Source organism: Aotus nancymaae, unplaced genomic scaffold, assembly GCF_030222135.1.
Source record: "Aotus nancymaae isolate 86718 unplaced genomic scaffold, 86718_ANA_hifiasm-v0.15.2.pri h1tg000025l, whole genome shotgun sequence".
NCBI lineage: Eukaryota > Metazoa > Chordata > Mammalia > Primates > Aotidae > Aotus > Aotus nancymaae.
This window is the reverse complement of record NW_026988438.1, coordinates 37,046,368-37,190,546: the sequence shown is the minus strand read 5'-3', so window position 1 is coordinate 37,190,546 and position 144,179 is coordinate 37,046,368. Positions and strand designations below refer to the sequence as shown.

Below are 144,179 nucleotides of genomic sequence, written 5' to 3'. Positions count from 1 at the left end.
TCATTTCTCTCAATTGAAAACTCTAATCCAACTTTTCACATTAGGCCTTGGGGCAGAGATGACAGAGGCATTTGTTATTAAGGAGGATCTTCAAAACATAAGTGCAGTGAGTCAGCACTGTGAGTTAGTCCACACAGTTCCACTGTTAGAAGCCTTTGGCATAGACTACTGTAGCAGACATTGGGAGTGCAACTGCCATTCCTCCCTTTTCCATTGCTATTGAACTGTCAAATTTGTTCAAGTACCAGGCACTGATACGCTGAGAAAGGTAGATTCTGCCCCTGGGAATGAATCATAATTGGTCTAAGCCAATCACAGTATTCTCTTTTCCTTTTACTAGTCATTGATTTAAGGATGAGAATGTGACTCAATGAAGGTGAATTAATTACAAGGCAAAATCTGCTGAAGACTGCAAAATAGTTTTTTGTTGTTGCTTGTTTGTTTATTTGTTTTTGAGATGGAGTGTTGCACTGTACCTGGGCTGGAGTGAAATGGTGTAATCCTGGCTCACTGCAACCTCTGCCTCCTGGGTTCAAGCGATTCTCCTGCCTCGGTCTCCCAAGTAGCTGGGATTGCAGGTGCATACCACCACACCTGGCTAATTTTTTATATTTTTAGTAGAGATGGGGTTTCACTATGTTGGCCAGTCTGGTCTTGAACTCCTGACCTCAAGTGATCTGCCTGCATTGGCCTCCCAAAATGCTAGGATTACAGGCATGAGCCACCGTGCCCAGCCAGATTTTTTTTTTCCCCTGATAAAATGGAGAGTCATATGAGAAGAAAATCCTTTCCTTTTGCTGGTGTTGTCAGATTGAAGGTGTAATGTTTAGAATGGTGGCAGCTATCTTGTTGACATGAGAAGAAGCCAAGAGAATTTCAGCATAATTGGCTGGCAGCTCAAGCATCATTAACCCTTCTGGAACCTCCCACATCTATAGTTCTTTTTAATGTAAGACAGTAGACCCCTACTATTTAAGTCATATTTAGGTATTCTGTTATTTGCAATCAAAATCTTTCTAATTAATTCACAGCACCATCCATTAGGTTTTATAATAAAAATCACTGATTATTGGAGTTAGGAGAGTTTTTAAGGCTCTCTATAAAAATGGTATTTACAGAGAAATGGAAAATACATAATTTAACTGGGCTCATATTAACATTATGTTGTCATATATCCAAAACTTACTCATGCATATGAAAAAAGGGAAAAGGAGATGCTATTCTCTGGTAATAAGGGAATATTTTCTTTTGTCAGTTCTCAAATAATTTAGTTCAGTAAAATATCAAAATTCTAAACTCTGATCCAACTAAAAACATCTCCCCTCCTTTCTGCTTAGGTGGATGTAGCAGCGGTGCTGCATCAGTTTCTTCTCTGTCTCCAGCAATCCCTTCCCACACCTGCTGGCTGCAGTCAGAACCCCTTACAGGTTTGGGACAAGAGAGAAGCATAAGGACAGAACAATCCCACTTGACCACTACAGTTGTGGCCTGGGTGTGCTAGTTTCCAAATATGTATTCCTTCTCTCTGGGATCTTGGGTGAAGCCCTACCCCTTGCCTGTTCGTCTTTCTGCCTCTGCCGCCTCAGACTGCGCTGCCTCCACTCTGCATCTGAAAGTGCGCCTGCAACTTCTCCCTGCTGTGGTTGCCTCATCTTTATCAGGAGGCCCACTTGACCATGGCCCATTTCAAGACAATGATACAACCCACGCCCAGGTTTAATCAGATTTACCCTGGCCTAGGGAAAATATGTCTGTGTTCTTGACCTGCTGAAGTGCTTTCTACTCTGTCAGACTTGGATACAGCCTCTGAACTTCAGACTTCCTGGGTGTGTGTCAAATGTCAGTCTTTGTGTCCCTCCAACTCAAGTTCTCCAGATGGCTCCATTACAGCCTATTTCACTGGCTTTAGATAAATTTTAAGTAAGTGAAGTCTCTCCCTCTGAATTCCACTTCCTTGGAGGGAAGGAGAAGAAATGCACAGCAACCTGCCTGATATGGTCTGGCTTTGTGTCCTCACCCAAATCTCACATCCATTTGTAATTTCCAGTGTTGGAGGAGGGGCCTGGTGAGAGGCAATTGGATCGTGGGGACAGACTTTCCCCCTTGCTGTTCTCATGATACTGAGTGAGTTCTCATGAGACCTGGTTGTTTAAAAGTGTGTAGCACCTTCCCACTTGGCTTCTTTTTCCTTTTCTGATCATATAAGACATGCCTACTTCCCCTTCGCCTTCTGCCACAATTATAAGTTTCCTGAGGCCTCCCCAGCTATGCTTCCTGTACAGCCTGTGGAACTTTGAGTCAATTAAACCTCTTTTATTTTTATAAATTACCCAGTCTAAGGTAGTTATTTATAGCAATGCAAGAATGGACTAATACACTGCCCCTCTTTCTAAATCTCTTGAAATGTGAATGCTTTCCATTCTCTTAGATAACCTAGGAGTGGGTCATGGGCAGATGACAGCAGAATAAATGTGGCCAGTCCAAGATGGCCAACCCTTTCTTTAGGATGTGAGAATAGCTAAAACCTATTGTATTATTTTTGCCCTTTGAAATCTCTGCCAAAACTCTGAGACAACAGGGAAAAGTTGATTTAATATCCTGTTCCCAAAGTACATTATAGTATAAAGCAACGTTGTAAAATTAATACGTCCTGTTGGATTGGCACAGTTATGGCTAACTGCAACCTCCAGCTCCTGGGCCCATGCAATCCTCCTGCCTCAGCCTCCCAAAGTGCTGGGATTACAGGCGTGAGTCACTGTGCCTGGTTTTCTCTCACAGATTCTTAAATGGCTCTTTCAAGAACAGTGCCCATCCCCCATCCAGTTGAGGAAGATCACTCTTTTATATATTAAAAATATTAAATTTTCTTGAGGCTCTTCCTGGGGTCTGAGGGATCTCTGAATCCATCTAAATTTGGTGCCTGGAATCAAGAACCAGTGGGGATCTCTGTTCAAATATATCAGAATATTCAATCTTGGAGACCTGTAAGCAGTGACTGAATTTGACAAGTTTTGCAACAAAAATTGAAAATCTTGAGACCCTGAAGCCATGATACAATTAGGGTCTCCCAGGTTCATAGGATGAGTAAGGATCTAGGAGATCAGTCAGACATGAACAGGAGACATCATTTCAGTCACTTGTTTGCTTTCCTTGTGACCAAAAGCAGCTTGTTAGAGTTGAGATACTCATATAAGTTCATAAAACAGCATCAAGACGACTGTAGTCTGGAGGTGCGAACACACAACCTTAGTCTCACTAGCCTCATGCTCATGCCAAGTAAGCTAATATTTCTGAGAGCAGTGAGTAGTACAGAAGCAGTCTCTAGAATGCTGTCTCTGTCTTTGCCTAGAATGGTTCTAAAATATCTGCAGCTCTCCTCTTGACTGGATAATCAATCTAAGAGTCTAGAATGTCCCATAAACTTTATATCAATATGATTCTGAGTTTTAAAAAGAATATAAAGGCCCAGGGAGAGAGAGAAAAAAAATAACTTCTTCTACCAAAAAGGCTGTAACTTTCAGCGTATCACTCCACAAGGCATGATGCTATCAGAGTGTTTTGTTATCAAGGTACATCAGCCAACCCCAGGTGCCAGGACAATAAGAGAATAGAAGCAGTAGATATAACGTTTCCCTCTCATTGGACAAATCAGCTGGTCTTTCAGATTTTAGCAAATCCTGACAGAGGTAGAGATTGGTTTGAAATCTCCTACCAAAAATTCTACAAAACTCTATTCTTGGTAGGATTTTATAAGCTGAATGATGTGTATGACATGGTTTCCATTTCAGGAAAGACCTGAAAATCAAAAGTAGCATTAACATTGTGAATTAGGGCTCCGATTAGAACAGTATTCTTAATCAAGATCCTAATCTTCCCAGAGGACTGGTAGAAGAGATGTATTTCCTTCTGAGAGGCTGAATGCCAGAGTGACAGCTTATTTTCCTAAAGCTGTATATCCTATGGTCTCACCACAGAGAGAGGGCACAGGAATCATGGCAATGCAAATCTTTTGATCAGCAATGAAGGGCGGATGATAAACAGGACAAGGATTTGCCTAGGCCCATAATGATAGGTAATGTGATGATGACAAATTTATTTCTCTTTCCTATCCTTGAATAATTCTCATCACCCCTGGCTGCCCAACAACCCCTACAAATACATAAAAACATAAACTCCATGGCTGCTAGGTATGTCTCAAATTGCTCTCCACCCTGTTGCCTTAAGAAGGTTATTGATTGGGCCGGGCGTGGTGGCTCACGTCTGTAATCCAAGCACTTTAGAGGCCAAGGTGGGTGGATCACCTGAGGTTGGGAGTTCAAGACCAGCCTGACCAACATGGTGAAACCTCATCTTTAAAAAAAAAAAAAAAAAGAAGGTTATTGATCTAAAGATGGAAACAAATCTGATTTTCTGAAATGCTACTCAACTTGCACCCTGACAAATGTAAAGTGTCAGCAGCAGTGTTTTAAAAAATTCACATGCCTTTCTCTTTTGTTTTTCCTAGTCACGATCTTCTCTTTAAAGAGTTCAAAGCATCTGTCTGTGTGTTTCTGTGGGAGGGTAGTAATTAGGAATAAAAGAGGCAACAGTCAGCTTCTGGCATGTAAAGTAGGATTTTGTAATGAGACAACTGTTATGGTGAAAGAGAAGATTTTCCACATCTCTGACTCCTACTTAACATGTTAGGAGCCAGACTTGGCAATCCAAGTCATAGAGATTTCCTCTTTTGCCTATGACATTTGCCAAGAAGCTTCCCACTCTGTGGTAGAAACAGGAATGTGATAAAAGAGAAGCGAAAGAAAACCTTCCTCTTGTTGTCAGGGGATGGCGAGCAGGAAAAGAGGAAACAGGAAGGGAAAGGTGGACGGTGAGAAACTTGTGCTCCCAGGCGGTCATTTTGTCCGTTTGAGATTCCAGGTCAGTTCTGCCAAGCGTCTTCACCTCAACATGAGATTTCCTCGTATGATTAGGAGACCACAGTGCTAAGGTCCTTGAGAGAGAGAAGAAGAGAGAGAGATCCGAATGTGTACTCCAAAGCCTACGTTAGTACCTATGTAAAATGGACACAGAGTGGAGAGCCACAAGCCTGCCACGGGGCCTCCTAAGGCACTGGGATAGATGATCCCACAGCAAAGGTCTTCAGGATGAACAGCCTGACTGGGAGCTGGATAAGGGGGAGATTCAGAAAGGTCTATAGCCAGAGAGAGCTGAAGGTAGGCCAAGCCAACAAGGAAGGGGGTGACTAGGCCTTGACTAAACCAGGAAAAAATAGACAACTTTAGGAGCCATTGCAGTCTAATGCCAAAACCTGGGTGAACTTCAATAAGCCCTAATCAGTGCACACTCAAGAACCAAGATTAAGGCCATAGAGACTCCTCTTCCCACACTATATCAAAAGAATACAATAAACTATACTTCTCCCCTCCCCACCATGTACTTCCAGGTAAGAAGGCAATGAAGGAGTGAAAAAGTGAGAAGTCTGAGAACCTGAGAATTACCTAAGAGGTGGTTTAAATGACTGGATCACAATACATTTTAAACCAGATTAATTTGTGTTTTTTTGATTTTGTTTTTCTTTCCCACCACCTACCACGTCACAAGACCAGATAAACTATAAACAACATAAAGATATTAAATCTCTTCCAAAATTCTGTGTCATGAGTAATTTTCCAACCCTGCTACAAAAACATTCAAATAAATAATAACTTCACATTATATTACATTTGACCACACACACAAAAAAAGAAATTCTTCTATGACTCAGAACTTTGCTATAAAGTTATTTATGAGAGGCTTTTGTACATGAAGGATGATCACTATTTGTACTTATATATCCAATATTTTAATCTTGTAGATTTATTAAGAGTCGGAGATTACATTATTTACTCACAATTCTTTCTCTCCCCACCTTTGCATGGTTCACTGTAGGTAGACCATTCTAACTCTTTGGATTATTTTGTTTTTGGTTTTGTTTTCAAGACAAGGTCTTGTTCTGTCACCTAAGCTGGAGTGCCTGGCTCAATCATACTCACTGCGGCCTCAACCTCCCAAGCTAAGTGATCCTCCCACCTCAGCCTCCCAAGTAAGTGGGACTACACACATGTGCCATTGTATCTGGCAATTTTTTATTTATTTTACTTATGGGGTAAAATTTTACTTATTTTACTTCCTGTGTTGCCCAAGCTGATCTAGAACTCCTGGGCTCAAGCGATCCTCCCACCTTGGCCTTTCAAAGTGCTGGGATAACAGGCAGGAGGCACCATGCCCAGTCATTCTACTTCTCTGATGTTGAGCTTGGCCACATCTCCTGCTTTAGACAATGGAATGTGGGCGGAAAAGAGAAAATGTCAGTTTTTAGCCATCATGTTTCCATTCTCCTCCCTTACACTTCTGCCATCTGCCATGAGAATAACCCTAGGTAACCACTGGTCCCAGAATAGAAGCACGTAAAACATACTAAACCCAACTCACCAGACTGAAGGAGAACCTCCCCAGTCCACCTTCAGGTCAGGAATATAAAATAAGTAATCTCGGAGTTTTTCATATGTCAATATTGCAGCAAAAACCTGACTGATACATTAATTAATTAATATTTCTTTTAAACATTAAAGTTATTGTAAATATTCATATACTATTCATATATTATTCATATCACTGATAAACCAAATCACAGATCCAACAACTTAAATTCAAACATTGATTATAAACTTCTTTAATTATACTCTAAATAATGACTTTAAAAATCACACCTTTAATATATCGGTCTTTTGTAAATGTTTTAAACAACTTATACTAGAGACAAAGCACACATGCACATTATACTGATTATCAGCACTGCATGATTTGGGTGGTTAAATGATTGTTTCTCCATTGGATTTGGAATCTGATCACACAGCCCAAAATAATTCAACCTCAAATTACTAGCACTTAAATTAAATCTCTACTAAAACTAAACTTACTTTTGCTTCTAATTAATTGCCTTTCCTATATATATGAATTTTCCAATGCATAGTTTCTCTCTACAGAATGATAATTTATCTCATGTTTTCTATGTCTGCCAGTACCTAACCAATAGTCCTGCCACTCTAATGTGATGCTCTGGCCTGAAGGTATAAAGGGAGACTTCTGTCTTATGAATATGTCATAGTAATAAGTAGTCTATCTAGTTCAGGGTAATACAAACTTCAAGGTGTATGCAAATCGCCTGAGAATCTTGTCAACGTATATATTCTGGTTTAGTAGAGCTGGAGTAGGGCCTGAGATTAAGAGACGCGAATGCTACTGGTTGTTGAACCATGCAAGTACTTTGCATAGCAAAGATGTAGGAATATCTTCTCCTGGGTGGTAAGGGACTCTATGTAGCTAATTCCTCTGGGATATCTGGCTCGTTTATATTCTTGGAACCTATTGTTACTGTCTGCTGATTAACTGTCAAACCTTCATTTTCCTGGCTCTTTCATTTAACTACTAGTGTTGATCAATTGTTCTCTTTCTTGAAACAATGCCTACTTCTTTGATGTTCCCTATGTTTATTCTTTCCTGTACACAGACATAGAAATAAAGACCTTTCTATACTTCATAAACAGGCTGTCAGGAAAAATTGTAAAAGATTTTGAAAGACAACAAAAAATCACTGGCTGCCTGTCTAGCATACTTTTCTAGGTTTCACTGTCTTTGAACTATTTTATAACTCTCTAAATTGTAGTGAACTGATAGTAGTACAATGGATTCTTGTCCACACAAAAACAAACTAAAGTGGAATGCACTTGATTATTGCCTTGTGGATAGAGTCATTTGCATTTATTTGTAAATTTACCTTGGCATTCCTTATTGCTTATATATAAGTGATTCTTTAAATTCTCCTTTGACCAAGTAGTAATTTAGCACTGGTTCCCTGATTAATTAATAAATTAATTAAAATCTGGCCAGGTATGGTAGCTCACTCCTGTAATCCCAGCATTTTGGGAGGCCAAGGCAAGCGGATCTCTTGAAGCCAGAAGTTCAAAAACAGCCTGGCCAACATGGTGAAACCCCATCACTACCAAAAATACAAAAAATTAGCCTGGCACGGTGGCACACGACTGTAGTCCCAGCTACTTGGGAGGCGAGAATCTTGAGCCTAGGAGGCGGAGGTTGCAGTGAGTCAAGATTGCGCCACTGCACTCCAGCCTAGGTGACAGAGCAAGACTCTGTCTCAATACGATAATAATGAGTTAAGTAAAATCTTTCACATGGATTTATTTTATATCTACTCAAGAGAGTCATATAGATATAATGCTCCCTTTTTAAAATAGTCCTTTAGCGAGACAGATAATTAATTGAAAAAAGTTACCCACTTATTTATTAATTATTTACTAATTACTTTCGTTAATAAGACTTGAACAAATCTATTTGTCTTCATCATTCCCTTGTTTTATATCCACCTTTTTTCTTATACTTTATTTTAATTTTTTTCTTTTGAATATCATTTGAACCTAAAATAACACAAATAATCATTTTTGATTCTTGATTTTTCAAAACTTAGCCAATCAAAACACTTTTAATTTGTCTCATTTGCCCTTTCAGCACTCACTCTTTTATATATATATATATATATGTAAATTAGTAAGTAGGTAATTAATAAATAAGTGGGCAGCTTTTTTGCAATTAATTATCTGTCTTGCTAAAGGACTATTTTTAAAAGACAGCATTATATCTATATGTCTCTCTTGGTTAAAGAGAAATATATATACACACACACACACACACACACATACATAAATAAACCACTCACATATATATATATAAGCTCTCTCTTCTTCTCTTTATATATATTATATATATAATTATATATTTATGTATATATGTGTGTATATGTATATATACACATATATACTAAATCACTCACTCATATCTATATACATACATACATGTATATATAAAGAGCTCTCTCTTCCTCTGTTTATATATATATATTATATATACACATACATATATGTGTATATAAAGAGCTCTCTCTTCCTCTCTCTGTGTGTGTGTGTGTATATATATATATATATATATAAACTAAAGTGGAATATATATATATATAAAGAGAGCAAGAGAGAGCTGAAAAGGCAAAGGAGACAAACTGTACATATACATACTGAGACAGGGTCTTGCTCTGTAACCCAGGCTGGAATGCAGTGGCTCAATAACAGCTTGACCTCCCAGGCTCAATGATCCTCCCACCTCAGCCTCCCAAGTTGCTGGGACTACAGGCATGCACCGCAGCACCCAGCTAATTTTTATTTTTGGTATTTTTTGTGGAGACAAGGTCTCACCATGTTGTCCAGGCTGGTCTTGAACTCCTGGACTCAAGCAATCCTCCCATCTCAGGCCCCCCAAAGTGCTCCGATTACAAGCATGAGCCATCATGTCCAGCCTCTAATTTTTTTTTTTTTCTTGAGACAGAGTTTCGCTCTGTTGCCCAGACTGGAGTGCAGTGGCACAATCTTGGTTCACTGCAACCTCTGCCTCCCGGTTTAAGCAATTCCCTGCCTCAGCCTCCTGAGTAGCTAAGATTACAGGCACGTGCCACCATGCCCGGCTAATTTTTGTATTTTTGGTAGAGACAGGGTTTCACCATCTTGGTCAGGCTGGTCTTGAACTCCTGACCTGGTGATCCACCTGCCTCAGCCTCCCAAAGTGCTGGGATTACAGGCATGAGTCACCACACCCAGCCTAATTTTTTTTATTTTGAGAATCCTTGTTTTCTGCCAATAGACGAATATTTCCTGACCCATTTAGGGGTTTTTTTGTGTGTGTTTTTGTTTCTTTTTCCCTGTCTCACATCTTGGAAACTGCCACAGTCCAAGGAGTTCAGGCTCCTTCTAGTGGAGAAAAGTATCAAAGACCCAAATTTGGGCCTTATAAGTCTACGTGAGAGTTGGTGGTGTGTGAGTGCCCCTGCTGTGGCTGCTGGTTCATTTGAGAAGTCACAGAGCTGGAAAATACGTCTTTTTAAAGTCCTGAGTTCATACTGATTTCCCAAGCATATTAAGTTGCTATGCCCTACTTTTCTTATAGTCTAGGGTTTCACTGACCTCTAAGACTTTTTACTATGTTTCTGCTAAAGAAAAGATGCTAGACTCATTTTAAAAAAACACAGATGAAGGTTTCCAGATGCAATAAGGAAGTGTTTGCGGAAGGAATATAAAAGAAATGTTGTATTTAACCTGTAACCTGTTTCCTTGCTCTCCCCTCGTGTGTATAGTTATTTACATATAACCAGAGAAGAGAAGAGGGTAGGAAATCACAGGGATTTGGGGATATCTCTTTAGAGACAGAAGATATGAACCATGAACAAGAAAAATCAACCATTCTGTCTCAATCAATCTCCATTCCTCTGGGTTCAAATGGACCCCAGTCCACAGGGAGAAGTAAAATATTCATTTTAACCTCCCTCTTGGCAGGGACAGAGAGATTTCAGTGGTCTCAAAGGACATTGGAATCGTGGCTCACAATTTCCTGGAGCTTTCTCTAATGCAGGAAATACAACTACTTCCTCCACTGTGGATTTTTTCTCTTTGCCTGTGAGGATCAGATATCACTTGATTCTTTCCCCTCCACCCCCCCCACCCCACCCCCCACCCCAGTCCTGATGGAATTGAAGGTATTGCTTGATTTTAGAGTGTTTCCTTTTATTCCTCTAAGTTGCAGGTTTTGTGAGAACAAAATTGCATCCTGCCCCACCTAGAGGCCTGGAATGATGTTGGATCTAAAACCTACCTGTCAGTGTGAAATACAGCTGAATCTGAGAAGGCTCAGGAACCCTCCTAGTCTTCTTGTAAGGCAGCTAGGGGACAAAAAGGGGATTATTGGTTGTGCCTTAGCACAGAGCTCATGTGACCTGGGATTCACCTCTCTCTACAAATCTAGATTGTTTCTCAAAGGCAATCAAACATTTAAGACCTCATTCCCTCTTTCTCCTTCTTTTTCTCTCTAACACATACACACACACACACAAACGCACACGAATGCGCACATAAAACAGTTCAATGCTGTTGTGTGATGATAAGAATTTTCCCAAGACTGTGTCACTAAGAAAAGAATATACTTGAATGCTTTTATACATTTTGTGGGAATACTAAAGTGTTATTAACTGAGATTGTTATTTGCCAGTCTTGAAAACAACTTCTTCCTTACTAGTCTGAAGCAAGTAGCACTTAATGCCAACTGATTATGAAGCAATAAAGTGCTACATTTATTTCTGTTAACTGAGAAGTTAATATTGCCCCCAAAGGAGATTAATTAATTATTTTTTTAAAAATCACAAACCAGCCAAATTTGGGAACACATTTAAATTACTGTCTCTCTTGAAGCATTTATGAGACAAATTTTGGGAACTTATCATCACAAATATAGAGGAACAGACCAGACATGATGATGGCTCATGCCTGTAATTCCAGCACTTTGGGAGGCCGAGGTGGGTGGATCACTTGAAACTAAGAGTTTTAGACCAGCTTGGTCAATGGGCAAAAATGCTGGCCTCCTGTCTCTACTAAAAATACAAAAAATTGGCTGGGCTTGGTGGTGTGTGCCTGTAGTCCTGGCAACTTGGGAGGCCAAGGCAGGCGGATCACCTGAGGTCAGGAGTTCAAGACCAGCCTGACCAACATGGTGAAACCCCATCTTTATTTAAAAAAGAAAGAAAGAAGAAAGAAAGAAAGAAAAAAGAATATTGGCTCCCTTCCAAAGATAAACTTGGAAAACTTCCAAAGTTAATACTGAAAGGAGATCTCAAACCCAGAAGTGGAGTCAAACCATGTAGTTCTGGTTCATTCTTTCTGATTCTAGTGTGCATGGTAACTTTGTTTACAAAGTATATTTGACTAACAACCACAACTGATACAAGGGCCAACAGTGTTACAGTGCTGTGAAGTTAGAGGTTACCTTGAAGGATTTGATCAGATGGTGTGCTTTTCAGACTTTAGATAAATTAACCCCAAAGATGTTAGAGTTTTATTGCCCTGTAGAATGTTGTCCAATTTTATATCTAAAATAGTGAATATTTTCTTTTGCTTACTGTATACCGGTGTGTTTGTGTGTCTGTGTAAGCATTTGGAAAAACCTATTCTTTTGTCTAATTGTCTAATTTCCAGTTCCCTCATTAATGATTTAAATAAAACTTTGACACATTATAATGAATAATTTTGTTCAGAGATTTTACTTTTAAAGTTCTGTATTGTTTTTTCCACACATTATTTGAGATAACTACCTATCCTTCAGTCCATAAAGACTAACAAGTTCACAGGCACTTGACCTGGGTCACTTTCTTTCTTTCTTTCTTTCTTTTTTTTCCTTTTTTTCTTTTTTTTTTTTTTTGGCAGTCTTGCTCTGTCACCCAGGCTGGAGTGCAGTGGCACAATCTTGGCTCACTACAACCTCCGCCTCCCAGGTTCAGTCTCCAAAGTAGCTGGGATTACAGGCACCTGCCACCACGCCCAGCTAATTTTTGTATTTTTGGTAGAGATAGGGTTTCACCATCTTAGCCAGGTGGGTCTCAAACTCCTCATGATCCACCCGCCTCGGCCTCCCAAAGTGCTGGGATTACAGGCGTGAGCCACTGCAGCCGGCCCTGGGTCACTTTCTCTTTAGCTCCTAGGCTATCTGCAGAAGGAGGGAGCCATCTTAACATTTACCCACAGAGTACCACTTTCTTGATCATTTTGTTGACTTCATGGTTGGGACTGAGAGAGATTTCTGTTGATAGCAGTGCCCCAGGCCTCTCCTCTCCAGCCTCTCATCAGCTAATTGTCACCAGGAAGGAGAGCCACAGCAAACAACCTGCCCAGGCCTATTTCGATAATAAAATACCAAAGTCTTAATATAGTAAAATACTAAAGCTCTGTGCCAAGAGAAATGGACCCAGGAGCTTTTTCTGAAAAAACTTTGCAATGTTTATAACTTCCTTATTTTTACTATATCTGTTACCACTTATTTGTTTCCCTAAAACAAGCAGTAAAACTTAAAATAAGAAAAGCTTATGTTGAAGGGTTATGAGAATATTTTTGACATTTTTATTTCTGTTTAAGTATTTCCCATCCCCTATATAACCAATGTTAGCAATTTGGTTTATAATTTGGTTTCCAGGCAATTTTTTTATGTATTTTCAATATGTTCTGCATGTATTTTCAGTATGTTCTGCTATCTTTCCAGGTCAAAAGGATGTCTTTTTGAACCATTTCCTCACAATTATGAAACAATTTTCCAACAGAATTTAAATGTTGGGGAATGGCATGGAATGAATTCCAGCAATGGAATACTTGGGAATTGTGCTTAACCTATTTGAGGATTCAGAAATGTATTGTTTTGTAATTTGTCTGTTTGTTTTGTCTATTGTTGAAAATGCAGACGGAATACAGAGAGTGGGAAAAGGTAGGTGGAAATATGAAGGGAGAGAGTTAGAAAGTAAGTCTAGAGAAGCTGTAAGGAATTACCTAGAATCCCTAGTCCACGAGTCCCGAGCGAGAAGGGAATGGGGGAGAAGTGTTTCCACTGACTTTACAAACACACTCTCATGTGTGTGTTTGCAGGTAGGGGAAGGACAATGAGGAAGGATGAAAAGAAATACTCTATAAGCTCAGGAAAACACAATTATCCTTCAGAAAGTGGAGTGAGATAGAGGGGCAACATGCAAGTACTTAAGATCGATTGGACAAGAATGTTGATGCTCAATGGTAATAAATTTAGAAAAAATGCATACTTCCTCCAGCCAACTTGACCTATGAAGTGAAATAAGATTAATAAACTAATTCACTCCTTCAGCAGGTATTTATCAGGCATCTGCTTTATGCCAGGCACTGTACTAGTTGTTAGAATTACAGATATCACAGCTAATAAGATCATCCCAATGGAAAAGACTGATGTGTGAACAAGAAGTAAAACACTATAAAGTGTTCAGATAGGGAAGCACAAAGGAGGTGAAAGTAACTCAGGGTTTGTTTGTTTGTTTGTTTGTTTGTTTTAGCATGTGGGTAGAATCTGGGAAGATTTCCTGATAGAGGAAACATCTTGAGATTAGACCTAACAAACAAGTAGAGCAAGCACCAACTAAGCAAGCAGCAGACACTAAGACCCAGAAGCCAAAAATAGTATCGTGGGTTAGGGGGCTGATGATGATAATCCAGTTGGCTGGAGCATCAAAGGCAAGAGCCAGGGACATAGGAAGTTGGTGAGAGGTAAGGCAGGAAAAGAAAGCAGATTCTCCATATTTATATTTCAAGTAGATTTGCCTTTGGATAATAGAAAGGCTAAGGTTACGGCTAATTGTTAACTATATTTACAGCTCACTCATTCTTGACTTAAGCCAGTCAAAAGGCTCACAGTCTTGCTCTATCAGCATGTGGGAGAAAGAGCTGGCAGAAAGGTCTTCTCTCACTTGGAGACCCAGGTCGTTGAAGGGCTTATAAGAGTGACACATCCTCAGATTCTGCCCACACACACATATACATATATAAAGGCAAGGCAATCTAATTATCCAGAACACCTCAAATTTGAGATCTGGAAGGAGATAATAGTGCTTGGCAATTTACTCAGTTAAGAGTTCAGAGCTGAGCCCAGTTCTTCTGGCTTCTTCCTTCATGTTCAAGGCTCTGTTTAATCAGGTCTAGGCACAGTATGAGAATAAATAGAAATGTGGGAAACATGGGAAATAAGTTTCCAGCCCTCCATGGTAGATGTTTATACAGTTAACAAAATAATAATTACCACAATGACACACAATATTTTTGATTATCCATCATGTGGCAAACACCATATTAGGTACTATGTAATCCCTGTGCTGGTATCTGCAATATCCTTGGTGGTAATAATAGATTACTATAGCAATACTCCACAACATACACTATTATTTCAGTTTTTTAGCTGGGGAACCTCAGGCTTAGAAAGGTTAAGTAACATTCCTTGCATCACACAGCTAGTAAGAAGTAGAGGCAGAAATGTTATTAGATCAGCTGAATTCTTTATGCCATTTTTCCTCTTAGTTAAAACAAAAAAAAAAACTTTTCACAAAGTTTTGCCAGAAATCAGGGATGGATCCAGATTATGAGGTGCATAAAGTTTATATAATTTGTGGGGGAGTGGTGAGAACTTCTTTAAGGAAAAGAATACAAGATATCTTACTTTCTCAAATTTTACAAAAATATATAAGCTTGTGAACACATTGTAGAATCCTTCCCCAGTCACTTGGAGGCAGCCAGGGCAAGTGACACCTAAGCTTCATTAACATCATAGAAAATCTGCCTCTGCTGGGGACTCAACCCTTCAAGTTAACCTTTGCCTGGTTAAGAGAGTGAGAGAAGGTGCTTTTGTGATGCAACAGGACATTTTGATAGCTTTAGACATCTCTTCCCACCCCCAGACATATCCATTGCTGAGGAAACAGATACTGCTGAGAATTGGTATGTCTGTCAATCAGAGCCTTCAACACATGAGGGCACTCTTGAGAGGAATGGAAGTGAGAACTTGTCTCTTTGTATCCCAAATCCAAATAAGTCAAATTTGTCTGATGCATTTTCATGGCCTAACCCAAATTAGACAACAGGAAAAAGCAGCAACATCCTGGGAAATCTTTACCATGAAAACAGGAAAATGGCATGCTAGGAGGTCAGCTAGGAAGTCAGCTGGGAAAAGTGAACCTTGCATCCAGATCAATCTGCTCTCAATGCAGCCATCCCGAAGGCAGGTTTGGTGCCTAAGGAATCATAAGAGTTTGAAGGTGGTAAGGCTGCGCCACTTTTGGTGTTGGCCCATTAGTCAACAAATTGAACATCTCTCCAAATGGTACATCATAAGGAATGGCCATAGCCTATGCTGGGATCTACAATAATCCTGGTGGTAACAATTAGAGTAAGTGGCCCAGCTTGAGCCACAGTTATTTGGCTTACCCTATTTAACAGCAACCTTGAGGTTCAGCTTCAGCAACAGTAGCCATGGTATGGATGATCACGGGGCAACGGGAGTATGGCCTAGTTAGGGCACATCTCCAGACTGCCAGTATTACAGGAAAGGGATCCTGATCCAGATCCCAAGAGAGGGTTCTTGGATCTTGTGCAAGAAACGATTCAGGGCGAGTCTGCAGTGCAAAACAAAAGCAAGTTTACTAAGAAAGTAAAGTGGAGAGAGATCCAAGATGGCAGATTACTAGCAGCTCAGGATTGTAGCTCCCAGTGAAAGCGCAGAGAACGAGAGGACGCCACACTTTCAGGCAAATTTTTGTTGCTCACAGACCAGGAGATTCCCAGTGGAGGCGCCCCACGGGTTGCCAGCGCGACTCTTGTGGCCGGCGCAGCGGTTTTGCCAGCACCTCAGCATGGTGGTTCTTGGTGCAGAGTAAACGGGACTGGGTCCCCTTCTGGTCTACATTTGGAGCTCCGGGAAGGCAGAGTCACCCATTCAGCTGATTGAAAGAGGGACTCAAGAGGGAAGCCAGACCGGAGATTCCTGGGCAGAAAAGCACCATGAATCTTAATGCCGCTGTTTTAGCCGGCGCAGTGGGTTGCTCAGATTCCGGCGCTGGGAATCAACAAGTTTGACGTCCACTCAGAGACCTAATTTGAAAGTCGGTAATTACAGAGACGACAGGTGGATAAATTTACAATGATGGGAAGAAACCAGTGTAAAAAGGCTGAGAATACCCAAAATCAGAATGCCTCTCCCTCTACAGGGGATCACAGTTCCTCATCAACAGGAGAACAAGGTCTGATGGAGAATGAGTGCATTCCAATAACAGAATCAGGCTTCAGAAGGTGGACAATAAGAAACTTCCGTGAGTTAAAAGAACATGTTCTAGCCCAATGTAAAGAAAGTAAGAACCTTGAAAAAAGGTTTGATGAAATCCTAACGAGAATAGACAATTTAGAGAGGAATATAAGTGAATTAATGGAACTGAAGAATACAATACGAGAACTCCACGAAGTATGCACAGATTTTAACAGTTGAATTGATCAAGCAGAAGAAAGGATATCAGAGGTCGAAGACCAACAACGAAATGAAACGAGAAGACAAGATTAGAGAAGAAAGAGTAAAAAGGAATGAGCAAAGTCTCCAAGAAATATGGGACTATGTGAAAAGACCTAATTTATGTTTGATAGGTGTACCTGAATATCATGAAGAGAATGAATCCAAGCTGAAAAATATTCTTCAGGATATTATTCAGGAAAACTTTCCTAACCTAGTAAGGCAGGACAATACTCAACTCCAGCTAAACCAGAGAACATCACAAAGATATTCCTCAAGTAGAGCAACCCCGAGACACATAATCGTTAGATTCACCAGGGTTGAAATAAAGGAGAAAATTCTAAGGGAAGCTAGAGAGAAAGGTCAGGTTACCCATAAAGGGAAGCCTATCAGACTCACAGCAGACCTCTCAGCAGAAACCCTACAAACTAGAAGAGAGTGGGGGTCAATATTCAATATCTTCAAAGAAAAGAATTTTCAACCCAGAATCTCATATCCAGCCAAACTAAGCTTCATAAATTAAGGAAAAATAAATTTTTTTGCGGACAAGCAAGCACTCAGAGATTTCATCACCATCAGGCCTGCTTTACAAGCGCTTCTGAAAGAAGCATTACACACAGAAAGGAACAACCAACATCAGTCATCCCAAAAACTTACCAAAAGGTAAAGAGTATCTCCATAATGAAGAATCTATATCAACTAATGGGAAAAATAGCCAGCTAGCATTAAGTGACAATATTAAACTCACAAATATCAATATTAATCCTAAATTTAAATGGATTAAATGCCCCAATCAAAGACACAGACAGGCAAATTGAATAAAAAGTCAAAACCCATCGGTATGCTGTATCCGGATCCATCTCATAAGCAAGGACACAGAAAGACTTAAAATAAAGGATTGGAGGAAGACTTACCAATCAAATGGAGAGTAAAAGAAAAACCCAAAAAACAGGAGTTGTAACTTTCATCTCTGACAAAATAGACTTTAATAATAACAAAGACTAAAAGAAACAAAGAAGGACATTACATAATGGTAAAAGGATCAATGCTACAACAGGAGTCAATGATCATAAATATATATGCACCCAATATAGGCGCACCCAGATACATAAGACAAGTTCTTAATGACTTATAAAGAGACTTGGACTCCCGCACAATAATAGCAGGAGACTTTGACACCACATTGTTAATATTCGATGGATCAACGAGATAGAAAATTAACAGGGACATCTATGATTAGAACTCAGACCTGGAACAAGTAAACTCAGTGAGTATTTATAGAATTCTTCACCCCAGGTCCACAGAACATACATTTTTCTCAGTATCACATTACACCTATTTTGAAAGTGACCACATAATTGGAAATCACTCTTCAGCATTTGCATAGCATTTCACAGACTTAAATGAAATATTCGTTGGCTGTTTGTTATTTTCTTCCTTTATTCCTTCCTGTCTCCATTGTTAAGCACAATTATCAGCATAAAAGAGGTTTTTAATACCTATTTTTAGATTGCATTCCAGCCTGGGCAATAGAGCAAGAATCCTGGTCTCTCTCCCCCTTTCTCTTTCTCCTTCTTTCTTTCTTTCAAAAAAAAAAAAAGGAAAGTAAAGTGGTAAAAGGACAGCTACTCCATAGACAGAGCAGGACATTCCTGAAAGTAAGAGAAGAAATGAATCCACCCAAGGTACAATGCTTGTATATATGGGGAGATGTGTTTGTGATAAAGGATTGATTTTCTTAATTACTATATTTTGCAAGGATCCATATTATTCTCTCTCTCTTTTTTTATGAGACAGATTCTCGCTCTGTCACCCAGACTGGAGTGCAGTGGCACGATCTCAGCTCATGGCAACTTCTGCCTCCCAGATTCAAACAATTCTCCTGCCTAAGCCCCCTGAGTAGTTGGGACTACAAGCACCTGCCACCACACCCAGCTAATTTTTGTATTTTTAGTAGAGATGGAGTTTCACCATGTTGGCCAGGATGGCCTCAATTTCCTGACCTCGTGATCCACCCGCCTCAGCTTCCCAAAGTGCTAGGATTACAGGTATGAGCCACCGTGCCCAGCCAATATTATTATCTTTAAAGCAAAATTAGGAAAGCCTTTGTTTTCCAGATATCAGGATACCTGGACACTCCCAAGTCTTGGTCTGTTTAGTAAACAATATTAATCTATTCCCTTAACCATAAATATCTAGAGGCAAGGAATGCCTAACTTTCTGAGAATGCAGCACACCAACTCCCAGCCTCATTTTCCTAGCCTCCACTCAAAATGGAGTTGCTCTGGTTTGAACTCTGACTTCCTCTGACATATCTCCCCGCTCCCTTTACAAGAGGACCCTTAATCCTAAGGGTTGCAGAGGAATGAAGATCCATCTTCTGTAACTTCTTCACACTGAATAGGGGCGATTATATTCCTGCCTAACTATTAGGGTTTCTTGCGTTCAGGGTAGAGAGAAACTCAGTCAGAGAGCATTGGTATGGTGAAGGTCATTCATAACTCTGAGTTCCGACAAAAGGTGATATCTGGAAGATTAGTAAGTGTCCAATTTAAGAAAGCGTTGAGTAAACTTGTCTTGCATTTCTACACAAAGAGTACAACCGCAATATATTCCATAACAGCAAAACAAAATAAGTAAAATCATTCCAAGGAAACTAAACAAACAGGAAGGCTGTCAGAGAACTGGGCAGTTGATGGAACCATGCCGATATAGGGTTGACTGATAGTGCATCAGTGGCAGAGTGTCTAAAGCTTTCATAGCCTGGGTAATATTATATGAATAGTCTGGAACATACACACAACATTTGGTTTTGATCAGAGCACAAGTTCCCTCTTGGGCCGCTGTTAAAATGTCCACATACCCAACAGTTTGTCTGATAATGTAGAGAGGCTAAAGTCTATTTCCACTCAGTAAATAAGTTACTCTCTGCATGATTCCAATTTATACCCAGAAGTAGAATGCCAATCCATATCTCTATGTTACCCATCCCTTTCATTTCTTCTGAACAGGAGTCGGAGGTCACTGATTGGCTCAAAGGAATAAACGGGATCATTCTGTTGTGTTCCATCGGCCTGTGGGACTTCCTAACAGACAGGTTTAATTCAAGATAAGTGGACGCAGCCATTTATTCCCAGAAGTTTAACTGCAGTTGGAGTACTAAGGAGAACTTGAGAGGGTCCCTTCCATTTTGGGGAAAGTTGATCTCCTGGGGATCCTTCCTTCCAAGTTTTAATAGGACCCAGTCTCCTGGCTGGGTTGTAACAAGATTCTCTTCCTTAGTGGGGGAAGGGACTCTTTGGTTTCCATATTCAAGGACTGTGCTTTGCATTTGTCCTAAGTTGATCACATAATTCTGTAGCTTGAAAGTATCTGTATCTATTAGGAGGTCTGTCATTAAGAAAAGCCTTTCATACATTATTTCAAAAGGGCTGAGCTGCAGATTTCCTTTAGGGGTCACTTGAACCCTTAATAAGGCTACAAGTAATAAAGACAGTCAAGTTTCTGATGTCTCTTGGCATAGTTTAGCAAAAATCCTTTTTAGAGTTTGATTAGCTCTTTCTACTTTTCCCGAAGACTGTGGCCTCCAAGCGAGTGAAGACGGTACTGAATTCCTACGACTGAAAATGTGTTTTGGGTAATTATCACTGTGAAAGATGGGCCATTATCACTCTGTGAGCTCTTAGGCAGCCAAAATCTAGGAATTATTTCCTTTAGTAGGAGTTTAGAAACCTCAACTGCCTTTTCAGACTGGGTAGGAAAAGCCTCAATCCAACCAGTAAAGGTGTCAACAAATACTAATAAATATTTAAACACTTTACGTGGGGGCGTCTAAGTATAGTCTATTTGCCAATCATCCCCTTTGCTGAACAGGTCTTACTAGAAGTAAACATTGGTTATTTGGGCCAAGCGCCGTGTCTCATGCCTGTAATCCCAGCACTTTGGCAGACTAAGGCAGGCAGATCACAAGGTCAGAAGATCGAGACCATCCCTGCCAATATGGTGAAACCCCATCTCTACTAAAAATACAAAAATTAGCTGGATATGGTGGCACACACCTGTAATCCCACTCGGGAGGCTGAGGCAGGAGAATCAACTGAACCAGGGAATCAGAAGTTGAGTGAGAGTTGAGATTGCGCCACTGTACTTCAGCCTGGTGACAGAGCAAGACTCTGTCTCCAAAAAAAAAAAAAAAAAAGATTGCTTATTTGAGTTATTCCAGGCACATGGTTCACAGGCCCGAGTTAGTTACCTGTATTATTGTTTTAAGTAAGCCTTTTCCTATAAAATGCCAAGACATTAACTAAAACAGGGAATCTCTTCCCAAATGAGTAGAGTCATGCAAATGCTGAACTATTTTCCACTGATTAGCACCTGGTATTAGCAGTTTGTTGTTCTGTTTCCCTGGTGCACAAGGCTACTTCCATGTGTAAACCATTCTACCTCAGAATTATCTGGAAGCTCATTCTTTACATCTAGTTGGCTGGAGTAAACTTGCTCCATAACTTGTATGCAAGAATGATCTAGGGTGCCTATGAGTTCAGGCAAATAAGTAGCTGGATTCAAAGTCTGACATACTTTAAAAATTATATCAGGATGTTTAGCAACAAAGCCCGATATTTATTCACAGGAAAGGAGGAGTAATTCCTCAGCTGCTTTGTGATTTCCACAAGATACTACTATTTTCAGCTGAGTTAACAAATCCCTTCCCAGTAAAAGGTGGGGTATTCAGGAGAAAACCACAGTCCCTAAAGAACAGCTCAAAGGATAGGTAAATGTCGTCTAGGGGCTTGTCCATCTATTCCTGTGACCATACAGTTTTGGGGTGACAGAGGCCCATTATAATGGGTCAAAATAGAGTAGGCACTTTAGAAGGAAGTTAACATTCTTACCTGCCATGTCAAGGGTTACCAACGCCCCTACGGAGATACAGCTAGTTGTCCGACAGAAGCTGTGGCAGAAGGTCTCAGGCCCCATCACTCTTGGGTTTGACTGGCTATTTCAGCCATAACTGGTTCAAGTGCTGATGGCTCCCTTCGGAACCATCCCTCTTCCACTGGCCAGTTTTCTTACAGTGTGCACACTGATTCATGCCCAAGACACGGTGACTCAAGGACACTCAGCTATGGGTTTCCCACTTTTCAGCTTCCCTTGTTCAGGCCAAGACTGAAGAGGGCAACCCTATGTGGAAGGTGAGCTTAAGGCTGCAGCCAAGAGCTGCACCTTGTGGGAGGTCCTTCTTGCTCTTTCTGCTTCCTCTGCTTTGTCCCTGTTATTAAATTTAATTTGTCATATCCAAAAGCTGTTCTAGGTTGGGCACGGTGGCTCATACCTATAATCCCAGCACTTTGGGAGACCGAGGTGGATGGATCACCTGAGGTCAGGAGTTTGAGACCAGCCTAATTAACATGGGGAAATCCCGTCTCTACTAAAAGTACAAAAAAATTAGCTGGGCATGGTGACACATACCTGTAATCTCAACTACTTGAGAGGCTGAGGCAGGAGAGTCGCTTGAACCCGGGAGGCAGAGGTTGCAGTGAGCTGAGATCATGCCATTGCACTCCAGCCTAGGCAACAAGAGTGAAAATCCGTCTCAAAAAGAAAAAGCTGTTCCATAGGAGTCTGGAGACCCATAGCTGCATCTGCAGTTTCCTGTGGATATCAGCAGCAGACTGGAATATAAAATGTACTCCCAAAAGGGTTTGTCTCTCCCTTGAGGCAGGATCAGTGTTAGTGTATTTCCTGACTGCCTCAACTAAACGCCCTTGAAACAAAGCTGGATTCTCATCTTTGCCCTGGGAAACTTCTTTCACCTTTTCATAGTTAACAGGCTTTTTCATACATTTCTTCCTCTCTTCCAACAAACAAGTGACCATATAATCTCTCCTCCCCAAGTCCTCACTGGCCCTTTGATAGTTCCATTCTGGATCTTGATCTGGAACTGCTATACCTCCTGCCTGATATATATTATGGTTAGAGTTACGAGCCAATACCTCATCTGCGTAGGTCCTAGCTGTCCCCAAAATGTGTTGTTTTGGCCGGGAGCAGCGGCTCACACCTATAATCCCAGCACTTTGGGAGGCTGAGATGAGCAGATCACAAGGTCAAGAGATTGAGACCGTCCTGTCCAAGATGGTGAAACTCCGTCTCTACTGAAAATACAAAGATTAGCTGGGTGTGGTGGTGTGCACCTGTAGTCCCAGCTACTCAGGAGGCCGAGGCAGGAGAATCGCTTTAACCCAAGAAGCAGAGGTTGCAGTGAGCTGAGATCGTGCCACTGCACTCCAGCCTGGCAACAGAGCAAGACTGTGTCTCAAAAAAAAAAAAAAAGAAAGAAAAAAGCATTGTTTTTCTTCCACTGTACAACACAGAGACAACAAAACATGCAGATCCTGCCAAGTTCAACTATAGGTCAGAGTTAATTTCTCAAACTCATCTATGAATTTTCCTGGATCTTCAGGGAAATGACCAAACTTCTCTTAACATAGAGCAAATCAGACATCGAAAAGGGAACGTGTACTCTCACAGTGCTGTGGTTCAAACGCCTCTGACACCAGGGCTTCAGAAGGCAGCACACTGGGTGTCTTAGTCAACACTGCATCAGCAGCACCTTCTGGAGTTACAGCTTGGGAATGGCTCTGTGGAAGCCTTTAGCCTCAAGGGGGCGCACTGAGTTTGGGGTTTGCCAAGAGGAAAATAGTAGCTAGATGAACAGACACTTGGACATGAATCAGCACCCCTGGGGCTTTTTGGAAATACTTGGGGAGGCAAACTCAAAAAAAAGAAAAGAAAAAAAAAAAGACTGGACTTCCTGCAGTCGAGCATGCACGCTAAATAAAAAGTAAAATGCAGTGTGACTGGTAAGGGTCATCCAAGGACATGTTTTTCCAGATCACTCTGAATACTTTGCCTTCACTGGATCTCTTTCTTCCTTGAACTCTGATTCAGTAATCTGCTTTTGCTCATTTGTTTTCTTTTCCTTGGAGACCTCATCCTGCATCTTCAATGACTTACTGGACATTTTTATATGTACATTATCTCCAACTCAATTTGTCAAAAATCCACCTCAACAAAAAATGCTTACAAATCAATAAGAAAAAAATACAAAGGAAAAATGAACAAAAACATAAACAGGGAACTCACAAAAGAAAAAATGCTAATATTCAATAAAAGTATGAAAATATGTTTAATCTCTTTAAAAATTTTAAAAATACAAGGAAATAGGAGGATTGCTTGAGACCAGGGATTCGAGACTAGCCTGGGCAATATAGTGAAACCCTGTCAATACAAAAAAAAGAAGAAAAAAAATTATCTAGGCATGGCAGTGAACACCTATAGTCCTAGCTACTCAGGAGTCTGAGGCAGAAGGACTGCTTGAGCACAGAAGGTCAAGGCTATAGTTAGCTATGATTGTAGCACTGTACTCCAGGTGACATAGTGAGACCCTGTCTCAATAATAGTAATAATAACACTGAAAAGTCATTTTTTGTACGTCATATTGATAAAGATTTCCAAAACCTAGGATTCCATTGTCATATGAATATTATGACAGTATATATACTGTGATATATATATATATATATAAAACTCCTTTTAAAAAAGTGATCCCAATGTCTCCAAGCTTGTTACCAGCTTAAATCTGTCAGATCTTTAGGTGCTTTAAAAAGTACTAAGGCAGTTCAAATAACATTTATTGCTCAAATGTACAAAATCCCCCATGGCGTCATAGTTGTTTTTGTTGTTGTTGTTGTTGTAGTTTTTTTTGAGATAGAGTTTTGCTCTTGTCACCCAGGCTGGAGTACAATGGCATGATCTTGGCTCGCTGCAACCTCCACCTCCCAGGTTCAAGCAATTCTTCTGCCTCAGCCTCCCGAGTAGCAGGGATTACAGGCACATAACCACCACGCCCAGCTAATTTTTGTATTTTTAGTAGAGATGGGGTTTCACCATGTCAGCCAGCTGGTCTCGAACGCCTCACCTCAGGTGATCCACCCACCTTGGCCTCCCAAAGTGCTGGGATTATAAGCGGGAGCCATCACCCCTAGCCCAGTTGGTTTTTAAAAAACAATTTTATTGAGGTATAATGGACATACAATAAACTGCATATATTTAAAATGTACAATTAGATAATTTTTGCATCCATTAAATCATCACCACAATCAAGATCGTGAACATATCCATATCCCAAAATGCTTCCTCTATCCCTCTATCCCCTATCCTCTATTTTTTATTTATTTATTTATTTATTTTGAGACAGAGTCTCACTCTGTTGCCCAGGCTTTGTCCCTGGGCACAATCTTGGCTTACTGCAACCTCTGCCTCCTGAGCTCAAGTAATTCTCATGCCTCAGCCTGCTAAGTAGCTGGAATTACAGGCAAGCACCACCATGCTTGGCTCATTTTTGTACATTTAGTAGCAATGGCTTTCCACTTTCCACCATGTTGGCTAGGCTGGTCTCTAATTCCTGACCTCAAGTGATCCACCTGCCTCGGCCTCCTAAAGTGCTGGGATTACAGGTGTGAGCCACTGCACCTGGCTTCACACCTCTTTTTAATCCTGTCTTCTTATTCCTATTTTTCTTAAACCCATGTCCCAGGCAACCACTGATTGCTTTCTATCACTAAATATTAGTTTGCATTTTCTAGAACTTTCTATAAATAGAATGATACAATGTGTACTCTCTTTGTCTATATTATTATAATTATCTTGACATTTATGTATTTGTTGCATGTATCAATAGTTCATTCCTTCTTATTGCTGCTGAGTATTCCACTATATGGATAAAGTACTTTTTTAAAAATCCCTTTGCCTACTAATGGACAGTGGGTGTTCTCAGTTTTTGGCTATTATAAATAAATCTGTTTGAACATTTATATACAGGTCTTTGTAAAGACAGGAGGCATACTGTGTAACCTTAAGAACTGCTAAACTGCTTTCCAAAGCAGTTGTACATTTTGCATTCCTACTTGGCAATGTATGAGAGCTCCAGTGCTTCCATATTTTCATTAACACTTGATATGGTCACGTGTTTTAAGTTTAGGCATTCTTTTAGTTGTGAAGGGACATCTTACTGTGGTTTTAATGTGTATTCCCCTGATAAATAATAATGATGAACATCTTTTCATGTGCTTTTTTCCTATCTGTGTATATTCTTTGGAGAATTATCTGCTCAAATCTTTCACCCACATTTTCCCCAAATGGTTTGTTTGTTTTCTTCCTACTGAGTTGAGAGTTCATTATATGTTCTAGATACAAGTCTTTTATCAGTATGCGATTTGCATATATTTTCTCCCACACTATAGTTTGTCCTTTCGTCCTCTTAACAGTGCCTTTTGAAGAGCAGATGTCCTTAATTTTCATAAAGCCCAAATTAACAGTGCCAAGCTCAGAGAGGCATATGAAGGTAAAGGGGACTCTATAGAGAAAATATGTAACAATGATTGGCACATAGTGAGTGCTCACTAAATGTTAGATTTGGTCCATTTTACTGAAGGAAAACACAGCTTAACTACTTAAGACTAGTTATCAACTTAAATCCCTCATTTTCTTACTATATATGATTGTGAGCCTTGTGCGCAGGAATTGAGGATCAAGGCAATTTATTGGGTTCTAATATGCGAACATTCATAGCCATGGGTCATTCTCTTTTATTGACAATGATAAAATTCTGTTTGGTAGACAAAAGCATATACTAAATAATTTCAAAGCATTTTATTTTAAGAGATACGATCTAGTAGAAATACTGACAACTATTTAACATTAATCTAAATAATACTGAAATAAAAAAGCAGACCAAACTTGTGTTTTCCATTACTGGGTGTTATGATGAATGTAAATGAATTATTTCTAGAAGGGAAATCACTTAGTGTCAATTATATTTATCAAGAAACATTAACTCCTATTCACATTATTCTTTTATGTCACATCAAACTCCTTTTATCACTGTCATTTTCTGACAGTTATATGTGATAAAGTTATAGTAGCTGGTGAAATAGATGAAACAAAACCAAAAAAAGGTAGTAAAATGGACAGAGTAGGAAGCACTAGATGTTACCCTTGAGTCCTGAAGAATAAAGAGAATGTTTACTCCCTGTCATGCCAGGGCAAAAGGAGTAATAACAATTTGTTTTCACTGAGAAAGGAGGCATTGCTGAACAATATGTGCAAATTTGGGTGCTAAATGGTGTTAATAGTTTGGAGTTGAGTTTCGAAAATCCTACTACTAACCCACTGCCCTACCAGGCAGGGTACCCACATATAAAAGCCACCCGCAGACATAAGAAACAAGAGTCAGAAGGGAGAAAATACCATTTTATAAATAGCTAGAGAAGCACTCATAGCCCCTCAAGGCAGAGCTCTGGCAGAGCCAGGCTGGAGAACGGAACTCAGCAGAGAGCCTCCCTCCCTGGCCAGCACCTGCTAAATCAGAAATGGCCCTGTCAGAGGGGCAGAGCTCAGACTGACTTCCACATCCAATTGCAGGCTGGAAGAAACTCAAATAAATAGACTTGCCCAACAAATACAGCCCCTGACTGGACATTTTTACGACTTCATAGAATTAGATGATGAGTGAAGAGTGGGGGTGCTGTTTTTTAAATGGATAGTGACCCTACCCACTAGTAAAACAGTACCCAATGACTATTAAGTTCTGAACAATTAGATTAGCAACTACCCCTTCCTTGGGGCAGAGCTATTTCGAGAGGTAAAAGAAGTGGATGTCTGGGAAAGAGGCCAAATATTTTGGCTGGTTAGGCAAGAGTAGGCAGACATTTCCCCCATCCATGTTCCCCATCCCCTACCCCATAAGGAGCACCTTTCAACATGAGCAGGAATATTGAAGCTGTGACATTTGGTGGGAGAAAAGAGTAGTTAGTGTCCCAGTGGATTAAAAACTAGAACCTGAGACTTAATCCTGCTTCAACCACATGCAAAGTGACTTTGGAAAAATGGCTTAGCCTTTCTATGATTATATTCCCACCCTTAAAAAGAGAAATACATGTATCATAAGAAATAATAAATATGTTAATATCCTACAAACAATAAAATAATATAAAAACATAAGGAATATTGTTTCTGATGGAGCAGACATACAATAGGTAGGGGAAAATGTTAATTTGTAATCTGAGAAAAAAAGAATGGACAAGAGCAACTACTGGGCCATGCTGTTTGAGACTGGTAAAACTGTGACATTCACAAGTGGAAATTTTAAAAAAGGAAATAACTGGGAAATATTTTAGATTCTGGACTATAAATACTGTCAGAATCATAAGCCTAAAGTGATGTAAGGATAGTGATGTTTGTTTTTAGAGTGGTAAGACTTTGAATGATATTCCTAGTTTCCAGGTTTATTGCACTTTTTTTTTTTTTGCTAATCATTTATTTGTTTTGGTTTTTGTATATAAATTAAACTTAAGATAAATAAACCTAATATTATATAATTAGATGTTTAGATATGCAAAATGCATAATAAATAGATATGTACCTAGCATCTTGCTTAAGAAAAACAAAACAAAAATAAAACACACATTACCAAAAGTGTCGAAGCTTCAAATGAACTCACCCTAAAATTCACCCATCTCCCTCCCTCACATGGCTAACCATTGTATTAATTTGGTGTTTATCATTCACATGCTTATTAAAAAATAATAATTTTACGACCTATGCATCAATTTCTTTTCTTTTCTTTTTTTTTTTTGAGACAGATTTTTGCTCTTGTCACCCAGGCTGGAGTGCAGTGTCCAATCTCAGCTCACTGCAACCTCCGCCTCCCAGGTTCAAGTGATTCTCCTGCCTCAGCCTCCCGAGTAGCTGGGATTACAGGCACACACCATGCTCAGCTAATTTTTGTATTTTTGGTAGAGATGGGGTTTCACCATGTTGCCCAGGCTGGTCTCAAACTCCTGACCTCAGGTGATGCCCCTGTCTTGGCCTCCCAAAGTGCTAGGATTACAGGCCATGAGCCATCATGCCCAGCGCGTATGCATCAATTTCTAAACAATACATTGGTTTACTATTTCTTACACCTCAACACCATTTTAATGGCTTTATTATGTGTGCATCTTTGTGCATCTTGCTTTCTTTCCTTTATTTTACTGAATCCAAGCTATGTTAATCCTTTTGGCTCTAACTCACTTTTTTACTGCAATATAATTGATTATGGTACTCGGTGACAGTGAAATCCCGACTCAAAAAAAAATAAAATAAAAACAGCTGTAGTAAATATAATTTGCATACCATAAAGTTTACCCTTTTACAATATACAATTTAGTGGTTTTTAGAATATTCACAAAGTTGTGCATTCATCACCACCATCTAATTCCAGAACATTTTTATCACTCCAAAAAACAAGGCATACATGTAAGTAGCCAATTCTCATTGCCTCCTCACCACCCACCAACTCTGGCAAACAACATTCTACTTTCTGTCTCTTTGGATTTGTCTATTCTGGGGATTTCATATGAATGAAAACAAGTTAAGTTGTGGTCTTTTGTGTCTGACTTCTTACACTTAGCATTATGTTTTAAAGGTTCATTCACATTATAACATGTATTGGAATTTCTTTTTATGATTCAGTAATGACTAATATTCCATTTTATGGAACATTACCATTATACGGAATATACCACATTTTGTTTATCCATTCATTAATTGATAAACATTTGAGTTGTTTTCACTTTTTGGCTATTATGAGTAAGAGTGTTACAAACATCCATGTGCAAGTTTTTGTGTGGACATGTTTTCAATTGTCTTGGATATATATCTAGGTATGAAATTGTTGGGTCATATGATAACTCCTCTTTTTTATTTTTATTTTTTTTAACATTTTGAGGAACTACTGAACTGTTTTCCAAAGTGGCTGCATCATTTACAATCCCACAAGTAATATATGGGTATTCCAATTTCTCTACATCCTGCCAACACTCGTTGTTATACATGTTTAAAATTACAATCACGCTAGTGGGTGTGAAGTGGTATGTTGTAGTTCTGACTTTTTTTAATTTAGTCTCAGATGACTAGTGGAGCTGAGCATCTTTCATTTGTCTGTCTTTTGGGGAGAAATGTCTGTTAAGATCCTCTACTCATTTTTAAATTGGGTTATTGGTGTTTTTACATATTCTGGATACAAGTTCCTTTTCCAATATATGATCTTCAAATATTTTCTGTGTTAATATATGGGCTATCTTTTCACTTTTTTGATGGTATCCCTTGAAGAACAAAAGGTTTTTTTGTTTTTTGGTTTTGTTGGTTTTGTTTTGTTTTGAGGCAGAGTCTCTTGCTCTGTCGCCAGGCTGGACGGCAGTGGCGCGGTCTCAGCTCACAGCAACGACCGCCTCCTGGATTCAAGCCATTCTTCCGCCTCAGCCTCCCGAGTAGCTAGGATGAAAGGCACATGCCAAACGCCCGGCTAATTTTTGTATTTTAAGTAGAGACGGGGTTTCACCATGTTGGCCAGGATGGTCTAGATCTCTTGACCTCGTGATCCACCCATCTTGGGCTCCCAATGTGCTGGGATTACAGTTGTGAGCCACCGCGACCGGCCTAAAAGATTTTATTTTTATAAAGTCCAAATTATCTATTTTTTTCTTTTGTTGCTTGTGCTTTTGGTGTGTAGGAAGTCACTGCCCAATCCAAAATCACGAAGATTTAAGCATATTTTTTCTTCTAAGAGTTTCACAGTTTTTTTCTCTTAAATTTAGTTCCCATTTGAGTTAACTTTTGTATACAATGTGAGATAAGGGTCTCAATTCATTCTTTTGCATGTGGATATCCAGTTATATTAACATCATTTGTTGAAAAACAAACTATTCCTTCTCTCATTAAAAGGTCTTGACACTCTTCCTGAAAATCAATTGACCATAAGTACAAGAATTTATTTCTGGCCTTTCAGTTCTATTTCCATTGACCTATATTTTCATTCTTTTGTTAGTACTACATATTAACTTTGTAGTAAGTTTTAAAATATGGAAGTTTAAAATTTTCAACTTTGTCTTTTTCTTTCAAAATGTTTTGACTATTCTGGGTTTTTGGCATTTCTTTGAGACTGAGTCTTGCTCTGTCACCCAGGCTGGAGTGCAGTGGTGTGATCTAAGCTCACTGCAACCTTTGTCTCCCAGGTTCAAGTAATTCTTCTTCCTCAGACTCCCCAGTAGCTGGGACTACAGACGCGCACCACAAAAATTAACCTGGTTAATTTTTGTATTTTTAGTAGAGACAGAGTTTCACCATGTTGGCCAGGCTGGTCTCAAACTCCTGACCTCAAGTGATCCACTCACCTCAGTCTCCCACAATACTGGGATTACAGGTGTGAGCCACCATGCCTGGCCTCTTGGCATTTCCATATGAATTTTAGAATTATCTTGTTGATTTCTGTAAAAAAAAAAAAAAAAAAAGAAGCTGGGATTTTTATAATAATTACATTAAATCTGTAGATCAACTTGGAGAATACTATTATTTTAACAATGTTAAGTCTTCCACTCCATGATCATGGGATATTTTTCATCTATTTAGGTCTCATTTAATTTCTTTCTATGATGTTTTATATTTTCCAGTGTATCATTCTTTCACTTTCTTTGTTAATTTATTCCTATTTTCTTTTTCTTTATGCTATGATAAATGGAATATTTTAATTCCATTTTCATATATTTTTTAAGTTAGTATAAAGATAAACAACTGATTTTTGTATCTTGATCTTGTATCCTGAAACATCACTGAATTTGTATTAGCTGTAATGGGGGGTGTGTGTGTGTTCCTTAGTATTTTTTATGTATAAGTTCATGTCAACTGTGAATAGTTCTCCTTCCTGCTTTCCAAGCTTAATGTCTTTTAATTTTTTTCTTACATAATTGCCCTGGCTAGAACCTACAGTACAATGTTGAATAGAAGTGGACAGATGAGACATCTTTGTCTTTTTCCTAATATTAGAGGGAAAGCTTTCAGTCTTTCAACATTAAATATGATGTTAGCTGTGGGATCTTCACAGATGTCCTTTCATGCATTGAGGAAGTTCCCTTTTATTCATAATTTACTGAATGCTTTTGTCATGAAAGGGTGCCAGATTTTTTCAATTGTCTTTTCCACATCTATAATCATGTCATTTTTTATTTTATGCTATTAATATGATATATATTACATTGATTTTTTTCATATGTTAAACCAAACTTGCATTCCTGGGATAAATCCCTCTTGGTCATGGTGTATAATCCTTTTTATATAAAAAAATCCCTTAAAACAATAATTCTTTTACTCTGCCAAGGTGTTCTATGTGTGTGTTGGGTTGTACCTTTAATGCTCCAGCATTATAATTCTGCCTTACCTATCACTTGTTGCTTGCACAGAGCCACAAAAAAAAGTCAGCCAGAGGTAGGAGTTTCAGGCCTTCTCAGGTTTCTCCTGGCCTTCTAGATTCCGAAGTATATGCCATAGTTTTTAAAGCCAACTATGGACATCTCATTACGTAATGTGGTGATTAATTCAAGGTGTCAATTTGACTAGGCTAAGGGATACCCAGGTAGCTGGTAAAATATTATTTCTAGGAATACTGTGAGGATGTATTTGCATCAGTAGATTGAGTAAAGAAGACCCACAGTCACCAATGTGAGCAGGTGTCATTCAAACCATTGATGACAAAACAAAAAGACAGAAAATATTTGAATATGCTCTCTCTTCTGAAGCTGAGACATCCATCTTTTCCTGCCCTCAGACATCAGAACTCCAGATTCTCAGCTGGGTGCAGTGGTTTACACCTATAATCTTAGCACTTTGGGAGGGACCTTACCTGAGGTCAGGAGTTCAAGACCAGCCCAGTCAACATGGTGAAACCCTGTCTCTTCTAAAAATACAAAAATTAGCCAGGCATGGTGGCACATGCCTGTAGTTCCAGTTACTCAGGAGGCTGAGGCAGGAGAATCATTTGAACCAGGGAGGCAGAGGTTGCAGTGAGCCAACACTGCACCACTGCACTCCAGCTGGGGCAACAGAGTGAGACTCCATCTCAAAAAACAAAAAAAGAACTTCGAATTCTCAAGCAGTTGGATTCAGACTTACATAAGCAGTCCTTCCAGTTTCTCAGTCCTTCAGCCTTGGGCTGAGAGTTAAACCATCTGCTCCCCTGGTTCTTAGGCTTTTGTACTCAGACAATTACACCAACAGCTTTCCTGTTTTTTAGTTTGCAGACAACCTATCTTGGGACTTCTTAGCCTCCATAATTGTATAAGCCAATTCCCATAACAAATATGTGTATATTTATGTAGGTATGTATGTACACATGCATTTATGTAAGTACATGTGATAGCAGCAGCAGCCCATCTGGATTGGCTGCTGTGAAGACACAGGCTGCAGCAGGGGAGGTGCAGCTGGGGCTGTGCACTCCCCAGAGCTAGTGGGGACCAGGAATAGGTGGGAGCCCCTCACTCTACCAAGTTCCATGGCTCCAGACCTGGGCATCCCTGTGCTCTCAGGGACCAGGAAATTCCCATTCTCCCACAGGTTTGGAAGTACCTGTTCCTGCTCCCTGGCCACTCCCTGCTTCCAGCACCTGCTCTGGGGCAGAGCAAAGTTATGGTTGAGCCCAGGCATTGCCACAACCTGGTCAGCTGTACATGTGCTCAGAGTCATGCTGACACACCAGCCCCCAGTCACCTAGGTCCCCTCCAGACTTTGGGCACCAATGAGCGTGGGAGGGAGGTGGGAGGGGGGCAGTGACTGAGGGAAACTTGGCATGGGCCTACAGGCACCGTTCAGTGTGGGCAGCCAGGGTGCTGTGGATGACATAATGAGGGCAGGAGGCAGACAGTTTCCTGGACGGGAAGGGGTGGGTCCCCAGTGAAACCCCTCTTTCAAGCCAGGAATCACCTGAAGCCTAGGGGCCAGGCTGCCAGTTCTGGGTAGAGTCTGTGGCCAGGAGTGAGAACTTATGGTACTTTTCCTGGGCCCACCCATGGCTGCCTGTGGACATATCAGCACATACTTCCTCCTTTCTGGAGCCCATAAAAACCCCCAACTCAGTCAGACTCACACAGATGTCAAGACTACCAGCTGCAGGAAGGAGCTACCCACCTTGGGTCTCCTTGACTCATCAGGATGACCCGCCTGCGGAAAGGAGCTACCCACTGTACGTCTCCTCTCTGCTGAGAGCTGGACACTCATCAGGATGACCTACCTGCAGAAAGGAGCTACCCACTTCAGGTCTCCTGAGAGCTGTTCTGTCACTCAGTGAAGCTCCTCTCTGCCTTGCTTGCCCTCCAGTTCTCCACATACCTCATTCTTTCTTAATGCAGGATAAGCCTTAGTTGAGCACAGCTTGCCAGGCCAAGTAGGCAGAACAAACCCAGCAGGTACAAGCAATACTCAGACAGAAGGTGCCACCAGCCACAGAAGTTTCTGGCTGGTGAAGCAACACTCTAAGGATCCTGTGATATATGTGTGTATATATGTGTGTATATATGTATCATCTATCTGTTTATCTCTCCATCCATTCATCCATCTTATTGGTTCCGTTTCTCTGGATAATCCTGATTAATATACTCAGGTTTTCCTTTTAAGTGTTTAGGTCAGTCTTTTGCTAGCCCCAAATGACAATACTGCCTTCGGCAGCTTCAATATTAAATATTCGTGACTTACTGTCTTTGTTAAATGCTCCACTGGCGGATCTCTTTGCACAAAGTGAGCTCTGAGTCATGTCAAATAAATACAACCCCTGAGAATGGAGCTTTTTAGTAAGGTGTCAGACTGGTTAAATACTAAAAATACCCTAGGGATGAGGCTTTGGAGGACCTCTTAACCTGTTCTGTCTTCTCCAGTGACTGTGGGCTGGTGGGTTTCACAGCTACCACAGTTGTGAAGCTGTTGGTTTTTAAGGCTACTGCAAAGCTTGGGAGAAGGAGAAGGGATTAGGAAGACTTAAAATACCACAAGTCTCATTGTTCTTACTGAGATTCAGCCATTTGTCTTAAATAAATACTTCTTGGATTGTTATAAGCTTTTAGTTAGTTTCTAGCATTCTGAAAGAGTTAATTTTGACAAATTCCCAGTGTTCTTGTTGCTTTTATGAAAGAGTAGATTTTCAGAGGCCCTTACTTTGCCATTCTGGAAGTTGAGGTCACACTTATAATTCATATGTTATATTGCAAAATATATGCACGACTGGCTGAGCATGGTGGCTCATGCCTATAATCTCAGCACTTTGGGAGGCCAAGGTGGGCAGATCACCAGAGGTCAAGAGTTTGAGACCAGCTTGTCCAACATAGTGAAATCCCATCTCTCTCTTTTTTTTTTTAAAGAAAGAAAGAAAAAAAAGAATGAAGAAGAGGAAGAAAAAGGAGAGAAAGAGAGAGAGAGAATAGGAGTATTGCTTTCTTGCCCAGGCTAGAATGCAGTTTAGTAATGGGTATTGAAAACCTCTTTTATACCAATAATTATACTTAATGATGTAGACAGGAAGGAATAGGGGAAGAAAATAACAAACAAGCAGCCAACCAATATTTCATTTAAACCTATGAAATGCTATGCGATTACTGAGGAGTGATTTACTTCCAATTATGTAGTCACTTTTGGAATAGGTGTAAGGTGGTAATGTATGATTTGTGTATTTGAAGTGGAGAGTTCTATAAATGTTTATTAAGTTTACTTGTTCCAGGTCTGAGTTCAAGTCCTGGATGTCCTTGTTAATTTTCTGTCTGGTTGATCTATAGAATCGTTAGCTCTTCTTGTTACATTGATCCTTTTGCCATTATGTAATGTCCTTCTTTGCCTCTTTTGATCTTTGTTGCTTTAAAGTCTACTTTATCAGAGGCGAGAATTGCATCTCCTGCTTTTTGTTTATTTGTCTATTTTTACTCTCTGTTTGGTTTGTAAATCTTCCTCCTTCTCTTTGTTTTGAGTCTTTGTGTATCATTGCATGTGAGATGGGTCTGGATGCAGCATACCGATGGGTTTTGGTTTTTTATCCAATTAGAATATATATAAGTTTAATACTGGCATTTGATGCTAGCTGGCTGTTTTGCCCATTAGTTGGTGTAAATTTTTCACTGTGTTAATGCTCTTTGCTTTTTGATATATTTTTGGAAAGGCTGATATTGGTTCTTCCTTTATATGTATAGTGCTTCTTTCAGAAGCTCTTGTAAAGCAGGCCTGGTGGTGGTGAAGTCTCTAAGTACTTGTTTGTTCGCAAAAGATTTAATTTTTCCTTTGCTCATAAAGCTTAGTTTGGCTGGATAGGAAATTCTGGGTTGAAAGTTCTTTTCTTTAAGGATGTTAAATATCGGTCCCCACTCTTTTCTGGCTTGTAGGGTTTCTACTGAGAGATCTGCTGTAAGTCTGAAAGGTTTCCCTTTATGGGTAACCTGACCTTTCTCTCTGGCTGCCCTTAGTATTTTCTCCTTCATTTCAACCCTAATAAATCTGGCAATTATGTGCCTTGGGGTTGGTCTTCTTGAAGAATATCTTTGTGGTGTTCTCTGTATTACCTGGAGTTGAATATTACCCTGCCTTGCTAGGTTGGGAAAGTTTTCCTGAATGATATCCTGAAGAGCATTTTCCAACTTGGATTCATTCTCTTCGTCACATTCAGGTACGCCTATCAAACGTAAATTAGGTCTTTTCACATAGTCCCATATTTCCTGGAGACTTTGCTCATTCTTTTTTATCCTTTTTTCTCCAATGTTTTCTTCTCATTTCATTTCACTGAGCTGGTCCTCGACTTCTGATATCCTTCCTTCTGCTTGATCAATTCGACTGTTTAAACTTGTGCATATTTCGCGATTCTTGTGTTGTGTTTTTCAGTTCCATCAATTCACTTATATTCCTCTCTAAATTGTCCATTCTCGTTAACATTTCATCAAACCTTTTTTCAAGGTTCTTAGTTTCTTTGCATTGGGTTAGAACAAGTTCTTTTAATTCACAGAAGTTTCTTATCACCCACCTTTTGAAACCTGCTTCTGTTATTGGAACACACTCGTTCTCCATTAAGCCTTGTTCCATTACTGATGAGGAATTGCTATCCCCTGTTGATGTAGAGGCATTCTGATTTTGAGTATTCTCTGCCTTTTCAGGCTGGTTTCTTCCCTTCATTATATATTTATCCGTCTGTTGTCTTTGTAATTACTGACTTTCTAACTAGGTCTCTGAGCAGACGTCCAACTTGTTGATTCCCAGCGCCGAAATCTGAGCAATCCACTGCACCAGCCAAAACAGCGGTGTTAAGATTGATGGTGCTTTTCTGCCCGGGAATCTCCGGACTCTGCACCAAGAACTGCCACTCTGAGGCACCAGCAAAACCGCCACGCCAGCCACAAGAGTTGCCCTGGCGACCCGTGGGGCTCCTCCGCTGGGAATCTCTTGGTCCATGAGCAACAAATATTCGTCTGAAAGTGTGGCGTCCTCTCGTTCTCTGCGCTTTCACTGGGAGATACGAGCCCAAGCTGCTAGTGATCAGCCATCTTGGATCCAAAATCCCATCTCTACTAATAATACAAAATAAAAGATAGCCCGGTGTGGGGTGTGGTGGTAAGCAACTGTAATCCTAGCTACTCGGGAGGCTGAGGCAGGAGAATCACTTGAACCTGGGAGGCAGGGGTTGCAGTAAGCCAAGATCACACAACTATACTCCCTCCTGGGCAACAGAGTGAAACTCTATCTAAAAAAAAAAATATATATATATATATATATATATATATACGCATGATATATATGTATTCCTTCCACTTCTGACTAGAAGTGAGTACCAAACCTTCTGCTTACAATTTTACATATTTGATGATTGAAGAATTCTCCACAGACCAACTGTGGCTTAGTTGATGAAATCTGTTGAAAACTTGCTTCTCCTCCACTACTTACATATTTTCAGTGCTGGGTACTATAAAACATATTAGAAGAACTCAGGGCCTGCATCTTTTCATCACAAGATAGGGTTGGCACAGTGGGACTAGGGACTATTCCTGGATGCCATTCTTACATTAGAAGGGCTAGAAATAGCTTAACTATCTGGAAGTAACTGTGATCTACAAATATATATCCTGCTAGATACCAAAAAAATACATCCCCAACTCAATTTGTGATTCATTCCCAAAGTTATATATGGCCATTTCAACACCACCAGATAGTAAAAAAAAAAAAAAAAGTATGATAGAGGGAAATCAGGATGAAATGAGACAATAGACTCAAGCTATTGTGTTTAAAATATCTTACTTTTATAAATTTTACAAAACCAAATTGCTATGTGAACACTTTGCTAGGCCCACAGCTTTGAAATCGGCCTGTTCAAATTAGAGACTCTGAATTTTAAGCTTAGATAACCTCAACTCCCCGCTGCTGCCACTACCTGGTCTTTTGTCTGATTTCTCCCTGGGTTTCTGCTTTTTCTTTTTCTTTTTTTTCATTCTGCAGTCTCTGCAGACTGCCGGCTTTCTCTGCTTATCTACATACACTGTCCAGATTGGCTGGCTGAGCCCCTTGCATGTACTTCCAGTAGCTGCTGCACACCAGCTCACCAACATCCATCTGTCCAGTGTCCAGAGAGAACATGATGCTCTTTACTTCAACTTATTAACTGGTTTGCTTTGGTTTAGGTGTTCAACCTTAATCCAATAAACTGAGACCAGGTAGAGGTAAAGTCCCACAGAATAGGTACAGCTTTAGGAATTCCTCCTGTGGGTGAATAGAGGAGTGAGTAATTCACAGAAAATGGGAATTGGCTAAGTTGACACTTCAGAAAGTACTAGACTACAGAAAAGTTGAATAGGTTTAAGTAACAGGTACAGAAAATCTTCTCTAAACACTTAATATGTAAATATATTTTGGGATTTTTCACCAAGAAGGATATATTTTACATGGCTCCCAAAGTTGTTACAAAGGTTCTCTATCAATCACATGAGTCTATTGAGAGAGACTGAACACTCACACAAGCTAGGTAAACAGGTTTATTATGCACAGATAGATAAGCAGCAGGAATAAAGAGAAGCCTAGGATCCATAGCAAGGCAGTCCTCTAAGGCTCAAGAAAGCTGCTGAGTGTGGAAAGGGTCTGATCTGTGTGTGCCCCACATCCCACTGCAGCTGAGGGACACTAAAAGCACTGGGTTTTATATTCTACATGGCACTAAGATCACTGAGAACAAGCGCTGAAGTACACCATGTTCTGGGAGGAACAAGGACACAAAATGGATTATTCTGGACATTACATCTCTATCTCAGAATGTTGCATTCTACTGCTGTTATTCTGAGTACTCCAAGTTGCATGGAGAACTGGATTGGCCAAGATCATCCAAGGACCTATCCTCCTGTGGATGTATTCCCAGAGAACCAACTTGGGTTACGGGAATCATAAGACTAGTAGTATTCCAAGAAACACATTTTGGGAAAGTCTGGATTAAATAGTAACAAAGTTAATAAAGGCACACCTCATTTTATTTGCAGTTTGCTTTACTGTGCTTCACAGATACTCCATTTTTTTTGTTTTGTTTTTTGCAAATGAATGGTTTGTGGCAACCCTGCATGGATCAAGTCTATCAGCACCATTTTTCCAACAGCATGTGCTCACTTTGTGTCCTTGAGTCACATTTTGGTTAATTCTTGCAGTATTTCAAATATTATTATTATCTGTTATGGTGACTTGTGACCAGTGATGTTTGATGTTACTATTATAATTGTTTTGGAGCACCATGAACCAAGCCCATTTAACAGCAAATTTAATCAATAAATGTTGTGTATGTTGTCACTGCTCCAATGACCAGCTGTTCCCCATTTCTCCTTGTTCCCCAGGCCTCTCTATTCCTTGAGACACAACAATTTGAAATTAAGCCAACTAATAACCCTACAATGGGTCTAAGTGTTCAAGTAAATAGAAGAGTTGCACATCTTTAACTTTAAATATATAGCTAGAAATGACTATGCTTAGTGAGGAAAGCATGTTGAAAGCCAAGACAGGGAAGCCAGGCCTCTTGGCAACAAACAGCCATGTTGTGAATGAAAAGTGAAAGTGCTTGGAGGAAATTTAAGGTGCTACTCCAGTGACATACAAATGACAAAAACGCAAGCCAGCCTCAATGTTGATATGAAGAAAGTTTTAGTGGTCTGAATAAATCAAACCAGCTAGCACATTTCTTAAGCCAAAACCAAATCCAGAGCAAGGCCCTAACACTATTCAGATCTATGAAAGCTGAAAGAGGTGAGAAAGTTGCTCAAGAAAAGCCAGAAGATAGCAGTGGTTCATTCACGAGATTTAAGGAAAGAAGCCATCTCCATAACATAAAAGTGTAATGTAAGGCAACAAGTGCTGATGTAGAAACTGTAGCAAGTAATCCAGAAGATCTAGCTTAGATCACTGATGAGGGTGGCTACACCAAACAACAGATTTTCAATGTAGATGAAACAACATCTATTGGAAGAAGATGCCATCTAAGACTTTCATAGCTAGAGAGAAGTCCATACCTGTTTTCAAACCTTCAAGGACAGGATGACTCTTCTTGTTAGGAGTTAACGTAGCTGGTGACTTGCAGTTGAAGCCAGTGCTCATTTACCATTCCAAAAATCCTAGAACCCTGACAAATTATGCTAAATCTGCTCTGCCTATGGTCTATAAATGGAACAACAATGCCTAGCTGGCAGCACATCTTTTTTACAACATGGTTTACTGAATATTTTAAGTCCACCGTAGAGACCTATTGTTAAAAAAGAAAAAAAAAAGTTTTCTTTCAAAATAGTATTGGTCATTGACAATGCATCTGGTCACCGAAGAGCTATGTTGGTGCTGTACAAGAAGATTATTGTTGTTTTCATGACTCCTAATACAACATCTATTCTACAGCCCATGGATCAAGGAGTCATTTTGATTTTTAGGTATTACTATTTAAAAAATACATTTCATAAGGCTAGAGCTACCATAGATAGTGATTCCTCTGATGAAACAGGGCAAAGTACATAGAAAACCTTCTGGAAGACATTCACCATTGTAGATGCCATTCAGAACATTCGTGACTGGGAGGAGGTCAAAATATCAACATTCACAGAAGTTTGGAAGAAGCTGATTCCAACCCTCATGGACGTTTGAGATTTCTGTGGAGAGAGTATCCGCAGATGCAGTAGAAAAAGAAAAACAACTAGAATTAGAAGCGGAGTTTGATGTGACTGAATTGCTACAATCTCATGATAAAACTTGAATGAGTGAAGAGTTGCTTCTTATGTCTGGGCAAAGAAAGAGGTTGTTTGAATAGGAATCTACTCATGGTGAAGACTCTGTAAATATTGTTGAAATGACAACAAACGATTTAAAATAGTGCATAAACTTAGTTGATTAAAGCAGAGACAGGGTTTGAGAGAAGTGACTCCAATTTTCAAAGAAGTTCTACTCTGGGTAAAATGCTATTAAACAGCATTGCATGATATGAAGAAATCCTTTGTGAAAGGGATTTAAATCAATGCAGCAAACTTCATTGTTGTCTTATTTTAAGAAATTGCCATAGCTACTCCCAACATTCAGAAACTACCATTCTCATCAGTCAGCAATCTGACCCTGATCAGTCAGCACCTATCAACATTGAGGCAAGAGCTTCCACAAGAAACATGACTGTGAATCTAGTGGGCATGGTGGTGTGGGCTTGTAGTCCCAGCACCTCAGGAGGCTGAAGCAGGAGGATTGCTTGACCCCAGGAGTTTGAGGCTGTAGTGTACTATGATCACATCTGTGATTAGCCACTGTACTCAATCCCAGAGAACATAGCAAGACTCCATCGCTTAAAAAAACAAAAACAAAAATAAAAATAAATTTAAAACTTGCAACTTGCAAAGGCTTAGATGATCATTAGCAATTTTTAGCAACAAAGCACTTTTTAATTAAGGTATGTGCATTGCTTTTGCATACATAACACTATTGCATACTTAATAGACCACACTATAGTGTGAACATAACTTGCATGTTTTGGGAAACCAAAAAATTTGTGTGACTCACTTTACTGCGATATTTACTTTATGTGGTGGCCTGGAACACAACCTGAAATATCTCTGAGGTATGTGTATATTATTAACTTGGTAAAGTAATTGTAAGGTGTCTTATGCTGGTACCACTCTAAGCATTTTTTTTTTTTTTTTTTTTGAGACGGAGTCTTGCTCTGTCGCCAGGCTGGAGTGCAGTGGCGCAATCTCGGCTCACTGCAACCTCCACTTCCTGGGTTCAAGCAATTCTTCCACCTCAGCCTCCAGAGTAGCTGGGACCACAGGCACGTGCCACCACGCCCAGCTAATTTTTGTATTTTTAGTAGAGATGGGGTTTCACCATGTTGGCCAGGATGGTCTCAATCTCTTGACCTCGTGATCCGCCTGCCTTGGCCTCCCAAAGTGTTGGGATTACAGGCGTGAGCCACCACGCCTGGCCCCCTCTAAGCATTTTTATAATCCTTATGCCAATTCCATGTGGTAGGTTCTATTTTCACAGATAAGGAGACTGAGTCATAAGAGAAGTTAAGCAATTTGTCCAAAGTTGCACAACTAGAAAGCTGAGATACTTGACTGTGCATCCAGGCAAAGTCTCACGCTTAACCCCTGTACTATATAATCTCTGTGGTCTCTTTGAGCTCTGAATCCTATGGCTCTCCCATGAACTTGGATGTTTTATATTCAGCAATATGTAGAAAGACTGTTCTAACATCAAGTACTAGGGATGCTGTTCCTTGTTTCTTTTTTGCCTTATTACAGAATAGCACTCTTTTTCATCACTTACATTTCTGCCTTTCAATCACAGATCCTTTGTCTTCCAAGGCCTTAGAGTCAGAAGACAGTTTCTACTTCATTTCTAATTTTATTAACAATAAATTATTCCTATTGCCAGGGTTCCCTTCAAATCCCTAAATCAACTAGTTAAAATAAGAGGCACATCTGAGAACCTCTAGATTAAAAGAAGAAAGATAAAGTGTACAGAGACATAAATATCTTATTCTTTTGTAAAAATGGAGGAGTATATATAGCTTGCTCTTTCATTTGGGTTATGCTATATTGTTTGTCCTCAACAAGAAAAGTGTAATGTGGGACAGGCCTGGCAGCTTATATCTGTAATCCCAGCACTTTGGGAGGCATAGGTGGGAGGATTGAGTAACGCCAGGAGTTCGAGACAAGACTGGACAACATAGTGTGACCTCTTCACCACCATCACCAGCAACAAAATTTTTTTAAAATTAAAAATTACCCAGAGTGGTGTTGCACGCCTGTAGACCTAACTACTTGGGAGGCTGAGATGGGAGGATTGCTTGAGCCCAGGAGTTCTGAGGCTTCAGTGAGCTATGATTAGCCATTGCACTGCACCTCCAGCCTGGCTGACAGAGCTGAGACCCTGCCTCAAAAAAAAAAAAAGCCTCAATGGCGTAAATTATTTTACATAAAAGGTGTTTCTATATAGACCGAGGAAGAAAATCAATGCGATATCTGCATTCCCGAGAGGCCGGCACGTCTGCCGGGGACTCTTGGCCAGCAAGAGGGTTCCAACCTGAATAGGGGAGTGCGCGGGAAGAAAAGAGAGAGAGAAATAGCGAGGTCTGGAGGGCTGAGTAAGCGACTGCTCAAACAGCTATGCTTAAACAGCAAATTTATTTTGCACACAGTTAGTATATATATCTTTGTCCTACTTCATTTGCAGGAACAGACACCATCATCTCATACATCAAAGGGAACAGAAAGCCCTTGGGATACAAACTTAGGCAGCAGATAACACAATAGTAACATCAGATACATAATCGGATACAATCAAGTCGTCCAGGTGGGTCTCATTATCAGGTTGGGGAAACCTAAAGTTAAAAAGTTAACTATCTATGCAAGGCACCAGAGAGGCAGTAAGCCTGTTATCTATGCAAGCAGCAGTCACAAGAACAAGCACAGGACCCAGCAAATGGGTAGACAAAGTCATAAAATGCAGAAACAAAAAATAAACGTAATGTCTTCTCAGACCACACAGGTATCACCTCATCGTCTAGCAAAGTTGTTTTTAGATATCCTTTGATCTCAGTTTAACTTTCCCAGATCTCGACTGCCTCCAACGGGAAACTGTGTCTGGGCTCAAGCTCACCATATGGTGAGGCCCAATTCCGAGGGGCTTCACATGGGAGCGATCCCCACAGCGATATAAAGTTTTCAGAATGTTAAATAATGTACAATTTCAAATAATCCTGTATATTACTATACACCAGAAAGAATATGGTTACAAAAAGCATTTCCATGAAGGCTGTGATTGAGTTCCGTGTTCCTGTAAAAACACTTACAGAAGCCTAACTGAAGATTTCTAGAACTGACTGACACCTGATTTCAGCTGTAAACACATAGTAAGCCAGCCTAGTTAGGCAAACATTCATTGCATGCCAAGGAGATACCAGCAGGACTGTGTGCTCTTGCTTTATGAATCCCGCGAAAATAAATCTTGTGCTCCGTGTAACAAGACTTTAACTTGCAGTAATAGCCTTTCACCACTTAGTATTTTCTGAGCGCCTACCAAACACCAGGCTCAGATACCGCACTGAACACCGTCCCTATTCCCAGGAAGCCTTACACTGATGGGAGACACCTTTGCACGTCCCACCGCCCGATTATTAAAAAAAAAAAAAAAAAAAAAAAAGATAATCACGTAACCGAAACCTGGAAATCTGCCTTGGGCACACAGAAGGGCAGGCGCAACCTCCGACCAGCTCCCAGGCAAAATTCACCCAGCGCCGGACAGCGACAAAGGAACCAGCCGCACCTGTGCCTGCAGTCGCGTTGCTCTGAACGGCGCGCGACTGTGACGCGCCAGACCGCGCCCCTGCCCTTCATAGGGCCCCTGCCTCCTTCCGCGAAGTGCGCAGGCTCCTTGACCGGGTTCGCGTTCTGTGGGGGGACGCAGCCCAGCTGGCAGCGTCGCTCCCTGAGCGCTCCTGAGGCGGCCGCCGGGCCTTGTCTTTCGGCAGTGGTCGAGCCGCCACCGCCGCCGGTTCCAGAGCTGAGCGCTGCAGCCGCAGTCCCAATCGCCTTGTTTGGTCGACAGGATCCCCGGAGTGCCCAGAGAGTGCGACCGCTCGCCCAGCCCGGCGAGTCCCGGGCGTGAATCGAGCTGAGGGAGGATGGCAGCCTCTGGGGTGGAGAAGAGCAGCAAGAAGAAGACCGAGAAGAAACTTGCTGCTCGGGAAGAAGCTAAATTGTTGGCGGGTTTCATGGGCGTCATGAATAACATGCGGAAACAGGTACCGCCTCTGTGGGAGTGACGAACGACGGTGGGAGGTGGTCCGGGGCTCCGACCCCTGACTCCCGAGACCGAATCCCGCGCCCTGTGGATCGCGCCCCTCTTCCTCTGTTCTCGCCCCTCCTTCCATTTTCTTGGCGAGGGATTCCGCAGTTGGTAGAGGGGCGCGTAAAACAATTCTCGAGCAAAAGTGGCTCCTCGTCTGTCGAGGATGTCGCTCCCAAGTCAGACTCCTGGGGGCCTCCTCGGGCTGCCTTTCGCCGTCGGTTATGGGTTGTGTAACAGCTCTGCCCTAGTTATCTCTTTGTGAGGCGAGGATCCTTCCATTGGCGAGTCGTTTTAAGGTGTCATGAGATCTTGTGTAAAGAAGCCCATTGGCAAAGCCCGGGAAGGGAGGAGAGTTGCTGGCCTGAAATCAGCCGCTCTTAATTAAGGATCCCAGCCCCCTCCTGTGTTCCCCGGTGGAGCTAGTTGAAGACGAGTCCTCCTGTACGTGTTAATTTAGAGCAGAAGCAGCTGTCCATAAATACCATGCCATCTTCTAAGGGCACTGTGCGCCTCTTTTATTAAGAGGAACTCTTTGTTCTGTCTTTGGTGTGTGATGCATTCATGAAAGTCTGCAGCACATCGGCGAAAGGTGGGTTATGAAAAGAACGGATTCTAACGTTGGCGAAGGTGAACTAAAGAGACTTATTTTTTTAATTCCATAAATCTACCGTACCGATAAGCATAGAAAGTGACTTTTTTTTTCTTTTCTGTAAGCTTTATTTATAGATAATACACAACTAAGGAGATTTATGGGAATGTCTGGATTTTGTTGACTGGGATCCTGTTTAAAGAGGACAAAGCAGGATGTGAGTTATGTGTAACTGCAAAACCTAGTTTGCTTTGTCTAGTGGTTCTGCTGGGAATATGGACAACAGTAGAGGAATTTAAGATTTTTATGAAGTTATTAACTTTTGGTTTCTATTAGCAAACGCTGACTGCAGGGATCTCGTCTTTGTTCACCAGCTTTTGCCACAGTGCACCAGTGCAGTCTAGGAATGCTTTTAAATCTTTCCTGGCCTTCGTGCTGAAGTACTGTGAATGTCTGAATTCGTTAATTTATGTAACTTACTTTCATGTATCTATTTTCAAATTCATGTTCCTTTCATGTAAACCTTTTTTTATCTACAATACCACAGACCCCAAACTGCTGGTTCATTTAGCTATTGTCTGCCTGTAATGGTAGTTGAACATAGTTTAGCAGTGCTCAAACTTGTTGAAGACTCATTAGGTTCCCTCCCACTCCCTCAAATAGATGTTTTCATTTAGATCATAGCATTGTAAAGCATTGCCTCAATCCCTAAAAAGATAGGGTGCAACCGGATTGCAGCAGCAAATATTTACTTGAGGAGGAGAGGATTGTCTGAGACTGTCCATTTAGATCTTCGGATTTAAAAATTGCCTCACATTTCTTAGCTTTGAGGTATATTAGCATCATTTATTTACTGTTAAAATAGAAACACGGTTACTGAAAAATTAGGGTTCTGTTACTGAGTAGGAAGGAAAAAATAGTTACTTGGTGAACAACCAGGGATCTCCTCCACAATGATTAACTGACCTTAATCTGCCAGGTTCTCTTTTTGTCAGCGGTTTTGTTTGTGATTCAAACAGTTCTCCAATAGCACTTTATCAACTTCATGGAATCATGCATCTTTTGCAAGATGTGCAGTTTCACTTTGTAATGGACTTACACTATGGTTATATTGTATTGTCCTGTTTAACATCATAACACAGGAAAGAATTCACCAAGAATGACTGACAAGGGCAGTTGATGGGAATTGGCAGAAACAGTGGCTGGTCTGAGCCAGAGGAGGAATGTCTAAGTGAGGACCAACTTTATACGTGTTCTTGTTCTTTATTTTTATTTTTATTTTTATTTTTCTGCTCTTGTTCTTTAGTAAATGTTTTTGTTTTATGACAATTTTTGCATCCCTTTACAATCTCACTGCTTTAAGGATCAGAATAATGAGTGCCTAGATGACAAGGACCCCTCTGTATACATCCAGAAACATTCCTTCAAGAATTTGAGAACACTGTGAGATTAGCATACCTCAGTTCCAATCCCTGCTCTCTCATTATTTCATTTAGTTATTTTATATAACATGATATAGGTCATTTCATCTGTCTGTAGCATAGTGGCCAATTCTATACGTAGAGGCAAAGGGGATCCTGCAGAACCAGCAGCCTCTGCTTCTTCTAAAGCCTTTTCCTACATTGTTTTTGTCATTTCTAGCCTTTTGTTTTTAAACTCTCCAATGAAGTATGGGATACATGTAAGAGGGAACAAATCATAAATGTACAGCCCAGTTATTTCAGAGTGCACATCCCACTAACAAGACTAGAACATGATCGATACACCAGAGGACCCCCTTCTCAGTCACCAACCCCGCAGTGGTAACAACTATTTTAACTTCTGTAACCATAGATTTGTTTTTCCTGTTTTTGAACTTACATAAATGTAATCATATGGCATAAACTCTTGTGTTTTAATTTCTTAAAGCCAACATTTTCGTGAGATTCATCTGTGCTGTGTGTAGCACTACTTCATCTTTGTGGTATATAGTATCCCATTGTATGAATATAGCACAATTTATCCATTCTATCATTATGGACATTTGGGTTATTTCTAGTTTGGGACTATTAAGACTAGTACTACTTTGAACATTTTTGTACACTTTATACCTGCCTTTTGGTATTCATATGTATTCATATTTTTGTTGGAAAATAACCAAATGGGAATTTTTGAATCATAAGCTATACCACATTCAGCTTTAAAAGATATTGTCATGTAGTTTTCCAAAGTGATTGTATCACATTACATTCCTGCCACCTGTGTGTGACAGAGGCTTTTGCTTCGCATTCTTGTCATCACTTGATGTCCATCTTATCACTTTAGCCATTCTAACTGGGTGTATAGGAGCATTTTATTTAATTGAGTTGAATGCCTTTTCATTTCTTCCTTTAACTTTTTGTTTAGATTAACGTTATTACATGATATGTGAAATAGAGGATTTACGAGGCAGGTCTGGGCCACAATTACTATTGCACATGCACATTGCTGTTGCCATACTCTTCTTTTGTGTTAATGAAGTGCAGGAGTCTCTTCATGTTGGAGGCAGATGTTTTAAAACCTTCCTGAGTACACCATAGTTTGTAGTTTCCCCGTATTAAATGAATTAAAGCATAATGGGAACTTGGAAGCTTATGTTAAAGTCCTTATTGAGAGTTATGTGAGAGAACCACAAAGCTGATTTGACGATTAGATACTAGGCAGTTAACTGGGCTCACTTGCCAGCTAAAATGACTTTGCTTCTGTATTCTCATCTGTCTGACATGTCTGGCTGTAAATTACTACATGTCATTATATTTAGGTTCTCTTGTGAATAATCTAAACCTTCAGTGTTAAACCCTGGTTAGTAATAAGACTTCTTGAGCACTTATAACTGTGTTTCAGTCGCTCTGCAGAGTGTTTTACGGGCTTTGTCTAATTTAATTCTCTTCCATTGACAACTCCAGTCATCTAAACCTTCCTATTCTTTTTCCTGTACTTTACTCTTTTCTGTTTTCTTTTTCTCTCTGTCCAGCTTAGAAGCTATTGTCACTCCACTGTCTCTCCAGTGCCCCAGCTTTCTTGTTCCTCTGTCCCTTTTTCCTGTCCATTTGGCAAACTTCTATATTGATGACTGTTAACCTTCTTTGTGCAAGGTTCCAAGCACAGCTGGAAAATCTCTCATTATTGGGCAACTTCTGCCAAGTAAGTACTTGGCCACTAATTTCAACTAGATTATCAGTCCCGATGAGCAATCTTACTTTTTGTTTTACTATTTTCCTTTCTCTAGATCCTCACTTTCAGCAGATGTGAGTCCTTTCTCTAGATCCTCACTTTCAGCAGATCACTCCTCTTTTGACATCTTAGATAAAAAGAAGTCATTAGAACTATCTACCTTTTCACTTTCTACCACCAGATCTATAAACTATTTTGACACTTTCCCTTTTCTCTTCTTATCCTGCTACAATGGAGATGCTGCTGCTTTTTCTAACGCCAGTAGTTCTACCCAGGCTTTGGCTTCCTGGATGCCAGGCTTCTCAGAAGTATTATACTGTTGGTTATTCCATCTTTGTTGCAAATCTTTTAACTTTTCTTCTTTGCTGGATTCTTGCTGTTAGCACTTAAGCTTGTTTTAGCCTCTCCAGCTTTTGAACCAACCAACCAGCAAACCCATTCTTAATCTCAACATATCCCTCTAAATACTTTTCTCCCCCCATTAAAATCAAAAGTTGGGTAAATTCACTACATTTTCTTACTATCTATTTATTCCCTTAGTTCAATTTGGCTTCCAAGCTCATTCATTGAAATGAATACTTATTGAGAACCCACCATATGCTAAACATTTTGCTAGATACTGGGGTTGCAGTGATAAGCAAACCGTGACAATCTCTATCCTCATGTGATTTATAGTCTAGCGGAAAAGCATGACATTAGTCAAATAATCACACAAATAAAGGTAACATTGCAACAGTGGTAGGTATTACACAGAGTATGATATGGTACAACAAGGGCATATGTGTGGGTAATTTGACCATCAGGAAGTTTTCTCTAAGGAAGTGGTTGTTGAAAGCTGAAATAAGAGCAGGTGTTAACTAGGTAGAGAGAAAAGGGAAGAGTATCTCAAGTAGAGGGAACAACATATTCAGAGACTCTGAGTTGCAGACCTACTTTATTATAGAACGGCAAGTTTGAGGCTGATTAAAGGTCAGTGTAACTGGAGCACAGAACATAAAGGGGATGATGATGCAAGATGAAACTGGCGAAGTAGCTAGGGAGCTGTCCATGCATAGCTTCATAAGTCCTTAGGAGATTTTGCCCTTATTCTAAAATCTGTTTGTGCATGTGTATGTGTGCACGTGCATGCATGTTTGTAGAGGTGGAGTGTTTTTCCCTTTAAAAAAGGTTACTAGGCCTGGCTCAGTGGTTCACACCTGTAATCCCAGCATGTTTGGAGGCCGAGGCAGGTGGATCACTTAAGGTCAGGAGTTTGAGACCAGGCTGGCCAACATGGTGAAACCCCATCTCTACTAAACATATAAAAACTTAGCCAGGTGTAGTGGCGCATGCCTGTAGACCGAGCCACTCAGGAGACTGAGGCAGGAGAATCACTTGAACCCGGGAGACAGAGGTTACAGTGAGCTGAGATTGCACCATTTGCACTCCAGCCTGGAGACAGAGTGAGACCCCATGTCCCAGGAAAACACTTACTGCTCTGTGGTGAATGAATTAAAGAGTTTTCAGAGTGGTTGCTGGCAGACCAAATAGGAAGTTGTAGTCCAGTGAGACATGATGGTCCTTTGGACTGAAATGATGACAGTGGCAGCCACAAGCAACATCAATGAAGAAAAGGTGATTAAAAAGATAATAAAATCAACAGGACTTGGTGATGATAACTACCGTATGTAGTTGTGATAACTAATTTAGATAACCAAATTAAGATAACTTAAAATAGGACCTAATAACAAGTAACATCTCAATAAGTGTTAGCTATTTGTATTGTGATGCTGGTACTTGATTGGATGTTGAGAGATTCAGTATAAGGTGTCACTTATGATCTCTAGGGTTATGGACTGCATTACTAAATGCATGATGACACATTCACTGAGAAAGGAGGTATTGGAAAAGGATCAAGGCCTTGGGGAAAGGATTTTAATTTGTGTTTTAGATGTGTTTAGTTTGTGATACCATTGGGACACTGAAGTATATATGACAAGTTGACAGGTCTGGAAAGTTGTGAGTTAGATGTATATATTTGTGAATTTTCTGCATGTAGAAGATAACTTCTTATTTGAAGCTGTGAAGAGTCAGAAGTCCAGGATAAAGGATAGGGAATGGGCCTATGAAGGAGATAATAAAGGAATCACCAAAAGAGTAGGAGAAAAATGAGAGTTTTGAAAAATTGGGAAGAAATTGTTTCAGGAGGAAGATCACAGGAAGTCAGGATGGCCAAATGGTATAAGGCACTGTGTTCAGGAGTATTACAAATGTTGAAGCTGATAAAAGGTCATAAGATTAAAACTAAAAATACTTATAGAACATAGCAACAGATTGGTATTTTGACTGTAATGAGACTTATTTTGATGGGGAGGCAAATGGGAGTCAGATTGATGCAAGCTGAAGTGAGTAGAATATGAGGAAATTCAGGCAGCTTTTTGAGAAATTGGGCCTTGAAGGGAGGGGGAGTCAAATGAAGGTTGCCAGGTTTTATTTGTTTAAATGGGAAAGATATAGATGTCCTTAAAAACTAGTGGGAAAAAGAGATATAGAGGTTGAATATATATGAGACAGAGTGGGTAATTAATAGATAATTCCTGAGATGAGATTCAAAGCAAATGTGATTAATCTCAGACAGGGGTTGGGGGCAGTTCACCACACTTCCATATGAAGTGGGAAGAAGGAGGGGATTGATAGTAGGTGTGTTTGGAATCAGAAGAATGAAGGAGTTTCAATCCAGATACTTCTCTTTTCTCTGAAAAAAAAATAGGAAAATGAGATCATATGCTAAAATGGAGGAAGAAGGTGAAGCCGGAGGTTGAAGAAAGTAGTCTTTGCGAAGAATAGAGATGGTATTATGGCTGTCAGTATTTTAACGATTCTTTTGAGGTTGTCATGAACTTATGTTGAATATTAAGCAAGACTTCAAAGCCCTATCTTTTGTTCTTTTTACCCGAAGAGGAGGCAAAAATGAGGAGGCGAATATAGGCAGGTCACTTTTTTTTTTTTTTTTTTTGAGACAGAGTCTTCCTCCTTCGCCCAGGCTGGACCCCCTCCCCGTTCAAGCGATTCCCTAAGCAGGTCACAGTCTTAATTTTCAATCCTATGGAAACATTTTTCTATCACTTGGTTGAATCATTTTTATCTTGGGTCTCCAAATCTCTATAACAGAACTCACTAGCAGAAAGACTGATTGGTGAGATTAGAAGCAAAATCTTTGTAAGTGAATCATTAAGTGTAATATTGAAGGGAGCCTCTTATATTTCTTGGTTGCCAGGCTGTTAATTGTTGCTACAGAGAGACCATTCTGTCTTGTTATCAGATTAGCTTATTTGAGAATGGATTCTGCTACATAAAAAAGAATCTTGAAAAGCACTACTATAAAAAGCTGAAAGGAAATGAGGCATCTTGAGCTCATATCTATCTCACTTCCTCACTTTGTCCAATGAGAGAGGGGTGTTGATAATCTAATCAAGTTAAAACTGAAGACAGTGCTGTTTTTTGTTTGTTTGTTTTTATTTTATTATCTGTTCTCCAACTAGAACCTTAGGTAAGGAGGTCTGAGATCTGTGTCTATTTTTTTTTTTTTTTTGAGATGGAGTCTTGTTGTGTCACTCAGGCTGGAGTGCAGTGGTTCAATCTTGGCTCACTTCAACCTCCGCCTCCCGGGTTCAAGTGATTCCCCTGTCTCAGCCTCCCATATAGTTGGGATTACAGGCGCCCACCACCATGCCTGGCTAATTTTTTTGTATTTAGTAGAGACGAGGTTTTACCGTGTTGGCCCGGATGGTCTCAATCTCCTAACCATGTGATCCACCCCCCTCGCCCTCCCAAAGTGTTGGGATTACAGGCGTGAGCCACTGCGCCCGGCCAACACTGCTGTTTTATTAATGGTAAAATTACTCTGTTGAGAGCTACCTTGTTTTTTTTTGTTTTTTTTTTTGAGACAGTATTTCACTCTTGTTGCCCAGGCTGGAGGGCAATGGTGCCATCTCAGCTCACCGCAACCTCAGCCTCCTGGGTTCAAGTGATTCTCCTGCCTCAGCCTCCCGAGTAGCTGGGATTACAGGCCTACACCACCACACTCGGCTAATTTTTTTTATTTTTAGTAGAGATGAGATTTCTCCGTGTTGGTCAGGCTGAGGTCTCGAACTCCCGACCTCAAATGATCTACCCACCTCAGCCTCCCAAAGTGCTGGGATTACAGGCATAAGCCACCATACTCAGCCTACCTTGTTGTATCTAAGGACTCCATCTGCTGAGTAGGACAAGTAAGGTATGTGTTCTGATGGACTCCGTAAGCTGGGTTTGGGCCAAGCCATCTCTTTCATTTTTCTCCTGTAGAACATATGAATATGCAGATTCCAAGATTTAGATTATTGGTATATGTAGGGGCAATTTAAAGGTTGGCTTATCAAGCAAAGCCTCATTTCCAACTTTGTTTTATGAGAGAAGACTGCATATGGGAGATTAACAAGTACTTGCCCTTCAGTCAAAAGTGCATCTTGTTATGTCTCATTTGGTCATTGATCCTTCCTTATGTAAACTCCCTGAGTTGAGAATCTCAGTAGGCTGAATGACAGAATTCAGGCACCAAAGTCCCACCCTAAACCTCCAACACAAAGTAGCTGGACCAAGTAGCCCTGAGTTCTTTTCTCCAAGATGCCTTGTCTTTTGGACTATTTTCTTACTAGCTCAGGGAATGCTTTGTTCTATCTTAAATGCTTATGCGGCTGCTCTTCTCTACCAAAAACTGTTGTTTTTTTGTATCCTCCAAGACCAGCTTAAGAGGTTATTTGAATTGTTACCCAAGAAAGCTTTGAAATGGGTAAATAACTGTTAACACTAGGCCTTGAGATATTACAGGCTGGCAGTTCACTTCTGTTTCCCATCTCAAAGTTTTCTAAGCCAAGGAGTCATTCATAGCTCTGTAGATGTTCTGTGGTGAACCAAATGATGGCCTAAAGCACTCCTTATAATTCTGTACTCGTGACATAAATTATTCCAAATCTGACTGTTGTGAGCCCTCTCATGATTAAATTCCAACATCTATGCTCTTCCTCTGAATTAAAATGAAAGGCAATTGAATTCCAAATATGTGCTCACTCTGATTTCTTACACTGTTCAGTCAGCCAGAAAGCATTTGCTTGGGTGTTTGGGTACAGTCAGGGTAGCTTCTTCAGCAGCTGCAAGGTGGGCTGTCTTCCATTGGAATGGATTTAGTTAGCTTAGCACCTCCAAAACTGAATTTCTCCAATTTCAAAGTAGTTGATGCCACACTTTTTCAGTATGTCAGTACGTCCCTAGAATTGATACAAGAAGATCTCTCATGTCTATACCAAACAGCCCAGATATTGACATATTATTTATACAATCCTAACCCACATTATTTTTCCCAGCCAAAAACAGAATATAAACTTTGGTTTCTGGGGAACAGAGGGTTTTCAAAGAAAACATGACAATCTAGGCTTTTGGCTTGCCAGTCTGAATCAGCTTTCTATAATCTACAGACTAGGACTAAACTCAGTTGGGAGGAATCTTCCATCAAGAGGCTTATAGCGACACTGTTTACCATCTATAGAAGAGATTTCCTCAATGTATAATGATGCTTCTCTGGCATAGGACTCATTCTTTTTCTTGGACAGTTGTTAGAAATTTGCCAGGGTGATGATACTCAGCTACCAGGTATCATAGAGTTTCCCTTCTTTCCCTATTGTCCATCCTGCACATTTAAACCTTGCTTTTCCTCAGTATTTGAATCTTCTATGCCTTGCAAACGCAGCACCAAACATGCTCCTTTCTGTCACCTATTTGTGTCAAAATGGGCTATGTCTCTAGTGTTGCATTTTCCTCTGTGGTACATCTGTTCCTTTCACACAGCCTCAGCTGACTTGTTAACCTGCTTAAGTTGGATCTTTTCCTTTCTACATCAGGTAGCTGACATATTCAGAATAGAATACCTTTCTTTTTCTTTTCCTTATGATTTTGGTGTTTGTTTTGCTTGCATACTTATTCCTCTAATGCCTTTTTTATGGAGCTTCCCCTAGTGGAAAATAAGAGAGCCCATGTAGTCAGAATTAGTTCAGTTACTGCCAGCCTTCACTACTTTCAGTAATTCTAATTTTGGAGATGTCCAGCATCAAACTTAGAACTGGACTACTTTTGGGTTATTTGACTTCCTTTAATGTGATCTAGTACTGTCCCTTAGTTCCACAAACTTCCCAGTTTCGCTATATACCATATGCCATATAGCAAATGCCAACCTGTCTTCCCAGCAATATCACCTTGAAAATTACTTAATAATGCAAGAAGTACTCTTGCTCATCTTTCTCCTTTTCAAATCTGTCTGAACTTAACTGTAATTATAGTTGTCTTATTCTTCAAGGAAATCCTCTAATTTTCTCTTAATTTCTTTAGCATTAAGAGGAATCATACAATTTTCCTAGATCCAGGGTTTTTGTTTTGTTTTGTTTTGTTTTTTAAGATCAAGTCTCTCTCTGTGACCCAGGCTGGAGTGCAGTGGCACCATCTTGGCTCACTGCAACCTCTGCCTCCAGGGTTCAAGTGATTTTCCTGCCTCAGCTTCCCGAGTAGCTGCTATTACAGGCATGCACCACCATACCCAGCTAATTTTTGTATTTTTAGTAGAGTCAGGGTTTTGCCATGTTGGCCAGGCTGATCTTGAACTCCTGACCTCAGGTGATCTACATGCCTTGGCTTTCAAAGTGCTGATCCAGGCCTTTCTGAGAGAACCATTTTAATCTACTCCTGAATTATTACTTCTCTTCCTATGTTCCTGTTTGGTCCATAACACCTTCCTTGAATAAATAACAACAAAAATAGCTTTTTTTTTTTCTTAGTACCATCTCTTAAAGGGCAATTATGCCCAAGTCTCTTTTCCTTTTCAAAGCTGCTTGGCCTCACCTGGCATATGGTTCCCTTAAGGAAAGCATTCCCCCTTTTCCTTCTGCTTAGTCTAGGTATCTTCCTTTGTTTTTCTTTCATATCCCACTTGCCTTATTCTAATTGTGTATGTGTTTAAGTTCAATTCTGTTTTTTTTTTTTTTGCTTTTCTGACAAATGTGATTTCTAGAGAAGTCTTTTTAATGTTTCTTAGCCTTTGAGTTTATTATGGCTTTATTGAGGCTTTCAAATAACTAATCCAAGAAGATTATTTACCCCATATAATAAGGACCCCATTCCCCTTTATATTTTTAGTAATTTAAATCTACCACCCAGCTATAGTTGAATCTACAATCAATGCCAATTTGATATCATGCTGGGAGAGAGTGATTTCAGAACCTTGTTGACAAGCCACATAAATCTAAAGGTTAATCATTCCTCAGTCTCCTCCTTGGGGTATGACAAAGAATAGAATGTGGGGCAGTTGATTGCATGCCTCCTGCTAATGACAGCGCATATGATTAAAAGCTAAATCCTCACACAGTGCTTTAGCACTTACATGGACCTAGCTGCCTTTTGTAATTCTGTCTGGCAAACCTGATAGAGAGCAAAAGGTCACGGTACCAACAGATGCCCAAAATGTCTGCCTCTTCCGAGATGAGCCTTTCCTAGAACCAAAGGATTCTTCCTGTAAAAGCCCCCAAATCTTGCAGGCACTAAAGCAGCACCAAAGTTTCTGTCTTTCTCTATGATGCCTTGAGTATCTATGCATACAGATTTGAGGACCCTTCACTACTAGTTCTAAACAATTGAGCAGTAGACACAGAAGACAGATAAATTAATCATGAAGACAAACTAGAGGACATTGACTGGAGCATTAAATTGGGCTTTCTGTTCTTTCTCCCCTAAACTAAACTTACGTACCCAGTCTGAGACAGAGCAGCTAATGAGCAGGAACAGTTCTCTTCTGCCAGACGGCAAGCCTGCCCCAATGAGCAATGTCCCACTTTTGGAGCAGACCTAGGAAAGAAGAATGAGCCAGAAGGCCTGGCTATGTGTTATCAGTGACCTCTGCTGCATTCTTGTTTATCCTGTATTCACTTTTCCACATGTAATGAATGGAGACTGAAACTTCCTTCTCAGTACTTACCCTCCCAGGGGAAGAGGGATTACATTATGAGTGAGGAATCTAATGTTTTCCCTAAATGATTAAGTTATCTCAATATCATTTTCGATTATCTGATCTCTTACCACATTATTTAATAGACTTTTTTTTTTTTTTTTTTTTTTTTTTGAGATGGAGTCTTGCTCTGTTACCAGGCTGGAGCATAGTGGCATGATCTCAGCTCACTGAAACCTCAGCCTCCTGGGTTCAAGCAATTTCCCTGCATCAGTCTCTCGAATAGCTGAGACTACAGGTGTATACCACCATGCCCGGCTAATTGTTTGTATTTTAGTAGAGACGGGGTTTCACCATGTTGGCCAGGATGGTCTCGATCTCCTGACCTCATGATCTACCTGCCTCAGCCTCCCAAAGTGAGCAGGTGTGAGCCACCACACCCAGCTTAATAGACTTTCTATTTTAAGAGCAGTGTTAGTTTCATAGAAAATTTGAGCCAGGCGTGAGAGCTCACTCCTGTAATCCCTATATTTTGGGAGGCCAAGGTGGTAGGTAAGATTGCTTTAAAACAGGAGTTAGAGACCAGCCTGGGCAACACAGTGAGACTCGTGTCTACAAAAAATAAAAAATTAGCCAGGCTTGGTAGCACATGCCTGTGATCCCAGCTACTTGGGAGGAGGGGGTGGAAGGGTCACTTGAGCCCTGGTGTTCGAGGCTGCAATGAGCTGAGATTGCACCACTATACTCCAGCCTGGCAGACACAGCAAGACCCTATCTCAAAAAAGAAAAATTGAGAGCAGAAAGTACAGCGTTGATATATATTCCCTCACCTCCTTCTCTACACACAGTTACCCCTGTCATTAACATATTGCATTAGTGTGGTGTGTTTGTTACAATTGATGAGTCAATATTGTTACTTTTTTGTTTGTTTGAGACAGAATCTCACTCTGTTGCCCAGGCTGGAGTGCAAGTGGCACAATTTCTGCTCACCGCAACCTCTGCTTCCTGGGTTCAAGCGATTCTCATGCCTCAGCCTCCCAAGAAGCTGGGATTACAGGCGTGCGCTACCACGTCCAGCTAATTTTTGTGTTTTTAATGGAGACAGGGTTTCGCTATGTTGGCCAGGCTGGTCTTAAAATTCTGGCCTCAAGTGATGCACCCATCTCAACCTCCCAAAGTGCCGGGATTACAGGGGTGAGCCACTGTGCCTAACCCCCGGTATTGTTACATATTATTAACTTTCACAGTTTACATTAGGGTTCACTCTGCGTTGTACATGTTACAGGTTTTGACAAATGTATAATGACATATCCATCAATAATTTCACTGCCCTAAACATGTCCTGTTCTCCACCACCTCACCACATTTTTGAAATGGTATCTTTATCATATGTCAAATTGCCACTTAAGATCCCTTGCATTTCTTATGTTTCTCAATACTATTTTGTTGCTTCTGTGACAGGTTTTTTTTCTCGTTTGCGTTTAGGCTTATTACTCATACAACATGGCTAATTGTGTGTCAATATTTATCTTATTTGTGTCTGGCCATTTTACTGACTTTGCTTGTTATTTCTATAAGTGTTAAGTTGATTTATCTTTATCTTCTTACTGATTTGGCTAAGATTTCCAGAGCAAGTTTGGATAATAGTAATGACAAGGATATGTATATGTGGTTTATTTTATTATTTATTTTTGATGGAGTGTGACTCTCTCACCTAGGCTGGAGTGCAGTGGTACAATCTCAGCTCACTGCAACCTTTTGCCTCTGGGCTCAAGTGATCCTCTCGCCTCAGCCTCCCAAGTAGCTGGGACTACAGATGTGTGCCACCATGCTTGGCTACGTTTTTGTATTTTTGGTAGAGATAGGTTTTACCATGTTGCCCAGGCTGATCTCGAACTCTTGTCCCCCTCCGCCTCCCAAAGTTCTGTGATTACAGGCATGAGTCACCACACCCAGCCCCGTATACCTTGTTTCAAGCTTGAAACGAGAACACGTCTGATGTTTCACCATTGCACGTGATGTCTGCTGTTGATTTCTTTTTAAAAAAAATTTTTTTAATTGACAAATAATAGTTGTACTTACAGGGTATATAATGATGTTTCATTACATATAATGTATAGTGAACAAATCAGGCTAACTGGTATATCCATTCTCTCTAACATTTATTATATCTTTTAGTTGGGAACATTCAATATCTTTCTGGAATCTAATGTTTATTATTTTATGAGAAACAGGGTCTTGCTCTGTCACCCAGGCTGATAGCTCAGGGCAACTTCAAATTCCTGGGCTCAAGTGATCTTGCCATTTCAACCTCCCAAGTAACTGGGACTACAGACATGTGCCACCACACCTGGCTAATTTTTTATTTTTAGTAGAGCCAGGATCTCACTATGTTGCCCAAGCTGGTCTTGAAGTCCTGGCTTCAAGAAATCCTGCCTCAGCCTACCAAAGTACTGGGATGATTATAGGTATAAGCCACTGTTCCCAGCCTGAATCTAATATTATTGTTAACTATAGTCATCCTACAGTAATATAAACTACTAGAACGTTTTCCTCTCATCCAACTGTAATTTTGTGTCTTTTAACAAACCTCTCCTTATCCCTTCTTTTCCCCTCCCCTTTCTCCATTCCTTTCCAGCCTCTAGTATCTTCTGTTCTGCTTCTTACTTGGATAAGGTCAACTTTTTTAGCTTACACATTTGAGTGAGAACATGTAGTATTTAACTTTCTGTTCCTAGCTTATTTCAACGAACATAATATCTTCTAGTTCCATACATATTGCCATGAAAGACAGGATTTCATTATTTGTGTAAGGCCGGCTGCCTCACCGGGAGTTAAATGGACACACTTATCTCTCCCCGTGCCGGCCTCTCCATGCTGACACACTTATCTCTCCCCATGCTGGCCTCTCTATGCTGGTTCCCCACACCCACTCCTGCATTCCTCACTCGACACCTTCAAAATTTAAAAAGCCCACCAAAGATTTGTCCAACGGCAGCTTAACGTTGACCTCCCCAGGCGGTCAGCCCACCAGTAGTCCCACCTGGCAATCAATGGCAGCTCGCCCCATCAGCACCTTGACTTCCCCTCACCAATGAAACCCTCTGCTCTTTGTTTCCCTAGTAATCAATCAAACCCCCTCACCAATGAAACTCACCAATGAAACTGTCTTCTCTGTTTCCCTAATAATCAATCAATCCTCCTCACCAATGAAACTGTCTGCTCTTTGTTTCCCTAAAGACCAATCAATTACCTCCACTCCCTATAAAACCCCACACCCTGAGAAGCCCAGTGCGACTTCTCTGGCCTCTTCCCGGACCACAGAACCTCACCCGGGAGCTGAATAAATTGGATTCTCATTTTCTCACACTGGCCTCAGTTTCCTCATTTTAACTCGGCAATATACCTTACAGCTGGTGCCAAAACCTGGGAGGGGTTGTGAGACCCCCTCCTAAGGGGGAAACCGACTCCTCCACCTGAAGCCAGACCAGGGAGCCACTCCGCTGCAAGGTAAGACTTCTGTTGCCCATAGCCTCTCCCGCTGCCTGCCTCTGGACTCCCTGTCTGTAACCGCGTCCGTGTCAGGGACTCCTTTCCGCCGTGGGCCCAGGGCCCCAGCTCCGTTCAGCCGAGGGCCCAGGGCCCCGGCTCCGTCCCGAGGACCTGAGTGTAGAGGAGACATCCCTATGCTCTTGTCTTCCCCCCATAAGGGGTCTGCGGAGGGTCAGGAACCTGAGGGAGACGTCCCCTTCTTCCTGAACCCTCTCCGGTGTCCGGTAGTGCTGTCCGGGACGCCTACCGGTCATCTCCGCAGCAGCAAGTGAGGCTCGGGTGACCAGAAGCCCTGTTTACTCCTCCAGGCCCTTAAGGCCTGGGTTAGACCTTGGCTCCTAACCCCAAAACTCACCCTTTGGCAAGTCAGCTCCCGTTTAAATATTTTCAGTTTCTCTTTCTGTTTCTCCTTCTGTTCCCGAGTGAGTGTGTGAGTGAGTTTTTTCCCTTCCAGTAAAATTGTATCCTGCTTTGCAAGTTTTATAAGTTTACAAATTCTTGTATTCTTGTTCTCTATTGCTAATAACTGTAAGTTTCTACAGTGAAGGTCATAAAAAATGCCCAAGCAGGCAGGACTCTAGCTTTCTAAACACTGTATCAAAAAGAAATAGATAAGGCCTGTGCTAAAATCCTTGAGCTCTACAGATAGCAAACATCTGGGTCACATAGCAACTATCACATGTAAGCCTAAGTTAAATACGTATTACTGCTTAATGAATTGTCTTTGTTCTATGCCTGCAAACTTGTTTTAGTGCCACTGTGTACTTCATGTATAAAAAGCCAAGCCCTGTCTTTGTTAAGTGTTTAATATTAAGATGCTAATCTGCTAAGCCGGTAGCCATCTTAATAAAATCCTCTTGTTTCACAAAAAGAAGAAGAAAAGAAAAAAAAAGAAAAGAAAAAATCATGGGTAACCAGAAATCCCGCCCAAACCCTAAGTCACCACTGGGATGCCTAGTTCTAAACCTACCCAAGCTAGGCCTCTCTATAAAAAAGAAAAGGCTACTCTTCCTCTCCACCGTAGCCTGGCCACAGTATCCACTAAACAACCAGTCCAAGTGGCCTCCAGAGGGCACGCTTAACTTTAATGTCCTCACTAATTTAAACAATTTTTGCCAAAGGAATGGCAAGTGGGCCGAGGTTCCCTACATCCAAGCATTCTGGTATCTCTGCACCCACCCCAACCTCTGTTCCTCTTGTACTATAGCTCAGGTGCTCCTAGCAAAGGACTTACCCAAACAGCCTTCAGCCCCACAAGCGACCTCCTCCGCCTCCTTCTCTAATCCCAACTTGCCTAAAAAACTCTCCCTACCCCCAACCCAACCTAATAATCCTCCACCCTATGCAGAACCCCAAACCCCTCCCGCTTCCCCAGGTCTTAACCTCTCCGGTCAGCGCCCACACTCGCTCACACAGCACTCCCACCAATGGGGGTTCCCCCCTTTGTCCCCTCTATACCGAATCTCAAATCCCTTCTGCTCCTCCCCTTTCAAAACCCCAGCCACCTCCTGCCCTCCCAAGTCCTAATGTAACCCCACCTGCTAGTGCTCACATTTCGCCTGCACGGCACATCCACTGATGAGAACTCCCTCCTTTGTCCTCTCCGCGAGATGACTGGAATGGAGGGTGTAGTCCAGCTACACGTCCTTTGTCTCTCTCTATCTTGTCCACCGTTAAAAACGCCTAAGGTCATTCTCCACCAATCCTACTGTTTATACTAAAGAATTTCTCTATTTCACTCAAGCCTATAACTTAACCTAGCACAACATTTATGTAATTCTGTCCTCTACCCTTACTCCTAATAAAAATAACCGCCGCTGCCAAGACCAAATGCTGCAGTAACTCCTAGCAAACATGCAAGGCGCAGCTCATAAGGTAGTTAATTATAATAAACTGCATGAAATAACCCAGGGTCCTACTGAAAACCCAGCTGCCTTCTTTAACCAATTAACCAACGCTATAGTCCTACATACCCAAGTAGACCCAGACTCCCCAGCCAGAACCACCCTCCTAGCGGCCCATTTTATCTCTCAGTCAGCACCAAACATTTAAAAAAAAAAAAACTAAGGAAAGCAGAGGAGGGCACCCAAACTCCCATACGAGACCTGGTAAACTTGGCATTTAAAGTTTTTAATGGCCAGGAGGAAAAGGCTAAGGCCGTCCGCCAGGCCCATTTACAGCAACAGGTAAGCCTCCAAACCCAAGCTATCGTAGCAGCCCTAAGGCCGGCAGCGCGCCCAACATCTGGTGGGGGAAACTCCTCAAAGTTCCTCCAAAAAGGTCCCCTAGGACCCGCCCAGACTGCTTCAAAGGTCCTGCCCGGGCCCTGCTTCAAATGTGGCCAAGAGGGACACTGGGCCTGGCAGTGCGCCGTCCACATCCACCTCCTGGACACTGTCCAATCTGCAAATGAACTGGACACTAGAAGGTAAACTGCCCATTCTGGACTACAGGCTCACCCCCTGCATCTCCATGTGAGGGGCAAGCCAGTCCAAAGGATGCAGTCCCTTCGCTTGAACTCCTTGGCCTCATGGATAATTAACGCAACCCGAACTCGAAGACCCCCATCACCCTTGCTAAGCCCAGGGCGCTACAAAGAGCGGGTAAGTCCATTTCCTTCTTAATGGACATGGGGGTTACCTGTTCTGTATTGCCTTCCTACTCAGGGCCTAGTATACCTTTCCAGGTTTCAGTTATGGGAATTAATAAAGAGCCTTCCTACCCTAATCAAACTCATCCTTTAGCCTGTGTCCTCCAAAAACACCCCTTTTCTCACTCTTTTCTAATCATACCCTCATGCCCAGTTCCCCTATTAAAACAAAATATTCTCCAAACTGTGGGGGCCACTCTCCAACTTACTGGCCCCCATACTCAAACCCATTACCCACTCACCTCCTACTGCCCATCCTAACTGACCCTATGCCCAGGCTCAACCCCTTGTCTCAACCCCCATCCCTCCTAATGTAGTTAATCCCTTAGTATGGAATATCTCTAAGCCTGTAGTGGCCAGACATCACACGCCAGCTAAGATACTTCTTAAAAATCCTACTCACTTTGCCTCACGTCCTCAGTTTCCCATCTCAAAAACCCACCGCCAGGGCCTAAAGCCTATTATCACCTAACTCCTAGCACAGGGACTCCTTATTCCTACCAGTTCCCCTTGCAACACTCCTATCTTGCCAGTCCAAAAGCCGTGCGGCTTTCACCTGGTTCAGGACCTGTGCCTTATCAATGAGGCAGTAATTCCCCTCCACCCTGTAGTTCCCAATCCATACACCCTATTATCAAACATTCCCTCCACTACTTCTCATTTTACAGTCCTTAACCTCAAGGACGCCTTCTTTACCATTCCTCTTCACCCTAAGTCCTATTTCCTCTTTGCCTTTACTTAGACCAATCCAGACACTAACCTCTCGCAGCAGTTAACCTAAATGGTCCTGCCCCAGGGCTTTAGAGACAGCCCTCACATATTTAAACAAGCATTAGTAGCTAACCTAACCTCTTGCCCCCCTCAGCCTAGTCTCCTCTTACAGTATGTGGACAACCTGCTGCTTTGCAGCCCTTCCCTCTCCATGTCAGGGCAGCATACTGCTGCTCTCCTTAATTTCCTTGGGTCTAAGGAATACCAGATTTCCCCCTCCAAAGCACAGCTGTCAGTCACCTCAGTAATCTAAGTATTCACCTTACTCCCCAAACTAAGGGCTTAAAAACAGACAGTCAAAAGGCACTACTTGCACCGCAGCCCCCCAAAACAGCTAAAAAAATCCTCTCCTTTCTAAAATTTGTGGGATTTTTTTGTCACTGAATTCCTAACTTCGCTACTCTGGCTAAGCCCTTGTATGCAGCAGCCAAAAATACCCCCAGGAAACATAGCTAATATTCCAGTCCTATACCTGCATTGTCCCTAAAGTTATAAAACAACTTGGCTCTGTGAGCCATACAATCCTAAAAATAAAGCCACCCTAACCAAATCAAACCCTCAAATAACACCTCTCATCCTTTCTCCTAGTTAACTCTAGTACAGCAGGGAGCCAACATGTTAAACTTAATCAAAACCGTAAACTTCACTCACTGCTTTTTATGTACCTCTCTTAACACCCCCCCGCCCTTAGCCACAGTTCCCCTCCGGACCGGATTCAACCTGTTACACCCACAGGACCTAACACCACCTTAACAGGAATCCCCTTATTCAATATACACTCCCAGTCTCTCTCTCTATGTTACAGGACAGCTAACAACCCCAGCCTCAGGTGCAACACCACAGTAAATGTAAAATCTTCCCTTTATGCACCTCCAGGGGAATACTTTTAGTGTAATGGAACCCTAACCAAAGTTATCAAAACGTCCTTCACATTCCCCTGTGTTCCCGTTACCCTAGTCCCACAGTTAAAAGTGTATGGACAATCCGAGTTCCTGTCCCTCATTGCACCGTCCCCTAATCACCAGGACAAACAGTCTTCTTCCCAATAGTAATAGGCCTCTCTTTAGCATCCTCTCTAGCAGCAGCTAAAATAGAAAGTGGAGCCATGGGCTACAGCGTCACTTCGGCCACTCAACTGGAGGACAAGCTCCGTGTGGCCATTAAGGCATCAGCCGCCTCTCTGGCATCCCTCCAGTAGCAGATAATGTTACTAGCTCAGGTAATTCTCCAAAACCAGCGGGCCCTAAATCTGTTAATGGCAGAAAAAGGGGGTACCTGTCTATTTCTCCAGGAACAGTGTTGCTATTTCATCAACAAAACAGGCCTAGTAAAAGAAAATGTCAATACTCTCTACCGCCTCCAAGAAGACCTCTAAAGGAAACAGAATACACCGGGCTCTTCCCTTAACTGGTGGCATTCTCCCATATTTACCTGGCTAGCTCCTGTTATTGTTCCCCCTCATCGTGGTATGCCTTCTACTAATGTTAGCTCCGTTCTTTCTCAGGTTTTTACAAGCTCACACCAAAAAATCTCCAGAGTGGCTGTAAATCAGATGCTACTTCACCCCTATGTCCAACTCCCAACCAAGGCACCGGCCAACTAACCTCCCCACTCCACCCCCATTCAGCAGGAAGTAGCCAGAAAGAAGCGGCGTCCTATATCATCAAAAAGGTTGGGATGTAAGGCCGGCTGCCTCACCAGGAGTTAAATGGACACACTTATCTCTCCCCGTGCCAGCCTCTCCATGCTGACACACTTATCTCTCCCCATGCTGGCCTCTCTATGCTGGCTCCCCACACCCACTCCTGCATTCCTCACTCGACACCTTCAAAATTTAAAAAGCCCACCAAAGATTTGTCCAACGGCAGCTTAACGTTGACCTCCCCAGGTGGTCAGCCCACCAGTAGTCCCGCCTGGCAACCAATGGCAGCTCGCCCCATCAGCACCTTGACTTCCCCTCAGCAATGAAACTCTCTGCTCTTTGTTTCCCTAGTAATCAATCAAACCCCCTCACCAATGAAACTGTCTTCTCTGTTTCCCTAATAATCAATCAATCCTCCTCACCAATGAAACTGTCTGCTCTTTGTTTCCCTAAAGACCAATCAATTACCTCCACTCCCCACACCCTGAGAAGCCCAGTGCGACTTCTCTGGCCTCTTCCCGGACCACAGAACCTCGCCCGGGAGCTGAATAAATTGGATTCTCATTTTCTCACACTGGCCTCAGTTTCCTCATTTTAACTCGGCAATATACCTTACAATTTGCTATGGCTGAATGGTATTCCATGGTATATATATATATACCACATTTCTTTATTCATCTGTCATTGGACACCTAGGTTGACTCTATATCTTGACTGTTGTGAATAGTGCTGTAGTAAAAATGAGGGTGCAGATGTCTTTTTGTTATAATGATTTCCTTTCCTATGGATAAATGTTCAGCAGTGAGATTGCTAGATCATATGTAGTTCAAGTAATTTCCATACTGTTCTCTATATCGGCTGTACTAGTTTACATTCCCACCAACATCTTATAAGAGTTCCCTTTTCTGGCTGGGCATAGTGGCTCAAATCCTAGCAGTTTGGGAGGCCAAGGTGGATGGATCACTGAAGTTCAGGAGTTCAAGACCAGCCTGGTCAACATGGTGAAACTCCATCTCTACAAAAGATTAGCCAAGCATGGTGGCACTCACTTGTAGTTCCAGCTACTTGGAGGACTGAGGCAGGAGGATCTCTGAAGCCCAGGAGATTGAGACTGCAGTGAGCCAGAATCATGCCACTGGACTCCAGCCGGAGTGACAGAGTGAGACCCTGTTTCAGAAAAAAGATGGAGTAGGAATCGATTCCCTTTCTCCATATCCTCACCAGCATTTGTTAATTTTTGTCTTTAATAATAGCCATCCTAACTGGGGTGAGATGATACCTCATTGTGGTTTTACTTTGCATTTCCCTGATGATTAGTGATGTTGAGCAATTTTTCATATGTTTCTTAGCCATTTACATGTCTCGTTTTGAGAAATGTCTGTTCAGATTGGGGTCTCCCTCTGTCGCCCAGGCTCTAGTGTAATGACTCGGTCACTTGCCCATTTTTTACTGCTGTTGATCTTCAGCATACAGCCAAATTATTTTATTTATTAAAGAGTCTTAGGAAATGAATTTTTAATTTATCACACACCCTTTTGGCATCTATTAAAGTTTTTCTACATTAAGCTTTTCTCTTTTAGCCTACTAATATAATGAATCACATTAATAGAATCATTGTTCTTGAGCCCTCTTTGCATTCCTAGGGTGATACTTGATTAATGCCCTTCTGGATTCACTTTAGAAATATTTGAAAGATGTATAAAAAATGTGCAAAGAAAATGATCAAAATAGCAACTGACACATCGACTGTCAGTTAAAGCAAAAACAGCAAAAATGATAATAGCATACAAGAAGATGACATATATACAATGAAGCATGTTACAATAAGTATAAAGGATTGAAATAAAATGCTACCAGTAATCTTAGATGTTGAGAACTTCAGACTAAGTCACAACAAAATCTATGCTGTTTATAACAGACTAAAGATAATACAGATAAAGATCATAAATACAAGGGTAAATATGGGAGGGGACATGGACAGAAGAATTGCGGGGATTTTTTCCCATCAGGTTTAACCAGTGAACATGTATTGTTCAGAAGTTAGGTTTTTTGTTTTTAGGTTTCTCACTCTTCAACTCACCAAGGATTTGTTACCTTTCAAATTCTTCAATTCTGCTTGGTCTCTGTCTCTTCCCATTTCTTTTTCTTTCTTTGTATCTTTCTTTCTTTCTTTTTTTTTTTTTTTTTGAGACAGGGTCTCACTGTGTTACCCAGGCTGGCGTACAGTGATGCAATCCCTACTTACTACAACCTCTGCCTCCGGGGCTCAAGTGATCCTCTTACCTCAGCACCACCTACCTCCCCCAGTCACTGGGACTACAGGCACACACCACCATACCTGACAGTTTCATCATGTTGCCCAGGCTGGTCTCAAATTCCTGGGCTCAAGCAATCCACCTGCCTTGACCTCCCAAAGTGCTGGGATTGCAGGTGTGAGCAACCACACCCAGCCCCTATTTCTTGTCTGGATGTACCTTTTTTGAGCATATTGATAACAGGAGAGGCCTTTTGCTATAGGTCAGTCCCATTATTATTGGAAATTATCAGTCTATTGTAGTAGAGGCAAATAAATGTACCATTTGGGTAAAAAAGATTTCTCCCACTTAATCTCCCCACTCCTCAAAACATTAATATCCAGCTGGAGATTGATCTTAGACTAAAACTCAGTTGTTATGTAAAGATCTGCATTTCTTCAACCTCCTTCAGTGCCTATAAAGTCATTCTACTTATAAACTCTCTATCGTTGAGTATGCCTTGGAGATGTTTTTGCTGTATTTTGGTTTAGCCCTATGTTTCATAGATGTTCCCAACACTAGTAGGCCAGGCATGGTGGCTCATGCCTGTAATCTCAGCACTTTGGGAGGCCGAGGCAGGTGGATCACAAGGTTAGGAGTTCAAGACCAGCCTGGCCAACATGATGAAACCTAGTCTCTACTAAAAAAAAAAATATATATATATATATATACACACACACACACACACACACACACACACACACAAATTAGCCAGGCGTGACTGGCCGGGCGCAGTAGCTCACGCCTGTAATCCCAGCAATTTGGGAGACGGGTGGATCACGAGGTCAAGAGATTGAGACCATCCTGGCCAACATGGTGAAACCCCGTCTCTACTAAAAATACAAAAACTAGCCGAACGTGGTGGTGTGTGTCTGTAATCCCAGCTACTCAAGAGACTGAGGCAAAAGAATCGCTTGAACCCGGGAGGCGGAGGTTGCAGTGAGCCGAAATTGCCCCACTGCACTACAGCCTGGCAACAGAGCAAGACTCTATCTCAAAAAAAAAAAAAAAATTAGCCAGGTGTGGTGGCGGGTGCCTGTAGTCCCAGCTACTCTGAAGGCTAAGGCAGGAGAATTGCTTGAACCCAGGGGGTGGAGGTTGCAGTGAGCTGAACACGCCACTGCACTCCAGCCTAAATGGCAGAGCGAGACTTCGTCTCAAAAAAAAAAGAAAAAGTTCCCATCACTAGCCATAGATTCCTTTCCTATGATCTGATATAATCTGATTTGCTTGCTGCTTTATCATCTTTATTTGTCACTTCCCACCCCTTTCTCCCTCTCCTTCTCTCCCTCCCTCGACCTCCAAGGCAACTTGGTCACTTGTTTTTTGGTGGTAATCAAATAGTTAACTTGGTTCTGCTACTTGGTATTTGTTGGTATAGTATGTAGCAAAATCACCTGAAGAGCTCCGCCTCTGTGCCGCCTCCCCAAATGAAAGGAAATAAAATTTAAAAATTTAAGACACTATGAGAATAAATATGGCTTTAGCTATAAATCTGCATATAAGTTTTAAACAATAGTCAGTAGGCCTTATTTAAAAATCTTCAAATAAGCAGTAAAAGTGAAATTTTGCTCATTTGTTAGCCTGCTATTTGGGGCTTATTTTCTCTGTCATTCTAAACATTATTATTTGATTTTGATTTTTCTTCACAAAATAATACAGTAAGAAATAACAGGGATTTCTCTATCAGAAATTATATTAACAGTTTTAGTAAAATACTTAAAATTTGCAAATCCACTGAGCCATGAAGCCAATCTTAGATTTGTGATTTTTTTTTTACTCTGAGTATATTATTTCCCTCCTATTCCCAATGTTTAGGACAGTGCTTAACACATTGCATGTGCTAAGTTTTCTATAAGCCCGACCTTTATATTTTATCTTTAACTTCATTAAGAAATTAAAATTTTATTTGGCAAAAAGGACATTTTTTTCCTTGATATTCATTTATAACGGTTCTAGTAAGCCTTAAATGTTTTTCTTTATTATTCCACTTTCCCCACATTTTAATTAAGTATTTACTCAGAGCTGCCTTTTTTAAACAGCTTAGGGTGATACTATTTTGGCCTTGGTCAGAAATCACAATTTAAAACTGGCCGCTATCCAACTTCTATCAGAAGTGCATTTGAGAGAAGTGTTATTTAAGGAAAGATTGCTAAAGGGACATTTAGTTCATCTACTCTCTGTATTTTGAGCTGTTTCTGTTTCAGGTTAGATCTGTGAATGCTACTTTCTTAGGAAAGGCAGTGTATGTTCTGGATTTCACAAAGGATAAATAATTTAAAATAAATCCTATAAAAACTGATTGCTGTGTTTGAAAAACTATCGGGCACTGCAATGATGCCATTTAATTTCCCCAGAAAAGTTTACCATGAGAAATTATTTTAGAATTTGTGTCAGAAAAAAAAGACTTCTCTGAAGGATTAGTAGACTTGTTTGTTTCTGATTATGAGGAACTTTTTCTTTCCTCTTGACTGTTGGGAAACTTAGTGCCAAATTTTTATACTAAATGGCAGCAACTCTGTAAGTCCTTCCTAAATATATCTTTAAAAGAAATTCTGTGCTGGAAAAAGATTGGCTTTAAATAGAAAACAGAAATAAGGCATTTGGCAAGCACCTTTTTAATATGTATTGCCAAGCTAGGCTAGTGAGCCTCTATTTATTTTCTATATTTTTCCTTTGATTAGAAAACATTGTGTGATGTGATCCTCATGGTCCAAGAAAGAAAGATACCTGCTCATCGTGTTGTTCTTGCTGCAGCCAGTCATTTTTTTAACTTAATGTTCACAAGTAAGTATCTTAAGGGAAAACATGCCATTATTTCTTCTATGAGAATGAAGTAAAATCTAAGAGAATATGTTATTTTTCTAGCTTTTAAAGTAGTTAAGAACTTAAGGCCACAGAACAGTGAAGAGATTGAAAAAGTGGTCAGCTGATAATCAAAGGAAAAAATTTCCTTTCATTAGACCTAAACGCCTGATGCCCTTACTGATGGAGGTACAGCTTCTACTTAAAAGCCCAGGGTTGAAGTAGAGGTTGCAGTGAGCTGAGATCACGCCACTGCACTCCAACCTGGGCGGAAAAAAAAAAAAAAAGCCCAGGGTTTTCTTTTTAACCTCAGGTGGAAAGATGAAGAAATAGATAAATCTCATGACATTTCAGCCAGCAAGCTAAACTTAAAAAAAAAAAAAAAAAAGATACAGCTTATTGTGCTAGAAAGAACCCTGGATTTGGTGTTAAGAACTGGGTCCAAGTCCTATTTCCTCTACTTAATGCTATTTTATGAGCTTGGGAAAAAAACAAAATTTAGTTTTATGTCTCTGTTAATATGGGCTTTAAAAAAATACACTAATTCACTATTTTCTTAGCTTAATTTAAGGCACATTTTATGTGGAGAATTAATTTGCATTTACTATAGGAGTGTTGGGCTTGCTGGGGTATTTTCTTCCAGACAGAACGGTGCTGTTAGTTTTCTCCACATTTAACAATAACAATAAAGGCATCAGGCCTTTAGGTCTAATGAAAGCGTATTTTTTCCTTTGATTATCAACTGACCACTTTTTCAATCTCTTCACTGTTCTATGGCCTTAAGTTCTTAACTGCTTTAAAAGCTAGGAAGATGACACATTCCATTTATGTTTCTTCTCTTCATTGTAGCTAACATGCTTGAATCAAAGTCTTTTGAAGTAGAACTCAAAGATGCTGAACCTGATATTATTGAACAACTTGTGGAATTTGCTTATACCGCTAGGTGAGTTAACAAAGATTATTTTTATTTCAAAAAAGTAATATTGGTGTCTACCATGACAAAGCATTGCTGTAACAAATTGATGTGCTACAAACTCTTCACAACGAAAAACTGCAAAGATGGAAGAGTTTGAGTATCCTATGCCATACTAATTCAAGGCCTGAAAGTTTAATTTTGTGTTTAATTTCAGGGGCTATTAGAATACATTCCACAGTAACATTTAAATAAAAAATCATGGGTAATTAATATTTCCTCTAACTTATTTGCAGAATTTCCGTGAATAGCAACAATGTTCAGTCTTTGTTGGATGCAGCAAACCAATATCAGATTGAACCTGTGAAGAAAATGTGTGTTGATTTTTTGAAAGAACAAGTTGATGCTTCAAACTGTCTTGGTAAGAAATATCAGATTCCTGTTGTGTGTGTGTTTGGTTTTTTTTTTTTTATCCTCAATGTGTAATTTAATTTTTAAAAAGGCTGGTTGTAAGTATCCTCATTTAACCTTAAAGACATTGTCCACTAAAACTTTTTTTGGTAATAAAATTTAAGAGGAGCTTAGATGCATATTAACCTGGGCAGCAGCAAGCTTATTAAATATTATATCACATTTTCTAAAACACAAAATGGCATTTATGATGGTTTTTCATGGATTTAAGACAAGGAATAAGGATTGCATGTGATAGTAACATGAATATGAATGCTTTATTTAAGCTCTTATGATATGCTAAGGTCTATCATAGATGAGGCAACTTCTAGTTACATAACTTGCGTGAGATCACATAGCTAGTATATGAAGGAGCTGGGATTGGGACTCAACCTAATTCTTAGCTACTGCACCTTGCTGCCTCCCCATGTTGTCAGAATGCCGTTTTATACTAGAAAACTTAACCCTAGTCTATAAATTAAGATACTGAGCGATTGCTATAGCCATTCATTTTGAAGCTATTAGTATTTTCTGTTTTGCAATAGGAGAAGCATAAAAAGTTGATCAGAGCCTTCCAGAGTGTGGTATGCTTTTCACTGTGTGATGATTCTTAGTGGCAAGTGAATGAACGTCCAGATCTTTGTCCACTAGCCCACCCTTATCTGCAGAATACGTTCCAGGATCCCCAGTGGATCCCTGAAGCTGCAGATAGTACTGAATCCTATATATACTGTGTTTTTATATATATATATATATATATATATATATATATATATATATGCCTATGATGAAGTTTAATTTCTAAATTAGACAGTAAAAGATTAGCAACAATAACTAGTAGTCAAATAGAACAATTATAACAATATGCCAGCATCACTACTCTTGTACTTTGGGGCCATTTTTAAGTAAAATAAGGGTTACTTGAACAAAGCATTGCAATACTAGGGTAGTCCACTTCATAACCAGGACCGTTACTTAAGTGACAGACAGGCAGGTAGGTTATACAGCATGACTATGCTGGACAAAGAGATGATTTATGTCCCAGGCAGGATGGAGCAGGATTATATAAGATTTTATCTCACAACTCAGAGCAGCACACAATTTCAAACTTAGGAATTGTTTATTTCTGGAATTGTCTGTTTAATGTTTTTGAACCACAGAGAAGTAAAACCATGGATGGGGGGACTAATCTAATTCCATTTTCCTACCCTTGCTGTGATTCAGAGGCTTTTTAAAGAAAGGGAAGAGCACTGGAATAGGAGTGCTGGGAAAGCAGGGAGGAAAGAAAAGTAGAATGAAGGAGAGTATAAAGAGGAATCAGAGAATCCAGTCAGTGCTAAGATACTTGACCCAGGGGAAAAGATGAGCGGTGCTAATGACAAGAAGGCAAAGCCCTGGGCAAAGGGTTCCTGGATATGCTTCCGAATTTTGGCAAATGTCCTTTGTCCTTACTTCTCCTAGGCTTCCCTCCTGAACACTTTACTACTCCTTCCAGCATACCCCCTCACTATAAGCACAGAGAGAGAGATCTTGAAAGGCAGGTAGGAAATAAGCAGAATAAATTTCAGAAGGGAATAAAAGTGAGGTGAAGGGAATAAAGAGACTTAGCCTAATATCCAGAAAAGGAATTGGACTAGATGGAGCAGGAGAAGAAACAGCTATGCAGGTGAATATACTGATGGAATTTTTTTTTTTTTTTTTTTTTTTTTTTGAGACAGAGCCTTGCTCAGGTGCCAGGCGCCAGGCTGGAGTGCAGTGGCACAATCTCGGCTTACCGCAACCTCCGCCTCCCGGGTTCAAGCAATTCTCCTGCCTCAGCCTCCCAAGTATCTGGGACTACAGTCATGCGCCACCATGCCCAGCTAATTTTTGTATTTTTTAGTAGAGACAGGGTTTCACCATGTTGGCCAGGATGGTCTCAATCTCCTGACCTCGTGATCCGTCCACCTTGGCCTCCCAAAGTGCTGGGATTACAGGTGTGAGCTGATGGAATTTTTAAAGGTAGCCATGGGTCTATCTATTGAAAAGATCCCTATGTTAAGAAATAAAAGACCAATCTCTAATCCCACCTATACAACAGAGATACTCTGGCATGAGTCCTTCCATCTCTCTGGGCCATAGTTGGGGTTGCAGTCATCAATAAGATTTATATTCCTAAGATTTAAGCTTCCATTATATAATTATCTTCAGACAATGTACTATAAAAAGGGAATTACCTTAATGAAGTTTTTGGAAGATGATGGCTTATGTATGTTTCTATAACTCCCTGGCAATCTAAATTTCCTCCTGGGGTGGTTCAGACTACAAAGAAAAATGGCTGAAATATAGGTAGGGAGCAGATGTGGTGGTGCAAAGCAAGTGTGGAACCTGGAGTGAGTCTATGCTAAGCACATCTTAGGCTTTGGTCTTCTGAGGAGACAATTTAGCAGTTTTGCCTCTGGATACCTTCTGTCTTCATTGTTTACAAAGCTGGGAGGAAGGACAGCCCAGCAGCCTAGAAAGTTGCCTGATTCATGGCTAAGCTTGTGGCAAAGATAGTGGCCCAGTCAGGTGAGCCAAGTCACATAGCCCAGTAACTAGGGAAACTGGTGCAGCTTGCTTTCTGTTTAGCCCTGAGCATGGCTCTCATTGTCAGCTGAGTGAAGAATTCCTATCTTAGCTTTCACCACCTGTCAATTCTCTGCTGCCTGGAAGAGTCCAACAATCTGACTCCACAACTGCTAAAGGAACCGGTGGCAGCTGATGGAATCGGGCAAAGATCATATAAAAAATTACAGGAAACCCAGTACCAGCCTGGCTAACATGGTGAAACCCCCATCTCTTCCAAAACACACAAAAATTAGCCAAGTGCAGGTGTAGTGGCACACACCTATAGTCCCTGCTACTCGTAAGGTGGGAAAATTGCTTGAACTGGGAGGCAGAGGTTGCAGTGAACCAAGATTGCACCACTGCCCTCCAGCCTGCCTGACAGAGTGAGACCCTGTCTCAAAAAAAAAAAAAAAGAAAGAAAAAACCCAGTAGTTTGAGGAACAGAAAACCAAGCTAAACAGCCAAAATGAATGGCTCCTTTAAGGCAAATTTAATGTAAGAAATAGAAGGGAACAAATTAACTGGCCATGGTGGCCCAGCTACTCCAGAGGCTGAGGCGGGAAAATCACTTGAACCGGGAGGCAGAGGTTGCAGTGAGCGAGCTGAGATTGCACCACTGCACTCCAGCTTGGGCTAGAGTGAGACTCTGTCTCAAAAAAAAAGGGAACTTAAAAATGCCCTATGTTTGAAGGGGGAAAAACATGGTTTTACAGTTTTTGACTTTCAGTTGAATTAAAAAATAGAATGGATACTCTTAAAAATTAACTTAAAAAGATCAAACAGAAAGTTGCCTCATGATACAAAACAGAAATGCAAAGAAAAGGAAGCCACTAGTGAGAAAATAAAAGGCAGAGAAGGAAGATACAGGAACTCTAGGAGTTCCAGAAGTAACAGATGAGAAAGCAGTAATCAAATAAGACAACTTCTTTGGGCATAAAAAAAAAAACTTTTAACTTTTGGACTAAGTTATACTGAGTACTAAACCTGATCGATGAACTAAGGTATTCCTCCCTCAGATATATTGTAGTGATATTTTTCACCTTCAAAGACCAAAAGAGAGCTTACATGTGGGGTGATAAAAATATTGTGGAACTAGATAGTGGTGACTGTGCTACAACATTGTGAATATAGTAAATGTCACTAACAGTAAGTTTTATGTGTATAATTAAAAAAAAGTGACCCTACAGTTAGCTGGTCCCAAAAGAAACTCCCACATCCATTAGCAGTCACTCCCCTTTCCTCCTCCATCAGCCCTGGCAACCACAGATCTGCTTTCTGCCCCTATAAATTTGCCTATTCTGAGTTTTTCATATAAATGGAATCATATGAAAGGTAGCCCTTTCTATCTGGCCTCTTTGAACATAATGTTTTTAGGGTTCATTCATATTGTAGCATTTATCAGTACTTCATTTATTTTTATGGCTCAATAACATTCCGGTGCATGAATATACCAAAATGTGTTTATCCATTTACTAATTGGGGAATGTTTGAGTTGTTTCCAAGCCAGCACATTTTATAGAGGGAAAGGAAAGCACTGATTAACTTGGAAAAATAAAAGTGCTTTCTGCCACCTGGTACCCTGGCTGTGGATCAGGTGAGCGCACAGACCAGACCAAAGCCCTATGGTTGGCACGGCCTAGGCCTCTGTCCATGGTTGCGGGGGCATCCCCGCAGCTACTGCATGCAGTGATCATTACAGCCCCAGCCCTGGGCTTAGGCAAGGGCACTGTGTTATTGTACATCACCAAGTACTTCAAGCTGAGGTGCTTCTCTAGCAGGCACTGCTCCAGGACAACTTGCTACAGGGCACAGAAATTGGTATGTTAACCAAGGCTTTTCTTGACCAAGGAAAACTCATCCCAAATGGCGTTACAACTTGGCCCTTCATGAACCAAAAAATCTCACTTAATATAGCTGGTTTTTCAAGGACACTGCCATAGGCAGAAGCCCTAGATGAGCTTAACAGATAGATACAGTGATTAACTTGTATGTGCCCTTGGAGGTCATTTAAAAAACACTTCACGGCTTGTTGTTCATCTGGCCAATGACCGAGTCTACTACATTGAATTTAACCCTCCGCAAACTGTTGACATTGCTGATCTGACTGGGAAGCCTCTCATTCAGCTTGAGGATGATAGACCAGAGACACAGTTATCAGACACAGTTACCAAGAGACTGAAGACTTATGGAGCCAGTCCTGGAACATTACCAGGAAAAAAGGGATGTTGGAAACATTCTCCAGAGCAGAAACCAACAAGATTTAACCCTATGTATATGCTTTCCTACAAACTAAAGTTCCACAAAATAAATCAGAAAGCCCCAGTTACTCCATGAGGAGAAATGATTATAACTAGTAAGATGAGCAGAACGTCCTTGTCCTTGGATTTAGAAGCTCCTTTTCCTAAGAATGTATGCATATATAGATTCTTTGAAAAATATTATTTTTACAGATTTTATTCTGGATACTAACGATTTGCCAAATGAGTCAGGTACTGATCCATCTTTTGAAATCATCTAATGTGTTTCATCCAGTTACCTTCTAGAAATCTGCAATTCAGAAATATCAGCGGTGTCTAAACTTTTAAAACATCTGTTAGAGCAAAATTAAAAGAGCAATTAGTATTTTTCTTCAGAAGAATAAGTGGTTGATAAAATTTTCGTATTTTTCTGGAAAAAGTTTTTAAAAGTTACATGTCATTTGGGAAAATATCTCATAAGTTTTTCCATGGAGATATTTCTAGCCCTGTGGAACATGGTTTTGTGAGACATCATATCTATAAAATTCCAGAAAAAAAGCAACTGGATTTACAGATCTGTTGCAAGATGCAAATTCATTGCTGCCTTTACACTAAGAAATTTTTAAGCTAGCCATATATGCTGTATTATTTTGTTGTTAAACATACCATCAGTTTACAGAATTTTCAATTTGCTGTAGTTATCAATGAGTATATGGGAATATATGCCATAAAAGACAGTGGAGTTTTACCATCACCTCTCATATTGTCCCACTTCTCCTACCAAGTCACAGTATATAAGTATGCATCCTTGTTGCCCCACTAAGAAATCTGAAATGATTCAGATTTTTAGATGGTTGCTCAGATGACACCAGCAGAGTTCTTTCCCCTTAAGATAGGGTGGCAGTGAACGCTACCAGGTATCAATTTGATCAGGAATAAAGAACTCTTTCAGGAAAGTCACTTTTCTTATCCCTGTTAATGTGTTATGTAAATTCTTTTTATGCCTATACCTGTTTGCTAATTATGTTTATTATTTATGCCAAGGGAATACTCCCAGACATGCCTGATCTATTATTTCTATTTAACTTGATGTGACCCTATTTGTCCATCTTTGTTTTAGTTGCTTGTGCTTACGGGATATTGCTAAAGAAATCTTTGCCCAGACCAGTGTCCTGGGGAAATTCCCACAGTGTTTTGTTGTAGTCAATTCCTAGTTTGAGGTCTTAGATTTCAGTCTTTAATTCATTTTGATTTGATTTTTGCATATGATGAGAGATAGGTCTAGTTTGATTCTTCTGCATAGGGATATCCAGTTTTCCTAGCACCACTTATTGAAGAGACTATCTTTTCCCCAGTGTGTATTCTTGGCACCTTTGTTGAAAATGAGTTCACTGTAGGTGTGTTGATTTGCTTCTGGATTCTGTATTCTGTTCCATTGGTCTATATGTCTGTTTTTACGCCAGTACGTGCTGTTTTGGTTACTATAGCTCTGTATTATAATTTGAAGTTGGTAATGTGATTCCTCTAGTTTCATTCTTTTTGCTTAGGGTAGCTTTGGCTCTTCTGTTTTTTTTTTTTGTGTGATTCATATAAATTTTAGGATTGTTTTTTCTACTTCTGTGAAGAATGTCATTGGTATTTTGATAGGGATTACATGGAATCTGTAGATTGCTTTGGGAATTACGGATATTTTAGCAATACTAACTCTTCCAATCCATAAATATGAAATATTTTTCCACTTTTTGGTGTCATCTTCAATTTCTTTTATCAGTGTTTTATAGTTTTCATTATAGAGATCTTTCACTTCTGTGGTTAATTCCTAATTATTTAATTATATGTGTGGCTACTGTAAATGGGATTATTTACTTTATTTCTGTTTTTTGTTTTGAAACGGAGTCTCTCTCTGTCACCCAGGCTAGAGTGCAGTGGCGTGATCTTGGCTTACTGAAATCTCCACCTCCCGAGTTCAAGCAATTCTGCCACCTCAGCCTCCTGAGTAGCTGGGACTACAGGTGCACACCACCACACCCAACTACTTTTTTTCTATTTCTAGTAGAGACGAGATTTTGCCGTGTTGGTCAGGCTGTTCTCAAACTTCTAACCTCAGGTGATCTGCCCACCTCGGCCTCCCAAAGTGCTGGGATTACAAGCATGAGCCACCACGCCCGGCCCTTTTATTTCTTTTTCTCATTGTTGTGCTGTTGGTGTATAGTAATGCTACTGATTTTTGTATGTTGATTTTGCGGCCTGCAACTTTACTGAATTTATCCATTCTAGTAGTTTTCTTGTGGAGTCTTTAGGTTTCTCCAAATATAAGATCATATTGTCTGCAAACAAGGATAATTTAAATTCTCCCTTTCCAGTTCATGATGCCCTTCCTGTCATTCTCTTGTCTTATTGCTCTAGCTAGGACTTCAGTACTATGTTGAATAACAGTGGTGAACATAAGCATCCTGGTTATGTTCCAGATTTTAGAGGACAGGCTTTCAGTTTTTCCCCTTTCAATATGATACTAGCTGTGGGTCTGTTGTTGATGGCTTTTATTATGTTGAGGTGTGTTCCTTCTATCCCCAATTTTTTTTAAGGTTTTTGTCATAGAAGGATGTTGAATTTTTCAAATGCTTTGTCAGTGTTGACTGAAATGTTTATATAGTTTTTATCCTTAATTTTGTTGATAGGCTGTATCACATTGATTGATTTGTGTGTGTTGAACCATCCTTGCATTCCATGGATTAATCCCACTTGGTCATGATGAATTATCTTTTTAACATGTTGTTGAATTTGGTTTGCTAATATTTTGTTGAGAATTTTTGTGTGAATGTTATCAGAGATACTGGTGCCTGTAGTTTTCTTTTTTTTGATGTGTCTTTGTCAGGTTTTGGTATTAGGGTAATGCTAGCCTCATCAAATGAGTTTGGAAGTATTCCCCACTCCTCTGTTTTTTTGGAATAGTTTTGGTAGGATTGGTATTCGTTCCTCTTGAAAGAAATATTTGGTAGAATTTATCAGTGAAGCCATCAGGTTCCAGGATTTTCTTTACTGGGAGACTTTTTATTATAGCTTCAATCTCATTTACTTGTTATTGATATGTTCAGGTTTTGTATTACTTCCTGGTTCAATCTTGGTAGGTTGTATGTATCTAGAAATTTGTTCATTTCTTCTAGATTTTCCAGTTTATAGACATATATTAATTGTTGCTCATAGTAACCATTAATGATCCTTTGAATTTCTGCATTATCAGTTGTGATGTCTCATTTTTCATTTCTGATTTTATTTATTTGGATCTTCTCTTTTTTTTTCTTAGTCTAACCAAAGGTTTGTCAGTTTTGTTTTAACTTTTCAAAAAACCAGCTTGTTTCATTGATCTTTTGTGTTTTTTTTCATTTCAGTTTTATTTCTTCTCTGATCTTTGTTATTTCTCCTACTGATTTTGGATTTGGTTTGCTCTTGCTTTTCTAGTTCTTTAAGATACATCATTAGATTATTCATTTAAGATTTTTCCTCTTTTTTGATGTAGGCACTTATAGCTATAAACTTCGCTCTTAGTACTGCTTTTGCTATGTCCCATATGTTTGTGGATATTATCATTATCATTTGTTTCAAGAAACTTTTCAGCTTCCTTTTTAATGTCTTTACTGACCCACTGGTGATTCAGGAGCATATTATTTAATTTCCATGTGTTTGTATAGTTTCCAAAATTCATATTGTTATTAATTTCTAGTTTCATTCCATTGTGGTCAGGGAAGATGCTTGATACTATTTAAATTTTTAAAAATATTTTAAGACTTATTTCATGACCTAGCATATGGTCTATCATTGAGAATGATCCATGTGCTAAGGAAAAGGATGTGTATTCTACAGCTCTTGGATGAAATATTCTATAAATACCTATTAGATCCATTTGGTCTATAGTGCAGATTAAGTCTGATGTTTCTTTGTTGATTTTCTGTCTGGAAGATCTCTCCAGTGCTGAAATTGGGGTGTTGAAGTCTCCCGCTATATAATGCCCTTATTTGAATGATACATGCTTTCTAAAAATGTTATAACCTGCTAAACATGTGTTATCACTAGGCTATCAGGCATACATTAGTCTTTATTAGAATAAAACAAAATTTCATAACTGTGGCTATTTGTCTTTGTTCCTTCACAAGGCCCACTCCATTCCACCTTCCTTTCTGCTGCCTTGATGTCTCACTGGCTCCTGAATGAGTGACTGTGTAATAATAAGTTGGTCTTAAAACAGTAAAAAGAAAAAAGAAAGAACATCAATATAAAAGAATTTACAGACTTTCAAAGAGAAACAGTATAGTGTATTACAAAAAATAACCATAAATTATTTCTGTCCATAAATGTACACCCTTTTGCAGTGTGACGTGGTAGCTCCTCCCATCAAGAGGTGGAGTCTGTTTTCCTTCCTTGTAATCTGTATGTGGCCACGTGACTTGCTATAGCCTGTGGGACATTAGCAAATGTGATGTTAGCAGAGGATAGAAAAATGTTTGTGCTTTGGAACTTGCTCTCTATTATTGTTGCTGGGAACTCTTCTGCTACCATGAAAAGAGAGCTAGAGACCATATGGCAGAGGTAACTATCCCAGCTGGTGTCTATAACAAGTTACTTAGAAAAGGAGAATCAGAATGGCATTAATTTTTTTCAGCAACACAAAATTAGAAGATAATATTGTGAGGTTTGCAAATGAGAGGGAGAGAAAATTGCATTTCAAGGCATCATTCATTTGGATATTGCAAGGAAACAATCACATGTATCCCTTCTGAGAAAAGTATTGGAAGAAGTACTGAAGCTAGCTAAGTGAGAGGTAAAGAGCTCAAGATAAGGATGTACTGGTTAGGTTTTATATTTGCAAGCAAATTGAACCACATTTTGCTGGTTCACACAGAAAGGGAATTTACGGAATGGCTAGTGAATAACTCATAGCATTGCCCAAAATCTCAAATCAGATTTTAAAAAGAATAAGGATTTGAACAACACAAACTTATTTAGTTAGATATCACAGAATGTTTTACCTAGTGATCAGAGAACACAGATTGTTTTCAGATACCCTTGAAGTATTTACAAGTACTGATCAGCCACAGAATAGCTGGAGTATCTAAAAAAGAGGAGACACAGGCCACATCCCCTGATTACAGTACAGTAAAACTAGAAATTAACTATGGAAGGATAGCTGTTCTCTCTCACCCCATTCTGAACAGTTGGAAATTTAACCAAAGAATTATTTAGAAAATTATTTTTTAAAGAGGTATTAAAAATAAATGTATAAGCTATATAGAAACATGGCAGTAAGCACACAATAAACTGAAATCTTTGGAATATAACCAAAGCATTTCTTAGAAGAAAATTTGTAGTCTTAAATTTTTTTCCAAATACATGTATTTATTTTTACTTTTTATTGACTTAGGTATTCTGCTCAGAGAGGTAGAGAAAAATAATTTGTAAACACCTAATAAAAGTAGAAGAAAATATTATTTAAAATATAAATTAGGCCAGGCGCAGTGGCTTACGCCTGTAATCCCAGCACTTTGGGAGGCCAAGGTGGGCAGATCACCTGAGGTCAGGAGTTGGAGAACAGCCTCTCCAACATGGTGAAACCCCATTTCTACTAAAAATAAAAAAATTAACTGGGATGGTGGCATGTGCCTGTAATCCCAGCTACATGGGAGGCTGAGGCAGGAGAATCACTTCAACTCCAGAGGTGGAGGCTGCAGAGAGTTGAGTTCGCACCACTGCATTCCAGCCTAAGTGACAGAGTGAGACTTCATCTCAAAAAGAAAAGAAGAAAAATAAAATATAAGTCAATAAAGTAGATAAATAAAACTAATAGACTGTAGATTTAGAAAAACCAAAGCTATGTATTTCAAAGAATGGTATAAAATAGCCTCAGACTTAACAAGTCTTATCAAGAAGACAAGATCAAAGAACAGCATCAAGAATTAGAACTATAGATAAGAAGGCAAAAGACAGTGACCAAAATTATCTTTTTTTTTTTTTTTTGTCAGTCTTACTGTCACCCAGGCTGGAGTGCAGTGGTGTGATCTCGTCTCACTATAGTCTCCACCTCCCAGGTTCAAGCGATTCTCTAGCCTCAGTCTCCTGAGCAGCTGGGATTATAGGCATCTACCAGGACACCCAGCTAATTTTTGTATTTTTGGTAGAAACAGGGTTTCACCATGATGGCCAGGCTGGTCTTGAACTCCCGACCTCAAGTGAGCCGCCCGCCTCAGCCTCCTAACATGCTGGGATTATAGCCATGAGCCATCGTGCTTGGCCCAAAATTGTCTTAAGAAGCATAAAACCTGGCCAGGTGCAGTGGCTCATGCCTGTAATCCCAGAAGTTTGGGAGACCGAGGCGGGTGGATCACTTGAGGTCAGGAGTTTGAGACCAGCCTGACCAACATGGTGAAACCCCGTCTCTACCAAAAATACAAAAATTAGCCAGGCGTGCTGATGGATGCCTGTAATTCCAGCTACTCAGGAGGCTGAGGCAGGAGGACCACTTGAACCTGGGAGGCAGAAGTTGCAGTGAGCTGAGTTTGTACCACTGCACTTAATCCTGGGTGACAGAGTGAGACTTCATCTCCAAAAAATAAAATAAAATATAAAACCTGAAGCCAGTAACCTCAGAAAAAATCAAAAAAGTAAAGATGTATTTCTTTTTTCTTTTTGAGACAGAGTCTCACTTTGTCGCCCAGGCTGGAGTACAGTGGCCCCATCTCAGCTCACTGCAACCTCTGCCTCCCAAGTTCAAGCAATCCTCCTGCCTCAGCCTCCTGAATAGCTGGGATTACAGGTGCATGACACCATACTCAGCTGATTTTTGTATTTTTAGTAGAGACGGCGTTTCACCATGTTGGCCAGGCTGGTCTTGAACTCCTGATCTCAGTTGATCCACCTGCCTTGGCCTCCCAAAGTGCTGGGATTACAGGCATGAGCCACCATAAAGGTGTATTTCTAATTAGTGCTCCAGGCTTTTGAAGGCTTCATGGGTTAATTCTACTGAGCTTTCAAAGAATAGATTAATGCTTATGTTATTTAAATTGTTCTAAATCTCTAGAAAGGGTAGAAAACTTGCCAACTCATTCTACTGGGGTAGGGTTACCATAATGCCAACATTGGATGAAGAAAGTGTGTGCATGTGTATACGTGTATGTGTACAAACACATATAAAACTTTAGTTTCATTTAAAAACATTAATTTATTAATCCCAAAAAAAAGTCAAGAATACGCCTCTTTTGTAGAATGGTGATATTGGGAAAGGTTATGCATGTGTGGTAACAACAGGGACATAGGAACTCTGTAATGTTTCTTCAGTTTTGCTGTAAACCTAAAACTGCTCTGAAAAAATGGAGTTTATTAATTTAAAAAATACTAATACTTTGTGACCAGCGAGGATTTACTTTTAAAATGACACACTGGTTCAATCATTTCAATGTCAAGGAATCTAGTAACATAATTTACTATGCTAACAAGCTGTAGGAGACAAATTAGTACATAAAATTATAGCAACAGATGCTGAAGGCACCTTTGTGATTTCAATACCTATTTCTGATGTTTAAATAAACAAAAATAGTAATCCTTGAAATAGGAATACTACTGGGTGAAAATATTAGAAGTATACAGATAGAGCCAACTTTTCACCATGATCATCAAGCATGTCATGGCATTGGTTAATACATTTTACAAAGGAGGTGGAAAATGCCAGCTAATCTAAGTTGGTAGCAAGCATCAGCTTTGAGAACCTTTATGGTACAAATGTGAAAACATCAAAATTCATTAAATGAAGACAATGTGAAATTAAAACATAGAAAAACAGATAATGAATTGAAAAAAGTCAACATGATTAAGGATGCCTGCTGCAAGATCACATACAAAAATAATTCATAGTTTTGTATAGAAGAGGGAGCAGACTTTTTCTGTAAAGGACCAGAAAAGTAAATATTTTAGGCTTTATGGGCCATATGTGGTCCTTATCTCTCCTCCTTTCTTTTCTGTCTTCACTTTCCCCTTTCCTCCTCCTTTTTTTTTTTAACAACCTTTCAAAAAAATGTAAAAACTATTCTTAGCTGTTGACCCTACAAAACAGGCTATGGGCTAGATTTTCCCCATGAACAGTACTTTGCAGACTTCTGATATAAAAGTGTATATCTGAATAAATTTAATGTATGCCATGTTTTTATGTAGAGCTCCTCCATGCTGCAGAAGTTGTCCCAGAGTAATCCAAAAATTCAGTGCAATTCTGATTAATATCACATCGAGATTTTGTAAAGTAGACTGTGATACACTTATTTTAAAATTTGTCTGCAAGAGGAAATGTTTAACAGTAGCCAAGAAAAGTTTGAAAAAACATTGAGGGGGGCTTCTACAGAATATAAAAACCAGTTCTTTTATAAGACAGTATAGCATTGGCACAAGAATAGACAAATCAATGAAACAGAAAAGGATCCAGATTTAGGAAATTCATTCAACTAATTTTCCTGAAGTCATGCTTCATCTTGAATGTATACTTGCTTTTTCTAAAAATGATTTTGTATTCTTTTATTTTCTTTCTGTGTTTAGGTATAAGTGTGCTAGCGGAGTGTCTAGATTGTCCTGAATTGAAAGCAACTGCAGATGACTTTATTCATCAGCATTTTACTGAAGTTTACAAAACTGATGAATTTCTTCAACTTGATGTCAAGCGAGTAACACATCTTCTCAACCAGGACACTCTGACTGTGAGAGCAGAGGATCAGGTGACTAAAGTACCTTCTTACATTTTTCTTAATAAAAATGACTTTATTGATTTCTTATAACTTATGTTTGGACACATGACAAGGGAGAGTCTATTAGGAAAGAATATTTTTACACTAAACAGTGAGTATTGCAATCTTAGATGCTTGCCAGGCTGGCTCTTTGAGAAAGAGGCCACTTCATAGAGATGAAACCATTGGGTACCATGGTAGCCAGAACATACCATCCCCAAAGATGTCCACTTCCCAATCCCCAGTATCTGGAATATATTACCTATGTGGCAGATAGGATTTTGCATATGTGACTGAGTTAAGGATTTTGAGATGAGGTTATCCAAATGGGTCCAGTGTAATCATAAAGAGCTTTACATTTGGAAGAGGGATGCAAAAAAGGGCAGCATTAAGTGGTGCAATGTGAGAAAGACTTGACTGGCCATTGCTGTCTTTGAAGGTGGAAGGAGATCATAAGCGAGGGAATGCAGGCAGCTGCTAGATGCTGGAAAAGGCAAGGAAATGGTTTCTCCTATAGAGTGTCCAGGCAGACATGTTGGTTTTAGTCCACCGAGACCCGTTTTGGACTCTGACCTGTAGAATTGTCAGATAAACTGTCAGAAGTGTAAGCTGGGTGCAGTCATGTGGGAGCTGGGTGGGGGAACACTTTATTTATTTGTTTATTTAGAGACAGAGTCTTGCTCTGTTGCTCAGGCTAGAGTGCAGTGGTGTGATCTTGGCTCACTGCAACTTCCACCTCCTGGGTTTAAGCGCTTCTCATGCCTCAGCCTCCCAAGTAGCTGGGATTGCATGCATGTGCCACTATGCCCGGCTAATTGAGATGGGGTTTCACCATATTGGCCGTACTCGTCTTGAACTTCTGACCTCAGTTGTCCCGCCCACCTTGGCTTCCCAAAGTGCTGGGATTATAGGCGTGAGCCACTGCGCCTGGCTGTGGGAATACTTTACTATGTAGACTCACTTAATCTCTATTTTCAGCCCCACATCCTTCTCTGTATTTTAAGCCACTAAGTTGATGGCAATTTGTTAATAGCAGCAACAGAAAACTAATATAGGTACTATAAGATCATATGTTTTAGGTTACTTTTGTTCTAAAAACAAAAATTTGCACTTAGCAATATAATTTTGCCCATTTGCAAGTTGACAGGTTGGACCTGGAGGGCCTCACTAGATTTACTTCTATGATCAAAATTAGTTGACTTATATGTAATATGGAAAAGGAATAACAAATGACTTTACACTGGAGAGATGTGATAAACACTACCTGCAGGTGGTCAGCATTAGCATCATCTGTGATGTCATGTTGATAATATGCACACTTGATATAATGAAAATGGCATTCAACACTCTGATTGTCCTAAAAAACTACAACCTCAGTCTATTAAGTAACACATCAGACAAACCCAGCTTGAAGGACATTCTCAACAAAATACCTGACCAGAACTCAAAACTGTCAAGGTTGTCAGAAACAAGGAAAGGCTGAAAAACTGTCACGATCTAGAAGATTCTAAGGTTTAATGACTACATATAATGTGTCCTTTATGTTATTGTGGAACAGAAAAATAACACTAGTTAAAAACTAAAGAAATCTCCCCCAAAATATGAAATTTAGTTAAATGTATCAATATTGGTTCATTAGTTGTGACAAATATACCATACTAATGCAACATCTTAAGAACTGTTGCAGGGTATATGGGAACTCTTTGTGCTATCTATCACTGCAACTTTTCTATGAATCTAAAACTATTCTAAAACAAAAAGATTGTTTAAAAAAAAAGATTAATTCCCGGCCGGGCACGGTGGCTCACGCCTGTAATCCCAGCACTTTGGGAGGCCGAGGCGGGCAGATCACGAGGTCAGGAGATGGAGACCGTCTTGGCTAACATGGTGCAACCCCGTCTCTACTAAAAATACAAAAAAAATTAGCTGGGCTTGGCGGCGCAAGCCTGTAGTCCCAGCTACTTTGGAGGCTGAGGCAGTAGAATTGCTTCAACCCAGGAGGCGGAGCTTGCAGAGAGCCGAGATCGCGCCACTGCACTACAACCTGGATGACAGTGCAAGACTCTGTCTCAAAAAAAAAAAAGGTTAATTTCCATAAAAAATTAACTCAGAAAGACATTAGAAGTTGGGTCTTATTAATATCACCCCAAAATTAATTTAGTTCAAACATCACCCTAAAATTAATTGATTGTATGTGGGAGATGTGTGTGTATATGAAGTAATTGATTTTGGGGGGTGTTTAATGATTTGTAAGTTAAATTATGTTGATGAACTTGGACTTGTTCAGTGCAGTTAAATGAAACTGCAGTATTATTTTGGAAAACAATTCTTTTAAATATCCTGTAATTTTTAAGTATTGAATTCTTTATATCTTAAAGTTTCTAGAAGGTAGATAAGTCTATCAATTCATAATGCAGGAATATAATATTGAAATAAAATCATGGGTGACCTTCATATCTGCTGGAATGGATGGCCTCTTGAGAAATTAACCTGTTTTCCTGGTCCTAAACTAAATGAGCGTTGTATGTTGAAACTTTTAATGACTGATGTTTGTTTGTTTGTTTGTTTGGTTTGTTTTTCACTGCAATGTATATCATGTCTTTGTCTGAAAAGGAAGCTATCTTTTTTTAATCATAAATTTAACATCTTCCCTGTCATTACATTACATAATAATAGTTCTAAAAAACATGTTACCTACAAGACTTACTAGAGCAGTATATAAACTGTTCTGAAGTACCGGCAAGCATCCAGGGATGAAAAATACTGGGAATAAGTGGTTGTCTCCTTATGAGGTCCTCTCCCTTCAATGTGAGAGTAAACATGGGTAATTGGAAATGTTGCTGTCTTCTAAGAACTGTACTGTGCTGTTTTTCCCCCTTAGGTTTATGATGCTGCAGTAAGGTGGTTGAAATATGATGAACCTAATCGCCAGCCATTTATGGTTGATATCCTTGCTAAAGTCAGGTTTCCTCTTATATCAAAGAATTTCTTAAGTAAAACGGTACAAGCTGAACCACTTATTCAAGACAATCCTGAATGCCTTAAGATGGTGATAAGTAAGTTGCCTTAATATATTTGTAACCTGATCATGTAGCCAGTTTCTCATGGGCTTAAAACCCTTTAGAGTGGAGTAGACTCAGTAAAGAAGCATTCAAGATTTTGCTCTTCTAGAAGTTAATCTCTTGGGTTTCTGAACTGTACACCTGGAAGGCACTTGGCCTCAGCCCTTATTTTATAGGGGTATATATGATAGAAGTACAAATTACTTATGCTTTTTCTACTCATATACAATAACTTTCACGTACTTTGTTTCTAGTGTTTCCTTTTTTATTTTACTTAGCCAGGTAGTGTACTCTGATCACTTTTTCTTTCCCTTTTTTTTTTTTTCAGTTTCAAATTTTATTTCATTAACTTAAAACATGTACCAAATGTTTATTTCAAATCTAATTGAAATTTATCTGAAACAAGTAACTTATTTCAAGTAACTTATTGTACAGTCCATTCTCCATTTAAAAATATTCTTTCTTCCAAAAAAAAACTGCATCGAAAGACAAAAAGTCTTTTATACTGCATAAAAGCGAGATGCAAACTTCTGATGTAAATTTGTTTCACTGTCTACTCTGATGATAAAGATGAGAGGTACAAGTGTTCACAGTTCGTTCAATAATGCAAACATAAAGCTTCTGTTTTCCTCTGATACAAATTAGAAGCCTCCATTCATGTCTCCTAAGTAGTACCACATACTTGATGCTGATCCTAGGTTGCTTCTTTTTCTTTCCTTTCCCTTTTTTACTTCCTGCCCCTTGTTGAAGACTTTGGTCACCACCTCCTGTTTTTTGTGTCCTTGTTTTTAGTTTAGGTATCATTTCTGCTGCATACAACATTACTGACTTACCTAGGAACCAGAAGTGAGGCTTAGTGTATAATGTGATGGGAACCGTACAAGGCAAAGGCTGCCATCTTGTTAGAGCTGGACCCAGACTGTGCCTCTGTATTGGACATCACAATTCCATTCTCTAGAGTACATTTTATTTTTCTCAAGAAATACATTAAGTCCAACTGCTGAACATACATCTTGAATCTCTGTAGCTGTAGAATTTACAATAGCCTTACTTATGGGGCTTCGCCTTCCCTCGGTGATGGTCTTCTTATTATTTAAATAAGCAGGATAGATACAAATAAACCTGTCCTGGTTGGCCAGGGAATGTGGGGCAGCGTAAGCCATCTTCACAGGAGTCCAAACATCAACAACCCAGAAGCTGCAGGGAGAAACCTAGGAGGAACCCAGCTCTCCACATTTTCTTTCTTAAACAGTATTTTATCTTTCTTTTTTGGCCCAGAGCTAAAACTTGCCACATTGTTTCATTTGCTTTTTTTTTGACTTGCTGGCTAAGTCCCAACCCCTCCACACCTTTGTAAAATGCCACTTAATAAAATTGTCTATACAATTAAACAATCTGTTGTTTAAAATTGTCTATACAATTAAACAGTCTGTCTTGGAAACCTGTCTTGTAGAACCTTCCTTTTGCCTATTCCAATATGAACTGTTTGCTCTCTAGGCCTGAGGCACAGTTCCTATCCTGGGGCTTCCTTCTCCACAATCCTGGGAAGCCTTTTCACTCCTCTTCTGTTAGATCTGTTGTCTTGTTGGATCCTGGCTTTCCTCTATCTTAATTCTTTTTGTTTGATGCAACATATCCTCTAAAAAGTTCCTAATAGAGAATATAATCAGTGAATATTTGGAGACTTGACAAATTTCATGTTTATTTTACCGTAAAATATTGAAGGAGGCTGGGCACACTAGCCCACACTTCTCATCACAACACTTTGGGAGGTCAAGGCAGGAAGATTGCTTGAGGTCAGGTGTTTGAGATTCACCTGGGCAACATAGATTCCAACTCTACAAAAAAAAAAAAAAAAAAAAAAAAAACCTAGCCGGGCATGGTGGCATGTACCTGTGATCCTAACTATTCCAGAGGCTGAGGCAGGACGATTGCTTGAGCCCAGGAGTTTGAGTTACAGTGAGCTCTGATACTGCCACTGCACTACTCCAGCCTGGGTAACAGAGTGAGACCCTGTCTCTTGAACAAAGAAAAGTTAAACTGAACATAGAGTTATGCGCTGAAAATCATTTTCAGTTAGAATTTATCCACTAGCTTCCAGTGTTACTTTTGAGAAGTCTAGTGCCAGTCTGATTCTTTTCATTTTTTTTATTATCCATCTTTGTCTCTTGGCCTTTTTCTGAGAGAGAGCCTGATTTTTTTTCAACCCTTTTATTTCAGCTATAATTTTTAATTTCTGGAGTTTTTATTCTCTAATTTCTTATTTCATGGCTGCAATATCTTATTCTAAAGTAGTCTGTGTAGTGCTTTTGAAGTTTTCTTATGTTGTCTGTATTTTCTATATTATTTTGTGTTTTCCTTTTTTCAGTGAAAGCTTGTCTTAAATATTTGATTTTATATCATATGAGAATGAGTTATTACAAAACTGTTAGATCAGGCTGTATATATGAGTGGGCATCTCAGTTCTTTGCTAAACTGTAGCATAATCAGAATAGCTGGTCATTTTTTAAATTGGGGGCCCCCAGATGTTAGTATTTGTAGATACTGTCTCAGGGAACTATAAGCTGGGTGTAGGCATTTGGGAACTGGATAAGGTAATATTTTGCTATGCAGACTTTCACTTAATCCATATTTTTATTTTACTTTTTTTTTTTTTTTTTTTTTTTTGAGATGGAGTCTCACTCTGTCATCTAGGTTGGAGTACAGTGGTACAATCACAACTCACTGCAGACTTGACCTCCCCAGCACAAGTGATCCTTTCACCTCAGCCTCCCAAGTAGCTAGGACACTATCGCCAGCTAATTTTTTATTTTTTTGTCAAGATGAGGTCTCACTATCTTACTCAAGCTGGTCTCAAACTCCTGGGCTCAAGCAATCCTGCTTGCTACCTAGGCCTCCCCAAGATGCTGGGATTATAGGTGTGAACCACAGTGCCTGGCCTTAGTCCATGTTTCCAGACTCCCTTCCTTCTCTGTGCTGTTCCCTGAGTCTGGAACATTTCTGATTCAGTATTTCCAAAGACCAATCCTGTCTCCTATGGTGGTACAGGTACAGTGGATACCTGACTGTGCAAGAGGGAAAGGAAAACTGGAAGTTCAATTGTGGTTTGTTCAGTATTTTAGAGTTCTCTTATTTTCTTTCCTTCCTGCACTTCTGGGTACTTACTATCTCCAATTATGAGCCTTTTCAGGATTCTGCAGGGTAATTTGGCTTGCTTTTCATTGGTGTCTCCTGGCACAACCATTGAGGTTTAACAGACACTCCATCTGCTAGCTGTCTTCATTAATTGTGTTTTGGGGTTACAAATCTCTTAGTATTATCAAAGATAGAATTTGTGTTTCTTGTTTCCTTGTTGTTTGAGATAGCTTTCAAGAGAAGAGGAGAAAAAAGATCTTAAAATGGCAAGTCTGATCTCATGTTGTTTTTATATTGTTAAGTCTGAACCAGTCTTTTCCTTTGTGATGTGGTTGGAAAGATCTTCCCTGTTCCGAGGTGATTTTAAAAAATTACCTAAATTTTCCTGTTGTGCATTTATCACTTATAGATTGTTGTTTCTTCTTTTTCTCCTCCTCCTCCTCCTCCTCCTCCTGCTTCTGCTGCTTCTGCTCCTGCTTCTGCTTCTTCTGCTCCTGCTTCTAATTTTAAGCCTGTATCTTACTGAAATCTCTTTGGTGTGAAATAAATAATTTTTTTATAATATAGCTGATAAGATGGCTCAATACCATTATTGACTAATTCGTTTTTTTCCCACTGATTTGAAACATGGTAGACTACATTTCCACATATCTGTATGTATACATCACTTCTCAGTCTTGGCTAAAATCAAGTGTAGTGTAGGTATACATACCCATAGTCAGTTTCTTTTCTACTTCATTCTAATACCTTTTAATTATTGTTGTACTTCATTTAAAATGCCATGTGTCTCTGGAGAATTTGTAATTTTCTTACTAGTGCAGTGGCACCATCTCGGCTCACTGCAACCTCTGCCTTCTGGGTACAAATGATTCTTGTGCCTCAGCCTCTCAAGTAGCTGGGATTACAGGCACACACCACCACACCCAGATACTTTTTGTATTTTTAGCAGAGACACGGTTTCACCATGTTGGTCAGGCTGGTCTCAAACTCCTTGCCTCAAGAGATCCACCCGCCTTAGCCTCCCAAAGTGCTGGGATTACAGGTATGGGCCACCATACCTGGCCCAGGCTGGTCAGTTTTTATGATCTTTTTTCCTTGCTTGTGTTTTCAGCTCTTGCTTTACTTTAACTCTTCAAATGTTATTTTATGTTCTGTGTTTGATAATGCCAGTATCTGAAGTCCCTGAAGAACAGTGATGCTATTTATTGGTTCTGTTGACTTATTTATGGTGGCTTAATTCCTTATATGTTTTGTAATTTTGAATGGTGTGCTTATATTTGATTGACTTTAATCACAAGGAATATTGAGAGGCTTAGGTTGTGTCTTCTCTGTTCTCTGGTAGGTCTTCTTTGTTCTCCTCAATAGGATAATGGTGTTTGCTTTTGCCAAGTTCCACAGGGAACAACAATCCAGGACTACTTTGAGTTTTCTTTGGCTTATGATTTCCTAGACTTGCAGGTAGGGTAAATTCAAACTTCAAACCCTCATAAGGGTAGGGCTGTAAATATAAGTTATCAAAAGAGGGAGACTACCTCTGCCCGAAGCTGAAGTTGAAACAGACCAATTATTGCTGCTGCTTCTGCCATTAGGCAGATATTTTTCTTAGCCTGTCTTTCCACTCAAAGTATAACCAAGTGATCCAGCTTTATCTCAGTTCCAACTCCTTATCTTGAGCAGATCCAAGACTATCTTCTCTGCCTTCTACAGCCAAAAAAAGCAATTTCTAGGTTTCCAGTATTTTCACTAGACTTATCACATAACTACTGCTTACTAGTATTATGCAGTTTTAGGTAAGTAGACTCAATGTTGTCCCTAGATTGGAAAAAAATATATCCATACAATGTAATGTTCTATAGTTACTAAAAATATTTTACATGAATATCTAGTAATGTGGAAATTTTTCATAAATGGCAAAGGAATAAAATAGTATTTTTTAATTAAATGAAAACAAAACTGAAAAAGACTATGTTTGAACCTAGTTGAGGTTGTCAAGGGAAAAGGAGAAGAGGTGTGTGTCAAGGACACATCCTTACAAATACCTATATTTAAGGAGTGCAAGAAGATTTTTTTAAAACAAATAGGGGTGACCACAAAGCTACTTGAACCAAAGACTGGTGTCTTGAAAAACCATGATATAAGAGAGTGTTTAGAAGGTAGAACATAGGTGGCCACTTGTCTTTTTAAATACAGAGAGGAAAGAAAATCAGGACCAAGAAGATGCCTTTACATTAGGACTTTCATCTCTCAGATTTTTTATACATGCTAATGTCAGGTTTTTTTGTTATGCCCAATTCCCAAACTGTGTGTTATTTTTCTGGCCTTAGAATTTCACTGGGTAGAGAGCTGCTCCTATTTCTTCATACATGGTCTGGGCTGTTGAAAACAACCAGCCAGTCTCAGAATCTAGTATTTAGTTCTTACATGGATTCTGAACTGATTTAGAAACAGGATAGCAGCATTGTTTCAGAAATTCAGCCAAGCGTGAGGATTAGACACTGGAGCAGGATGCTTTGTTTTACTAGGCTTATTACATTTTTTTCTTTTCCTTTTTTAAAATAAAGAATAGTGGGTTGTTCTATTACTTCTTGACTAAGCACAAGCAGCTAAGATACTTCCAAGCTTTGGGGCCTGGGCACAGCTAAATTGGGGAAAGGCTTCCAGCCTCTCTTTTTCAGACCATCATTTGTCTTCCTACCACCTGACTTTGTTGCCTTCCCAGAGTAGAAGAAAAACAGAAAAGACGATTGAAAAATAGAATAAAACTTCAAAGTGCACAAAGCCTCCACAAAGGGCCAGGCCAACTTGGTGTTTTAGTTGTTGTTTTTTTGAGACAGAGTTTTGCACTGTCAGCTGGACTAGAGTGCGATGGCACTATCTTGGCTCTCTGCAACCTCCGTCTCCTGGGTTCAAGTGATTGTCCTGCCTCAGCCTCCCGAGTAGCTGGGCTTACAGGTGCCTGCCACCACACCCAGCTAATTTTTTGTATTTTTACTACAGACAGGGTTTCACTGTGTTGGCCAGTCTGGTCTCAAACTCCTTACCTCATGATCCACCTGCCTCAGCCTCCCAAAGTGCTGGGATTACAGGCATGACCCACCATGCCCAGCCCAGGCCAACTTCTTACTGAAAATTTACAAGTCATTATGCCTAAATCTGGAAAGAATCACTCCCAGAGGAATAAGCCTAAGCAACAACAAGCTCCTCAGAGAAAGGTACCAAAGTGTCCCCTAATACGATTCTTGGGGAGGAAAAAAAGGCCCATCAGTGTAGGAGACAAAGGCATGCTTCCTCCAATGTGTCAGCACAGTTGACCACAGTCAGCCACTTTTAGCCCATGACCTGTTGGCTGGAGGGAAGGAGAGAGACAAGAGGAAACTATTGTCTCTCTCCTTCCCTCCTACCTTTCTCTTACTGGGAGTATTGCATATATAGACTACACAGTCCACCTTCAAACTGTGTGGGAACCCTCCAGAGCAGTGGCTCTAAAACCCTTCCCTAGAGTTTCTGATTCAGAAGGTCTGGGCTAGTGTTCATTAATTAGGATTTTCAGCACACTTTTAGGTGATACTGATGCTTCTGGTTATGGAACCACACTTCAAGAACTACCTACAGGCTACATGCAGATTTGAGCTAATGTGGTTTTCACAGTTGTAAAGGACTGTAAAATAAACAAAGAACATTCTACAGAAACCATATGTGGTCTGTGAAGTCTGTCTGTCCCTCTACAGAAAAAATTTTCAGACCTTTGACCTAGAGCATGCATTAGCATGCCTTGGCCTCTGAAATATCCAGCTGTTGAATGCAAAAGAGCTTCTACTCAAACTGCAATGGGAGAAATGATAAATATTAATGAAGATGTTCATTAATTCACCAGCTATTCTCTGAATGAGTTTCCTTCCTCTATCCTTTTTATAAAGACCCAACATAGCCTCATTTATAGAAATGTTTTGCATGTATCAGGTATTTTTGGGTCAGCCATGCTGGCTGAGGCCTGCATTCCTAGTGCTTTGGGAGACTGATGTGAGAGGATTGCTGAGCCTAAGAGTTGAAGATTATTCTGAGCTGTGATGGCGCTACTGCACTCCAGCCCAAGTGACAGAGCAAAACCTTGGCTTTAGAAAAAAAAAAAAAAAGGCCTGATTTTATTTTTAGATTGATAATATTTTACAATTCAAAAGGTATTAAAAGGATACATCGTAAAAAGAAAGTCTCCCTGTACATCTTTTCCCTACTCTCATTCTCTTACCCTGGAGATTAACATTATTATCTAGATTAACATTATCATCTTGTATATACCCTTCCAGAGGTAGTCTTGAGATTGTACATATAGTCATTTACTTATATCCATATATACATTACCTGCATAAAATGTGTATCATTGCATTAAAATATACATTTTTAATACAAACAGTGTTGCGCTCTGCATACTGTTCTACATCTTGCATTTTTCTATTCCAAGTTATTTCTTGGAGATCATTCCATGCATACATACTAACCTTTCTCATCTTAACAGCCACATATAATGTTCTATTATATAGACATGGCATAATTTTTAACCACTTCCCTAACAGTGAACTTTAGGTTGATAAACTCCTAGAAAGGGAATTCCTGGGTTTAAGGGTATGTACATTTATAATTTTTGTAGATTGGGATATATCACCCTTCCCATGGTTATACCCATCCACATCCCTACCATCAATGGAAGAAAGTGCCGCCTCCCATGATACAACCATATTATACCCTCTGATCCAGGCAGTTTGATCTTGGCCAATCTGATAAGTGAAAAAAGTATGGTTTTAATTTGTATTTTTTTAACTGGAACACTCAAGCATCTTTTCATATGTTTAAGAGTTATTTATACTTCTTTTTCTGTAAACTATATTCAGATACTTCACCTAATTTTTGGTTGTTATTGGTAATTCTTGTAAATTAATAGTGTCTTTTAGTAGTATTTTTTATTATTTATAAATAATTTCCTAGTTTGTCATCTTTTAATTCTGCCCTTTTTTTGTGCTGTACACTATTTTAACTTAAAATTTTATAAAGTTAAGTCTGAACATTTTTCATTTTTTTCTGGCTTCTGTTTTTGGTCATTCTTAGCCTTCTCCATTCTGGGCTTTTTTTTTTCCCTTTTTTTTAAGCTTCAGTACATTTATGAGATTTTAAAAATATATTCCGATTTTTACTGATTTGGAATTGAGAGCGAAATATGAGGTGGGGTATAATTTCTTTCTTCATATTGTTGTCTAACATAGACAATCCACCTTTCCCACACTGACTTGAAGTGATACTTTAACAGTTTTTGATTGTTAAGTGGCACTGACAAAATTAAGGAATTGCTGAAGGAAAAGGATCGTGATAGATCACAATAGTTCTGACCTTACTGCATTTTTAGTCATGTAAGACAGTGCTTCTCAAAGTTTTATGTACATCATAATTACTATGGGGTGTTAAATATACAGATGCTGATTCAGTAGGTCTGGGATAGGGCCTGGGATTCAGCATTTCTAACAAACTCCCAAATACTGAAGCCTCTGGTCTTTGAACCACATTTTAAGTGGCAAGATTTAAGAAGCCCTTTAAAATACCAATTCCTAGACTCTACCTAGAGGTTTTTATTTAATTGGTCTGTGGTAGGTCCCAGGTATAAATAGTTTCAGAGATTTTCTAGGTGATTCTAATGTACAGTTAAGATTGGGAACCACTGGGTTAGGAGATCTGGATTTCAGTAATTATTATTTTGGCACCTGTTGCTTGAGGAGCCAGATAATTCACTGTTACATAGTAAGTTGCTTACTGGGTGGGGCAGTCTTAGAATAATGGTAATTGCTGAGAATAATGACTTGGTTAGTACTCAGGTTCTTAGTTCTCCTTCCTCTTTCCCCTCACCTTCCTCAAATGCTATAGAAAGACGATAAAAGAAGGTTACTGAAAGGCAATGTTATGTCTGGGTATTTCCTTTTCAAAGCACTGGTTAGTGCTGGAAGTTCTTGAAAAGTTGCCGTGTATTTTACTACAGGTGGAATGAGGTACCATCTACTGTCTCCAGAGGACCGAGAAGAACTTGTAGATGGCACAAGACCTAGAAGAAAGAAACATGACTACCGCATAGCACTATTTGGAGGCTCTCAACCACAGTCTTGTAGATATTTTAACCCAAAGGTAACTAATTTTTATTCTTGTTTTTTGTTGTTGTTGTTTTTGAAATCACTGAACCATAAGACACTAACCACAAGTAGTAATAACTCATACCTTTAAAGATGTTAGTTTATGGTGTTCTTTCACTTACCTTATGAGATACATAGATCATTTTACAGATAAGGAAATCAGGCTTAGTCACATTCCAAATGTTTTTCCTTAATTGTTCTGAAATGCTGCATGGTAACCACTGCCAAAAAGGGAAGCTAGTTCTGACTTCTTTTTGTCAGCAGCTCCTTGCATTCATTACAACTTCTTCCTTTCCTTATTTACCATTTTCAATGAAAATCTGCTTCTGGGGCTATATTTGTTTGTTTTTTCTCCTTAGTGATTTTAATATAAAATAATACTTATTCTAGAATATTTGGAAAACCTAGAAAACCACAAAGAAAAAAGATTAAATGACCTTTATTTGAACCATCTAGAAATGATCACCAAGTTTAGTGAACTTTTCATTATATCATACCAACTGGGTCAGGAGAGCTTGAGTCATAGGTATAAGAATACAAATTTTTTTTCAATAGATCATTACTTACACCCGTTTGAGATATTTCTACTCCTTGTTTCTTAGACCTGTGTGTTTTGGCTGTGGGAGAAAGGATACCATATTTTTCTGGTACTACATGTATTGCTGGGGAAGAGCAAACACCACAATTCTAAAGGATAACACCCCAAACTTGCAAGGTGGTATCCGTAAGTGGTGCTGAATCCAAACACATAAAGATCTTTTTTTTTTTTAACTGAGTGAGAGAATCCAGAAAGGTGGAATCCAGGAGAGGAAAGCAGCTTCCACACTGAGTGGAAGGAAATAGAGAGAGATGGAGTTTGGGAAGAGAAGACAGGCTTCCATGAAGGGAGTGTTCATGGAAGGGGACTCCAGAGGGAAAATCCAGGATAGAGAAAAACAGCTTCCATGAGCACAAGAGTGTTCGTGGAAGGTGATCCAAATATGGAGTCCCACACATAATGATTTCTTTCATCATTTTGCAAACCCATTTTTGGTTGGCTAGATACCTGATGAGACCTAGAGCATTATTTCAAACCTACATCCATCTAGGTAAACCACTAGTGACTGCTCAAGACTTGATAAAAACTGACCTTAGGCTTTCTCTCCTAAAAGGTATAATGGACAGTAAAATGAACTGCTTGGAATTCTATCAAGTCAGAACACTTTCCTTCATATTCTCCTTCAAAACAATTCCTGAGGGGGTACCACAATGCTTTTGCCACTCATTATTGGCTATTACTATATCAAAAGTGAACCAAACCCAGGCCTCTCAAATTTGTTAGCTGATGTATAGTGAACACTTCTGTGAAAGCATAGTCCTGGTTGAGGGAGAAAGATAGTGAATTAGATGAAGGGCTACTGGATAAGGACTGTCATTACCTATTTGGGTATTTTGTGCCTTTGGAACCTCTGTAAGCCCAGTCTTGCATTTACATGCTACATTATTGGTTGAAGGCATGCTGTATTTGTGGCTAGGCAGGTCAGGTAAAATTGTTAAAGATGGATTCATGACATGGTCACCTGATTTCCTTGGTGTCAGACATTTACCATCAGAACCTCGTGGCCAGCTGGGAATTGTCTACTGAAGGAATGACACCTGTATAAAGGAGGTTGGCCTTGCTCCAGAATTTGGGGCATGCTCCGATTATATCGAGACATGCCTCAAGCTACATGCAATATCCTAATGTCCCAAGGTCACAGGCAGCTGAGCCATACTACTATAGCCCGTCCCACCTAGAAATATTTCTCCTCGGCCAGGCGCAGTGGCTCATGCCTGTAATCCCAGCACTTTGGGACGCTGAGGCGGGTAGATCACAAGGTCTTGGAGTTCAAGACCAGCCTGGCTAAGATGGTGAAACCCTGTCTTTACTAAAAATACAAAAAAATTAGCCAGGCGTAGTGGTGGGCACCTGTAATCCCAGCTACTTGGGAGACTGAGGCAAAGAATTGCTTGAACTCAGGAGGTGGAGGTTGCAGTGAGCCAAGATCACACTACTGCACTCCAGCCTGGGCAACAGAGTGAGACTCTGTCTCAACAAAAAAAAAGAGAAAGATTTCTCCTACTCTAGATTTTACTTGTAACTGATAACTTTTCGATTTACCCAGAAGTGTAATAACCATATGCCATCTCTAATACGTAAGAGTGCTTGGGAGCAGCAAGCTGTCCTTCATTTCCAAGGGGTTATACCAACATGCTGTAGATCAGGACTTTACAAACTTTTCTATAAAGGGCCAGAGTAAATATTTTCAGCTTTGCAGGCCATCTATTCTCTTACCCAGTAGCAGGAAAGCCGCCATAAACAATACATAAGCAAATGGTCATGGCTGTGTTTCGATAAGACTTTATTTACAGGCCAAGTGCAGTGGCTCATACCTGTAATCCCTGTACTTTGGGAGTCTGAGGTGGGTAGCTCACGTGAGGTCAGGAGTTCTAGACCAGCCTAGCCAACATGGTAAAACTCTGTCTCTACTAAAAATACAAAAAGTTAGCTAGGCATGACAGTGCATGTGTGTAATTTCAGCTACTCGAGAGGCTGAGGTAGGAGAATCACTTGAACCCGGGAAGTGACTTTGTTTACAAAACCAGCTAGGGGGCCAGATTTGGCCTTCAGGCCATAGTTGGCCAACCTCTGCTCTAGACCTGAGAACATCTAGGGACTTTGATGCAATCAGCACTGTATTCTAGGCTAATTTATCTTCTGTCCTGTCAAGCACATTTCTTACCAAGACATATAGGATCCTTTCCATTTTCTGGTCTCCAGAACTGGTTAGCATTATGTGCATCAACATAGGAGACTAGTATGTGACCCTGGGAAGGTGAGATGGTCCAGGATGCCTGCAGCTTAGATTATGGCATGGAGCTAAAGAGTCAAGGGATCCTTGAAGTCAGACCATGACATTTAAAAATTTTCCCTCCCAGCTGAAAAGATACTCGATCTAGTGGTCTGGGTAGATAGAAACAGAAATATGCATTAGCCAAAGTGTTAGCTATATGCCAAGTTTTCCTGGTTATATTAATCTGACCCAGTAAGAAGACCACATCTAGTCCTGTTGCAAAAAAGTTACCAGTCTCAGCAGTTACTCCAAGGCAGCTGTTCCTCTTATATTTTGGTAGAGAAGACTTCATCAGCTTCTCTTTGTTACATAACACTTAACACCATAACCCATAGAACAAATATGCTGCCAGATAGCAAAATCACCTCAACAAGGATGGAGGATCATTTAGATTAGTTAATCACCATCATATTTGGACTGTCCCTATTGGGTCGCTCTTGGCTCAGACATCGATTTCTGGTCTATTCCTTCATCTCCAGAATATAGGTTGTTTTTTTTTTTTTCTACCTGAATAAATCTGGCTTTTTCAATAGAAGACTTGGTGACTAGCAGGTGCCATGAGAATTCATGGCCTTTGTAATATCCAGTAAGCACAGTGTCCTCACTGTAAGGACACTGGCAATGGCTATTTGTTTTTTAATTTTTCAGGATTCTTTTGAGTGAAGAACAGGAAAATGATAAACTTTTTTTTTTCCCAAGCAAAAACTGAAATGATAGTTTAAATTGTAATGTTAGGCCAGCACAGTGGCTCACGCCTGTAATCCCAGCACTTTGGGAAGCCAAGGTGGGTGGATCACCTGAGGTCAGGAGTTTGAGACCAGCCTGGGCAACATGGTAAAACCCCATCTCTACTAAAACTACAAAAAATAAGCTGAGCATGGTGGCAGGCGCCTGTAATCTCAGCTACTTGGGAGGCTCAGGCAGGAAAATCACTTCAATCTAAGAGGCAGAGGTTGCAGTGAGCCAAGAGTGCACTCCAGCCTAAGCAACAAGAGAACAGCAACCAAAAAAAACAAAACAAAAAAACTGTAATTCTAAAAACCACAGCTTTCAGGTATTAATAATGATTTCACCCAATTTGTTTCCCAAAGCCTAACTATAGTGTTGATTTTGACAGTTAAAAAGCAATTAAGACAAGTGTTGGTGAAAAATATTTTATTTTAAAATAAAGTAGATAGCTGTTTTCATGTACAGATGGGCAAGAAGAATTCCGATTTCATTTAGGAGGCAGGGAGCACTGTTCCTAGAATAAGGCAAATGTGAGATGACTCTTAGCACTTTATTTTTAGTCTGTAGTTCTAATTCTTTCCTTGATTTTTTTTTTTATTGGACAGTTGAAAAGAGATGGATATTCTACACGAGCCTGGAAGTGAGACTGTAACTTCAGAATTCTCATTTGTTGTCTTGCCTTGCTCTTATAAATGACTCATTCCTAATTGCACTTTGAAAATTTATGGAAAAATTCAAATAATTGAGGAATGAACTACCAATAAAAACATTTTCATTCCATCAATTATAGTTCTTGGATTTTATCGGTGACAGGAGGCAAATATTTGCTTATTGAAGACTAAAAAGTTTTAGCAAAGAAAAATCTTACTTTTTCTGAATATTAGCAGAAAAAGAAGGCTTGGGTTGCTATATTGAATTGAAATGATATTTTTCTCATTATCATCCTTTTATAAAGCCTGTTGAGCTGCACCTTCCCATCCTGTATCTGTTTTTAAATTCTCAAGTGCTTAGTAATTTCTAAAAGTTATGTATTCAGTGTTCTATTTATACTAGTATTGGTGTTCTTAATTTGTAGCTTGGTAATAATGTCTTATGATATTGATACCTAAATAAAAGTTGACCTAAGTGACCAGTTTTTATTTGGATTCTTCCGGCCAGTGAAATGATCAGCTGGGACTTTGTAAGGATCTTGGCTTCATATGGTGGAGAAATGGGAGACTATCCCCTGGAGAAAAGGGGACTCTGCGTATTCCCTGCCAACCATAAACTAGTAGTAGGAATAGCAGGGCGAGGGCCAGAGCCTGTAAATTACTAACGCAGAAAACCATACGGCACCCTTTTCATGGAACGACCAGGATAAGAAGGTTTATACTAAGTGCATTTGCATATTTAGAACTCTAAGGTAAACTCATCACTGAGCTTAGTGCCTGGCACAGGATAAGTATGTAAGTTTATAAGGATGAATGAACCAATATAACTTTATATAATTTTCTCAGTTGGTTTTATAAGACAATCTAAGGCCAGGCGTGGTGACTCACGCCTGTAATCCAAGCACTTTGGAGGCCAAGGCAAGCAGATCACCTGAGGTCAGGAGTTCAAGACCAACCTGACCAACATGGTGAAACCCCGTCTTTAAAAAAAAGACTGGATCTAAATATAGAGAGATATAAATAAAAGAAAAAGAAGTTATTTTTAACTTGGGACACATTTTTCTGTCAGAAATATTTTGTATTAAAGGTATTGCAGTGCCTGTATCATAGCTACTTTCCCTCTTAAACACGTCCTCACCAAGGAGGAAACAGTCTCACCCTGTGATCATGGCGGAAATCAGCAGTTATAAATTGGTATGATTTTAAAAGATCATGTCCATAAACCAAGTATAAACCTTTAAAGGAAAATGGTGTTACATTTTTAAAAATTGAGAATTTTATAACAGGATATTAGTAATGTTTGTCACCAGCAAAGAGTTCTAGAAGTACTACACAGAAGTAAAAATGCTACAATGATCAGAAAGAAGCACTTACAAGAAGAAAATATCTAAAATAGGCAGCAATCGGACCTCTAGCTGCAAGCCCCAGCAACTGACGTTGTTGAGATGCAAGTGTGGGTCATCATGAGTATCCCTTAAGCTTCCTTAGTTGTCAGCATCATGGGCACCCAGGGATAAAAATCAGTGTCCTCTCCAGCTTATGCATGAAAGGTATTCTCCCTGATGCTTTGAAGGCAGTTTGGTTAGACAGGTGATCTTCGTGTTTTAAAAAGAGAATAGATCACATCCTGAGGTAAGTTCTCAGTTATATCCTCTTGTTTCCTAGAATGTCTTTCAAAATAGGAATATTGAGAGTCGGGGCCGGGCACGGTGGTTCACACCTGTAATCCCAGCACTTTGGGAGGCCGAGGCGGGTGGATCACGAGGTCAAGAGATCGAGACCATCCTGGTCAACATGGTGAAACCTCGTCTCTACTAAAAATACAAAAAATTAGCTGGGCATGGTGGCGCGTGCCTGTAATCCCAGCTACTCAGGAGGCTGAGGCAGGAGAATTGCCTGAACCCAGGAGGCGGAGGTTGCGGTGAGCCGAGATTGCGCCATTGCACTCCAGCCTGGGTAACAATAGCAAAACTCCATCTCAAAAAAAAAAAAAAACCTTCCTTTTGAGCTCTCATTCTCTCTCTCTCTCTCTCTCTCTCTCTCTGTCTCTCTCTCTGTCTCTCTCTCTCTCTGTCTCAGCCTCCCCTTGCTAAGTTTTGTATTTTTAGTAGTGACAGGGTTTCACCATGTTGGCCAGGCTGGTCTGGAACTCCTGACCTCAAGTGATCCGCCCCTGCTTCAGCCGCCTGAAGTGCTAGGATTACAGGCATGAGCCTGTAATTCCACACCTGGCTGGAAATACATGTTTTTGTTTGTTTGTTTTTGTGGCCAGAAATACATGTTTTAGAACACACTGATTTGTAGTTTTGTTCTAAACTCAACTTGACAGCCCCTTTCACCCCATCTTGGTACAGTGCCTGAAGTTCCCACCTTCAAAGATTTGTTTATCTTTGTGTTATGTCACTGCATCTGCAAGAAACCCCCAGTGAAAAATATGACTGACGCTGGGGGTTATGACATCAAACACATTCTTCATAGCCACAGCTAGTCTTAATTATCATAAATTAACAGATCAGCACTCTAAAAAGGCTCAGGGAAAGTGGAAACAGAGTTGCACATACTTGATTGAAGGCTGTAAATGGGAAGAAGTGAGGGAAATGGGAATGGTATCTCCCTGAGGTTGTGTTGTGTTGTGTTTTTGAGACAGGATCTTGTTCTGTTATCCAGGCTGAAGTGCAGTGGCATGGCCATGACTCACTGCAGCCTTGACCTGCCAGGCCCAACCAATCCCCCACCTCAGCCTCTCCAGTAGTTGGGACCTCGGACACTTGCCACCACACCCCACTAATTTTTTTCATTTTTTGTAACTACAGGGTTCTTGCTATGTTGCCAGGGCTGGTCTTGAACTTTTGGACTCAAACAGTCCTCCTTCCTCAGCCTCCCACAGTTCTAGGATTATAGGTGTGAGCCACCACACCCGGCCTGGGGTGGGGTTTTAAGGGACTGCAGCCTTTGGGAGGTAGCTGGAGAGCAGTGGGCCCATGAGCACAGGGATAAAGGGTTAAGTCAAGTTGAGGATAACTAACAGGGAAGGAGATAAATTTGTACTCTTTACTAGACCATGTAACCAATAATTACTGTTGGTTACCTTTAGTAATTGTTCATATGATGACCCAGAGCTGCGGTAAGATCTGTCATCATATTCAGTTAGATTTGGAATGGATTGTTTTCTTTGAAAATGTGGTGTTCCAGGTATAAGAGATAATTATCATTGGCTGTTACTAACAACAGGGTGTGTTGTATGGTTAGCTGGTTGTAAAAGTATAGTTTAAGCAAATATTTTAGCATATATTACCAGTATCATGGTTCATCTAGGATTTGAAATTTGAGGGTTGGACACCAGCAGGGGATACAAAAGACACATACAACAGGACCCTGTCCTCACACACAGAGTGCATGAGGTATACACATCACACAGCAGTTAGCACAGAGGTGGAGGTCAGCACCTCAGCTCAAGTTAAGGGTTAATTGTCCTGATAAGTGGTAGACAATGACTGTGTTGGTGGTACAGAAAGAAGAGAGCTCCCTGGGTTGGATTTGTCAACCAGGAAGCCTCTGCGGAAGTTTCATTGATGTTTTATTGAGGGAGACTTATTGGTAGTGTTTGGGTAGGAAGAAAGAGAAAAGACTTAAAAGTATATTGAATCCTGGGTATGAATGCATCTTGACTTGGTAAGTATGATTATTAAAATTTTTCTTAAAAGCCCCCATAAGTATTATACAACTGAATGGAATCTAACTTGACTTTGCACTATAAAAAAAGAAATTAGACATAGATGGAAGAGCTGAAGGACTAGGTCATTGGTCTTTTTTTTTTTGTGAGGTCTCAGTGTCTTGCTCTGTCACAGAGTGTGGAGTACTGTGGTGATCGCTGCAGCCTCAAGCTCCTGGGCTCAAATGATTCTCCCACCTCAACCTCCCAAGTAGCTGGGACTACAGGCATGTGTCACCACACTTGGCTATTTTTTAAAAAAATTTCTGTGGAGGGAAGGATCTCACTATGTTGCTCAGGCTGGTCTTGAACTTCCAGCCTAAAGCAGTCCTTCTGCCTTGGCCTCCCAAAGCACTGGGATTATAGTACGTGAACCACCAAGCCTGGCAGAGACCTTTTTTCTTTTTTTTTTTTTTTTTTTTTTTTTGTCATCTTCTTCAAGACAAGCTCTCACTCTGTTACCGAGGCTGGAGTACTGTGATGTGATCTCAGTTCACTGAAGCCTCAACGTCCCAGGCTCAAGCATCCTCTCACCTCAGTCTCCTGAGTAATTGGAACTATAGGCATGTATCACTACACCTGCTAATTTTTAGATTTTTTTGTAGAGATGGGGTTTTGCCATGTTGCCCAGTCTGGTCTCAAACTTTGAAGCTCAAGCAATCCATCTACCTCGACCTCCCAAAGTGCTAGGATTATAAGCTTGCACCACAATGCCCTGCCATCAGCCTTTCTAAACCAGTTTTCTGGTCTAAAACCAAAAAGTTGAAATCTTCTCAGGATTTATGTGAGTGTCAGTTATGTTCGTCTGACTCTTTTCATTTCTTTGCTCTTCCCTCACTCCTCTGTCAGATTCCCCTGCCACCTTAGGTTTTCTAATCTTCCCATATTTAAATATAAAAATGCTTACCGTCTTCCCCACTTTGTTTTTCCCTTAATCTTCTGAACTCTTCCAGACACCTGGGCCATCTCCTGTACTCTGCACAAAGAGTAGATGTTTGTTTTATTGGTGAGAACATTTTATAAATGAGTATACGATTGCTTTCTGGGATTTGAGATAATTTAAAGCATAATATACCTTGCTGTGCTAAGATTTAAAAATGCATGGCAAAGTTCATTTAAAGACAACCTTCTGTTGAGATAACTGGCAAGGTACTACCACAGGGATACTATATACTTCCTAATATGTTATTTCTACTCAAAGGACAAGTACTATTCTTAAGCATAATATCCATGTGATGCTTCATTCACCTTTAGACTGAGTTTTATTTAATGACTGAGTTTTAGAGTAGCTTAGGTTTGAATTTTTTTTTCATGGTGTGGTTTTAATTTGAGAGTGGAGATGGGAAGAACATTTTGTGACTTTATAGAGCAGCACTGATTCTTAATTCCCTTTCAGTTTGCCTCTGTCCTCACTTTGGACTCTGCTAATTTTAGCTAATCATTAATAGCTAAGAAATGCCCATTTGTTTATTGTTTGTTGCTAATTAAGCCTGATTTTATCTAGCAGCCTGCAGTAGCACAATCTCCCTCCTCCTCCCCAACTGTAGAAGCTACTGAGCTACAATGTTACTGTTGTTGAAGAATTTGAGTTACAAGAGTATTTTTCCTAATGGCTGATTACCAAATTTCTTTCTGGACTTCAGGAGGTTAATATGTTTCCAGTAATATTTGTGTGACTACTGAAAATGAGCATATTTCAAAATGTGGATACATCCTGTGGAATTACTTGCCATGATCAAGTGTTTGCTTATAGAAAACCAGAGTGCCCTTAAGAATGTGCTATTTGGAAGGAAAACAAGGACTGCCTCTAATCTGTCCTGTAGTTGGAATTTAGTCTCATAATATAATAGCTATTTGTGTTTCTCAATTCTTAAAGCCTTTAAATTAGTTTTAATTAAATGTTCCTGTTAAAACATTTAGCACTAGTATAGGCTTCTGCTGAGAAAAGCAATTGTTTTCCTGGTACCATATTTTGGGTACCATTCATTGCATTTCTGTTGTTTTTTAAAAAAAAATACATATTCATTGTAGAAAATTCAAATATAGCAAGATAGAAAGGAGAAAGCCAAAGTGCTCCCAGTGTCCAAAGACAGTCATCAGTAGTAAGTGAACATTTCAGTCCTCACATTTTACAAATACAGGGTCATGCCTACATTCCATTTCACAAAATATATTTTATTCTCACCATTTTATTAGGGAGATATTTTCACATCAGTGAGAATATCATCCTTTTGAAGGGCTGTAGAGTATTCCTTCACAAAGATATACCGTAAGTTAATACCCGTCTTCATCAAACACATTTGGTCGATTTACAGGTTTCTGTTTAAAATATTCCTGCAGTGAAACATCTTTATATCTGGCAGCTTTGCACACTGTCCAGCTTTTCCTTTAGGATAAATTCCTAGGAGAAGATTGCTCTAACAAAGGATAAAAGTGGAAATTATTTAGATTTACAAAAACAGGAGATGAAAACCTGGCCCCCAACCCCAGGTACTTGCAGGTTGGTTGGTTACATGTCCCCCTGGTCTTCAGTAGTGCAGCCACCACAGAACCAGGAGCCGTAGTGACAGGATGCCAGCTGGAGCCAGTGTTAATATAAAGATAGTGCTGCAGTGAAGAACTGGTACAAACCAGGAGCAGAGTGCAGCCAGCATCTTCAGTCTCTGACCTTTGCAAAGTCAAAAATGAAGGTGGCCCAACTGGATGATACATGTGAACTATCATCAGTGAGAACATTCCCTCAGTATGCTGAGCCCTGGGCCAAATACTATACAAACACATGGAGAAAACCTCTATTTTCATAGTAGCTGTGCTTTTGGTGGTTGAGCATTGTGTTTATAAGTGATAAGATAGGGAGATTGTGCAGGACCTCAGCAGCCATCCTGCTGTCCTGATTTTATAGATGAGGCTGTTGAGATCCAACAATGGCAGTTCAGGTGCCCAGAATCACTTCACTAGAAACACAACAGTGCCAAGAGGAACCCAAATCACTCTACTACCAGTCCTGTGTTCTTTCTAGTAGGCCATGGAAGACTTTTAGAGAAGCAGGGCAGCATAGGGGCTAAAGATACAGCTTTGGAGTCGGATGGATTTAGATTTAGATCATGGGTTCACCATTTTCTAACTAACCTTTGATAAGTTACTTAATATCTCTTAGTTTTCTTATCTGTAAATGAGTATATTACCTTATAGAGTTATTAAAGAAATATGATGTTTTAAAATATTTCAGCATAGTTCCTGGAAAGGTAAGTACTTAACTAATAAATTAATAGTAGCTATTTGGCTAGGGATACATTCTAAATCATTTGGATTCTAAGATCACTGGATGATAGGACTGAAAGCGAAGAGACCTTTGGTCATCTAGTTCAGTCATTTTGTTGTACAGATAAAGAAACTGAAGTCCCTTAGAAGTTAAGTGACCCTAACTGAGATCCATACAGAGCCTGGCTTCGTACCCAAGTTTCCTAGTTCCTTTGAACTACATTCTTTGTGTCCTTGTAAAATGAATGAAGCCAAAAGTGTTTCTATGTGTTTCTAATGAAACTACTTCTAGGAATGTTCTGGCATCTGGCATAAACCTGCTTTTTATGTAGATTGTCACCATAGGTGTATGATCTTTTTTAAAGCCCTTAGAAACTGAGATAAAACCAGATAATGGCTAAAGAGAAAGTACTTGTAATTTGGTCATCTTAAACTTAGGTTGGATTGATTCCCTGTGGTTTCTGTAAGAAATCTTAAAGTTTTGATAATTTTGCTTTCTTTTTTCACTAAGACTCTGCCTTCCTTGATTTTCTCTCAAAATGATCAAAAATAAAGTTCTCAAATATTAAAAATGAAAAGTATTTCCTTTTGGATTGTGGTTGCCTTGATTTTTACTACAGCATTTCTATTATTTGAGAATCTGTATGTTTTCAGAATATATTATGTAAAATTAGTCCTTACTTTGAAGGAAAATATCACACTGATCTTTTGCCTTGAGGCACTTAGAGAAAATATTTACAACTTCTCACCCCAGGAAGCTTTTCTTTTTTTTTTTTTTTGAGACAGAGTTTCACTCTTGTTGCTGAGGCTGGAGGGCAGTGGCACAATCTCAGCTCACTGCAACCTCTGCCTCCCAATTCTTCTGCCTCAACCTCCTGAGTAGCTGAGATTACAGGCACCCGCCACTACACCCAGCTAATTTTTTTGTATTTTTAGTAGAGACAGGGATTGTTGGCCAGGCTGGTCTTCAACTCCTGACCTCAGGTGATCCACCCACCTCGGCCTCCCAAAGTGCTGGGATTACAGGCGTGAGCCACTGCTCCCAGCCCAGAGCTTTTACTCTTGCAGGAGCAATGAGAACTATTACAGCTGGAAAATCATACAGGACAAGATATAATGGAGTGCTCAGTCATCAAGTCTGGACTTCGAGTGGTAAGAATTCAGAAGAAAGAAAGCAGGAAAGTCTACAAAAAGGAAAGCAATCTTGAGCTTGGAAAAAAGTATAGCATGGCATATGACAGCAGAGGCAAGAAAGGTTGACTAGGACCAAGGAAGACAAGACTTTATACGTGGATGTGTCTATATGTGTACGTTTGTATAATGAGAGCTACGTCAAAATTTAAGAAATCCTTCTACCTATATCTTTTCCAGGCTTTCAGATTTTCCCATGTTCACATCGCAGCACCTAAGCCTAAGAACTTTCATGGAATAGATACTCAGTCAAACTTAACTGAATTAAATCATATTTTTAGGGTAACATTTCCTTAACCCTGCCCACACACATACGCCTTCCCATCTATGACTCTAATGTTATTTGTCCATCTTCTTTCTAACACGAAAACTGTGTTCCTCTCAATTTCCCTGTAGCCTAGTAGTACAGGGAGCAATAAATAGCACTGCCTTCACCTGCAAGCCCAGGTTAGATCTAGTTTCATCACTAGGGTAATGCCCCACAGTTGTACCCACTGAGCAGAGGACTTTCCATCTATTCTTTGCCCCTCCCTCAACTACATACATTATCCAGGTACTGTAATCAGAAAAAAAAAAAAAAAAAAAGTTTCCCATATAGCTCTCCAGTAATAAATGTCAGATAAATTAGGGGTAAGAGTGACAAGATTTGAGATTCACTGAGTTAATGCAGTTAATGAAATCGCATTTCTTTGCTACATAAACCTGATCAAATAGGAATTATGAGTAGATGTGAAGAACATTTAAGAGAATGATTTAGTTTATCTTTGAGGGATTATTTTCTGTACAATATGATTATTATTTTATCTCTTTATTTCATTCTGTAGTATACAGTTTCTCCGAGAGAACAAGTAAAAATATTTTCCCCCAGTTTCTCAAGTGTTCACTGAGTGGAATTGAAGTCTCAGGAGCATGTTATGTTTATCCCATTGTTTGTTGTGTCCACCTGTTGATCCTAACTTGAGAATAAAATCCTAAGCTATTAAGACTCTATTTACCGGGTTACTTAAAAAGCAGAATGTTTATCTTTGTCAGGCGTCAAGAGTGTTCTACATTAGGGGCTCTTCCTTTCCTAAGAGACTATTCCTGATGTTCTGTGATACTTTGATCTAATCCAATGAATGCCTGAAACACTGGATACAATCATAGGTTACCAGTCAGATTTTCTCAAAGGAAACTCAACATTAATATTCATACATAGTGCTTTGCTTGGTGAGATTGGGAATGGTATGAATTCCTATCTGATCCTGATTATTTTCAGAAAATAGCAAGAACACTGTAGCTTCCTTTCTCAAAAAACGGGGAGAGTCTCTTGGATGCTATCAAACATAATGAAGAAACAGGTGCTGTGAACAGCCCTTACCATCAAGTACTGATAGGTGTACATTTCTTTTTATTTTATTTTATTATTATTATTATTTTTTGAGACAGAGTCTCGCTCTGTCACCAGGCGCCAGGCTGGAGTGCAGTGGTGCGATCTCGGCTCACTGCAACCTCCGCCTCCCGGGTTCAAGCAATTCTCCCACCTCAGCCTCCTGAGTAGCTGGGATTACAGTCACCCGCCACAATGCCTGGCTAATTTTTGTATTTTTAGTAGAGAGGGGTTTCCCCATGTTGGTCAGGCTGATCTCGAACTCCTGACTTCATGATCTGCCTGCCTTGGCCTCCCAAAGTGATAGATATTTATTTCTCATTGTTGGGGAGAAAAGTGAGTATCCAGAGTACGCAGAACAGGTTATTCAAGTATTTCCTTATAAACATTAACAGTGTTAAGAGTCCAGCTGACGGGCCGGGCACGGTGGCTCACGCCTGTAATCCCAGCACTTTGGGTGGCCGAGGCGGGTGGATCACGAGGTCAAGAGATCGAGACCATCCTGGTCAACATGGTGAAACCCCGTCTCTACTAAAAATACAAAAAATTAACTGGGCATGGTGGCGCGTGCCTGTAATCCCAGCTACTCAAGAGGCTGAGGCAGGAGAATTGCCTGAACCCAGGAGGCGGAGGTTGCGGTGAGCCGAGATCGCGCCATTGCACTCCAGCCTGGGTAACAAGAGCGAAACTCCGTCTCAAAAAAAAAAAAAAAAAGGAGTCCAGCTGACCACATTGGCTCGACCGAATATAGAAAATTAATAAAGTCCACAAAATACTTCCTGGCTTTAGGTTATCAGTAGGATAATGGCAATTTGAGCTTTATGTTATCCATTGGTTATTTATATCACACTGTATAATCTGGCAGGGAAGGGATGGAGACCTTTACATTTGAAAAAGAGGCTTTTTAAAAATAATGAAACAACTTATTTTAGAATCTTCTTGTATTATCTCCAATAAAAGAAGGAATAGAAGACAGGGTGGTAGTGGTATATCCAAATATATTTAAGTTTATTTTAGAGCTAGAAAGGACGCAAAGCACACATGTGCTTGCCTTCTGCCCTCTGCCCCATGTAATCAACATTCTGCAGAAATCACACAAGATTAAATTGGTAATACTCTCAAGCCAAACATTTGTATGTGTAGCCTAATAAAATAGACGTATTCTTATATATTTTTTCACTATATCTTTGTATTGTACTTTTCAATTTTTTCCTTACTGAAAGCTTCCTGTTCTTTTCTGTTACAGGATTACAGCTGGACAGACATCCGCTGCCCCTTTGAAAAACGAAGAGATGCAGCATGCGTGTTTTGGGACAATGTAGTATACATTTTGGGAGGCTCTCAGCTCTTCCCGATAAAGCGAATGGACTGTTACAATGTAGTGAAGGATAGCTGGTATTCCAAACTGGGCCCTCCGACACCTCGAGACAGCCTTGCCGCCTGTGCAGCAGAAGGCAAAATTTATACATCTGGAGGTTCAGAAGTAGGTAAGGACTTCTTAAGTATTTTGGTTCAGGGCAAATGTTTATTAAAGCCAATTATCTTGGCTTTCACATTTAAATAAACAGCTGGTATTATCTGTCCAGATACTTTCTTGGTAATTTAAATACATGTTTGTCACATTTTAGAGCCCATCTCCCTAAAGGTTTATCTATCTCATTCCTTTATAAACCATTAAATTACAGAACTTTAGCTTCCTAGATTAATTGCCCATTTTTTTATCATAATGAAGCATTAGTTGACACTATCTGAATTATAGTTCTAAATTAGTTATTTTTGATACATAATTATTTTAAAGATTTCATAGTTCAATTTATAGACTCTTTAAGAACTCATTACTATATTCAGGCTTTTAAAATTTGTATTATCTTCGCTTTCTGTTTATTAGAAAAAAGATTGATCTTTTTATTTGTTTTAAGTTTTTAATCTAATGACTGGTAGTGGTATTTATGCTTATTGAGCAGAATGGGATGTAGGTGTGGATATAAAAACCTTTCTTACTGAATAGTGTGTTCGAGTCCAGTAGTGATCTTTTTCTAAATGAATACTTTTTCTAAATGACTATTCTAGTGCAGACTAGACACATAATAGCTTTTGTGTGCTTTCATTTTCAAGTAATTTCTTTAGCTTAAGTAATGGGCTAATAACTAGGAAGACCATGTAAACTGTTTTACTTTTGGTCTGTGTACTTATGTTTTTATCCCCCACTATATATCAAAGAATACAAAAAAAATTGTTATTTCCTAAATGGGACCATTTCCTCTCTTTAAAAGCATTCCTCACAGACTGTTATGATGTAGCTTATTTCAAATACAATAAATCCTAAAGGTGATAGACGGTAACTGTTCTGTGGTACTGCAGATAACTCCATTCCTTCAGCCTCTGCTAAGTATGTTTTTTACTTAAATAGGCTTTTCCACTTTATGTAAACATTTGAAGTTTAGATAATTTTCATCATGCATTACGGGGCTTGAAGACATATATAAGGCTTCTTATTTAATTTTTCTTTTGAAATCACATTTCTTTTTCTAAAGTTTAATTACCAACAAATAAGTCTTTCCAACTGATCCTTTTACGGATGTTTTCCAGGGTCTATACAAACAGGATTATTAGCATTTTCTTAAACTATTCCTACACTTTGTTGTTGTTGATTAAATATGAAAATGACCCTATGACCCTAAATTCTTCCTTGCTTAATTAATAAGCTCTGTGGACAGTTCTCTCCAAACCCCCACACACACTAAAGTTAAGCATGATGGGGCTTTGTTCTTTAACAGGAAACTCAGCTCTGTATTTATTTGAGTGCTATGATACAAGAACTGAAAGCTGGCACACAAAGCCCAGCATGCTGACCCAGCGCTGCAGCCATGGGATGGTGGAAGCCAATGGCCTGATCTATGTTTGTGGTGGAAGTTTAGGAAACAATGTTTCTGGGAGAGTGCTTAATTCCTGTGAAGTTTATGATCCTGCCACAGAAACGTACGTATCAATTTAAAACTTATTTTACAGTTAATTATATTCTATAATCTCTGTAGGAAATGTCAAAAGGCCAGAGGAACCCAATGGAAGAATTTTGTCCTTGAGCAAAGAATGTATATAAACTTTTGAGTGTGCTAGGGACAGTTGCATGTTTATGACCTGGACCCTTCCCTTATACCAGAAATGGCTTGAAAACCTTTTTCTTTCTGGTTCTACTTGTGCAATAAATACCTACGAATGAAAATAAAAGAAGTAAAAAAAAAAGAAAGAAAAAAAAGCCTATGAATGAGACACATCTGAATGACTCATCAACTCATAAAATGTTTTTGTTTGAGCAGCCAGGAAATGTAGGGGAGGAGGGGGAAAATTTTATGATCAGTAAAACATTTGTCCTGAAGTAGAAATATTAGATATTGGCCCATGGCATTAATAAATCATGCCTCCCTAGTTCTTTTTAGGTGTAAACTTCCTAAGTATGTTTGGATTCATGCTTATTAAATAAAATTCTTCTTAAATCAACTCCTTTTATAAAAGCAAAGTGTGTCAAAGAGGCAAAATGCTAAAGAAATAACTGGTTAGTCAGTTTTTCTGACCTTGTTGTTAATGATGGAACACATTCAATATAGCCAAAGGAAATGTGCCAATTATTGAATAATGGAGAGGAGACAAGGGCAGGGGTTGTGAGTATAGTGATTAAAGCTGATGAGGACATAAAACAAATGATACCCTAGTTATACCTTTTGTGGAAACATCCAAAGTGCTTTGATAAGAAACGTCACTTGGTCATATGGCTGGATTGCCCATTGTTCTTCCCTTACCTAGAACAAGTTATTGGGTAAATATGTTCAACCAAAATGTTATGCCAGAGTTGCATCAAAACTCTTGTGCTTTAAGTTTTATGTTTAGGAAATACTGCCGGGCCGGGCGCGGTGGCTCACACCTGTAATCCCAGCACTTTGGGAGGCCGAGGCAGGTGGATCACGAGGTCAAGAGATCGAGACCATCCTGGTCAACATGGTGAAACCCCGTCTCTACTAAAAATACAAAAAATTAGCTGGGCATGGTGGCGCCTGCCTGTAATCCCAGCTACTCAGGAGGCTGAGGCAGGAGAATTGCCTGAACCCAGGAGGCGGAGGTTGCGGTGAGCCGAGATCGCGCCATTGCACTCCAGCCTGGGTAACAAGAGCGAAACTCCGTCTCAAAAAAAAAAAAAAAAGAAAGAAATACTGCCAAACTACAAAACATGGAAGTCTTTAACTCCAGCTACTGCTTTTTTAAAAATTAAGAAATAAGAGGCCAGGCATGATGGCTCATGCTTGTAATCCCAGCACTTTGGGAGGCTGAGGCGGGCAGATCACTTGAGGACAGGAGTTCGAGATCAGCCTGGCCAACATGGCAAAATCCCATCTATACTAAAGATATAAAAACTAGCCGAGTGTTGTAGTGCATGCCTGTAATCCGCTACTGGGGAGGCTGAAGCAGGAAAATTGCTTGAACCCGGAAGGCGGAGGTTGCAGTGAGCCAAGACCATGCCACTGCACTCCAGCCTGGGTGACAGAGTGAGAGTCTGTCTCAAAAATAAAATAAGAAATAAGAGCTTAATTATAAAATATGACTAATGTGCCTTTATCTATCTATGATTCCCACCTATTTTTTAAAGATTTTAGAAAACATAATCAATAACTTATTTCCGGTGCAAATAATAGAAGAGCAAGTTGTCTTGAAATTTATCTTTTGCTAAAGATGTTTACCAACTTTGCTCCTTTTTATGTGAACCTCTACCTTACTTCCCATAAACCTTATGCTCAAAAAGTGTTACAGCATACTAGTTGGAAAACTGATTCATTCTGCTGTCTAATTATTTTTTATTTCTAAAAAATCTCTTAAAAAGTAGAAGCCATAACCATATAAACTCCAAGTTTCTAAATTTTTACATCTTTATTTAGGCACTATCAATGTAAATTAATAATGTATTTTTACTTACTTTTGTTTAAAGTAACAACATAAAGGAATTCTGCAGCTTCTGTATTTTTTTTTTTTTTTTTTTTTGAGTCGGAGTTTCGCTCTTGTTACCCAGTCTGGAGTGCAATGGCGCGATCTCAGCCCACCGCAACCTCCGCCTCCTGGGTTTAGGCAATTCTCCCGCCTCAGCCTCCTGAGTAGCTGGGATTACAGGCAGGCGCCACCATGCCCAGCTAATTTTTTGTATTTTTAGTAGAGACGGGGTTTCACCATGTTGACCAGGATGGTCTCGATCTCTTGACCTCGTGATCCACCTGCCTCGGCCTCCCAAAGTGCTGGGATTACAGGCGTGAGCCACCGCACCCGGCCGCTTCTGTATTTTTTAAAACTAGGTGAATATTCAATTTCAGGAATATTTAAAAACTTACAAGACCGGCCAGGTGCGGTGGCTCACACCTGCAGTCTCAGCACTTTGGGAGGCTGAGGCTGGCAGATCACAAGGTCAGGAGATTGAGACCATCCTAGCCAACATGGTGAAATCCCGTCTCTACTAAAATACAAAAAAATTACCTGGGCGTGATGGTGTGCACCTGTGGTCCCAGCTACTCAGGAGGCTGAGACATGGGAATCACTTGAACCTGGGAGGTTGAGGATACCGTGAGCCAAGCTTGTGCCACTGCACTACAACCTGGGCAACAAAGCAAGACTGTGTCTCAAAAAAAAAAAAAAGAAAGAAAGAAAAAAGAAACTTATAAGACCTAGCATTTCTTTCATTTTGTACATATTGAACTTAAATGTTAAATTTGAATTCTCTGGGCTCCCTTCAATTCCTTTAAATTTTCACAAATGAAAAGGCAGTGTGAATATAATTATCCGACTCTCAAAAAAAAGTTATATTATTTCCTTTTTAAAATGTTATCAAGTCCAGGTGTGGTGGCTCACACCTGTAATCCCAGCACTTTGGGAGGCTGAGGCTGGTGGATCATCTGAGGTCGGGAGTTCAAGACCAGCCTGACCAACATGGTGAAACCTCATCTATACTAAAAATACAAAATCAGCTGGACCTGGTGGCACATGCCTGTAATCTCAGCTACTTGGGAGTCTGAGGCAGAAGAAACGTTTGAACTTGGGAGGTAGAGGTTGCAGTGAGCCAAGATCACGCCATTGCACTCCAGCCTAGGCAAAAAAAGTGAACAGAACTCTGTCTCAAAAAAAAAAAGTTATCTAGCCAACCAAGTTATTTTTTATAAGAATTTCTCCCCAATTTTGACATTTTACATGTTTTTTGTTTGTTTGTTTTGTTTTGTTTGCAATGGCATGATCTCGGCTTACCACAACCTCTGCCTTCCGGGTTCAAGTGATTCTCCTGCCTCATCCTCCCGAGTAGCTGGGATTACAGGCATGCATCACCACAACCGGCTAATTTTGTATTTTTAGTAGAGACGGGGTTTCTCCATGTTGGTCAGGCTGGTCTCGAACTCCCAACCTCAGGTGATCTGCCTGCCGTGGCCTCCCAAAATGCTGGGATTACAGGTGTGAGCCACTGTGCGTGGACATGTTAAGTGTTTTATAATTAGAATGTGTTTAATTGGAAACTGAAAAATTAAGCGTATGGACCACAGAAACACAAATAACACATGTTCTCACTCATTTGGGAGCTAAAAACGTTGATCTCATGGAGGTAAACAGTAGAATGATGATTACCAGAGGTTGGTTAACAAGTACAGAAATACAGCTAGATAGCATAAGTTCTAATATTCAGTAGCAGAGTAGGGAGACTACAGTTCATAATAATTTATTGTATATTTCAAAATAGCTAGAGAAGAATTGGAATGTTCCCAACACAAAGAAAATATATTCCCCAGTAGCCACATGGGAAGCTTGAGTTCCCTCCCTAGCCCCCAAAAAAAAAACAAGGAAAGATAAATGTTTGAGGTGATGGATTTCCCAGTGACTCTGATTTGATCATTACACATTGTTATACATGTGTCAAAATATCAGAGGCACCATAAAAATATGTACAAGTATTATGTATCACATTTTAAAAATCAATTTTTAAAAAGATGGAGAGGAGCAGAAGCTCATAATAAAAAAGTAACAATCTGAAGAAAGAAAGAAATTATGCCTATGGAAACAATGTGACACAGTTTGGGCAGTCAGAATTTTAAGAAACACTTCTAAACATTAAACTTCAGATTGTAGATAGCAGGGACCTACTATGTACTCTGCATGTGAATTATTGGAGGAAGGGGGATTTGTGAAACTTGTTTTCTAAACCTTCAGGAGATTTAGATATACATAAAAACGTGCTCTCTTTTTATGTCATTAACATAGTATTTGGAGAAGAAAGTGGTATGTAAATGGAATTTTTCCAAGTCAAATACTATATTTAACGCATGATGATAGCTCGGTCTATAAATCTCAGTATGTGCAGGGCAGTGAAGACCTAGTTTTTACTGCTCTCCCACTTCCAAGCTGTATGCCGGTCATTTCACCTGGATGAGCATGTGTGTTTTTCCTAAAAACAGCAGCCATGCTTCTACTACAACTTAACAGAGTGCTTTGAAAATGAGAGCAGTGACTGTCAAACCATTTTTAAAACAATACGTAAATATAAAACAAAAGAATTGTTAATATTTCAGTTAATCATTGTGCCCTAATTAGCTTTTATAAAGTTAAATTCGCCAAGTTGTTTTAAAGAAGAAATATAAATAATAATTACAGAGAGTTACTCTTATGCCAAGTTTCCCTTTTGTTGTTGTTGTTACTGTTGTTTGGAGTCTTTTGGTTTAAATTAACTGCTAAAAGCACAAGACTGTGTGCCAGTACCAGTTTCACAATCACAAATGTCAGACTTGGGAGTATATGCAGAAGAAGGTATTGAATCTCAGAAAAAAAATAACTAAACTCTATTGTCTGTGTATATATGTATAATGCTGCTATCTGTGAATTAATATCCTTTAACACTTGTGTCCACATTTATATTCTCGTTTCATTATTTGTAATAGTGGCTGTGAACACAGCAATGTGAGTTATTAAACTTGACAGAATGATAGTACTTTTTTGTTACCAGAGCAGTGTAACGTTCTTAGTGTAGATTTAAAGATGGACATGTGAATAGAAACAATTAATTTCCTGATTCCCTGAGGTCCATTATAAGTTTGTGTTTTACTTATACATACATTAATAATTAAAGCTATATGTGATAAAACTAGTTGGTTTTTCCTGCCAGCAGAGTTGTGAAGAAAGAAAAAAGAATTACTTCTTTATCTTCTAGTATCTTCCTCTTGTTTTTTGTTCCCATATTACAAGTTTTTATGAACCTCAGGAAAAGGATTTCCTTTAAAAATATGTTTTTTAATAGTCAGATATCCTCATTTTCTTATATCCTATCAGAATTGAAAGGAGTAAAATCCCTGTTTACCCATACATTGATAAATTACTTGTAATCATTGTTAAACTTTTGTTTTCTACCCTGCCGGACATTTTATGTGTATATATACACATATGTGAGTAGTAAACGAGCACTTAATTAGAATAATAGACCTTTCTTATTAGTATGAGTTATTTTACTTCCTATAAACCAGCACACTAAAAACTGTAATTTTTTCAGCTGGACTGAGCTGTGTCCAATGATTGAAGCCAGGAAGAATCATGGGCTGGTATTTGTAAAAGACAAGATATTTGCTGTGGGTGGTCAGAATGGTTTAGGTATGTGATGTTAATTCACTGTTTCACTTCCCTGATCAGTTTGCTGATACTTCCTTAAATTATTGAAGCATTTTTAAAAAATCTAGATACAAACATTTACCATGTATATTATTATATCTATTTTTATAGTTTTCTGGTAACTAACATCTTTGGTAAACCATCGCAGAACGTTAAACATTCTTGTTTATGAAATGTTGCAGTGGTCACCAGTCATTATGACAATTTTAGATGGCTCCTATACATTTCCAACATACTTCCTGGGGAATGATGTAGAATCAGCTTAAGAACTATTGAGCAATGGAAATATTCAACTTTTTAAAACCTTTAAAAAACTTTTTTTTTTTTTTTTTGAGACGGAGTTTCGCTCTTGTTACCCAGGCTGGAGTGCAATGGCGCAATCTTGCCTCACCGCAACCTCCGCCTCCCAGGTTCAGGCAATTCTCCTGCCTCAGCCTCCTGAGTAGCTGGGACTACAGGCACGCACCACCGTGCCCAGCTAATTTTTTGTATTTTTAGTAGAGATGGGGTTTCACCATGTTGACCAGCATGGTCTCGATCTCTTGACCTCGTGATCCACCCACCTTGGCCTCCCAAAGTGCTGTGATTACAGTCATGAGCCACCGCGCCCGGCCCAAAAAGCTTTTTAAATACAAGTTGTAAGGCTTGTATCCAGGTCTTAAACAGTAAAGTTTTCTAAATATTTTTAAACATTGCATGAAATTATCAATATTATAATTTTTAAATGACTAAATTTGGCATTTTGTTTTCATAAATAATGATGTACTAAAGAATCTTAAATAATTGTCTTAAGTGAAAGGGAGTCTGAACTGAATCTAGAAACAAGCTTTATTTTAGTCAGTACATTTAAGCATTACTTAAACGTAGCAAATAATTTCTTTTCCTTCTTCTGTCCCTGTCCATTGCTATTTTCCATAAGCTGCTAAAAGATAGGAGGAAAAAGAAGGACATTTGAATAATTATAATCAAAGTTAATCAGAAGGGAAATCACTGATCAGTTTATTTTGCATTTTTCCAGGATAGATAGAACATTTTTAATTTTATAGAAAAGAATCAATATTTTAAAATATTAAATTTCTATCGTGTTAAAATAAGAGTAAGAATTTAGGTGGTGGCTATGTGGACATTCATTGTAAAATTACAATTTTTCTGTGTGTTTAAAAATTTTCATGATAAAATATTGGAAAAATACAAAAAGTTACTACTTTAAGAAATCTTAGAATTGTTCATATCATTTTTCATGTTGTTCATTTTATTTTATTCTTTTGAAGGTGGTCTGGACAATGTGGAATATTACGATATTAAGTTGAACGAATGGAAGATGGTCTCACCAATGCCATGGAAGGGTGTAACAGTGAAGTGTGCAGCAGTTGGCTCTATAGTTTATGTGTTGGCTGGTTTTCAAGGTGTTGGTCGATTAGGACACATTCTCGAATATAATACTGAAACAGACAAATGGGTTGCCAACTCCAAAGTTCGTGCTTTTCCAGTCACAAGTTGTTTAATTTGTGTTGTTGATACTTGCGGAGCAAATGAAGAAACTCTTGAAACATGAAAAATGAGTGAACTTCAGACTCATCAGAGACTCAGAAATACAGCCAGCAGTGCTTTGTTCCAAGGGTTTGGTGACAAAGTTTTGGTTTGGTGTTTTGGTAAAGAAAGTTCCAAGTGAAATGAGGTCCCTATAAAATAGATGTTTCTTTTACATGGATTTCCTTACTTAATTCAAAGATCATATTTTAGCTGGCCACAAAACCAAGAACATATTTAGCAAGAAAAGTTGAAAAATTATAAGCATTTGTTGAAAATATGAATTTCTTGAATGAATTTCACATTTGTAACTATGATTTTGGCAGAATGAGAGATTGGCTCATCAGTGAAGCAGCAGCATCTTAGCTCTAGATTCTATTTTCATGCATCACAGAAGTGCTATGTGGTTAGATCTGTTTGTACTCAGTCAAGAACTAAGAAATAGTATGAATTGTATGTAAGTCAAGATGGGCAACTCAGATGGAACAGCTTCGTCTCATATAGCTTGTCTTTATTTTATTTAGTGCCAAATGTATTCCATTTTAAAAGTAAGCCACAGTGAATCAAGGCATATACACACTCACAAAACTTCCTAAACAGATTTGGAATGTGTTCAACTTCTCATGAAATGTATTCAATCCACTTTAATACATTCCATCTTTTTAACATAAAATGTAAAGCTTAGCACCCATCATTAATTTATGTCACTGCTTTATCCAGTGGTTAAAAAAAGGATTCTGCCTCATTAGTCCTCACTGTTAAATAAAATCCAATCATAAGTGATTAACTAGCAAAAGGTAAAGCTATTTATAGCAAATTTCTAGATCATTAGAGAAGCACTGGTAGTTGAACCACAATATCAGTATTGACTTTTAACTTCTTTAGAAGAGATCATGAATTCTTTTCCCTTAGCCAGAACGTGAGATACTTAACCTAGTTGTCTCTAAAAGTTTTGTAATCATGAGTTAAATATGTTATCTCCTAGTCATTGCTTTTATGTGATCAATAAATCTTTTGCAAACCCAACTACTTATTTCTTTCATAGTAATACTTTGCCTTTTTCACTGTGTATGGAATGAGCCATGTAAAGCTGTCACCATAAATCTTTTTATCTGATAATATTAAGTATTTTTTAACTTAAAATAATTTTATTCGTTCTTCAAGTATGTTAGGTAATGGTTGTTTTTAGAATTTGTGAAGCAGCGTCTCTTAATTTTCAGTTTTCTTTATATAGAGGTTATAATAGTCTTAAACCCTAAAAATGTTTAAATCAAAAACAAATTAGGAAAAACATAATGACAGGTATATTTCTATTTGTGTAGGGTTTTTAAATGAACATAACAGCTTTATTGAGATATAATTCACATACCATACAATTCACCATTTAAAGTATACTATTCAGGCCAGGCTCGGTGTCTCACACCTGTAATCCCAGCACTTTGGGAGGCTGAGGCACATAGATTATCTGAGGTCCGGAGTTCAAGACCAGCCTGGCCAACATGATGAGCCCCCATCTCTAATAAACATACAAAACTTAGCCAGGCCTGGTGATGTGTGCTTGTAATCCCAGCTACTCAGGAGGCTGAGGCAGAAGAATCACTTGAACCCGACAGGCAGAGGTTGTGGTGAGCCAAGATCAAGCTACTACACCCCAACCTGGGTGACAGAGCAAGATTCTGTCTCATAAAAAAAAAAAAAAAAATGCACTATTCAGTGGTTTTTAGTATATCCACAGAGTTGTGCAACTATCACCACAATTTTAGAACATTTTCATCACCCCGAAAAGAAACCGTGCACTGATTAGCAGTGGCTCCCTATTCCCCCCCCCACACCCCTGTATTAGTTTCCTAGGGCTACCATAACAAATTGCTGCAAACTTGGGGTGGCTTTAAATAACAAATTTATTCTCTCACAATTCAGGCCAGCAGTCCTAAATCAAGGTATCGGCAGGGTTGGTTCCTTCTGGAGGCTCTGCAGCAGAAACTGCCCGTGCCTTTCCCCTAGCTTCTGGTGGTTGCCAGCAATCTTCAGCATTCCTTGACCTGTAGCTGCAGCACTTCAATCTCTGTCTCTGTCTTCCCATGGGCTTTTTTCCTGTGTCTCTATATCTTCACATGGTATTCTTATAAGGACAACGTATGAGCCGGACATAGTGGCTCAGGCCAGTAATTTCAACACTTTGGAAGGTGGAAGCAGGAAGGTCACTTGAGTTCAAGACCCTGTCTCTACAAAAAAGTAAAATTAAAAAGTTAGCAGGTGTGGTGGTATATGCCTGTAGTCATAGCTACTCAGGAGGCTGAGGTGGGAAGATCACTTGAGTCCAGGAGTTCAAGTGAGCTATGATTGCACCACTGCACTCCAGCCTGGGCAACAGAGTGAGACCCTGTCTCAAAAAAAAAAAAGGCTGGGTGCTGTGGCTCACACCTGTATTCCCAGCACTTTGGGAGGTGGGTGGATCACCTGAGGTCAGGAGTTTGAGACCAGCCTGGGCAACATGGCAAAACTCCGTCTCTACTAAAATACAAAAATTAGACGAGTGTGGTGGTGCACACCTGTAGTCCCAGCTACTTGGGAAGCTGAGGCAGGAGAATCGCTTGAACCCGGGAGGCAGAGGTTGCAGTGAGCTGAGATTGTACCTCTGCACTCCAGCCTGGGTAACAGAGCAAGACTCCTCAAAAAGAAAAAAAAAAAAAAGGACAACATAGGGCCCCCAATCCAGTATGACTTTAACTAGTTACATCTGTAAAGACCCTATTTTCAAATGAGATCACATTCTGAGCTTCTGAGTAGACATGAATTTGGGGAGACACTGTTCAACACAGAAAACCTCCCTAACACCATAACCCTAGGCAACCACTAATCTACTTTGTCTCTAGATTTGATTATTCTGAACATTTTTAGTAGGGTTTTCAGTTTTGCACTCTGTTGAAAAATGTAGCTAGTTTGAGAGTGAAATAGCCATTTATTATATTACAACATAGCTATATATGACAGTCTCCTATATAGAATATATAGCACCTGTTTGAGATATTTTAAGGACACTAGCATTTCTTTTTAGGCTGTGTCAACTGACTAGAACACACTATAGTAAATATATACACAGCTTTGATGTGGATTATAATGAAGTGTGTTTTTTTCCTTAGTAATCTGTATTATAATTCCTAATTAGTTTTTTTCTGCCTTGGAAATTTCTACAGAATTGTCAATATCAGGATAGTGGTAAAAGTGCATCCACCATACTGACAAGGACATTTTCTATTTTGTTCCCCAAAACTTCCTGTCCTGCAAAGTGCTCTGCTTTCTTTTTAGTAGACGTTTGATAAGTTAATGTTATATCCTTTGCAATGATACTATTTTGATGACAAAGTAATTCAGTTTATGCTTTCAAAAATCACAATTTGGACATAAAAGTTTAGCATCTTTAAAAAAATTGTTGCTATTTAAAAAAAATACATTTGTGACTTTGTGGCCTAGTTGGCAAAAACTTGACATATTGTCCCATGAAAATTTTGATTTATTAATTATTTTGACATGACAATATTAGTAACAAAATCAGTCATTTAATAGTTATTCCACCAAGCAGTCTATATTCCTTTTGCCATATATACTGTTAACAGCAAAAATTTTGGATTTGCTACAAATGCCAGGGTAAAGGAGGTATTTAGAGGAAATTTTGCTTTCTATGATTAATACTATTAAATATACCAAAGACTTGAGAAAATCCAATTTACTTCCACATGGCACCAAACCAGCTCTCACTGAGAGTCATTCTTTGGACTCTCTTTTAATGAAAGGACATTTTACAGGTGGCATCATTCAGCATTTGATAAATCCTTCCTTTAAATATCCTCCTCCCTCTTTACAGTTGCCCCAGAAGACTTTAAAAAGCTTGAATCCACTTTTATCTTCCTAACCTTCCTCCTTCCCAAGATGATTCACACTACTTTAGAAAAAATAAAAATTAAAAAAAATAGTCTGTTCTTGGAAATTGTTTGAAATGTTACCCTTACTAACTAGAAATCTGTTTACTCTCCAGAGCTTTACATCCTCTCTCATAACAGATTTAAAGTGGGCTTCAAGATCCAGTTTGGGTCTTAAAGAAATTCCCTCAGACTTTATCTTCTAACCCTCTTTGTTCCCACTATCTATGTTTTCCAAGAGTACTTTATTTCTATAATTGTTCTTATATATAGTGTGCCGTTCTTGTTTCATGTTATCCTCTCTGACAATACTTTAGTTTCTTTAACTTTTAAAAATATTTTTGGTGTTTTTGTTTCCTCTAACTTCCTTTTCTGTTTCTTTGCTTTGCTCTTTGTTGGCATCTGCATTCAAATATCTAGACCCTGACTGTGCATTTGTATTAAAAATGAGACATTTGAAAACGATAATTCAGGGTTACAAGTGTGAGCTTAATCAGTGAACTTCATTATATGATGAGGAAATGACCAACTTTTGTTGGTGGTCCATAAGAGATCCATAGGTATTTTTCTGGGATGTTTGACTCACCGTTCTATAAACATAAGCCCTCTCTGTACCTGATGTCCTGGAATCTGAAGTCTCTCTTGTTCCCTTTTATTGGGGAGGAATCCTAACTCCTATCAGGTTGAGACACTTGTTTCTTCCAATTGGAAGAGGAGGCAGCAGTATTTTTACTCTGCCATTTGAAGAAATCAGAAGTTTCCTTCCTGTAACCCCGCTCTCTAAATTTCCACCTACACCATCACCAACCAATCACTACCAAGTTCTGCAAGCCCTAGGGTTTCATTGTCACACACATTCTACCTAGACAGTCTCAACCAGCATTCTGGCCTTGCCCTTCTCTATGTTCACCAAATACTGGGCTTACCCTCACTTAAGTTTTAGCCACCATTGGTATTATTTTAGGTCTTTGATCCCAGCAAAGTCCTTACACATGCTGACATTTGCAGGAAGAGAAGTCAGTGGCTACAAAGCAATACTGGTTCATACAAGAAGATAATAAAATAAATACATTAAGGTTAATGAAAGCTAAGTTTCTAGTTATCAAGGGAGTTAAAAATCTAGGAGGAAAATAAAAATGAATCATGATTTTGGATTGAAATTGGAGATCATTAGTGTAAACTCAAGTTGTTTTTTTTTCATAGCCTTTGACATAGAAGGCATAATTTTCCATGTATAGAATATAGAAATGTTTGGTGTAAATTTTTTATACATATGTATTTCCTAGCAATGCTTATGAGAGCAAAGACATCCCAGTAGCAATAAGGACACTTGAAGTTCAGATCTTGATTTCTAAGTAGCACCAAAAAGACCCATGGAGAAATAACTGATTCCAGAACTGGAGTAGAGAATGTAAAAATAAGCCTGGAACATCTCTGGACCAGAAACTAAAAAAGTGCTCAAGTAATCATGAGGATTTCTTTTTTCTCTTTTTTTTTTTGGTCCTTTTTCAAATGTGCAAAGGTGCTTAAAGGGGCTCCCAGTGGCCAAACTGGGGATGACTTGAGCATCAAAATAAATGATAGTAATGGATTATAACTCACTGAATAGCACTGGAAGTCATGAGTCCATACTGATATGAGTAAGTGAATGAGCTAAAAGTTGGATGAACAATCAGATTTTTATATACTTACAGAGTACCTCCCCACAAAATTCTTATTAATAAAAAGGAAATGAATAACTTTATGGTAGAACAGCTTGGCAGACACCACCGTAAGCAAGTGATCGATTGAGCATTACAGGTAACAGAACAAATTGAAATTGTATACAACCTGCAATGAATGTGAAAACCACAGCATCATTTCTGTGATAATCCTGCCAAAGATGCATAACCTGAATCTAATCAAGAGAAAATATCAAACAGACATGCACTAAGGAACTACTGCAGTATAACCAGCCTGTAGTCTTTAATAGTGTCAAGGTCATGAAAAGGAAAGACAGTCTTCCAAACTGAAGGAGAAACAAAAAATACGGCTAAGCAACGATTCTGAACTGGACCCTTTTCCTAAAAATGACAATATTGGGAAATTTGGCAAAACATGAATGGAGTCTAAGGATTACATAGTAGTAGTGCATCAGTATCAATGTCCTAATTGTGTTGTGGTTATGTAGAATGCCCTGGTTTGTAGAAAATACACAATAAATATTTGGGTGATGGGGCATTAGTCTGCAACATAGTCTCAAATGGTTCAGAAAAAAAAAAGTTACTTGTACTAAAAAGGAAATCTCTGACCACAGGACAGAGGACAAAAAAGATTTTTAAAAGTTCTTTGTACTGTTTTTTGTAACTTTTCCATGTATTTGTTTCAAAATAAATGAATTGCATTGATTAAAGAAAATAAAATACTAGTTTGGACAAGTAGTTCTCAGTCCTGTAGATTCTAGTGTCTTCAAAATCCAAATTACATGAGCAAGAATGATGGCTCACTTCCAGCCCAATAATTCTAAAACCACCAGCACAAATCTGTAATCCAACAAAGTTAGATTTACTGACTTATTGCAGTCAGTGAGACTGCACACCAGAGGAGCTGTGGGGTGTCTCACTGTACAAAATAAAAGGTAATTATTGTAGGGTTTTTTGGGGGGAGGGGGAAAGTGAAATTTAGGTGAAATTTAAATGAAATCTCAAAGCATAGCTGTGTGTAAAGGCATTAACATCAGGTCCCGACCGAGAATTGAATGTAAGGCATATTTCCTTGGAAACTTCAAGAAAATATAGAATGTTTTCAGAAACGTTTATCTGAAGCTCTACACCTGGGTAGAAAGTGAGGCTGCTTCTCTGCGTCAAAGAGACAGAGCCTCCAGGTATGGGACGTTTCACTTGTTCTGATATAATTTCAAATAGCAACGTTTATGTGGACTTCAAAGAACAAGTTTCTCAGTCAGTAGTAAGAATATAGTACTCACTCAAAGAGGTAATAGTTTTCCGTTGCAGTATGTTCTAAAAGAAACATTGTTTCCGTCAAAGTCACTTCTAGCTTTATTTGACTCTGTTAACCATCCAGATGAAAGGCTGGGCAGATTGTTACTTTCTCAACCTGAGCTAATTTTTACTCTCAGCAAGAACGACTCGGTCTATCAAATCACAGCTAATTCTCTCAGGGACTTGCTGAAATTCCGCGTTTGCCTGCTCCGCCTTCCTCTCATTTTGGACCTCAAACCTTCCTGTAGTCTGAGGCCCTGCGCTGGGGTCAAACGCGCCTCCCGTTCTTCACCCTAACCATTCAAGCATCCCACCTTCCCAGGACATCCTCAAAGCGACAGAGCGGTCGCTCTTCTCAAGTCCTATTGGCTCAAGTTCACGCCTCTCATGGCACTGGGTGAGACAGGAAGAAAAAGGCCTTCCAGGGCCGGGCGCGGTGGCTCACGCCTGTAATCCCAGCACTTTGGGAGGCCGAGGCGGGTGGATCACGAGGTCAAGAGATCGAGACCATCCTGGTCAACAAGGTGAAACCCCCGTCTCAACTGAAAAATACAAAAATTAGCTGGGCATAGTGGCGCGTGCCTGTAATCCCAGCTACTCAGGAGGCTAAGGCAGGAGAATTGCTTGAACCCAGGAGGCGGAGGTTGCGGTGAGCCGAGATCGCGCCATTGCACTCCAGCCTGGGTAACAAGAGCGAAACTCCGTCTCAAAAAAAAAAAAAAAAAAGAAAGAAAGAAAGAAAAGAAAAAGACCTCCCCCAGGCGCGAGAAAATGACGTCACAGTAGCCCGGCCGGTCGCCGCGGCAACTTGGGGCTCTCTGCCTACTGACCGGCGTCGAGCGGTGTCGACCGAAGACTCCTCCGTCGGCGACGCCGTCGCAATGGCCATTTGTCAGTTCTTCCTTCAAGGCCGGTGCCGCTTTGGAGACCGGTGCTGGAACGAACATCCAGGTGCCAGGGGTGCAGGAGGAGGACGGCAGCAACCGCAGCAGCAGCTTTCAGGTGACTCTCCTCTGACTCCTCCGCGGTAGCCGAGCCGGGATGGGCCCGCTGGCGGGGACCGGGCGACCCGCGTGTGTCCCGGTGCTGGTGACCCCAACGTGCCCGCGTTGGGCCCCACTCAGCGGGCCCTGCACGATGTTTGTAAACCGAGGGTTTTATCTGCTTATTATTTATGTGATCGGTTTTTATTGAGCTTCTGAGAACTGGGGTTTGGGCCTGGATGCTTGTGTACGAAACAGTGAGTTTTTAAATCGGAAGTACCTATCGAAATTACTTTGTAGGTGAATGAATGACCGTAATTGAATATAATTTTTACTAAATTGTTTTTTTCGATGGTGAGGCTAGCAGCTTGGGTCAGAATCAGGACTTCTCATTTTGGAGAAGTTGCGGCCTTCTTTGAAGATCTAATAAAACCTATAGAGCCATACCGCAGAAAAATGCACCTGCTCATAAATTTGGGGTGAAATTGGGAAGGTGGGACGCCCAGTTAAGAACTCGCCGGGTTATGTAGAAAGAGGAGGTGGGGGGCCACGTTGATCTACTCCCTGGGCCTAGATCATTGTCAGAACTTTTTATCTTAAAGGAGAGTTCAGACATGAAACCTTAGAACGACACAAGATTTTAAAGACCGGATTAATAATTAGGTGCTGTCTCCCTTCCTTCCCCTCCTTTAGGGCTATTCATCTGATCTTTATTTTTTTATTTTGTTTTGAGACGGAGTTTCGCTCTGGCTCCTAGGCTGGAGTGCAGTGGTGCGATTTCAACTCACTGCAACCTTTGCCTCCCTAGCTCAAGCGATTCTCCTGCCTAAGCCTCCCAAGTAGCTGAGATTACAGGTGCCCGCCAACATGCCCTTTAGAATAAGATACCATTAATTCCTACTTGAGGGATCTAGTGTAGCAATCTCCACTCTTTTCTTTGTCGATTTATTAAGGTAGTTAGAGTTGCAGGATGAATTTTCACATCTGGGCATATATGTCATTCCAACTTTTAATATATTTCATGCTGTATCGCCTAATTCAGTCAGAAACAAGATGAGTTACCTTAATCTTGACCCTAACTAGGAAGTGATAAGTAAATGAGATTACTAAAGTGGTTTAAAAATATATATATATATATATATATAGAGAGAGAGAGAGAGAGAGAGAGAGGAGAGAATCTTTTTAGCTCATTTTTATATTTATGAAATATTGGAAAGCTACTCATAGAGGAACTACATCCATTTTGTTCACGTGTAAATACCTGGTATAATCTCCCTGTGAAAATAGGTGTGTAGGTGTTTGCCCAGAGAAAAGACTGAATCAAATAGACTTAGGCATCTATCCAAAAACGGGGTAGAATCTAATCTTTCATATTCAAAAAACTTTCATTCAATGTCTATTTTTCAGTCTTTACTACAATATAAGGCCTGGTAGGGGAGCAAAGAATGATAAAAACACAAGTTCTTATCCTGAAGGAGTTTATGATTTATGATGCATGCCCTCTATCAACTTCACGATCAAGCAGTTGTTTATTTAATAAGCTTATGTTAGCTGAATTTAGTAATATCATTATTTTTCTATATTTCTCCATATTTTCTTCTCAATCTCAAACAAAAATGCAGTTGACCACTATGTGATTTGTTGATATTACAACCTAACTATGTAAATCAAAAATGAAGAGATTGTTATTTAAAATGAGTGGAAATGTAATGCTTGTTAAATCTTTCTATAATGTCTAGACATACTAAGACACAATTAGGATTTTTGAGTTTTAAAAGAACAGTTGCTAGGCACAGTAGCTCACACCTGTAATCCCAGCACTTTGGGAGGCTGAGGCGGGTGGATTGCTTGAACCCAGGAGTTAGAGACCAGCCTGGGCAATATGGCAAGATCCCATCTCTACAAAAAGTACAAAAATTAGCCAGGTGTGGTGGTTTGCACCTGTGGTCCCAGCTGCTCAGTAGGCTGAGGTGGAAGGATTGATTGAGCCTGGGAGATTGAGGTTACAGTGAGCCAAGATCATGCCGCTGTACTCCACCCTGGGTAACAGAGTGAGACCCTATCTCACTTAAAAAGAAAAGTTGCTAGTAAAGTTATTTTGTTTTATTGTTTATTTCAGGTAATAACAGACGTGGATGGAATACCACTAGCCAAAGATATTCTAATGTCATCCAGCCATCCAGTTTTTCCAAATCCACACCATGGGGGGGCAGCAGAGATCAAGAAAAGCCATCTTTTGGTTCTTTTAATTCAGGAGCTTCAACTAACAGGAACAAGGGCTTTGGATTGTCGGAGAACCGATTTGCTTCACTTAGTCCTGAGGAGCAGAAAGATGAAAAGAAACTTCTGTAAGTGAAAGCTTTCAGGAAAATTACAGTCCATTTGCTTACGTTTTTTTCAAAAGCACCTACAATCTTTGGTTTTTGTTTTCTCTTTTTTTTTGTAACATCTTTTCACAATACAGTATTTTCTTTTTAAAAAAAATGCATTATTAGCCGGCGCAGTGGCTCACGCCTGTAATCCCAGCACTTTGGGAGGCCGAGGCGGGTGGATCACGAGGTCAAGAAATCGAGACCATCCTGGTGGTGAAACCCCGTCTCTACTAAAAATACAAAAAATTAGCTGGGCACGGTGGCGCGTGCCTGTAATCCCAGCTACTCAGGAGGCTGAGGCAGGAGAATTGCCTGAACCCAGGAGGCGGAGGTTGCGGTGAGCCGAGATCGTGCCATTGCACTCCAGCCTGGGTAACAAGAGCAAAACTCCCGTCTCAAAAAAAAAAAAAAATGCATTATTTTAAAATCAGAGTAAGCAAAAAGAAGAAAAACCACCCACCATCCTATCACTCATAGATAGCCACTGTTTTGCTTTGTATTATCCTAGACTTTATTTCACTTAAATATAGATCATCTTTCTATAATAGTAGAGTGCCTTCTTAGGGATAATTACACCTTTTCCACTTTCTGTTGATAACACTATATAGTGAATATCTTCCTAAGATTAGTCCTGCTTAAGTTCATTCTAACTTACAAGTCCTTTACAAAGTATGATGTAATTTAGAACAATTTGTGAACTTGGAGGTCACTTATATAGCATCTCTTTCTTTTCTTTTTTTTGAAATGGAGTCTTGCTCTGTTGCCCAGGCTAGAGTGCAATCTCAGCTCACTGCAACCTCTGCCTTCCAGGCTCAAGCCATTCTCCTGCCTCAGCCTCCTGAGTAGCTGGGATTACAGATGCCCACCACTAAGTCAGCTAATTTTTTGTGTTTTTATTAGAGATAGGGTTTCACCATGTTGGCCAGGCTGGTCTTGTGATCTGCCAAACTCAGCCTTCCAAAGTGCTAGGATTATAGGCATGAGACACCACGCCCAGTTGTGTATCTTATTTCTTTCTAAAACTTTTACTTAGATTATCCTATTCAAATTGATCTCATTTGATTTCCTACATTTACTGTGGAGTAGTTACGTGACATTTCTTGAGAATATTTATGGTAAAATTTATGACTGGTATCAAAACAATGCTTGGTTATCTGTAATGTTTCCTCAACTCATGGTGCCCAGGATGGAATTTAAATGTAATTGGTTAGTCTTTTACTTTTCCTAATTAAATCAGAACCAGTGGTAGACATTTTGAGCCATGTACCATATACAACCAATTTTTTTTTAAGTAAATGAACAAACAAAATCCTCCTTTCTGTATTTGTTGCAATCCTAAATTTAATACAGTTTTCTCTGTGATAAGTCTCCTTTTATTGACACAGTCTGACTAGGAGGAAACTTTAATTTAGAGCCGAATCTACCTATGGCTTTACCGCAGATTAGTTGTGTGGATGTGGGTCTGTTTCTCCTGTTGCAAAATGTGAGAATTAGATAAAATGATCTTTGAAGTCCTATAACCCACTTTTAAAATATTATGATTCTGTATCATGTAAGTGGTACTTTGTTCTCGGTTAAATGATTATTGATGTTTGTGATAATTAACACAGAAAGATTAAAGTTAGTATTTTAGATTTTAATTCCTAAAAGAAGTATGGTATCTATGATTGTTTTTAAGGTAAGTATAGTGGTTAATGGTTCAGCATATTGGAAAACCAAACTCATTAACTTCTCTGACATTATAATACTGTGTATAACCATGAAATATATTTCACACTTCTATAAACTTATGTTTTAAAGAATACTCTTCAGAAAACATAATGGAAAAGATTTTGAGCTATGTATTTACCAGAATTTAAAATTTCAGTTGTTGAAAATCATTGGCAATAAATTTTACCAAGCAGCTAAGATGATCCTTTATTTTTATTGTTTTTTTGTCTTTTTTGCAGGGAAGGAATTGTAAAAGATATGGAGGTTTGGGAATCATCAGGGCAGTGGATATTTTCTGTTTATTCACCAGTGAAAAAGAAACCTAATATTTCAGGTAATTGAAAAATTGTGCATTTTAAAAATATGTTCTAAAACTATTATTTTCTAAAACCAAAAGAATGACAAATAAAAAAATCAACTACCAACTAGGAGAGTTTGGACATTGTTTAAAGTATTTGAGTATTCTAGCCAAACTTCATAATTTAGAGATTAAGGTTGGAAACATAGTCTTTTAAGACATGTAGTTCTTGTGAGAAAACATTTAAATAAAGCCGAGGAAGAGGTTCTGCATTCTTGTTTCCCTGTACGTACAACTTTGGAACCTCTTAGCTTCCTGTAGTGAATAGAAGAGTCACACCCTGCCTGTCATTAAGGCCTTGGCTGCCTGATTCTGTTCTTTCTTCCCTATCTTTCCTTCTAAGAATAGTTATTTTTCATAAAGTGTGTTGAGACCTGTTCTGGAGATAATGTTTAAATGTGAGGAGGCTTAGCTGGGCTACAGGGGTAGCATTTCTTTTTCTTTTCCCTTTTTCTTTTTTTTTTTTTTTGGAGACAGTTTTACTCTGTTGTCCAGGCTGGAGTGCAATGATGTGATCTCGGCTCACTGCAACTTCTGCCTCCCAGGTTCAAGCAATTCTCCTGCCTCAGCCTCCTGAGTAGCTGGGATTACAGGCATCCACCACCACTCCTAGCTAATGTTTGTATTTTTAGTAAAGATGGAGTTTCGCCATGTTGGCCAGGCTGGTCTTGAACTTCTTTTTTTTTTTTTTTTGAGACAGAGTTTTGCTCTTGTTACCCAGGCTAGAGTGCAATGGCATGATCTCGGCTCACTGCAACTTCCGCCTCCCAGGTTCAAGCAATTCTCCTGCCTCAGCCTCCCGAGTAGCTGGGACTACAGGTGCGCGCCACCACGCCCAGCTAATTTTTATATTTTTAGTACAGACAGGGTTTCACCATGTTGACCAGGATGGTCTCGATCTCTTGACCTCGTGATCCACCCGCCTCAGCCTCCCAAAGTGCTGGGATTATAGGCATGAGCCACCACGCCCAGCTGGTCTTGAACTTCTGACCGCAGGTGATCGCCCACCTAGGCCTCCCAAAGTGCTGTGATTACAGGCGTGCGCCACCACACCTGGCCTGGCATAGCATTTGCTTTAGAATACCATGGGTTTTTTTTGTTGTTTTTTTTTTTGAGACGGAGTCTCACTTTGTTGCCCAGAATGGAGTGCAGTGGCATGATTTCGGCTCAGTGCAACCTCCACCTCCCAGGTTCAAGCGATTCTCCTGCCTCAGCCTCCCGAGCAGCTGGGATTACAGGCACACGCCACCACGCCCAGCAGATTTTTTTGTATTTTCAGTGGAGACAGGGTTTCACCATGTTGGCCAGGATGGTCTCGATTTCTTGACCTTGTGATCTGCCCGCCTTGGCTTCCCAAAGTGCTAGGATTACAGGCATGAGCCACCATACCAGGCAGGCCTTTTTTTTTGGTCCATAGTCCCTAAGCCCCTTTTGGACTGAAACCTAGACTACCAAGCCCACTGTGGTGTTCCTGGGCCTCCACCCTTTTGAGGAAACAGTGGGTACCTTGCAGCTGGGAGCACTTGCGATCAATATCACAGAACCTTGGGATCTTTCCTCTATCTCAGTTCTAGTTGCTCATTTCCTGTGAGCATTTGCATTACAGCATTTCTTAGTTATTTATCACTTGTCCATTTAACAAATATTTACTGAATTTCTTTTGTGCTACATGCTAGGAATATAGTGATGAGCAAGACAGACAAGATCTCTTCCTTATGAATCTTACGTTCTTGAGGGAGGAAGACAATAGATGCAAATAAACTAAGATAATTTCAGATGATATTTTCTATAAAGAAACAATAAAATATTAATCCCTCAATCAGCTTAAGTATTAGTACTTGAGAAATAATCCATTCCAATTTGAACTTAATACCTCTTCCCCTAAAGCAGTGGTTCTCAAAATGTGGATTCCTGAATACAGTTGCCAGATGAAATATGGGACATCCGGTTAAATTTAAATTTCAGATAAACAGTATTTTTAGTATATGTACATCCCATATAATATTTGGGGCACATTTATACTAAAAAAGTATTTGTTGTATGTCTGAAATTCAAATTTAACTGGGCCTCCTGTATTTTTATTTGCTAAATCTGGCAACTTTATCCCTGATAACCTTTTAGAAGTTGCATAAGTTCAAAAATATTTCATAATAATACTAAGTGATTAATTGCCATTTTTCACTGTGTTGACCTTTGCGCTGTTGGTACAAAAGCATTGATGAGTAGAACTTCTTGTATCTTAGTATGAATCAAGGCAGAGACGATAAATTACTAGTAGACAATAGTCACAATAAAAAACATTTTTAATGCCATTTGAACTTACTTAAGAAGTTCTTTTATGAAGAGATAAAATTTATTAATTTTGTTAACCCTTGACCCTGAGTACACACCTTTTTAATATTCTATTTGATAAAATGGGAAGCACACACCAAGTGTGTCTGCCCCATGCCCAAGTGTGATGGTTATCTTACACGACTGTTCGAGTTGTGACTGAGTTAGCCACTTTTTTCAAAAACAGTATTGATTTGAAAGGAATTAGAACTATGGTTATTTGGAAGCAAACAGTTGCTAGTGTTTATTGCCAAAGACAAAATTAAAACTTTCAAGCAAAAAATGGAATTTTGGAAAACTTTTTTGTCATCATGAGCATGATGGCTTCTCAGTACTTAAACTCTCTTCTGATGAAACAGATGGCAACATTCACAGATGTGAGGGCCACATGCAACAGCTCATGCCTGTCATCCCAGTGCTTTGGGAGACTGAGGTGGAGGGATGGCTTCAAGCCAGGAATTCAAGACCAGCCTGGACAACATAGCAAGACCCTGTCTCTACAAAAAATATGAATATTAGCCTGAGCATGATGGCATATGCCTAGAGTCTTAGCTACTTGGGATGCTGAGATGGGAGGATCACTTGAGTTTAAGAGTTCAAAGTTATGGTGAGCTATGATGGCGCCACCACACTCCAGCCTGGATGACAGAGCGAGACTCTGTCTCTTTATAAATTTTTTGGTGTTGTATATTAACATGCTAATGTTTGGAAGTTCTGCATAACTCAGTGAACTGGCATCTCTCAAATAACTGTGTGATATTTCAAAATTATGCATGGCTGAAAGTCTATTCTACATGCATGATAAACCAGCAGATTTTAATATAGCACAAAAAGTTCATTAGTATGGCTTGAGTCGATGTTATAGTTAACCTTTAAGAAACTACCACTTGTCAAATTTTGGTGTAGTATCAAAGAAAAACGTCCACAGTTATTTGAAAAAGCCATTTAAGTCTTCCTTTTCCAATACATGTGTATGTGAGTACCCATTTTCTTTATATACTTCAATCAGAACAACATATTTCAGCAGAATGAATGCAGAAGCATACATAAGAATCCAGTAGTCTTCTATTAAGCTAAACATTAAGATATGTATAAACATAAAGCATGGCTATTCATCTTACTAAACTTTTATTTCTGTTTTGGGAAATAGCTTTTTTTTTTTTGAGACGGAGTTTCGCTCTTGTTACCCAGGCTGGAGTGCAATGGCGCGATCTTGGCTCACCGCAACCTCCGCCTCCTGGGTTCAGGCAATTCTCATGCCTCAGCATCCTGAGTAGCTGGGATTACAGGCACACGCCACCATGCCCAGCTAATTTTTTGTATTTTTAGTAGAGGCAGGGTTTCACCATGTTGACCAGGATGGTCTCGATCTCTTGACCTCGTGATCCACCCGCCTCGGCCTCCCAAAGCGCTGGGATTACAGGCTTGAGCCACCGCGCCCGGCCAGAAATAGCTTTTTTATTTATGTAGATAGATAATTGGTTTCTTATTTTTAAATGAATTAATACTAAGTTTCTCAGTTTTCATTTGAAATGTGGTAATTATCAATGTAAGTAACCCATGTAAACAAACATGCTTCAGGCTCCTTAATGATTTTGAAGAATGTAAAGGAGTGCTGAGACCAAAAAGTTGGAGTACTTCTGTCCTTAGGCATCCGTTGTACGTAATAAATTAACTTTTTCTATGCAGCTGTAGAATGATACTACTTTTGCCTCATTTTGCAAGACTTGAGAAAATTGACACTCAAATCATTTTCTGTATTCTGTGGTTCAGATGAAGAATTCTGGTTGAGCCTGGCTGTAAGGAATAGGAGGCAATTAGGGGGACAATGTTCCTTTAGATAGACTGGCTATCTATTCCTGGGAGGCAGTATTGGAGCTGAGTCCTGAATACAGAGAGGGTGTCAGTTATGGGAAGATTTGGGGGAAACATTCCTGGCAGTAGGACTAGCTATTGCAAAGGCCCTGAGGTAAGAACAAGGTTGTCAGTGTTTACAGACTAGTGGGGCCTGAATCACTGGAGGAGAGTAAACAAGGGAAAGTAATATGATAATAAGGCCAGAGAGATAGCCAGGGGCCAGATCATGTTGGGCCTAATTGCACTGGGCAGGCAGCCATGAAGAACTTTAAGCAGGAGAAGGACGTGATCTGATTAGAAAAAGCTAATTCAGCCTGCTGTGTGAGAGGGGAGAAAAGGTCTGTTGGGAGCAGAGGCAAAAGTCGAGGCAGGGAGACAAGTTAGAAGACATTGCTCCTCGTGACTAGGTTAGAGTTCATAGCAGTGAAGACAGAATTGGTCATATTTGGGTTCTCTGTTGGAGCTTGAACTGGCAGGATGCTGATTAATTAGATATAGGGAAAGAGAAATCCAAGATGATTCCTAGGGTTAATTAGATAAAGGGAAAGAGAAATCCAAGATGATTCCTAGGGTTTTTTGGCCTGAGCAGTCAGTAAAGATGGGAAAGCCAAGTCACTAGAAGGAATCCAGGGTTCTGCTTTGAACACTTAGTCTTTCCTTTATTCCAAAGCAGGCATCCTTGGAGTTAATAATAACTGGGTTACAAGGAATTCTTTTAGAAAACATCTTGAACATTTTTTTCCTTTCTTAGTAAGTTTGCCCAATTATAAAAGTTACAGGTTTTAGGCATGATGTGATAGCTCATGCCTGTAATCCTATCACTTTGGGAGGCCGAGGCAAGTGGATCACTTGAGCCCAAGAGTTTGAGACCAGCCTGGGCAACATGGCAAAACCCCATCTCTACCAGGGTGTGGTGGCACATTCCTATAGTCCCAGCTACTTAGGAGGCTGAGATGGGAGGATCACCTGAGCCTAGGAAGTCAAGGTGGCAGTGAGCCACTGCACTCCAGCCTGAGTGACAGGAGTGAGACCCTGTCTCAAAAAAAAAAGTTACAGTTTTTGCTATAGAAAACTTGGAAAGTACAGAAATATGTAAATAAAATTAAAATAACTTGATATCACAGAGATTACTACATTTTAGTATATTTGTTTCAAAATATACACACAGAAACATTTCTTATTTATGTATACAATTGACCCTTGAACAGCATAGAGTTTAGGGGCACTGATCCTCTGTGCAGTCAAAAATCCACATATAAGCTTTGACTCCCCAAAAGCTGAACTACTAATAACCCACTGTAAGAGAAAAAAAGTGTAACAAAGAAAATCATAAGGAAAAGAAAATATATTTACCATTCATATAGTGGAAGTGGATCATCATAAAAGTCTTCATCCTCATTGTCTTTATATTGAGTAGATAGAGGGAGAGGTGGGTTTGGTCCTGCTGTCTCAGGAGTGGCAGAGGCGGAAGAAAATCCGTGTACAAGTGACAAGTGGCCCTGTACAGCTGTGTGTACAGTTGACCCTTGAACAGAACTGCAAGGGTCCACTTGTACAGGGATGTAAAAGTTGTTCGTGTGTGTGTGTGTGTGTGTGTGTGTATGTATACCTATACACATATAGGTATACATATATATAATTAGGATCATAATCTAGTTGTTTTCATTTTTGAGACAGAGTTTCGCTCTTGTTGCCCGGCGGGAGTGCAGTGGTGCAATCTTGGCTGACTGCAACCTCCACCTCCCGGGTTCAAGCGATTGTCCTGCCTTAGCCTCCCAAGTGACTGAGATTATAGGCATATGCCACCACGCCCAGCTAATTTTTATATTTTTAGTAGAGACAGGGTTTTGCCATGTTGGCCAGGCTGGTCTTGAACTCCTGGCCTCAGGTGATCCACCCGCCTTAGCCTCCCAAAGTGCTGGGATTACAGGCATGAGCACCCAGCCCATAATCTAGTTTTATATTCTAATTTTTGCTTTCAGTTTGTCATAGTACTAAAAATACTAGAATGAGCAACCTTATACATAGCAACCTTTGTTTACATATGTAACTATTTCCCAAGGTTAAATCCTAGAAATTGTATTATAAGTCACAAGATGTGAATGTTCTTCAGGCTTGTGATGCTTATTAACAATTATCCCTCCCAGAAAACTTGTACCATTTTAATTCCCTTAACAGTAATTTAGGAAATGATACATTTCACCATATTTGGAACAACAGTAAATATCAGCTTTTAAAATTTCTGCCAGTCTGATAAGTAAAGCATTTTATCTCTATTTTAAGTTGCATCTAACTTTATTTCATTTATTTACTATTTGATTTTTTTGTGAATTGCCTGTTCATTATCTTTGCCCAAATTCATTTACTTTTCTCATTTATTTGTAAGAGCTATTTATACTTTAGGGCATTAGTTCTTCTCTTGTCATATATGTTAAAATTATAATTTTCCTAGTGTACCATTTGCCTTGTAATTTTGCTTAGTGTAGTTTTTGGCAGAATTTTTAAAATAAAAGTTGGAATATAAATATAGTCAAATCTTTCTCTTTGTTACTCATTCCACTCCACTTATCTTTAGAAAATTCTTCCCCATTTAAAGATCAAAGTAACCAACTATATTTTGCTGTAATGTTATACTTTCTTAAACATTAAAGAGTACAGGCTTTAGGTTTCTTTCCTGTGATTATGAAAATTTTGTAATAACATTAGGTATTTTCTTGTTTAGCACCTCTAGCTTTACTATCAGAATTATTGGCATTTATTTTAAAGATTCCAATTGATTCTTCACTTCAGGTTTTATAGACATTTCACCAGAGGAATTGAAGCTTGAATACCATAACTTCTTAACCAGCAATAACTTACAGAGTTACGTAAGTTTGTTTCCTCTTCACCTACCGCAATAACCGATGAGCTGTTCATTACTGCTTTCTTTATCATGGCTTGTGTTTTGGCAAAACTGATGAGGTCTATGATCTTTTTTCAGGAGAAGGCTATTTTTCTTTTCTATATTGTTTTCATTGAAGTTGGTTGGTTATTAAAATGGTAATATATTTTTACTGTAATAATTAGGAAGATTACTATTTTTTTTATAAATTACCCAACAGTCAGTCCCAGAAATCAAACCTTTTTATCATCTGACAGACATCTATTGAACATATGTGAGGTGCAGATCCAATGATAAATGCTAGAAAAACAAAGTTAAATAAGATACAGTCTGTAATACAGATTAACATCCCCATATATCAAATATCCAAAAAAAAAATTATTGACTAGAATAAGTTGGGTACCTGAAGAAAGCAGTTTAAATAGTATGTTTTTCTGTTTCTACAGTCATGATTATACATTTCAACTAGTACATGTGTTCACCTCCCATCCAAATACAACTAACTGCGTGTTGCCAGGTACTTGTGATATTAACCAGGTGATACAAGGAGTTGAACAGGGAGAGGGAACTGGAGCTGGAATATCTTTGACAAATAGGCCAAGTCAATGCATATTTTGCAAGTTATGAGCCATAAAACTGTTACATAAACCTTTTGTGATTTTGGCAAATAAATACATGAAGTTTTTATTGAAGAAACTAACTTAAACATACAATATTGAACTGTTATTTTTTGTCTTCCCTTTTCAGCTAAATTCTGTTCAATGTTTAATAAATCAATGGAGGAACAGGGTAAATGAACTGAAAAGTCTAAATATATCAACTAAAGTAGCTTTGGTGAGTATGGGAGAGTTTTTTGGAGGGAAGTGTCTTACCATTTGCTTTTTTGCAGAGTATATTTTACCTTAGATTTGGAAAATAAAACAAAAATTTTTCATCAAGAATTATGATACACACATTCTCAAAATAGCATCACAAGAGTCAGGGTCTTGAAATAGTTTTCTCTGTGTTCCTTGGTCAGAAAAGCAGAAATAATTATGCTTTTTAAAAGCTTTTTAGGGTAAAGTTTTTAACTTTGGTAGTGCTGGTTTTGAAAATTGCAAACTATTACATAAATTTAAGTATTTAATGTTATCTCTATGTAAAAAGAAATTACTTTGAACAATTATATGAATGCACATTCAAAATATAATGTATAATTTTGTGACTGAAGAACACAGTGTATTCCTTGTCTTAAACAGAAATGCCAGCCAGGCACAGTGGCTCATGCCTGTAATCCCAGTACTTTGGGAGGCCAAGGTAGGCAGATCACCTGAGGTCAGGAGTTCGAGACCAACCTGACCAACATGGAGAAACCCCATCTCTACTAAAAATACAAAATTAGCTGGGTGTGGTGGCTCATGCCTGTAATCCTAGCTACTCGGGAGGCTGAGGCAGGAGAATCGCTTAAACCCAGGAGGCAGAGGTTGCAGTGAGCCGAGATGGTGCCATTGCACTTTAGCCTGGGCAACAAGAGTGAAACTCTGTCTCAAAAACAACCACCACCACCACCAAAAATGCCTTTGGAAGATGTATACCACCTGCCTCCAAAGATCTATGGTCCTGACTGTAGCAAGTTCATTTATCTTTGTAAATAAAGTTATGATGTTTCTACACCCATTAAAAAGTTCTTAAGAGCTTTATTTTAAAATAAGATGTTCACATTTATAATTTTAATATTTCCAGTTTCTCAGGTGGTTTGTTTCTACTCTGTATAAAGGATATGAGAGTACTCTCTGCCTAAAGTTAGTGGACATTTGACAGTCCCAACACCTTACCCCTTTCTTAAATACGTGCTTCCTGAATAACTAGACTCTTGTGCAAGCTAATTTTTCACCTTTTAGTTGTTGTAATGCTATTTGAATTTAGTGGGACTTCTTGGAAGTAATCTGTCCTTGTGTGAGAGGTGGCCCACCATCACCAGGGATGAGAGCTTATAGAGAAAGGATAACCAAGTCCAAAGAATTGCGGAACGTCCCTTAGGGCTGGAAGGCCCCCAGTCTTTGCTAACTGCCCAGGGCCCCTCCATAAGTGAGGCTCTGGGACAACTCACCCATAGCTGACTTAACATGTATCAGTAGTTCATGCCTTCTTTATACTGAATGGTAATCCATTGTATGGATATATTATAATTTGTTTATCATCTGCCTTTAAATGAATATTACACTGAGGGAGAGAAGCCAGACCAAAAAATAATAATAATGTAGACCATGTGATTTCATTTGTGTGAAACTCTGGAAAAGACAAGTCTCATTTGTAGTGATAGAAAGCAGATAGAGTGGTGCCAGGGACCAGGACTGGAAGGCGATACAAAAGAACTTTTAGGGAACAGGAATGTTTTTGATCTTGATTGTGGTGGTTGTGAGTTTGTCAGAACTCACTGAAATATATAAATAAAATGGATGCATTTTATTGTATTAGACTATACCTCAGAAAAGTTGATTTTTTTTTTTAGGGGTTCCAAATGAAATAAATCACTTATATTTGTTTGGGATGATTAAGAAACACTTTTTGGAAGGAAGGAGCAAATACAAAGTTCCTTGAAAAGAGAATTAAGATTTCAGTAAGCAGAAATGAAAGACATTCGTAGAGCATGGAGTAGCAAGAACATAAAGTACTTGCGGGAATGGGAAATGTTTAATGGATTTTAGTTGTAAGCTTTTCATGGTATAATTGTGGATTTACTTCGTTTCGAGTATTAGAGTAGACTGGGTATTCTATAAAGGTTCCTTATACCTAATAACTA

The 144,179-nt window shown here is 39.6% G+C and overlaps 3 protein-coding genes and 1 pseudogene across 6 annotated transcripts in view; 3 read left to right on the top strand and 1 right to left on the bottom strand.

Annotated features, from left to right (window-relative positions):
• Positions 1-44,810: 44,810 nt before the first annotated feature.
• Positions 44,811-123,030, top strand: KLHL7 (kelch like family member 7). Of its 3 annotated transcripts, none has more exons than XM_012447793.2 (11): positions 44,811-45,166; positions 70,590-70,692; positions 71,560-71,653; positions 71,920-72,044; positions 85,471-85,646; positions 88,537-88,711; positions 97,872-98,014; positions 113,051-113,291; positions 114,582-114,783; positions 120,359-120,456; positions 121,746-123,030. In XM_012447793.2, exons 1-11 carry the CDS (start codon positions 45,047-45,049, stop codon positions 122,027-122,029), a joined length of 1,761 nt encoding a protein of 586 aa, XP_012303216.1. In that variant the 5' UTR covers positions 44,811-45,046; the 3' UTR covers positions 122,030-123,030. The 3 variants fall into 3 exon arrangements, with proteins under 3 accessions (XP_012303216.1, XP_012303218.1, XP_012303217.1); XM_012447794.2 differs by lacking the exon at positions 44,811-45,166 and adding an exon at positions 45,618-45,802; XM_012447795.2 differs by lacking the exon at positions 120,359-120,456 and having other exon boundaries at positions 44,906-45,166; positions 121,746-121,866.
• LOC105713963 (GTP:AMP phosphotransferase AK3, mitochondrial-like) lies at positions 76,300-77,069 on the top strand (annotated as a pseudogene).
• LOC135276532 (signal recognition particle 19 kDa protein-like) lies at positions 89,620-89,880 on the bottom strand. The gene has a single exon (XM_064380545.1). The coding sequence runs from the start codon at positions 89,878-89,880 to the stop codon at positions 89,620-89,622; it is 261 nt and encodes an 86-aa protein (XP_064236615.1).
• A 6,231-nt stretch (positions 123,031-129,261) lies between the features above and the next one.
• NUP42 (nucleoporin 42) overlaps positions 129,262-144,179 on the top strand; it is an 18,362-nt gene continuing 3,444 nt past the window's right edge. The window contains exons 1-5 of one of the 2 annotated variants that reach the window (XM_012447838.3): positions 129,262-129,907; positions 132,008-132,236; positions 134,210-134,304; positions 141,307-141,383; positions 142,145-142,231. In XM_012447838.3, the coding sequence (XP_012303261.2) occupies positions 129,787-129,907; positions 132,008-132,236; positions 134,210-134,304; positions 141,307-141,383; positions 142,145-142,231 (609 nt within the window). In that variant the 5' untranslated portion in view covers positions 129,262-129,786. The remainder of the gene's footprint in view (positions 129,908-132,007; positions 132,237-134,209; positions 134,305-141,306; positions 141,384-142,144; positions 142,232-144,179) is intronic. The other variant, XM_012447839.3, reaches the window with a different exon arrangement.

Bases quoted from the DNA above. Each gene is read 5' to 3' on its own strand.
- LOC135276532 (XM_064380545.1), bottom strand. From the start codon at position 89,880: ATGGCTTACGCTGCCCCACATTCCCTGGCCAACCAGGACAGGTTTATT.
- KLHL7 (XM_012447793.2), top strand. From the start codon at position 45,047: ATGGCAGCCTCTGGGGTGGAGAAGAGCAGCAAGAAGAAGACCGAGAAG. The intron at 88,712-97,871 runs GTAAGTTGCCTT...ATTTTACTACAG, and splicing joins ATGCCTTAAGATGGTGATAA to GTGGAATGAGGTACCATCTA. The intron at 98,015-113,050 runs GTAACTAATTTT...TTTCTGTTACAG, and splicing joins GTAGATATTTTAACCCAAAG to GATTACAGCTGGACAGACAT.